At 36.5% G+C, this 125,571-nt stretch overlaps 11 protein-coding genes, 2 long non-coding RNA genes and 1 pseudogene across 16 annotated transcripts; 10 read left to right on the forward strand and 4 right to left on the reverse strand.

Annotated features, from left to right (window-relative positions):
• Positions 1-1,295: 1,295 nt before the first annotated feature.
• On the forward strand, positions 1,296-6,828 carry LOC137715627 (receptor-like protein kinase FERONIA; annotated as a pseudogene).
• An 11,091-nt stretch (positions 6,829-17,919) lies between these two features.
• Positions 17,920-18,339, forward strand: LOC137715628 (oleosin 5-like). Its single transcript, XM_068454972.1, has one exon. The coding sequence runs from the start codon at positions 17,920-17,922 to the stop codon at positions 18,337-18,339; it is 420 nt and encodes a 139-aa protein (XP_068311073.1).
• A 6,415-nt stretch (positions 18,340-24,754) lies between these two features.
• Positions 24,755-29,728, forward strand: LOC137715228 (vacuolar cation/proton exchanger 5-like). Of its 2 annotated transcripts, XM_068454476.1 has the most exons (13): positions 24,756-24,932; positions 25,514-25,676; positions 25,871-26,131; positions 26,206-26,273; positions 26,361-26,389; positions 27,299-27,495; positions 27,577-27,789; positions 27,973-28,107; positions 28,403-28,519; positions 28,594-28,647; positions 28,814-28,930; positions 29,130-29,229; positions 29,367-29,728. In XM_068454476.1, the coding sequence occupies exons 2-13, from the start codon at positions 25,641-25,643 to the stop codon at positions 29,387-29,389; spliced, it is 1,350 nt and encodes a 449-aa protein (XP_068310577.1). In that variant the 5' UTR covers positions 24,756-24,932; positions 25,514-25,640; the 3' UTR covers positions 29,390-29,728. The 2 variants fall into 2 exon arrangements, with proteins under 2 accessions (XP_068310578.1, XP_068310577.1); XM_068454477.1 differs by lacking the exon at positions 25,514-25,676 and having other exon boundaries at positions 24,755-24,932.
• A 1,293-nt stretch (positions 29,729-31,021) lies between these two features.
• On the forward strand, positions 31,022-37,757 carry LOC137715516 (probable amino acid permease 7). 2 transcript variants are annotated; one of them, XM_068454866.1, is made up of 7 exons: positions 31,022-31,313; positions 32,020-32,253; positions 32,597-32,690; positions 36,377-36,591; positions 36,709-36,842; positions 36,959-37,186; positions 37,274-37,757. In XM_068454866.1, exons 1-7 carry the CDS (start codon positions 31,250-31,252, stop codon positions 37,673-37,675), a joined length of 1,371 nt encoding a protein of 456 aa, XP_068310967.1. In that variant the 5' UTR covers positions 31,022-31,249; the 3' UTR covers positions 37,676-37,757. The 2 variants fall into 2 exon arrangements, with proteins under 2 accessions (XP_068310967.1, XP_068310966.1); XM_068454865.1 differs by lacking the exons at positions 31,022-31,313; positions 32,020-32,253; positions 32,597-32,690 and adding exons at positions 34,806-35,262; positions 35,486-35,722; positions 35,847-35,940.
• Positions 37,758-39,772: 2,015 nt separating this feature from the next.
• On the forward strand, positions 39,773-41,009 carry LOC137714846 (transcription factor MYB80-like). The gene is made up of 3 exons (XM_068453974.1): positions 39,773-39,905; positions 39,989-40,118; positions 40,283-41,009. Exons 1-3 carry the CDS (start codon positions 39,773-39,775, stop codon positions 41,007-41,009), a joined length of 990 nt encoding a protein of 329 aa, XP_068310075.1.
• A 1,075-nt stretch (positions 41,010-42,084) lies between these two features.
• LOC137715161 (proteasome activator subunit 4-like) lies at positions 42,085-60,675 on the reverse strand. Its single transcript, XM_068454397.1, has 35 exons — positions 60,327-60,675; positions 59,965-60,067; positions 59,755-59,867; positions 59,158-59,280; positions 58,698-58,799; positions 58,448-58,613; positions 58,069-58,185; positions 57,900-57,967; positions 57,682-57,783; positions 57,378-57,594; positions 51,881-52,114; positions 51,668-51,795; positions 51,464-51,581; positions 51,154-51,372; positions 50,922-51,077; positions 50,738-50,814; positions 50,419-50,627; positions 49,993-50,209; positions 49,817-49,896; positions 49,619-49,736; positions 49,363-49,533; positions 48,031-48,199; positions 47,917-47,960; positions 47,770-47,812; positions 47,530-47,675; positions 47,198-47,292; positions 46,188-47,083; positions 45,321-45,602; positions 45,135-45,230; positions 44,195-44,373; positions 43,765-43,846; positions 43,358-43,482; positions 42,766-42,858; positions 42,304-42,457; positions 42,085-42,213 (listed from the first exon to the last, which is right to left on the reverse strand). Exons 1-35 carry the CDS (start codon positions 60,485-60,487, stop codon positions 42,172-42,174), a joined length of 5,445 nt encoding a protein of 1,814 aa, XP_068310498.1. The 5' UTR covers positions 60,488-60,675; the 3' UTR covers positions 42,085-42,171.
• Positions 60,676-64,086: 3,411 nt separating this feature from the next.
• Positions 64,087-67,272, reverse strand: LOC137715505 (THO complex subunit 3-like). The gene is made up of 11 exons (XM_068454851.1): positions 67,104-67,272; positions 66,876-66,971; positions 66,633-66,762; positions 66,454-66,545; positions 66,239-66,307; positions 65,615-65,672; positions 65,428-65,527; positions 65,133-65,219; positions 64,911-64,989; positions 64,616-64,748; positions 64,087-64,527 (listed from the first exon to the last, which is right to left on the reverse strand). Exons 1-11 carry the CDS (start codon positions 67,176-67,178, stop codon positions 64,307-64,309), a joined length of 1,140 nt encoding a protein of 379 aa, XP_068310952.1. The 5' UTR covers positions 67,179-67,272; the 3' UTR covers positions 64,087-64,306.
• A 4,469-nt stretch (positions 67,273-71,741) lies between these two features.
• On the forward strand, positions 71,742-74,475 carry LOC137716464 (uncharacterized). The gene is made up of 3 exons (XR_011065677.1): positions 71,742-72,077; positions 72,479-72,656; positions 73,817-74,475. It is a non-coding gene; the product is annotated as an uncharacterized lncRNA (long non-coding RNA).
• A 4,153-nt stretch (positions 74,476-78,628) lies between these two features.
• LOC137715193 (uncharacterized) lies at positions 78,629-83,697 on the forward strand. Its single transcript, XR_011065551.1, has 2 exons — positions 78,629-79,049; positions 79,175-83,697. It is a non-coding gene; the product is annotated as an uncharacterized lncRNA (long non-coding RNA).
• A 142-nt stretch (positions 83,698-83,839) lies between these two features.
• Positions 83,840-91,519, reverse strand: LOC137715192 (uncharacterized). Its single transcript, XM_068454435.1, has 5 exons — positions 91,438-91,519; positions 90,379-90,609; positions 89,936-90,058; positions 89,132-89,303; positions 83,840-87,871 (listed from the first exon to the last, which is right to left on the reverse strand). The coding sequence occupies exons 2-5, from the start codon at positions 90,571-90,573 to the stop codon at positions 87,795-87,797; spliced, it is 567 nt and encodes a 188-aa protein (XP_068310536.1). The 5' UTR covers positions 90,574-90,609; positions 91,438-91,519; the 3' UTR covers positions 83,840-87,794.
• A 7,237-nt stretch (positions 91,520-98,756) lies between these two features.
• On the forward strand, positions 98,757-100,544 carry LOC137714968 (multiple organellar RNA editing factor 6, mitochondrial-like). The gene is made up of 3 exons (XM_068454154.1): positions 98,757-99,306; positions 99,746-99,843; positions 100,084-100,544. The coding sequence occupies exons 1-3, from the start codon at positions 98,909-98,911 to the stop codon at positions 100,134-100,136; spliced, it is 549 nt and encodes a 182-aa protein (XP_068310255.1). The 5' UTR covers positions 98,757-98,908; the 3' UTR covers positions 100,137-100,544.
• A 2,812-nt stretch (positions 100,545-103,356) lies between these two features.
• LOC137714967 (KH domain-containing protein At5g56140-like) lies at positions 103,357-107,827 on the forward strand. The gene is made up of 7 exons (XM_068454153.1): positions 103,357-103,672; positions 103,834-103,919; positions 105,469-105,614; positions 106,424-106,543; positions 106,622-106,738; positions 106,936-107,079; positions 107,198-107,827. Exons 1-7 carry the CDS (start codon positions 103,536-103,538, stop codon positions 107,345-107,347), a joined length of 900 nt encoding a protein of 299 aa, XP_068310254.1. The 5' UTR covers positions 103,357-103,535; the 3' UTR covers positions 107,348-107,827.
• Positions 107,828-108,644: 817 nt separating this feature from the next.
• LOC137714969 (probable calcium-binding protein CML21) lies at positions 108,645-110,914 on the reverse strand. The gene is made up of 6 exons (XM_068454155.1): positions 110,687-110,914; positions 110,421-110,492; positions 109,775-110,024; positions 109,481-109,683; positions 109,211-109,385; positions 108,645-108,911 (listed from the first exon to the last, which is right to left on the reverse strand). The coding sequence occupies exons 3-6, from the start codon at positions 109,971-109,973 to the stop codon at positions 108,805-108,807; spliced, it is 684 nt and encodes a 227-aa protein (XP_068310256.1). The 5' UTR covers positions 109,974-110,024; positions 110,421-110,492; positions 110,687-110,914; the 3' UTR covers positions 108,645-108,804.
• A 1,489-nt stretch (positions 110,915-112,403) lies between these two features.
• On the forward strand, positions 112,404-114,789 carry LOC137714848 (ubiquitin-conjugating enzyme E2 28-like). 2 transcript variants are annotated; one of them, XM_068453976.1, is made up of 5 exons: positions 112,404-112,495; positions 113,173-113,264; positions 113,926-114,053; positions 114,221-114,325; positions 114,438-114,789. In XM_068453976.1, the coding sequence occupies exons 2-5, from the start codon at positions 113,195-113,197 to the stop codon at positions 114,579-114,581; spliced, it is 447 nt and encodes a 148-aa protein (XP_068310077.1). In that variant the 5' UTR covers positions 112,404-112,495; positions 113,173-113,194; the 3' UTR covers positions 114,582-114,789. The 2 variants fall into 2 exon arrangements, with proteins under 2 accessions (XP_068310077.1, XP_068310078.1); XM_068453977.1 differs by having other exon boundaries at positions 112,435-112,495; positions 113,186-113,264.
• Positions 114,790-125,571: the final 10,782 nt, after the last annotated feature.

The following is a 125,571-nucleotide window of genomic DNA, read 5'->3' on the forward strand; positions in this document are numbered from 1 at the left end:
TTTTTTAATTTTATTGTCATAAATTTAATATGTATTAAATAAGAATTAGAGCTACAAAAAGACTACAATTATATTGAGTGAAAAAGATTCGATCTCGAACCCATCAGTCTTTCGATTATTTTTTTTATTTTGTCAAAATCAGTCTTTCGATTATTGGCCGTCAAGATGTGTGGTGGAGGGGCCACATACACAGTAATGCTAAATCAGAATGTTTTGTCATATACACATTCAAAACATGTGACTGCCTGATTAATGAAGTTTCAAGAAAGAAAAAGATAAAGTTATAAGTTTGAGGTGTGACAATAATTTCAATATTTTTTAATTTGGATGATTGAAGAGTTTATACTTACGAGTATAATATTAGAAAAACTAATGAAAATGATTTGAAAACTTTTGAGTTTTAACGAAAATGACAAAAATGTGTTGTAAGTGAATAGTACCAGAATTAACTTTTTTACTACTAAAAATATGATTTTTCGTTAAAGTGTATATATATATATATATATCTCTGTAAAATACCCATAAGAGTAGACTGAGAGCTTTAAAATCGTAGAATTTTCAAAGGTGTCAAAATCGTGGAATTTTCAAATTTAATCAATATGCGTTGTTGGACGAAAACATGAAAAGTGACTAGCATATTTCCAAAAACTAATTCAGTATTATAAAGTTCTTAAAGAATTTTTATTTTCATATCTAACATAAGAGTGATGTTATTTAGACATTAAAAATTAACATATTTGCTCTTATACTTGTAATATATAGGTGAATACCACATACATTAGTGGGACTCCTCTACATTAAAAATATATCATCAAATGTGTCAGATTTTTGCATTAAATAACGTTATTAAAAACGAGATTCATAACTAACTTTAGAAGGTTCAAAACTTTCCACTCTGGCTTCCGTTCATTGGCATCGGAATGTAAATTATTGCAAGCACACAAAGTTGGGAATTATTCGGTATGCCTGGAATACAAGATAGTATACCACTTGTGATTTTATACGTGTTCCTCCACTTGTATAATGACATGTGATGTACCACCCGGCATTTTGAACACCGAGCACATTGAAAAATTTATTCAACAAAGTTAAGATAACCAATCGCCCAACATATAAGCAAACGATCCTAGATGCAGGTCAAGTCTTTCATCACTCTTTTCCATTCTTGACTTTTGATGAAAGCCTCGTTCCAATTCATGCATCCTTGCCATATATTGACGTATAAACAATACGCTTTGGTAAATTAGGAGATAAAGTCATGCATCATAAAACAGACTGATCATCGACAGAGAGAAATGGAGAGTAATATGGTTGTTAAGAGCTCCATTATTCACAGTGGTGCCAATGGCTTCATTATTCACCGTGATGTTAAGAGCTCAAACATGTTATTGGATGAGAAAATGGTGGCCAAGGCTTTGGATTTTGGGTTGTCAAAAATGGTTATGACCAACACGTCCAAAATGCACATCAGCACGGTGGTGAAAGGTAGTTTCGGGTATCTAGATCCGGAATACTTCCTACGTTAAAAGCTGACTAAGAAGTCTAATGTGTACTCATTTGGAATGGTTTTGTGGGAGATATTGTATGTGAGGCTAGCTCTGCTGCAAACGGTTGAGACTAGGCAAACCAACCTCGCTGAGTGGGCCAAGAGTTGTCATGAAGACGGGACACTTGACCAAATCATTGACCCAAATGTGAAGGGTAAGATTGAAGTCGAGTGCTTGAACAAGTTCGTTGAGATTGCTATAAGTTGCTTACATGATAAAGGAATCGAACGACCGTCGATGAATGATGTTGTGAGGGAGCTTGAGTTTACACTGCAGCTTCATCAAAAAAGCATTGGAAGTAAAGGTGACAATGATGTTGCCTTTATCAACAACAACGGTGACAAAACTAGTGGTACCGAGCAAAGTTGTGCTACCAATGAATCCAACAATATATATATATATATATATATATGTGACAATCTTCTCTGAGATCAACGAAACAAATCTTTTTTTGAGTAGCTGCAAGTGAGCCTTATTTTATTAGTAAAGTCTTGATCTAGAAACCAGTAGTAACGAGCAAAGTTGTGCTACCAATGAATCCAATCAATATATATATATATATATATGTGACAGTCTTCTCTGAGATCAACAAAACAAATGGAAGATGATGAGCAACATTTTACAAAACACGAGCAATATTTTGAAAATGGTATCTCAATAGGATTTATGTATATGTCTATATTGTTGGAAAATATTGGTGTATATGATACTTTGTAGCTTTATAGAATAGTAAGTCAATCACAATGTAGTCTTATGTGATTTAGCCGTCATTCTTTATTTTCGGTTAAGAAACTTATATTCATTTGATGTTTGTTTGATAATCCGTTTGTTAGTTTGTTCGTCACATATTCTAATTTTATGTGAGAATTTGATTAAGTGAAAATTTTTGTTTATGTTAGCTTTTTTAAATTAACTTCACATTACATTGACTTAAAATATTTTTGTCAACATTTTAGCAAAAAAAATGCAAATTTAGATACTAATTTTTTTTTCACAAGCGTAACGAAAATGACTATATTATTGAAGGTTATAACCACGAGAAAAATATTAAAAGGTTATCACCATCTTCCTTGAATTTGTTGAAAAGGATAAAAACAAGGGAACTTTAACAAAAAAGTCTCAGTGCTGTTCACTTTAACAAAAAATCATATTTTTATATTAAAAAGTCAATCCTGATACTATTCATTTTACCCTTTATTTTGTTCTTATCATTAAAACTCAAATTTTTCAAACCCTTTTCATTAGTTTTCCTTAAAAAAAAATAATTAAAGGCCATATCATTATCATATTCTTAGAATCTTTTGAAAAAAAAAAAAATAATCTCCCATCATCCTAGAATCCGTTAAAATGTAAATTATAAATAATAAAATACCATCACCCCATCTTCCTAGAATCCGTGGAGAAAAGAAATAAAAAAGTCATTTTGTTGGGATTGTCTGGCCAGTCCAGCAGTAGTTGTGTCAGGCAAGTGGCCTTCCAGCAGCACATCAGCAATCAAGGTGGTGGCCCATATTTTCCACTCATTGTTGTCCTTATGCAGTTTTTTTATATGGGTATAGTCTGGATCCGATTAGATATTAGATATTCATTTTGTCGTTTTGTACTTATTTATTATAAGAAGGCAGATTATCTACCCTCCTATTTGGATGTCATTCTTATCCCTTCTTATTTGTGCGGTCACGGTTAAACTATGTTAACATTTTATATTTCTATTTCTTTTTGTCTTATTATCTCTATAAAAAAAATCAATATAAAATTTTGACGTGATTTAACCGTGACCGCATAAAATAGGAAGGGATGGGAAAGGCACCCGAATAGGAGGGGATGGGAAGGGCATCCAAATAGGAGGGCAAACAATCTGCCTCCTTATTACAATGGTTGTCCTTATTTAGAGTTTCCACTGAAGATGCTCTAATGCATGTCAATAATCTCTTTATGGTTTGAATTGATAACGGCGAGAGAGGGTCTTTACTAGGCTATGCAACGGAATTTGCAATGCATTATTCTAGAGAGTGATGCCTTGCAGGTTGTTCAGGGGGTTGGAAGTTTGAAGTGAGGGTCCTCCTCTTTGGATTTATTGTTGGATGATGTCCGGGAGAGTCTAAGAGGTTTTGGGTCCTCCAAAATTTGTCATATTAGTCGTGCCGCTAATGGTGCGGCTCATAGAATGGCCAAGTTGGCCTTAGATTTTCCTTCTAGTTTTCATTGGTTCGAGGAACCTCTAGATTTAACCAAGGGTATCTTCTTGGATGATTGTATGTCATATTCTTGATAATATTAAAATCGCTATCGTTTCAACTCGAAAAAAAATTACACACACACACACACACACAAAGAAGATTAAACCGAACACATTTTGGTCTTGATGGATCTTTGAAGAATATTGCCATGTGATTATTATTATTATTATTATTTTTTGGCAACCAAAAGAATTGCTAATTAGTTGTGGGAATTTAATTATTTTGCAGTTGTCATTTTACAACAGTAATGAAAAACAATCATGCATGTGTATTTTTTTGTGGATTCGATTCTCATCGGCTTTCGTTTTTCTTAACAACTAATTGTCCGATCCAATAACGATATAGCTCTACTAATATTATATATATATATATATGTAAAATACGCATAGGAGTAGACTAAGAGCTTTAAAATCGTAGAATTTTCAAAGGTGTCAAAATCGTGGAATTTTCAAATTTAATCAATATACGTTGGACTAAAACATGAAAAATCACTAGCATATTTCCAAAAACTAATTCAGTATTATAAAGTTCTTAAAGAATTATTATTTTCATATCTAACATAAGAGTGATGTTATGTAGACATAGAAAATTAACATATTTGCTCTTATACTTGTAATATATAGGTGAATACCACAATATTAGTGGGACTCATCTACATTAAAAATATATCATCAAGTGTGTCGGATTTTTGTGTTAAATAACGTTATTAAAAACGAGATTCAAAATTAACTTTAGAAGGTTCAAAACTTTGCACTATGGCTCCCGTCCATTGGCATGGGAATGTAAATTGCAAGCACACAAAGTTGAGAAATTATTCAGTGTGCCCGGAATACGAGATAGTATACCATGTGTGATTTTATACGTGTTCCTTCACTTGTATAACGACATATGATGTACAACTCGGTATTCCGAGCACATTGAAAATTTTCTTCAACAAAGTTTAAGATAACCAATCGCCCAACATATAAGCAAACAGTCCTAGATGCAGGTCAAGGCTACCGTGTTCAAGACTCCTATCAAGTCTTTCATCACTCTTTTCCACTCTTGACTTTTGATGAAAGCCTCGTTCCAATTCATGCATCCTTGCCATATATTGACGTATAAACAATACAATTTGGTAAATTAGGAGATAAAGTCATGCAACATAAAACAGACTGAACATCGACATAGAGAAATGGAGAGCAATATGTTTGTTATTTTTGGTGTATTTGTGGCAATGTTTGTGCAAAGAGTGGCTACACAGAAAGTGCATGTGGTGGGAGATAACATGGGTTGGACTATTCCAATATCTGGGGCACAAGAATATTTAAATTGGGCTGCTACAAACAACTTCACGGTTGGTGATACACTTGGTAAGATTTTCCTCTACTGTTACAAATATGTCGCTCACTTGTATTATAATTTAGAATTCTTGAACATGACATATATATTATATTGTGATTTTTTGTCATTAACTCTTTTGTGCTGTGATACCAATTATTATATAAAAGTATTTGTGCTCTATTTACTCATTATATTTCCCGTAGACGCATGTGGTCTAATATCATAGTGATAAGGTGTTGGGTTTATAGCTAAATAACCTTATAATTTTTGTACTCACAAAATTTCAATAACTCTCTAGGCCAGTTTTCAACTTCATCACCGGTGTAAACAACGTTGTCCGAGTAACGAAGGCATCATTCCACTCATGCAACGAAGAAGAATGAATTGGCCTATCCCGCACAACTGGCCTAGCAAACATCACACTCACCTCCGCAGGCGACCACTATTACATCTGCAGTTTTAGCAATCATTGTCAGGTAGGCATGAAGCTAGCCGTCACCGTATCCAGTGCTTCCCCAGAATTGCCATGGCAAGGACTAGTGTCTCTCGTCGTTGGTGTAGTTTTTAGCATACTTTTTTTCTCTTTCCTCCTAGAGATTTTCCAACCACGAGGAAAAGTCAAGTCCTTCGACTCCAACCATGGGAAGACAAAGTCAACAAAGACCCCGGGATCACCTTTACTGCTTTATCTGTGTCGTTACTTTCCACTGGCTGAGATTAAAGCCGCCACCCAAAACTTCAACGATACTTTCGTTATTGGTGTTGGCGGGTTTGGCAATGTGTACAAAGGGTGCATTGACAGTGGTCTCACTCCTATTGCTATCAAACAGCTGAGACCGGAGTCAACATAGGGGGCTCATGAGTTCAAGACGGAAATCGAGCTGTTTTCCCAACTCTGCCACCGCCATTTGGTTTCACTCATTGGTTACTGCTCTGATAATGGCGAGATGATCTTGGTTTACGATTACATGGCACGCGGTACTCTCGGTGACCATCTGTATCGCACTGGTAACCTTAAACCTCTTCCTTGGGAACAACGACTCCAAATTTGTATTGGCGCAACACGAGGGTTGCACTACCTTCACAGTGGTGCCAAGGGCTCCATTATTCACCGTGATGTTAAGAGCACAAATATTTTATTGGATGAGAAAATGGTGGCCAAGGTTTTGGATTTCGGGTTGTCAAAAATGGGCACGACCAACACGTCCAAAACGCTCATCAGCACCGTGGTGAAAGGTAGTTTCGGGTATCTAGATCCGGATTACTTCCAACATTAACAGCTGACTGAGAAGTTTGATGTGTACTCATTTGGAGTGGTTTTGTGGGAGGTATTGTGTGCAAGGCCAGCTTTGCTGCATACGGTGGAAACTAGGCAAATCAGCCTCGCTGAATGGGCCAAGAGTTGTCATGGAGACGGGACACTTGACCAGATCATTGACCCAAATGTAAAGGGTCAGATTGAAGTCGAGTGCTTGAACAAGTTCGTTGAGATTGCTATAAGTTGCTTACATGATAAGGGAGTCGAACGACCGTCGATGAATGATGTTGTGAGGGGCCTTGAGTTTGCACTGCAGCTTCAACAAACGAGCATTGGAAGTAAGGGTGAAAATGGGGTTGCCCTTATCAATGACAGCGGCAACAAAACCAGTAGTACTGAGCAAAGTTGTGCTACCAATGAAACCAAACAATATATATATATATGTGACAATATTTTCTGAGATCAACGAAATAAATGGATGATGATGAGCAAAGTTTTACAAAATGTGAGCAATATTATGAAAATGATATCTCAATAGGATTTATGTATACATGTATATTGTTGGAAGGTATTATTATTTAGGTTTATTTTAATGGTTGGTTTATTTTAATATATGTTAAATAAGAATTAGAGCTACATTGAGTGAAAAAGATTCGATCTCGAACCCATCAGTCTTTCGATTATTATTTTTATTTTGTAAAAGTCAGTCTTTCAATTATAATAAGAATCAGAATGTTTTGTCATATACACATTCAAAACATGTGACTGTCTGATTAATGAAGGTTTCAAGAAAGAAAAAGACAAAGTTATAAGTTTGAGGTGTGACAATAATTTCAATATTTTTTAATTTGGATGATTAAAGAGTTTATACTTATGAGTATAATATTAGAAATACTAATAAATAAAAATAGTTTGAAAACTTTGAGTTTTAACGAAAATGACAAAAATGTGTTGTAAGTGAATAGTACCAGGATTGACTTTTTAGAGTAAAAATGTGATTTTTCGTTAAAGTGAACAGTGCCGGGAGCTTTTCATTAAAATTTCCTATAATATTATCATAATTAATATAATATTAATATAAGTGAATTCTTCAATCGGATTGGCAATTTTGAAGGTACTCTGAATAATTTTTAGTTTCAAGGTGAATGAGTTTTTATTATTCAAGTATTATTTTAATTTAATCTAAATAATAAGGTAAGATGTTTGAACTTGAGTTGGTGGCGGAACAACACAGGTCTAACTAATTTGATCAGATATAATCATTGAATGTCATTACAGTATATTTAATCGTCAATATAAACCAAAGTGAGGAAAGGCAAAGGAATCGGTTTTTGGTATGTTTTTTGTCAATAGTTAGATGGGGTTCTAGGGAACGAGGGTGGGAAGCCTCAAATCCTTGTGTGAAAAAGCACAAGGGTAATTAATTTATAGAATAATGTTAGGTAGATTAAATTTACAAATTAAATTATGTGTTACCAATAAGAAATAAGCTTGTTAATGAACATTTAATTAATAATTCAATCATCAACTTTCATGTAATTTACTTTATAAAATTTAATTTCCTTAACATTATCCTAATTTCTACTACGACACTTACTCTCTTTGTCTCCAGTCCTATTTGATTTGTTAACGATTGATTAAAATAATTGGAAACGGGCCCACAAAGATCAAGGGTATTGATCTATGTTGGTGCCGTGCACAGGAGAAGAGAAGCACTTGATTATTTTCTGAAACAAAAATCTACTCTATTGTTGTGGGATTACCAATTTACGCGGCATCCCGGCTTATCTGAGAAAAGTAGAAGAGGTAAGTTATCCAATGAGCTCAAGGTCATGTGAACCCTACTACTTGGCAAGCATTTGGGTTCCACCAAATCATTTGAAAACAAATCACGAGATTTGGTAATTGAACTTGGATAAATGGAGAAGGTTTACATGAAACAAATTCACCGTCATGTTGTGTCTTTTGTTTAATGATGTATTGTTATGTACAAGTTTTTCTTTACATGACAGTGTTTTTTTAAAATAAAAATCATGTGACAATGAATCTGTTCTATATAAATTATTCTCGGATATACGAGTAGGTGGATATGTGGTGGAAACTTATCACTAGAATTATATACATGGTGCAACATCATATGTGCGTAAAGTACAGCTCATATCTCACTTGGAATTCGTTTTATAAGCTCATAAGTTCATAACTACACGCTTAGTTTTTCTTTTGTTAGAAGGAATGACATGCCAAGTGGAGTGAGAACTGGTCAGTAGGTAGGCCAATACCAGAAATTAAGAGACGCAATGTTAAGTAATTAACAGATAATTAAGGAGGCCGAAAATTGTCCGAGAAGGTGGAATTTTCAACACAACGTTTCGAATCTCTCATTACTTTGATTTCTCGATTAAGTTGGATTCGATGCTCCAATTACTCTTCGAGTTTCTACATTGAATTAACCAATGGAGCATTTTTGTTCACCATCATAAACTATAGTGTATGTTCAACATCATACACCTAATCATTTGTTACGTGTCATTTCACTTAATTATAGTTAATTTTTTTTCAAAATTGAAAAAGTAACATTTAAAGTGAAAGTTTACTATGGTTAGATGAAAGGACACGTGACAGATGATTAAGTGCATGTAATGCTAGTAGACTAAATTTGAGACTAAATGATGTGTCACCAATAAGAAATAAGCAATAATTTAATCATCGATTTTCATGTCATTTAGTTTACAAAATTTAGTCTTCATAGCATTACACTTAAGTGTATGGTGAGCATACACCACAGTTATAATGGCGAGCAAAAATGCTTCGATTAACCAAACAAGACTATTAAAAGCAAACAAAAATCTCTGGATTGCCGAAAGAGAATTACTAGTTAAAATGGTGGCGCATTCCATTCCCCTTGACACCATAAGTTGTTTTATCCTTCCAAAGGATTTTTGTGACTACCTGAATCATATGGTGGCCTCCTTCTGGCATAATCTCTCCTGCCCTAAACGGGTCTGGGTTTTCGGAACCTTCATGCTTTCAACATGGGATTACTTGCTAAACAAGGCTAGAAATGAATCCAAGAGCCTCAATCCCTTCTTTCCACTTTTCTCAAGGCAAAGTACTACCCTCAATCCTCAGTGGCAGAGCCAATTGAGGACCAGTAGAAGTCCGGGCCTATTTTGAAGTTTCTTCATTTTGTAGCTTCTGTTTGTGTGCTTTTTGTTGTACATTATGCATTCTTTAATTTATGTGTTTTTGCTCCCAGCTAGCTTTATTATGATTCTTTAATTGACAGAAGAGAAAAAGTGTTTTCAATTAGTGTTGTTACGCAACCAAAGCCTTATATCAACATAGCCTTCCTTAGTTCACCATTTTGCACGATATAATGTTGTTTTACAGTGGAACCACGCATGTATGGAATAGAGGAATAATTTATCTTGAAGGACAATTTTTATAGATACAGTTGTGAGCCATAATTATTAATTTTTGTTTAACTTCAATGTAGGAACTTATAAAGAAGTTCGGTGGTTATGGTATAATTATCTCAATCATTTTTTTTGTGACCCCATTACTCTCTTTTGATTAAAATTTTTCCATCCTCTGTGTCATCCACCATAATTTAAACAGGAAAACGCACATTAAACGCAATCCCCTGCACAAAAAGATCAAGTACATCAAACATTCACATAGGTTCAAGCCACGAATCCAAATTATGAAACTTAACCACATCATTAATCACAATTAGAAATTTGAAACAAAAGATCCTAAAACATACTCAAGTTTAACAATTGCATCAACATTAACATAGAATTAAGCCACAAATTCAAATTATGACACTTTCCCACACTGCAAATCACAATTAACAAGGTGAAAACAGAAGAACTTAGTCAAATTTCCCTATTGCATTAACACACAATTAAGCCACAAATCCAAAATATGACCTTTCCCACATCACTGATCACAACTTAAAAGGTGAAAATAAACAAAAACGTACTCAAGTTCGCCACTAACTTAACGATAAACACGCCGAAAATCTCAACTAAAAAGGTAAAAATAACGAAGGAAAAAAAAGAAGAACTTACTCAAGTTTGCCAATCGGGAAGACTCTGCGGCTACCGATCTGATCAGATTGGACACCGATGAAAGCACCATTGGTGAATGCACCCCCAGATGCCGGAGTAACCACAACGTTGTCATGAACCTCAGACAGCACTTTGTTCCCCAACACTGTTGGAGTTTTGAGCTCCTTTAAGTCCCACATCGGTGAACTCAAGGGAACTTGAGGTCCTTATATTAACTCTAGTCTCCTTTATAAAAGATTAGGTGTTGGACCATTTGGAATGGGGATTGAGGTTTGAGCCACTAATTGTGTGAATTAGGCTTGATGATTATATCATAAATTAATATATACTAATCAAGACAAGGGCCTTGAAGCTTAAGAATTAAAATTAATCTGATCAATTAGTTTTAATTTTGAATTAAGTTTTGAATTAAATTAATTTAAAACGTTTTGATTGATAGACACAACTCATTAAGTTTTGATTGATAGACATAACTCTTTGGAAATAGTTGTATAGCTTCAGATACATTTAAAATGTATTTGAAAAGGTATGAAAGAACCTATATAACTAGAGTCTTCAGTTTCATCGAAAATCATTTTTTTCTTCTTCCTTCTCTTCTGTACAAACATTCAAGAGAGTAAACACACAAAATAATTCTCTAGAATTCTATAATCTAGTGCGGGTTGTAGAATTAGGTAGTTGGATTCTAGTCGAGCAAAATTTGTATAACCACAAGCACAAGAATGGGACGGAAATACTGTTCGAATGACATAACTTTTGCTCTAGCCTCTACCTGTTGTAATCAAGTTAGTACCATTTTAATTCTTGTATTTGTTTATGTAATTTCATTCTGTATAGCAAGTATTTTTAGTTAATAAAGTATTAAATTTCAATTTCTGTTATTCTTGTTATTTTTATTTATTTCTGAATTATCCTCCAACAAACACCACCAAGTTCCCATCCTCCACAGAAATCCCAGCCTCAACCGTTATCTTTGCTCTTCCTCCACCGCAAAAAGTCCACCAAAAACACCAACTACAACTCCACAAGAGTTCGAGTGAAACAAGAACACCCCAACACGAACAATGCAATTGGATTGCAGAGTTAGACACGAATATTGGATTGCAGAGTATTTATAGCAAAAAGTATAAAACTGTCACGATTAACCGTGAAGGAGTTGTGCAAATATGAATTTTGCAATCCAGGGACTCCGTGTAAATCGGGGAAAATTTGACACTTTCCTCGGACTCTGTGTCGAACGTAAACAAAAATATCTTGTGTTGGCGGGAGCGCAGTATATTTGGGATTCGTTTCATGTACCATATTGTCATGTAATTAAATAATATATTTTTTAAAATTATTATTAGCATTTCAAAATTTTCATTTTACATTCTTTACAAATGTATTTTTTTTCTTCTAATTATGGAAAGTTTAGAATGCCAAATAAAATTTTTAAAATGTTAATAACAATTCCTTATTTTTTTTTAAAGCATATTAAATCATTGAGATCGAGTTGTGTTATTGGTGTCAATTTCCATGTTTTCGACTGACATAAAAGTTACACTATGTTTGGATGAGGGAAATAAACATGGAATTTTGGTAAAAGTCAGAATTTATAAATTAACAGACACCAATTCTCTTGTTTGGATTCATAAGCATAGAAATTTAGAATTTCCGCATGGAAAAAAAACTTGGAATTTGGAACCTCCAAATCCCAAGTTCAAATTCCATGTAAATAGGTGTCATTTCTCAATTTCTATGATTGAGAGTTTAAAAATAACAAATTCTGTATTCAATTCCATTGTTCTTTTAGGTTAACCAAACAAGAAAATTTACAAATTCTAGAAAATAAAATCTCGTCATTTCAATTTCCGTCATTTTTAAATTCCTTAGTAATCTTAAATTTCTTCACCCAAACATAACGTAACTAGGCTTTTCATTGGACCCTATACTATATACAGCGAATGCATGTGAACCCATCAAGATCAAATCTTTTGCATTCAAGAGTGTGACGTTTATGTGATCTTAGTTATTGATTGACATGAATTTATAAATTTAATTTTTTTTAATTTTATTGTCAAAAAATAAGAGTGGTGTTAGGTAGACTAAATTTACAAATTAAATGATATGTTATTAATATAAATAAACATATTAATCAATACTTAAATAATAATATAATTTTTAACTTTCATGTTATTTAGTTTATAATATTTTTTTTTTTCATAAATTTAATGTACATACTACATAGCATTACCCTAAATTTAATATATGCCGATCAAAAATTAGAGCCACAGAAAACCACACCACAAAAGACAAACCCATCAGTTTTTCGATTATTGGCCGTCAGATGGGTGGCGCCGCCAAGGGGGGTGGGGGGGTGGAGGGCCGGGCACGTACACAGTAATGCTGAATCAAACTGTGTTGTATGAGCGTTTTGAAGAAAGAAAAAGATAAAGTTTGAGGTGTGACAACAATTTAAACATCTTTTAATTTGGATAATTGATGAGTTTATACTTATGATTATAATATTAATATAACTAATATAATATAAGTCAATTATTTCTTTTGATTGGCGATTTTGAAGGTATTCTGAATAATATTGGTTTCAAAGTGATGAGTTTTTATTATTCGGGTATATTTTAATTTAATCTAAATTATAATGTAAGGTGTTTGAACTTGAGTACTAGGGAAACAACACAGATCTAACTAATTTGATCAAATATAATCGTTGAATGTCATTACAGTATATTTATTGTGACTAGAAACCAAAGTGAGGAAAGGCAAAGGAATCGGTTTTTGATCCTTTTTTTTGTCAATAGTTAGATGGGGTTCTGAAAGAAAGAGGGTGGGAAGCCCCAAATCCGAGTGAGAAAATACACAAGGGTGCTTAATTTTCCCTTTGACACTAACCCTCTTTGTTTCCGGTCCTAGATTTGATAAGACCATCTCCAATGGTGACCTAAAACCTAAAAATATTTAGCCCAGAAAATTTAGGTTTTAGCCCAGAAACAACTTTTCTGCTCCAACACTTCTGGCCTAAAATGTTAGCCTGAGATTATCAAAGAATGAATTAAGGCTAATTTTTTTTAAATTAACTTAAAAAAAAAATATTATGTAGACTATCCTAAATTAATTATATGAACATTTTAACCTAAAAATATTTAAATTCCAATAAATTTTGAAAAATCACTAAATCAATACATGAAAATATTTAAATATTTTTTTAACTTATTTTAGCCGTTGGATTTTAATTTGGACCGTTAGATCTTTTTTTTTACCGTTAGATTTGATTATATTTGATCTAAGTCGTTAGATTCAATAAATATATAAATATAAAACTAAAAAAAAAATATTTGAATGTGGACCGTTGGATTGACCAACGGTCCAATTACCACCACCACCCAATGAAGAAAAGTAGCCGTTGGCTACAGACAAAATTTGACAAACTGGGGAACACACCCACGTGGGTGGGGTCCACCTCGGTTGAATGCGGGTTGAAGGCCTTGCATGCTGCGCATGGAGCAAGTGACGGAGGGCAATTGGGCTTCACAGCTCAGGTTTCAGTCACAGAAGCTGGGGTCCACTCCAATTTGTGGCCTAAACTTTGGGCTGGTATTTGACCTTCATTTGGGTTTTAGGTTTTAGGTTAATTTTAGGTCATGGGTTGGAGTGAATTTTAGGGGGTAAAAAAGGGGGAATTATAGGTTTTAGCCCATTGTTGGAGTTGGTCTAATGATTGATTAAAATAGTTGGAAACGGGCCCACAAAGATCAAGGGTATTGAATCTATTGATCCATGTTGGTGCCGTGCACAGGAGAAGAGAAGCACTTGATTATCTTCTGAAACTAAAATCTACTCTATTATCGTGGTATTACCAATTACGTGACTTCCCATGACTTGGTGGCTTAGCGGTAAATGACGGATTGCGATACTTTCTTTAAATTAAAAACTGAAGGTCTCGGGTTTGAACTCTGCTGTTGGTGTGAAAGTCAGACTTGTTACCAGGAAAAACCTGAAATGCCTATGTAAGTCTTTCCGGCCTTCAGAATGAGTGGATAACAACTGTGACTTACCACCAGTTATCTCCTTTTTCTAAAAAAAAAAAAAAAATTACGTGACTTCCCTGCTTTGCATGCAAAGCAAGTTTTTCCAATTTTGAATTCAAAGAGAAAAAAAAAAAATTGAGGAAATTAGAAGAGGCAAGTTATCTGGAAAGAGATCATTTCCGGATCTCTTCCACCAAAGTCCACCAATTAATTAATCAGGGCTCTTGAAATTTAATCCAACGGCTAAAAACAAGGGGCCCTTTTAAAAGTTATAATGATTTTAGCCGTTGGATCAAATTTCAAGGGTCCGAATTAATTGATTGGTAGGTTTTGATGGAAGAGATCTGGAGAGGATCTCTTTCCAAGTTATCCAATAGCTCGAGGTCATGTGAACCCTACAACGTGGCAAGCAATTGGGTTCCACCAGATCATTTGAAAACAAATCATGAGATTTGGTAATTGAACTTTGATACATGGAAAATGACTTACATGAAACGAATTCATTGCCACGTGATGTATTTTGTTCAATAATATATGTTATCATGTATATGCTTTTCTTCAAAGGACAATGTATTATTGATAAGGACTTCACCCGGCAATGCCACATAAATTACTCTTGGATATACGCGTGAGTACGTGGATATGTCGTGGCAACTCATCACTAGAATTATATACGTGGTGCAACGTCATATGTGCGTAAGGTACAGCTCATATCACACTTGGAATTCATTTTATAATTAAGCTCATAAGTTCATAACTACACGCTTCGTTTTTCTGTAGTTAGAAGGAATGAGACCTGGTCAGTAGGTAGGCCAATACCAGAAATTAAGAGATGCAATGTTAATCAATTAAGGAGGCCGAAACTTGTGCGAGAGGGTTTCAACGATAACGTTTTCGAATCTCTCATTACTTTGATTTCTCGATTAAGTTGGATTCGATGCTCAAATTACTCTTCGAGTTTCGACATTGGATTAACCAAACGAGACTAATTACAAGTGAACAGAAAGCTCTAGGTTGTCGGAAGAGAATTGCTTGCTAAAATGGTGGCGTATTCCATTCTCTTCATTCCCCTCTGCACGATGCATGAGTTATTTTCCTTTTGGTGGAACGAGTCGGATGGCTCAAGAAAGATACATTGACTTGCTTGGCATAATCTCTCCTGCCCTAAACCCGCAGGGCGTCTGGGTTTTCGCAACCTTTATGCTTTCAACATGGGATTACTTGCTAAACAAGGCTGGAAATAAATCCAAGAGCCTCAATCCCTTATTTCCACTGTTCTCATGGCAAAGTACTACCCTCAGTCCTCTTTCCTTGAGGCCTCAGTAAATTCGAATTCCTCATTTGTTTGAAAGAGCATTTGTGCTTCAAGGGAGGTTATCATTCAAGGCTCCAAATGGCAAGTTGGGATGGGGGAGAATCCATTCGGATTTGAATCACGATTCCAAATTTTCACTTCGATTCCTTTTATTCTCACTATTACCATCACTACTCCAATCACCATTTCTACCAACACCACTCTCGTCTCAGCCACACCATCATTTCCACCACTGCCACCATTACTAGCAAACATAAATTTGTATATATATTTTATGACATTTGGTACTAGACACATTTTCTATATTAATTTCATTCTCTGAAAATCATTCTCGGGCTAAAATGTCAGATGCATTTTGAAATCACAAAAAAATACAGAATCTTATTTGTCATTTTTGCTTTACAAAACAGTTTTCCAAAAATCATTTTGTAAAACTTTACTGAACGGACCCTAATTGTCCTAAACAATTTATTCTTTAGGGCAGGGAGCGAAATCTGAGATGGGTTTCTATAAATGGAAACTTTCTATTTATGTCAGTTTCCAAAAATAGAAATTTACTATTTATATAAGTTTAAAAAGACTAAAATGTCTTTCACCTTCAAAACTCGTAACTTCTTTGTTTCAACTCCGATTGACGAACGATTTCGCCCAACAAGCTCTATACAAAAAGTACAAGATTTGGCCCACTAAACCAACATAATTCTTTGAAAATTAAAGAAAGGCCAAATCAAGCCTTAAATAAATCAAACTGGGATTTTCGATTTCAACGAAAATAAAATAAAATCCCGAAATTAAAAAAACATAACTAGGAACAATGACATCCGGGGAGAATATTCACATGGCCCACATCAGATTCTCGAGATGCTTAACACAAATAACATGAGAAATTTTTTAGTATACCTGTAACAAGATCTATATACTACGTGTTATTATACAAGTGGAAAGGCGATTTGAAAAAAAAAAAATTATGTCCATTTATATTATGACACATAATGTACTGATATGTTCAATAAAAAACCTGTAGCTCTTTACCCCTTTGACTTCAAGACTCGTTACTGACTACAGATGGTCATTGATAGTGTTAATAGAGTGACTTGATTAAAAAGAAGAGAGACGACATTTGAACATTATTTTCTAGACTACATGTGATGATTGATTATTAGATTTTTTTTTTAAATCATTAAATAAAGTGTTCAACCATCAACGTTCATAAAGTTTAGAATATATATATATATATATATATATATATATATGGGGTCTAAAAACATGGTATTTTTGACATTTTTCTGAAAATAAATAAGTTATATACCAAAGTACTTTAATCAAATTCACTATTAATTTTTTATACCTTCATAGCATGTTTCATATCGGATCAGGATACTGCTTTACCCATCGCAGTGGAATGAGGCATACCCATCGCAGGGTAAAGAGGTTTTGCCTATCGTTGAATGATCCTTGACATGCTCACGTCAGAAACACCCCTTCTAGGTACACTACCTTTTTCATGACATTTGCCGTGGATTAATGGCAATTAGAAGATCCTGCAATACATAACAGGTATAGAATAATTAACCGATTTTATGTGTGCATATTAAGTTAATTATGTGCAAGTTATACCGGCATTCTCGTTAATTACCTCAAATTACAGGCACAATCTAATTGATCACTTTCTGTGAAGAGGACGTTCGAGTTTTGTTAAAAGACGTATTGCCAGATTAGTTACTTATCCTTTGTCAATAGAAGACGATCAGTGTTTCACCGACACATCGATCGACAACTGCACAAAAACCTTCTACATCTTTGTACTTCAATTTTGTACGTAACAACCTTAAGGATATCCATTTTCTTTTGGATACGAGGCAAAACATCCATTGGATTCTTCTTCTTTTGTTGTTGGTACTACAGTAATCGCCAGCAAAGCCATCCATGCAAAACTACGTGTCGCGTCTTCCACTGCCACGTTTCCCACATGAACTCCAGCAGTTGCCACATAACAACAGATATCAAAACCTACACGTAAGCAAAACCCAGCTCCACCACCTCAATATAAAACCGTAACTTTTCCCACTTCAAAAAACCCAGAGAGTCGAAAATTATACGGATCTTCATTTCACGAAGCATATATAAAGCAGAGCACAATGGAGATTCAGTATGGACAGCAGCTGCAGACCTCAGGCACAAAAGTGCTTTTGGCTGCTTTCACTGGCTTAGCAATCGGAGGGCCGCTTGTGGGGTTGATGGGGTTCAGCTTCTTGGCGTCGGTGACGCTGCTAGTTTTGAGCTCGCCGCTTCTGCTTATTTTCAGCCCACTTCTGTTTTGTGCTGGGTTTGTGTTTGTCGGAGCCTTGGCTGGGTTTGCTGTGGCTGCTGCCCTGGTTTTTACAGGGATGACTACTCTAGGGTGGATTTTTCAGGAGCTTGCAGGTATAAGGCTTTTGGGATTTGGCGGCGGAGACTGTGGTGGTATGGTAGAGAGATTGAAGGATAAAGGAAAAGATTGGGCTAGGTTTTTGCAGCATGGGACTGAACAAGATGGCAGGATTAGTGGTAGAGGCTGAAACTTTGTATTCAGATAGATATATATAGCTGCGGACCTGCGGTGCATTGCACGCTCTATGGTCTATCTTTCCCTGGCCTCTATCTTTTTGTATGATGTAGCCTTTTCTGTATCAATAAATTAAGTTAATTTGTTTGTCTTATAACAAGAGGATCAAAACTATATATTTTCCATACGGTGGGAAATTCTGACTGCAAGTGGATGGGCAGTGGGCAGGCCAAACCAACCTAGCAAACGTTTGCAATTTAAATTCCTTATATTTAGTAATGTTATTCACTCCTTTTATTTGGAGCAATTAGTCAAAGTAAAGGATCTACTGTAGAAGGCTCTTTTTGCATACATTGGATGAGGAAGAAGAGAGAAACTTAATAAGGTGGCTACATCACGCAGCAAAGTTAAGCATAAGGTATAATGTTTTGGGTTTAGGGTTTGGGGAAGTACTTTGCCGTTTTTATTTTGGATAATGTCAGACATCAAATTTTTTAAACTAATTTACAAATTAAATGATGTTTTACCAATAAATAAATAAAATACGTTAATCGATAATTATTAATAGTCTGATTATTTACAACTACAACATTTGGTTTACAATGACACACCCCGACCCAGAAAGTCCACTTGGACCCTGAATCGAGCTGTGCTGGCCGACACCTAGAAGGTGACGAAGCCATAAAATGTGATAGTGTATAAAAAAGTGAATAAATTTGAATCTAAAAGTGTCTAAGTACCAGAGTGCGCTATGAGTGGGAGCGAACTCATTCCACACGCGATGTCAGAGCATAAGTAAGGTACAGTAGTGTGGGTAAGAATCATACCCTCAGAAATATCCATTAATACTAAGATTCACCACAGATTCTTGTCGATACAAACTCAGCAGCTAAAACCTGAAGGGCACCAAACAGAAGGTGTGAGTAAGCAATAAAACTAAGTTTTCCAAAGTTATTACCTCTCTAAAAGTAATGCCCTAAATGTAAAACCCGTATCGTTTTCCATAAGACAGTACAACATATATACATATATCCAAACCATACTCAGAAATGACCAAAACCACGGTTTGCCATCAAATCCACCATACATTAATAAGTAGGCCAAATGAACTAAATCAATACAAAGTAATATATCAGTCAGAGTCATCTAAAATGACATGTACAACTTATCCGTATCTCATCAATCATGGCTAGCATATAAGTCGGAGTCACCTATAGTGACCTGTACGACTTATCTATATCTCATCAATCCTGGCTAGCATATAAGTCGGAGTCACCTCTAGTGACCTGTACGACTTATCCATATCTCATCAATCATGGCTAGCATATAAGTCGGAGTCACCTCTAGTGACCTGTACGACTTATCCATATCTCATCAATCCTGGCTAGCATATAAGTCGGAGTCACCTATAGTGACCTGTACGACTTATCTATATCTCATCAATCCTGGCTAGCATATAGCTCAATAAGTATACCTGCACACGAGTCGGAACCACCTAAAGTGGTCTGTACGACAGGAATGGGTGTAAATAAATATACTCGAGTGCTACGATCACGTGAAGACTGGGCGAATAATCGCGGGTCACCTACGAGTCGAAACCACCTAAAGTGGTCTGTACGACAGGATTGTGCACCTACCTCGGATCCAAGGTGAGTGTAAGGTGCGGGAGGTGAACATCACGTGAAGGACTGTGCCCTGGCCACGGGCGGGAGCACTAACACCGGGGTACAGGTTTATGAGCTCTCAAATCATCTCAATATAACATGTGCAACTCATGGCAACCAGTACGACAGTATCGAAGTTGCCTAACTCATAACTGTAGTCATGCTATAACGAAATCGATTCAACTAGTACCATAAACTCACATGAACTTACCTGGGTGTCCTGAGTTCACCTTTGCACTTGAAAGCATTCCCAATAATTATATGCAAGTAATATACATACGGATATATCATGATGCAATCTACTACTCAACCATGTCGTAGCATTTTCAATTATAAACAATATGGTGTGAAGTGTACAATCAGTAACGCCCTACTCCCAAACTACTTATTTTCAGGGATAATTATCCATGAAAACCCAATTAATTCTAATTTAACTAACTAATTCACAAAACTAAAACTTGTCTTTACCAATTTCCTTCGCATTACTCAATTTCCCAAGCAAGGCTTTTGTCTCAAATATTTTATGGTTGCATCTAACGCCTCGTTAGACTGCCTACGTACCCTAAATAGGGATCAAACCATTCGTAGTTCATATAGGTACTTCAAGCATTCACAATAATTATATATAAAAGTAATATGCCTAATCAATTTAAAAGTGTCGATAGAACTCTCAATAATATGTACGATAAAAAGGAAAAGATGCACTCACCTGGAGTCCACGCTAAGATTCTTTAGCGCACACATCGAGGCGTCCTGAATGATTGGTCCCTGTGACCAATTATCAAATCACATCTTAGAACTCTTATCCGAAGAATACGTAATTCACATAAAACACAACCTCAACGACATTCTAAAATAGTTTGATACCCATTGACCACAAGTCAACCGTTGATCAAAGATCGACGGTAGGGTTTACAACCCTGTATAACTTGACCCGGAAGATCCGCATATTAGATTTCCAATTCGCAACTCCCAACGATCCACAATATGTTTCTAGAATAACATATTAAAATTTCATTATGATCCAACGGTCAGATCTCCGCCAATTGCCTAAAACAAGTGACCGTGAACATTTATTTTACTAACTTACAAATCCAATTCAGGAAGATCCGTAAGTCGGATTCCCGATCCGTAAATTCATATGATCTTTAAATATTACGTATTATAATGTGACCAATTTTGGTGACGATCCAACGGTCGGATCATCAATTCACATTTTTATCAAGTAACGTATCGTAACGAATTTAGGTTCCAACTATCAACCTACGTCATTCAAACGACAAAACTGAATTCAAAACATTCAACATAGCCTAAAAATAGCATTGGCGGCTCACTGGCCACGCGCCGCCGCGGGTGGCGGTCGGCCGCCCCGACTCGCCGGAAAATCCAACTATTTCCAAAAATTCTCAAACTTCATAGAAATGAAGATCTCAGTGAGTGGAGCAACTTTTATACCTGCCACGAAGTCCAAAAGTGGACGGAAGATGGTCAATTTTGCCCACGAAGCCGGCGGGTGCCTAAAACTTCCCGATGTCGATTCGTCGTCTACGGTGGTCCAACGGGGTCAAGGTTGGTTGGGTTTTGCTCCTGGGATGATGGGCTACAAAGCCCAAGTGGTGGAATCGGCCATTGCTTTGCCGATTTGCCGGAAAATCGAAAAGGGTGGCCGGAGCACCATTGATTTTCGTCAACTTTCGTGGCCTCAAACCGCCCCATACCATGGTTAATCAAGGTGGTTCTTGGGTGGGTTTTGTAGAGGGGAATGAGAGCTTCAAGATGGTGGTGGTGGCATCCAAAAAATCCACCGGAGTTGGCCGGAATCGGCCTTGGAAGATGGACCGGCGGTGGGTGCGGGTGGACGGAAACCACCTCCTTTTCTTCTTTTTTTTTTTTTTTTTTTTTTTTTTTTTTTTTTTTTTCCTCCCTCCATTTCTGATTTTTGGGCTTCCCCCATGGGGATTTAATTTAAATAATCATTAAACCTTGAATAACCAATTTCGAACGTCCGTAACTATACCGTTATAATCCGGACTCGCAAACGGCTTTCGCCTATACGTTTGTACCAAAGAGTACTACGAGGATATGCTTAAAGAATAAGTCCCACATCTCTCAAGTCGATGGTCAACGGAAGTCAAAGTCCTTGCCTCTAGGGCAATTTTGTAAATTCACTCTTTTAAACTAAAATAAAAACGTAAAATTTGGAACGGGTTGTCACATACAATGTATTAGTTACGGTTTAAATATTTTCATGAGATGAATCGATGAGAGGAATCAAAACCGTCAAATTTTATTAATTTTTATTTGGATATCACTCTACAAAAATTCATTCAAAATGAAGGGTGCACATTTTATTATTTACAATTAACGTATAAATGATTTAAAATAAATTTTCGTATTAATTTTCAATTAAAAACTCTCATATAATATTTTATTTACATTGGAGTTTATCATATAAGCATATCAAAGAATGAACCGTTCACCGTATGAATGTATTATTTGATATTTATGCCGTATATTTGTTTTATCATAACCTCTAAATAAAGATTAAAAAATTAAACGATTTTAATTATAAAATTTGTACAATAACATAATTATTCGCATAGGAGAAATAGGTTCATTCCCAATAAAAAAATAGTATTATCCGTATATATGGTTGAAGATGGTCATACTTATTCGCCAACCGTGTATGCCCAAATCTCTTAAAGTTCTGGGGGAAAGAAGATTTTAATTAATCAATCATATTAGTTATTAGTGGTGGGTTAAGTTGTTAAATATTACGAAGGAAGTTAGATGAAAGTCGAACTTGTATCATACTGTATAAATATTATTATTTTTTGTGCCTTCGATCAAGTATTATCTACCACTCATATTAATTTTGATGTTGAATATATACTTAAATTAACTAATTAAAATGGAAAAAATAAATCAGTATCTCCTACAATTTTCTCTCTCCCCTCTTTTCTATATTTTATCCTACTGTCCTCCATGCATACATTGATAGCATTGTGTAAAATTTCTAGTTAACGCTTAACACTCCACACATCTTTCATTAACAACATGTCACTCATCTTATCATTTACTAACAACTTCATGTAACTCATCTTGTCATTGATCGTACTTGCAACATATACTCGTGCATTATTGGTGTGTTTTGATGCAACCAAAACAATTAATAAACCACTTAGTACTACGGTCTAGTGGTATTAATTCCTCTTTATTTGTAAGTGAGAAGTTTTAAGTTCGATTCTTATCAAAGGTGAAATTGAACCACATTATTATGCGTAGCCCGTACGTTAGGAGACTAGCCCACCTCGTCAAATATTCAAGGAAAAAAATGTCATTAACACTATGTTTGGGTGAAGAAATTTAAGATTACTAAGGAATTTAAAAATGACGAAAATTGAAATGACGAGATTTTATTTTCTAGAATTTGTAAATTTTCTTGTTGGGTTAACCTAATAGAACAATGGAATTGAATACGAAATTTGTTATTTTTAAACTCTCAATCATAGAAATTGAGAAATGACACTTATTTATATGGAATTTGAACTTGGGATTTGGAGGTCCCAAATTCCAAGGTTTTTTTTTTCACGCGGAAATTCTAAATTTCTATGTTTATGAAGCCAAACAAGAAAATTGGTGCCTGTCAATTTATAAATTCTGACTTTTACCAAAATTCCATATTTATTTCCTTCATCCAAACATAGTGTATAAAAAATTTAGTATACTCAATTTTTAAACAGCATGAGAGAGGTTTGTATACTACCTTTTCTTTTTCTCGTTTTTAAAATGAGAAATATCATTCTGAATACGTAACATAACATTTATTAGGATTCGTTTGAAAGTACTTTTAAAATGATTGAAAGTACTTTTGGTGAAATTGATTTTGAGTTCTAAACACAATTTTAAGTTTTTTTTAGAACAAGCACAAGTTAACGAGTTAACTGTATACAAACGACGCGGTGTTTTGTCCAAAACCACTGGGTTGTTTTATCGAGAGTATTTATCAAATATAGCCAAATATTAGCCCCTAATTTCAAAAATCTTAGTTTTAATAAAAATTTCAAATATATCCAAAATATCACTTAAATAGACACAAATACCCTTAAGCTTTAAACCTAATAAATTAAAAAAACCAAAACCCTATTAGATGAAGAGTTCTCACAACTAAACCTTAAAATTGGAAGAGACCTAGTGAAGGCATCGACTGTTGGTGAAGAATTGTGCACGCCTAAACAAAGAGGAGTGTAGATGGTTAATTTGTTACACTTTTCCTCGTCTACTTTTCTCTTTGCTTTTGTAGTTTCTTCCTTCGATTGAATATTTATGGAAGAATGAACTATCAATTTTTGTAACATTATTTATCTCAATTTTCCTTTGGATTATATGTGCTTCGTATTTAATTTTCCACTTTTGCAATATTTAGGGTGTTGTCCGTGTCCGGATTCTATTTTGAAGGTTATTATTGACTGTGGTAGTGAATCGAGAGATTTGTTGTGTTCTTAGAAAGTGCAAAAAACATATTTTAAGGTTTATGGAATAGAAATTCTTCGGATGCATGTTAGAAAAATTAATGAAAGCACCACTTGATTATCGCACAAGAATCTTTTTATCAACAATTAGTTATTTGTATGAATTAAGGGTGTTTGTGTCTATTTAAGTGATATTTTAGATATATTTGAAAGTTTTATAAAAATTGACATTTTTGGAATTAAAAGCTAATATTTAGCGATATTTGATAGATACTATTTTATCGACGCGGTTGCGGGGAAAGTGCGCTGGCGTAACCAAAGTTGTGCTTCACGAAACATTTTGGTGAAAATTCAAGAGAAGCATCAAGGTCCAATCTTTCAATTAGTCCACCCACAAGGAGGAAGAAAAAACCCAAAAATATAATCAAAGAAGAAAAACAGCGACTCGGAGATTTGGATTGATTTGCTAGGTATTACTTTCTTATTTCTTCTTTTGTTAATTTCTTTTTCTTCTGTATTTGTTCATGGGATTGTTTGAATTTGGCAAGATTAAGGTTACTCCTTTACTCAGATTCCCATTTGAGTCTTGATGGTTTTGTTTGAATTCTGTAAAAACCCAGTTTCAATTTCGTGTTTTGATTTCAACCCAGTTTCTGTTTCAGCATTTTTTCGTGTTAGTTCTGGGAATTTTATTGGGTTTCTTTGAAAACCGAGTTAAAATTTCGTGTTTTGATTCCTACCCAACTTTCGTTTTGAGCATTTTTTTTGTTAATCCTGAGAATTTTATTGGGTTTCTTTAAAAACGCAGTGAAAGTTCGTATTTTGATTGCAACCCAGTTTTTGTTTCCGCGTTTTCTGTTGTTATACGGATGAAACGGAGTCTTGTAATTGGAACATTGGGATTGAGAATACAGTTTCAATGTGGAAGGAACAAACTTCAAAGTTTGATTTGTGGCGATTTTCGTAACCATTTTTGAGTTATTGTTTTAGGGATTTAATTGTGTTGATGAGGTAAGTTTCAGTTTTTTTTTTATTGTTCAATTGTTTGCAGCATATCAAGCTTGGCTCCAACATTTTGAAACATCTTGTCTCATATTGGAGAAATGCTCACTAAGAACTTGGTGCATGGATGCCATTTTCTTCGTGTGGATGAATCATTGCGTATTTAATAAAAGACGATGAATTATAAGCCTGGAATCCAGTCTCAACTTGAAGTGAGTTTTATTTTCTTTCTCTGATGACTAAAAATTTGTCCTGCAGCAATCCAATTATAGAATTTCATTACCGTTTATGTATTATTTCTTTTTCCACGGTGTTAAAAGAACTAATGTAATGTTATTTCGGCATAAGCACTGGGAATAAGATTTTGAAGTGATGGTTTTGAATGTTATGGTGTTTCTTGTAACAGATGGAATCACTGGATAACGGACCAATACATGAGTTTGAGGATGAGAGTCTTTTTACTCCAAAGACAGAGGCTCAAAAGATACGTTCTATTGAAGCAGTGGGAGAATGTTCGTTTTCAGGAGGTTCACAAGCTAGCGGTGATAAAGTGTGGAGGAATATTGTTTATAGAAGCATAAAGACTGTTGTTTTCTCAACTAAACTCAACTTGCTTATGCCTTTTGGGCCGCTAGCGATACTTGTCTCTAAGCTAACTGGCCATAATGTGAGTTGCAACTCCCCCTTCCTGGCTCATTACACCGTTCAATTTTGTATCTAATTTATGGATGTGAATTACAGGGTTGGGTCTTTGTTTTGAGCTTGTTGGGTATAACACCTTTAGCTGAGCGTTTGGGTTATGCTACCGAGTAAGTACTATATTCCCTCTCTTCTTTCTATATCCTACTAACTTGAATTTTTGAGAAGCTATGTCAACCTCATCTTTGCTTTTATAGGCAGCTGGCATTCTATACTGGAGCTACTGGTAATGTATTCTTGTTTTTTTTTTTGTGCAATCTACCTCTTAATCCTTTTTGGTTCATTGAATCAAATTGCTCAATTTCTATACTAGAGTTTGACTTTGCTTGATATTGCTGAGAATTTCGGAAAAAGAAAACAAAAGTTATCTTGCTGAAAAATTAAAAAAAAATATCTAGGTTGCATACTTGATGAGGAAAGGATCTTTATCTTATTATTTCCAGCCACATTTTAAATATGGGTTGAAATCTGCAATATATGTATTTCTATGTAATAAAGAAATGCTTGTCTTTTTCATAGTCTGGTTACCTCCTTGCTTTCATTTTTCTAAAGGAATTCAGCTTTATGTAGGATATTGATTAAGGTGCCGGAAGGCTATTATGAAATTCTCCACTTTTATATGAGCAAGCATAGATAATATATATGTGCGTGTGTGTGTGTGTGTGTGTAAGCTTGGTAAGCGTAAGCTATTTAAGTAGGCTTGAGAAGGGCGAAGCTTCGCTCAGCGGAAGGGCCTTATTATTATATTAGTAAAGCGCATATATATATATATATATAGGGAAGTGTTATTGGCACTCCAAAAATCTCATTCTACACGACTCACAAGTGTATTTTTCTTTCCAAATATAGAAGGTATGGAGTGTAGAATGAGAATTTTGTAGTGCCAATAACAATTCCCTATATATATATATATTATATATATACACTTTACATAGTTGTATTTGCCTTCTGTTATAAAAACTGTCGTGTGCTACGGTGATCGTCAAACTCGTATTGATACTTGGGCCAGAAGCATCGAGTATTTAGTCTTGTATGATTACTGATTTAGTGTATTGTGACTTTTGTCTTATAAAATGGTCGGTGACAACTTTTCCTTCTAGGCTCAGTTTTTGATATATCAAATTGGAACTTGCAGTTGGGGGTCTTTTAAATGCTACTTTTGGAAATGCAACAGAACTGATTATATCAATTTATGCACTGAAACGTGGAATGTTACGCGTTGTTCAGCAGTCGTTATTAGGCTCTATTCTGTCAAACATGTTGCTGGTGCTTGGTTGTGCATTCTTCAGTGGTGGACTTGTTTTTCAAGAGAAAGAACAGGTGTTTAACAAGGTAAATATATCGGCTCTCTTCTTTCCTCTAGAATTTCCAACTCCTTTATCTTTCATTCTGAAGCTTATGTATATTGGGCAGGCAACTGCTGTTGTGAACTCTGGCTTGCTGCTAATGGCAGTCATGGGCCTACTTTTTCCAGCTGTCTTGCACTACACTCACACTGAGGTTCATTTTGGGAAGTCAGAGTTGGCACTTTCAAGATTTAGCAGCTGTGTCATGCTCCTGGCATATGCTGCTTTTCTTTTCTTCCAGTTAAAGAGTCGGCATAATCAATATGTGCCTTTAAATGAGGTTAGCTGAGTTCTTTTTTTCTTTTTGTGCGTAAATAATTTCCTTTTAATTTTTTCATCCTCGTAGTTGTTATTTGTATGTTCATGTTTTAATTTGAGTCTTATTTCATCATTCGGCTTAGAAATTGTGACTCTGTTTTTGCACCATATGAATTTTTTGGTGGTATGTACTGTATGAACTCAGGAAGGGATTCAGAATGAAGAGAACGCAGATGACGATGAAGCTCCTGAGATCTCTAAATGGGAATCAATAGTTTGGCTATCAGTAATGACTGCTTGGATCTCAATCGTATCCGAATATTTAGTTAATGCGATAGAGGTAAGCTGAAGATTTTGTACTTGGGCTTTTTAGATTATACATCTTAATAACGTTTCAATTTTCCCTCTCTCTGCTGCCTTTTATACTTGTTATTGGTCAATGTGAGTAGTTGTTGCTTTGCAGATTGCAAGTGATTAACTTTCAAAAGTTGTCATGGGAAATTAATCTTTCAAAAATATTTCAGTGGGAAAAAAAAAGTTCGGTGGGATCGAAGTATGGTGGAAGTTTGGCAACTCGTTGTCATGCATTTTTATATATGATTAATGAGCTTTGACGTTGGATGGTTGTTTTGTAGGGAGCATCTATAGCATGGAACATGCCAATTTCATTTATCAGCGTTATTTTGCTCCCAATTGTGGGTAATGCTGCAGAGCATGCCAGTGCTATTATGTTTGCCATGAAGGACAAGCTTGTAAGTCTCAAGCTTTGTTGACTTCTTGTGGTTTCTCTTACTTTGTGTTCCAATAACCATGAGTTTTTCTGCAGGACATTTCTTTGGGAGTGGCAATAGGGTCGTCAACGCAGATATCCATGTTTGGGGTGGGTACTTATCTGAAAGTTTTTAATGTCATTATCATGTTTGTTATAAAACGATGTCTATATTTTGTTATATACCTGTTAATGATTCAGGTTAATAATAATATTTCAGAATCATGCTTTTCTATTTCTCATATATAAATACTACTTTTTGTTTTCGTTACTGCAGATTCCTTTCTGTGTGGTTGTTGGGTGGATTATGGGGCGCCCTATGGACTTGAACTTTCAGCTTTTTGAGACGGCAACACTTTTCATAACTGTCTTAGTTGTAGCCTTCTTGCTGCAGGTATGCATTCTAATTCCTGATTAAGAACAAAATCATGTAATGTCGTTTTTGAAGTCGATTTGTCTGAATAGCTGAAGAGCTTTACAGTTTGAACGATCATATCTGTTTTCACTATTATCTGTTCATTGTTATCTTTCCATTTGATAATTTCGTTTTCAACATTACATTCTGTTTTTGTTGATCTTGGCTTTGTTTGCAGGAGGGAACTTCTAATTACTTCAAAGGGTTGATGCTTATTCTTTGTTATCTGATAGTTGCTGCAAGTTTCTTTGTTCACGTAGATCCTTCCCCTCCAGCAGGTACGCCCCCCTTCTAGCTGCTGGAGACCTCGCCCTCTTTTGTGTAAATTGAATTATTCATACTGTATCGACAACATGATGTCTACTGAAAGAGTACGGAAAGTTTCTCCTTTACATATTTCTGTGTAATCTTGTAGGGGAAACGCAAGTAAAAACGTAAACATGGAAGCTGTTGAAGATGACTATAGATAGAAGATGAGCCTGTTTGAGGACGTCTACGTGCAGAATGAGGTGCGATATTGGAGATGATATGTAGTTCATACATAAGTCAATGAAGCTGTTGATTCTTAAGCTGGATCGGATCTGCAAATGATTTGGGGTCATCGATCTGTTTGTACATATATGCGAGTTTTCGGCCAACTTCTGCTTGTTTTGTTCAATGAATATTATGGTGGGGAGGTGTTATGTTGGCTTGGATGTAAACCATGAATAAGATGAGGGGGAGAGTGGTAAATCATGTATGTTATATTGTTACATAGAAAAGCTATTTTTTCCTCTACATTTTGCTTTCTTTCTTTTTTTTTGGGGGGGGGGGGGGGGGGGGGGGGGGGGGGGGGGTGGGTGGTGGGTGGTGGTGGGGGTGGAGAGAATTATGTTATGTTGCAGTTGATAAAATACTTTTTAGCTAAAATAGTTCTTAAGATTGGCGTAAATTTTCACTTTATTGCATGGTAATGAAAATTGATATAAGCGGTTCTTGAGTTTGTCAATGGTGAATTATTTTTATTTTTCTATGAAAATTGATACAAGTGATCAAGTAAATGACCACGTGACCACCTTTAAAGGTATTTTTATCAAACTAACTCCTTCACTTAATAAGGATACTAACAATTTTTTCACTGAATGACCACAATGATAAGATAGATAAACTCAAGCACCATTTTTACTGATTATCATTGTCAGAGATCAAAATGTAGAGTTATGCTAATTTCAAATACTATTTTGGCTAAAAGTTTTGCTCTCTTAACGTCCTAATTTTGAGAACCTGTGATGACCAAATATATATTAACTCCAAGATTATATTAGTTTTAATTCAAAAGCTTAAAACTCCGATTATTAGTTGATTCAAAGCTTATTCGGAGCCGTACAATGATTTTTGATGCTCTGACGTCGAATTATTTGTTACCAGAGATTGCCCTTTTGAGTTTTGGCATTTTGTAGATATATCTTTAATTTTCTTATTGCTTGTAAATAACGGCTTTGAATATTTTGTAGATACATCTTTAATTATCTTATTGCTATTGCTTGTACATAACGGCTTTGAATATTTTGTATATACATCTTTAATTATCTTATTGCTTGTACATAACGGCTTTGAATATATTATTCGACTTTGGATTGTGAATTGGAAGTGGCTAGAAAACACCATCCCCCGTAGTTTTAGAAATTTAACAAACTCACAAAACTTTTCTTCATCTAAAAACATTTAGACAATTTTCTTCTATTATCATCAATATTTTTTATTTCGACAAAAAATAAATAAGGAGTCACACTTTACAAGGATTTTAAATTAATAAAAATATCCTTAATAATAAGAAAAATGCCCTTGATAATAAAAAGTTGTCTAAGAGTTTTTTAATAAAAGCAAGTTTTGTGAGAGGATATTAATTTTTTAAAAGAGTAATGCGAAATGATTTCAGGTCGTTCTTTTTTTCTTTTTCACTACTAAGACCAGAGATAAGTATAGGCGCCCAGAGAAAAAAATGTATACATAAATTATTTTTCAAAATATAGATGAATAATCATAGCACGAAGGAATTGGATGCCAACAACTTGTTTAGTTCGTACCAAACTGTCAAACTTTTTGCTTCACCAGAAAAGAAAAACGGTTCTAATTGTTTCTTTCATTTCTTTGACTTGTTTGATCTGCTTACTGCAGAAAGATGACATATATATCTGCCTACTTTTCTGAGACATGCAAAATTTATACCTTGTTTTTGAGGTGCATGCCAATCTGTTTATTTGTGCCTCCATTATTTTGACAAGTTTTCATCCGTCAAAGTTTTGAGGGGGGAGAGAGATGGGTGGTGGTGAAGCAGCAGAAGATCAGCAGCTACCGTTGCTCCAACCTCTCAAAAGAACAGGTAATCTCAACTCATCCCAATATTTCTGACAAATTTTTTTGAATTTTATGCATATGTAACTAGATTTTGCTGCAAGGAAATCTGTTAGAACCAAGGGAAGTAATCGATTTGTTGACAAGTTGCACGTGACCGTTTGGTTTATCGACACTCGATCTTTGTTTTGTTGGAGTAGATCATGAGTTAGAAATTTCATGGACGATAGTCGTTGATAGGAAACAAAAGAAATTGGAAACCAGAGGACTCAGAGGTGCCATGTTTAGAGCTTGTAGAGCTTTCACATGACAAGCTAAGGTGGTTTTATCTAATTAGTTGGGTAGGGTTGTAGTTTTTGGGTAGGTTTGATTGGCAGTTGTGGGGAGTGTGCGAACAACCAACCCCTAGTGGTCCTAATTCCTCCCTCAACAAATATGATGCTTCTCCAAACTTTGAATGTCTTATTCATGTAATTGTATTATTGATTTGGGACGCCATGGTAGCATCCCTCAGTGTTTTCAAGTCTATTTCTCTCTACTCATCCAACTTGTCTTAGCATCCGAATTAGCATTTTTATAGTTTTCTTAGGGGTTTTGGTTGTTGACCACCTATCTTAGCTATCGAGATATTTTTCTTTTGCTTCTTTAATAAATTTCGCTCGTCCCGTCAAAGTTGAACCAAAATATAATAATGTGGAGGCGTTAATTTTGATATGAACTATTGTTATGTATAGGAACCATATGGACTGCAATAGCACATATTATAACAGGTGTGATAGGAGCAGGAGTATTATCTCTTGCATGGAGTGTGGCTCAGCTGGGGTGGGTTGCAGGTCCATTGCTTATGATTGTCTTTGCTTCAGTCACCATTCTTTCCAACAACCTCCTCTCCGACTGCTACCGATTCCCGGATTCCGATAGCCCGACGAGAGTCGGATCCTACTTGGAAGCTGTCAAGGTCTACCTAGGTTAGCATTTCTAACCCTCCTCTATAAATATACGAACTTTTATTTTTGTGATCTTTCTAGCATCCCATTGTCAATTTTGATCAAAATATGTATAGACCTTATGAGATGTAGTCATTTAGATGTAGGGTATGCGGCGTGCATTTGTTGGGTGGCGATTTCTTCACTCTCATTTTGTCCATTTGCACCTATTTCTTTTCGGTTTTCCTTTTCTTTCTTCAAATATCAATTACCGAAGTATAGGATCAACCGGAAGGAGTGTAAATGGACAAACTGAGTCTAACATAATTTATGTGTATATTGTATACAGAGGATTAATTTTGACGTGTGTATGATTGAATTTTAGGAGAGAAGAGTCAAACAGTGTGTGCAATATTTGTACACGAGAGCTTGTATGGCTGCGGAATCGCTTACGTTATTACAGCTGCTAGCAGCATCAAGTAAGTCCTTGCCAAACCTTAATCTGCTTATTGCTTCTTTTTTTCTCTTCTTTGTTTTTGTTTTTGTTTTTTTTTTCTTGTGGGACTTGTCTTGCAAAATCCAACGTGATTTGATTGAATGATTGTTTGCATGCTTTGTTTAAGTCTTGAGTTTGGAAAAATTTTAACGTCTGTTTGTCAGATCACATGACTGTGTGGTCAAACACAATAATGTGTTTGGAAAAATTCTAGTGTCTACTTGTTAGATCACATGACTGTGCGGTAAAACACAATAATGTGTTTGGAAAAATTCTAGTGTCTACTTGTTAGATCACATGACTGTATGATCACACACGATAAAAGATCGTTTGTATTTTCTTTTCTCTCGTTCGTGCCCATAGATTGATCGATTGAGAGAGGCCACATGCTATAGTCATACGCAAAAATTCTCTTTAAGTTTGGGTGAAAATCAAAAGAGATGATTTTCAGTCTTTTTAGCGTCTTACACACCGCTCTTTAATCTGATTATCAAATTTAATAAATTAAATAAAAACAACATAGTTAAACAAGGTTGTGCGAAAGGATAAAAAAAAGAGTGATCTCATCCCAAAGTCATATGAGTCACTTGGGTTTATGATCCCATTTTTTGGAAAAAGAAATTGGGTCAAGTTGCTTAGCATACTGGACCATAAACTCCTTTTCCGATGGGCCAGGCTATGCTTGTATATCTGGGCCGATACACTCACAACCTTTCTAGGGCCTCTAATGGAGTAGTTTGTCAGTGTGTCCGGATACGGCCTTGTTCACTAAATGTCATAATACAAGTAGTTAGAGATTTTTTTTTTTTAAGTATCCAACCATTTGTATTATGAATCTTGGTGTATGAGGCCATGTTCCCGGCCGGCACACTCAAAAATCATTTGTATCAGAGGCAACAAAAGGGTTTTTAAGCAGAAGGTGGATTAGAATGGTGTAGGTCAAAATCTAGAAAGCTAAAATCCAACTTGAGCCAATTAGGAGAAAATATTCAGCAGAGATATCTAATTAGAACAACTCTCATATCGGGTGATTGTGCACCTCTACTCAAATTTTCTCGCCGACTAGAGCATAGGGATCTAGACATGAAATGATACAGTGACGAAACATAGCACAAAGCAACAAAGCAAGAGATGCCAATTGCCAAGGCAGACTTGAAATTGACAATAATTTGGAGCCTCTGACCCAGCAATTTCTGCAATGTGAGGACAAGCTTGACATAATAAAGTTGATGCAAACACATATCAACTTGACATGAGAAAAAAAGTTATTACATGTGGGTTAGGGTTTTGCTACAAGTAGTCGTCCGCACGCTAATGACTTCTATCTACTAATGCAGACAACTCTACTTGTTAATCAATAGTTCGGTGTCGATTTGTACATGTTGTGTGCGCCAATTCGCGTATGCAGCAATTGCGAGTGTTATATTGACTCCATCATAGCTCCACCTGGTTATTGGATGGAGCTGATGCCGATGAGGGAGAAGGTGAGGAAGGCTATCAATGGTTTGCTTACTTGACAAAGATGATGAAACGCAAATGAGAATTTTCGTAGCGGAATATCCAATACTTCGGAGTATCGTAGCAACATCAGAAAGTTTTATGATGAAAATTATTATATCACAGCCTTTTTTGGTTCATTGGCCACATGTACAATCGGAGTGCTTTCAATTGAGAAAGACGACATACTTTCCAAGCAATTTGATTGCTTGAGAAGGGGACTGACCACCAACCCACTCACCCCTGATTCTGAAAAGGAAAAGTCATGTACTAGAAATCAATTAAAAATAAAGTGAGGACCAAAGTTAGAAAACGGGTGAAAGATTGATAGGCCCATTTGTCCAATTATTGAGAAGGTTAAAAAAAGATACATTATCCATTTCTCAAAGTATGAGAAATCTTTTTCGTGGAAATCTCTGTTTCTTTTTACACATCAAAGTAAGCTTAGAGAAATCTTTTTCGTGAAAATCTTTATTTTATTTTATAGACAAATTATAATTTGACACATCATATAAATTTTTTTTTTTTGTGCTTTTAACAAGTAAACTTTAGTACATAACATGATTGATAAGCCCATTTGTCCAATTATTGAGAAGGTTCAAATAAAGATACATTATCCATTTCTCAAAGTATGAGAAATCTTTTCCGTGGAGATCTCTGTTTCTTTTTACACATCAGAATAGGTTTAGAAAAATCTTTTACGTTAAAGTCTCTGTTTTATTTTACAGACAAATCATAGTTTCACACATCGTATAAATTTTTTCTTTTTTGTGCTTTTAACAAGTAAACTTTAGTATGTGTGTTAGTTTGTGATTTACATGTAAGAAAGAAGATGAATCCTTAAATTAAGGAGCAAAGCGGTGCTCGCGAAGCTACATATAGTAAAGCCAAGTATGAATTAGAGAGAGAGAAATGGAAAATCCAAGTGTAAATTAAAGTTTGGAAATTAGGAAGTTCCTTGGTTCCTACTGCTAGTCTGATAAGCATGGCAGTCCAACACCCTCTTGAGTTAGCTAATACTGGTTCCTGTGATGATGATGGCCATCCACTACGAACTGGTAATCTTATCCTAGTCTAATTTAATTAAGCGTAAGCTAGCGGTTTTAATACTCATCTTTTAGCTTCATGCACTCGTTATGTGGATGTGAAAAAAATTATATAATATTCAGTATGGAGTGCATACAGCTAAATTTGGAGCGTGAAAATCGCTGTCTCGAGTTTACTGTATCATTTGGTCTTGAACTTACGTAGTCTCTGGTGAGAAACTCATCAATTAATCAGGAACTCTATGGAGTTGTGTGGCTCATATCATCACTGCTGTGATTGGATCTGGAGTTCTGTCTTTGGCATGGAGTACTGCGCAGCTAGGCTGGATTGGAGGGCCAGTTTGTTTGCTTAGTTTTGCGATTGTCACCTACATTTCTTCCTTCCTCCTTTCGGATTGTTACCGGTCTCCTGATCCTATCACCGGAACTCGAAACAAATCTTACATGAATGCTGTGGAAGTGAATCTCAATAGTAAAACACCGAAAACCTCCCCTTTTGGCTCTTTTTGTTCTGCATAGTCTTCTGTTTAGGATATGTTTCTAATAGATTGGATTCTTTTAACGTGGGATTCTGATTTAGTTCAGTGATAGTTCAGGTAGAAAAAAGACCTGGTTTTGTGGTTTCCTTCTATATTTCAGCATGTTTGGAACTGGTATTGCTTATGTGATTACCACTGCAACCAGTATGAGGTACTAACTAGCTTCCCTACTGAATGCTGTGCTTTTCGTGTCGCTTGGTTTTGTTTCAGCCCCTGCTATAAGAACGTTAATAGTATTTGTGCGTTGGGAGTTTTAGTTTATGCTTTTTAATTTCTAACTCTCTCATATATTAGTGAATAAGATTAACCTTCACTACGATTCTTGGAAAACATGCACAAATAGAACTGGTTATAAAATTTTAATCAAAATAGTACTGGAAGGATGACCACTAAACGATGTTGTGTGTACGACTTATTGTTTGTTCCCCACTTATATTTTTTTTATATTTTTAATGAAGAGTTTGTAACGAGTTTTGTTTATGCATATTCTCCTAGATTATACTCGTATAATGATGATTACACTTCTTTCCAACAGAATTAAACTTCGGAAAGATGATATATATTAAATTTTGTATCCTATTTTGTAGAGCCATTCAGAGATCAAACTGCTATCACAAAGAAGGGCATGAAGCTTCCTGTCAATATGGGACTGGTTTGTACATGATGCTATTTGGACTTGTCCAGATTGTAGTGTCACAAATACCAGATTTCCACAACATGAAATGGCTATCAGTTGTTGCAGCAATCATGTCGTTTGCCTACTCTTTCATTGGACTTGGCCTCGGCATTGCGAAATCAATAGGTATTCGCTTCGGATTTTCCAGCTTCTTTTCACCAAACCTTCCGGCCTCATTCTTCAGAATAAGAAATAAATGAAGACCCGGAAGTTTGATTTTTAAAATGCGTTTATTAATTGCAGAAAATGGGAGGATTCAAGGAAGCCTGGCAGGAGTCCCAACCTCTAATGTTGCTGATAAATTATGGTTAGTCTTCCAAGCACTTGGAGACATCGCTTTTGCCTATCCGTACTCTATTATTCTTCTTGAAATTCAGGTTGGTCTCCTATAATCTTTTCACAAGCAAAAAAAGAAATCTGATTAAAACCGTACGAAATTCTGATTAACTTTAGAAGCTAATTAACGTTGGATTGTGTATCTGTGAAATCAAAGGATACTTTGAAGTCCCCTCCACCAGAAAATCAGACAATGAAGAAGGCCTCAATGATTGCCATATTTGTCACAACCTTCTTCTACCTCTGCTGTGGATGCTTTGGATACGCCGCCTTTGGGAATGACACGCCCGGGAACCTCTTGACAGGATTCGGATTCTACGAACCCTACTGGCTCATTGATTTTGCTAATGCTTGCATTGTTCTTCATTTGGTGGGAGGATATCAGGTACTATAAAATAATATCAAAATTTTCAAATTCGACCATTTTTCTATCTCTTGTAATCACGTACGTTTCACATGCTTCATCTTGCAGGTCTACAGTCAACCAGTATTTGCAGTTGCTGAGAGATGGTCTAGGAAGAAATACCCAAACAGCGGATTTGTGAACAACTTTTACTCCATCAAAATCCCATTGTTGCCAAGATTTCAAGTGAATCCCTTCAGGCTGTGTTTCCGAACTGTTTACGTTGTGTCAACTACCGCAATTGCAATGATATTTCCTTACTTCAACCAGGTTTTGGGAGTTTTAGGGGCCTTGAACTTTTGGCCTTTGGCTATATATTTCCCTGTTGAAATGTACTTTGTACAAAAGAAAATCGGGGCTTGGACAAAAAAATGGATTGTTCTAAGGACATTTAGTTTAGTTTGCTTTCTTGTGACGGTTGTGGGTGTGATTGGATCAGTTGAAGGACTTATTAGTGCCAAACTTAGCTAGGCAAGTACAGAGAATATTGTAAAATATTACAAAATTTTATTGTTTCCATTGCAAGTTACAAAATAAGATTCCACTGAGCAAATACAGCTTATATATCTTGGTTATATAGTAGTTCTACCTGACACTCGGACTAGATGAAGCACATTGCAAACATTAGCAACTTCAATGAGTTAATACCGCTCAATCGAAAATGAATCCTGTGAAGAATCGAAGTAGAAGAAAGACTGTAAAAATGCAGATTTCGTGTCTTGCAGATTTCACCATTTATATATCATCAACCCCTTAACTACTCAAAATTTTATGAAGTGCTCGTCTAATGCAAGTATATATTAAGTTTGATTTCCCATTACACCATCCCCACCACTACCAATCTCAACACCATATTATGATGGAATCACACTAAACAAGTCATAACGGTTATCCATTAACAACCTAATGTGGATAGATTTTCCACCTCTACCTATGGGCCATAAACCAAAACCTCAAACTCCTATATCTTAAATCAGAGCTAAACGCTGCAAACTTAATTGTTCCCTCTTTCTTACCCCAATTTATCAGTTTGACATATTTTCTCTTCCATAAATAGGGTAGAAACAAGATAAACCAAAAAAATTAAATAATTAAAACATGTGCCCAATTTGTGGTATAATTTTTTTTTTTTTTTTTTTACTTTTGGGATTTGGGACACGAATATTATGGACATTTTAGCCAAAATGATCTTAAAATTGGCATAACTCATCATTTTGATCCCTGACAATGAAAATTGATAAAAGTAGTCCCTGAGTTTGTCTACAATAAATTATTTTGGCTATTCTATGAAAAATCTATCAATATCCTCGTTAAATTATCACGTGAGCGACCACGTAACCATCTTTTCAAGAGTATTTTTGTCAAACCAACCCTATTTTTTCATGGAATGACTAAAATGATTTACAATGGACAGACTCAAGGACCACTTCTATCAATTTTCATTGTCATGAACTAAAGTGGGAAGTTACTGTAGCAAATAGTTTCATTACATCGATAGCATCTCAATATGTTGTCAAAATTATCCATTTCATAGCATAGAGAAAGTATCATATGTTGTCATTGTTGTAGATTAATTTACTACAGTAAATCGGTAATAGTTCTATTTGAGAACGTTGTTACTATTTCAAAATTTGAGAGCATTTCCCAATATTATAACAAATGGTAAACATGAGGCTTAGATGATCTATACATATTCATCAAAACTAAACAAATTATTTGTTATGAGGGGTTATTTAATTATCAATTTAGGTAGGATCTTGGTAGCTCCATCAGCTTTAGGAACAAGTACATGAAGTCATCCATAACCATATATTGCATGATTTAGCAACCGTACGCAACATTCTTGGACAACTCCTGCAGACAAAGCCACACGGTTGCAGACAACATGAACACACAGCTTGGAAGAAACCAGTAGGAAATGCACACGTGACCCGCACGTGCAACAACCTTCACTAGGTTTTGTGTGAGCAGAGCAGAAAGCCACCCAGAAATCATTGATGAAGCACCATGCATGCGTGCTTGCAGTCAACGAGAGAGAGAGAAAGAGAGAGAGAGAGAGAGAGAGGATTGACCGGGTGTCTTGTGGGTGATCTACCGGCCAAAGTCTCACACGCTCAATGGCGTTGAATTTTTTAATGAAATCATGCGCCTTTGATGGGATTTTTTCCAGTAACCCTAATAGGCCATGGCCATACACTTGAACCTTTCATTCATTATATATAAAGAATATTAGAGAATAGGTAAACCTGTAAGAAGTAGACTCTCTCACAAATATTAGAAATTTAGAAGAAAAAAAATAAAACTCCCCAAGAAAATGTTTTCATTTCTTTGTTTTTAGCAAACAAAATCAAGGAAAAAAGTTTTAGCTCTCTCTTAATTACCTTAGTTTACTTCCACTGCTCTCCAACTCCTCAAACCCTTCTCTTGATTTTCTTTTCTTTTCTTTTCTGAAAATTGTCGGCATTTTCTTTTCAGAAAATCTCCCGCACGAAGAATATTATTACTGGCGTTTTTTTAAGTTAAGGAGTGAGAGTTTTTACAAAAGTAGACAGATAGAGCGAGAGAGAGATGGGTCGGATTCCATGCTGCGAGAAGGACAACGTGAAAAGGGGGCAGTGGACTCCTGAAGAAGATAACAAGCTCTCTTCCTACATTGCCCAACATGGCACTCGTAATTGGCGCCTCATCCCCAAGAACGCTGGTAATTACAACTGCAAATCTCTCTCTCTCTCTCTCTCTCTCTCCTTCTCTCCCTCCTAAAACGTTCTTCATTTGGTTTACAAGGTTTACAAAGATGTGGGAAGAGCTGCAGGCTACGTTGGACGAACTACCTTCGCCCGGACCTTAAGCACGGCCAATTCTCCGACGCGGAAGAGCAAACAATTGTCAAGTACCACTCCGTTGTTGGCAATCGGTAATACATTAATCTTTTTCTATTATATGATCCAAAAAGAAATTGTTATTAGTACTCTAAAATATACTCATCTTGCATTCCTTGTTTATTCTTTTCACTATAATTAGATATGTGCAAGATAAATTTTTTTTTAATGCCTATAACAGCTCTCATAAATGTCACAGATGGTCGTTGATTGCAGCGCAACTGCCTGGCCGCACCGACAACGACGTGAAAAATCACTGGAACACCAAGCTGAAGAAGAAGCTATCGGGCATGGGGATCGACCCCGTCACACACAAACCCTTTTCGCACCTCATGGCCGAGATTGCAACCACACTAGCACCGCCGCAGGTGACTCACCTCGCAGAAGCAGCCCTCGGCTGCTTTAAGGACGAAATGCTCCACCTCCTCATGAAGAAGCGCATCGATTTCCACCAACATACCAATCCAACGCCGGGAAACAGCACGGCCACGTACATTAACGGCAAGCAGGAAGAAAAAGACGACACCGTCAAAAAGATCAAGATTGGTTTATCTAGGGCAATGCAAGAACAACCGGACATGTTAACCTCAAACAAATCTTGGATGGACACTATTGGAGCAACATCTGCGAACTTCACAGGGAACTGCAGTGATTTCCCCTTGCCCATGTCTGGATTTCAGTACGGCCATTCCACGTTTGGGAACGAAGGCGATGGATCGCCATGGAGCCAGAGTCTGTGTACCGGAAGTACGTGCACGGGGGTGGCGGACCAGCAGGGCCAGTTGCCTGACAAACTGGAGGTGGAAGAAAACGGAGAGGAGTCCGAGGGTAGAAAGGAGCTGAGAAACGGATCATCCAACATATTCAACTCGGATAGTCTCTTGTGGGATTTACCATCTGATGATCTAATGAATCAGATGGTTTAATACATAAGTTATACAAGTGTGTGAGGGAAATTTAAAAGATAGGTTCAAATAAATTTAAAATTTCCTGTGGCAGTGACAAACAACGATAATGTAAATAAGGTCATTATATAAAGTATGGTAAAAGATCATATTGTTAAAAGAAAATTATAATTTACTGTGAGTTGCATGGTGGATCATGCGAAATATGAAGATGAAGAAGATGAATCATGCGAAACAAGTGCTTTTAAGGACCCTTAATTCTCCTCACACCCTCCTTTTCGTTTCTACGACGGCCTCATTTTCGACCTCCAGCTTCTCCAAACCTGGCTGCATCTCCCCCAAAACCCTTGTACACAACGCGAATTGGGGATGTTTTTCATGGTTTTTAATCTTAATTTATGATGTCAGATTTGGTGAACAACCTTCTTGGCGGCAAATGTTAGCATGATTGGGTTTCGTGTCGGGTTCCACTCTGCTTATCTTGTCGCCGATAAGGTCAGTGTTACAATCAAGTACGACGACAACGATGAGCAGTAAATGCGGTAGCCACAGGCTGGAGGCGAACCAGAGACACCACTGGTGAGTTCTCAGTAGGGGTAAGAAGATCACTCTTCGCCTTAAGGAAGAACAGCTTGAGTACCTTGAGGAGCAGCGTCTCATGGATTTGATTAACAAGCACTCTGAGTTCATCAGTCAATCTCACTCTTGATTTGAGAAGACGAGCGCTGAGAAGGAAGGGGCGGTTTATGACGTCGACGAAAAGAAGGAAAAAGAAGAAAGAAGATCAAAGGCGATAGGTTAATTCTTAAAAAATGTTGTCTAACTTCACCAATCATTTTCCTTCAACGGAACAGATGGCGCGGTTGATTGCCTGGTCGCACCGGCAATGACGGGAAACATCATCAAGCTGAAGAAGCCATCGGACGAAAACGAAGAGGAGTCCGAGGGTGGAAATCAACTGGTCGGATTTACAATCTGATGATCTAATTATTTGGATGGTCTCTAGGGAAGAGACTAAAATAAATTTCGTTGGCAGTGATTAACAATGATAATGCAAGGCTTATTAATATAAAATTATGGTAAAAAAAAATTATAAAAAAAAAAAATTACAGTTTATTGCTAGCTTTCAACCAATTTGTTGTACAACTATGTCGTTTCTCTTTCCTACAAATTACTTGGTGAATCATGCGAAATACGACGATGAAGACGACGTATCAGCCAGAACCTGCATATATCAATTGAAGAAGAAAGTTAGAGAACCAGAACTAAGGAATAAATATTTGACTGTAAGGTTTAGTTTGGCCAGCACACGCACCTCAAGTTGCTCTTCGGTAAAGGAATCTTTCTGAATATTCCATGTATCAGCATGGGTACGTCGAAACTCTGCAACTGCTTTTGTAACCGTAGATTTCACCGGCGATGGCTCTCCACTAAAACGAGCAAGTAAAGTAACGTGCTCGGGCAACCAACTGAGAAAACAATGGAAAATGGAAATGCAATGAGATAGACATTCAAACATTCATATCCCGGGATAATTAAGATGAAAGAAGTTATGGAATAAACGGGTGAGCAAATGGAGTGTTAACTTCCTCAACTACAACAGGCCACTGAATAAATTTGAGCTTGTCATACTTGAGAAGAAAGAAAGGGGTCGGTGTTCTTAAATTCTTTTGAGCTTCTCGTACTTAACGCTGCTAAAACCCAAACTATAAGTGCGATTGTTTGAGTAACCGTGAATAAATTACAAGATCAGTTGCCTGTATTGGATATGACGTACCTGGGCATATCATACGGGGCTGACAACACGGAAGCTACCAAAGCAAGTACAGCACCGTGAATAGAAGCTATGGACTGGCTTGAGCTCAAAGTTCTGCATTCATAAACAATGAAAGTATATGAGTTTAGGATTAAATTATTGAAATCATATAGGAGATGCTTAGTTGCTGTTGTAGACACAAATACACATAAAACTGCCTCATGTATGTATGACAGCATGCATTATGCACGTTTATGAATGAATACATGTAGTATTGTATACTAAAAATATGATGTTAACATTGGACTTCAAAAGAGCTTCTAACATGCTATTTGCACTTCAAAAGTAGCTTCTTAGACTCCTCCTGTAATAAGTGTCTGCAGGAATGTGGGAAGCTACTTTGCAGTGCAAACAACATTTCCTTGTCTAAATCATTTTCTACCCATAAAGACGTTGAGTTTCCATAAAAACAACAAAAACTTGATGTGAGACCAGCAAATTCTAAGAATGAACAAGTGAATGTGGAACATGGATAAACGATACAGTATATGAATCCTTTTAAAGAAAGGGCATTGTATAACTAAAAAGAAGTCCTTAAAAGCAAGGGGAATACCTCCGCTTTCTCTTCCTCTGAAGAATAGTAGCTTCGGTATAAGCTTTATCGCGGAAGTCTTTGGCAAGATCTTCATCCCCACCCTTCATTAGGCCCGCCAAAACTGCAGCAGCATGCTCTCTTACCTGAGACATAAATTATAAGTTAAAAATACAAAATCTACCCAATGTCGAAATAATCTAATACCTAAAAGAGTCGGAGACTCGAAAAAATCAGTGCATCAACGTTTAATGACCATCCTTAAGAAACACCTAAATTCAGTTTTCCTCTGCTTTCCAGGTCAGAAGCTTTAAAGTATGTGAGTGTATAGATCTACGTTCTATATATAAATAAAAATGTTCAAATGAAAGGAAACATTAAGTCATCAAATAATGAAAAATGTTTATTATCTTGAACTAGAAACTTGCCTCAACTTGGTTGTCTAAAAGTAGATTTTCAACGGTTCTCCAAATTTGCTGCTTCTCCGCATTTGAGAAAACGAAATTGTGCCTGTTGTTTGAGAAAATACAAATAATAATAAACTTTCTTAGTCTACATGCTAGAATCAACACCATATGTTATATCTTATCAAGAAAACTGAAAACTTCAAGGTACAAACAAAAGGATGGCTCAAAACCCTTTATCTTTTAGTAAACACTGACCAGAATACTTCAATAAAAGCCAATTATGAAAATCCGATGCTCTTTTATGGTGAACACACAATATGTGTGAACATCAAATACGTATTTAGTTTGTCTTTGGAATTCCTAACAAAATCATATAGGCATAGGACAAGGGATACAGACTGAAACCAGAGGCTCGTAACAGAATAAAAAAGATGCAAAATATGTATCATACCTATACATAAAAGTTCGCAGATATGTAAGAGTTGCAGATCTAATTCGCCAGTTAGAGTCATTGGCAGAAGAAAGGATCACAGATACAGCCTCCTGGAGATGAGGTCCACAGAAAATTCTCCACTTCAGCAATTCAAAAGCTGCTTTTGCTAAGGTTGACAGATCTTTACTTGAAGTTTCCTTTGGGAAAAGAAAAACACCAAAATCATTACTCAGATACAAAGATAATTTCTAGCGCCATTACATTACGATAGAACCATCTGGTAGATTGTCACAAATTACAATATCAAACCCATCCAAGTAAATGAAATGTACAGTAAGAGAATCATAGTGGCTATCCAGGGATGTATTAACAGAGCCAGGGTACTGATATGAAAAGTAGAACCAACAATAGATCATGTTAGATGAGCTAATTAACGGATAGCTCTGCTCAAAACATCAATTTCTAAATTCCACATTAAAAAAATACTACAACTGGTTCTATGAAACTTAAAGTGAACTTACGCTGCTAAGCAGCCAATCTCTTTAACTAAGATATTTTATTGTTGTCATTACCAATTTGCTTAACTTCAGAGAGCTGATTGTTTGTAATTGCAGATTAATTTAAGGGCACAACATTAGGGCCAATTTTGAGGAAAACTTTATGTACTGGTGTTCTATGTAAACCACTGCCTTGTACTGGACACAGACATTTCCTCTTGTATTCTTTTTTTTCTTTCAACAAAGTTCTTTCATCTTATCCCAAACCCCCGATTCTGAAGGAAAAGATTCCATAATGCCACATGTAAATGATGATAAACTATCCCCTATTAGTCACTCAAAATTAACCCAAGTACTCATGCACAAAGAAGAGTAAAAGTACAGTGAACTTCATAATGATAATTGACCTCAAAAGCAAACTAGTAAACACCACCAAAAGCGACAACTTCAATTTCACGTACCTGTAAGGATATTACAGGAGAAAGAAGTCCCACAATAACATCTAGAAGATATGAAATTCGCCCAGACTTCAAAGATGAGATGATAAAATGGAAAAGCTTCACAAAATATGACAATGTACAAATCGATCAGTCCAAAACTTTATAAGAATAAAAAAATACTACTAAGAAAATGTAAACAAATAGTACCGTCTCCATCCACTTGATATCATCCTGTGAATCACTATTTGAATTCCCATTCTCAGAACTAGTATTTGTTACGGTCTCCAAACTGTCAGACTGGGAAGTATTCTGAATATTCATCAGCACTTCAGAAGCTCTCTCTTTCAGAAACTGAACCCAACTTTTCCCATCAAATTTGTAGGCAACATCTCTTTTTTCCCCCTCATGTGAATGCTCATGATTAAATGACTCATAAAGCTGGATGTTAGAGCACAATACTGAAAGAGTAACACCTAAAGCTTCTCTTACCTGTCCCACAGAAAAGATTCGTCAAAACTTATATTTAAAATGAATGACAAGGTTTGAAATCCCAATGAAAATGCATAACAGGGATAGAGGAAGACAATAAAGGTTGTTTCTTTCTTTCAAATAATGATGTTAAATTACGAGATAAAAAACAAAAGAAATTAGGACAACAACGACACACACGGGAGATCTTTTTGCAATAGTTTAGGTCAATGAGTAACATGGTATTTAATAACCTCCTACAGAGATCACTAATCCTCATCACAATGTCAGAATCTCTTCCACTCATGTATCTAATTGGACAAGACGAGAGTATGATTCATTTATAAACAGAAGTCACGGGATATTGCCATTCTAAAACGAATGATTGATTAAAAGTAAAAAATTGTTAATCAATCTTTCAAAGTATCACAATCCTCTGATTTTTTTTTTTTTTTTATAATGAGAAAATATCTGATGACAACCTAGCCAATAATTTCTTATGAGAAAAGTACTGTTTAGTGCTCTGCTAATATCTATTTTATCCTGTTGATTATTCTTGAGCAAAATCAAATGGTAAAAGGCATGTACAGAGCGAAAAAGGCTTACCTGGGCAGATGAATGGCACATGCTACCAAGCAGCTCCTCCAGAAGTCTATAATGGAGCTGTACTTCAGTGAATGGCATTGTCTGTGGAGATAATTCTATAAGTGCAGCCGAAAGAAAAGCATAGCGCTTGGCAACTACAGTAGTGGTTACAGTTCCAGTTAAAGGTGTGGCCAAACAATCCAGTACTGGTTGCCTCAAAACAGGAACTCTCGTTCCCTGCTTCCCTTTCCCAGTAACAGCGTAACGTATACAGGCTGCCCACTCAGGTATTGACTCTACTGATTGTGATAAGATAATATTCTGCAACTGGGCCAAAATCCAAGTGTCCCATGCCACTAAAATACCGTCAACATCAGAATGCAATATTCCAGCCAATGCTTCAGCAGCAACACACTGCTTAGACCTCTCCTTGGCATTTACAAACTCCTCTAATGAGCTTTTCAGTGCCAATAGAACAGGCATGCCACATTCCTGTATTAGCCGCTTGAAAATTCTCGCAAAGTTTGAGTAAAATGTGTCACTTCGTAATAAAGAGATCCAAGTAGGAGTGCGTGGCCATGAAGCAGTGAAATCAAAATAAAATCGGGTGATTGATTTGTCTGCTAGGCTCTGAAAGGATCCATGATTTCCTCTAGAAGATGCGCTTTCAGCATCAGTAACAATATGAACATGAGAAAGACTGTTCAAGGTCTCATTGAAAAAACCATCTTCCTGAAATATTTGCGTTAATTCTCCTTCAAGGGATGACTTTCTACTTCCTTGCAAATTCCCAGAGGGAAGAGTCTGTTCCCCAGCAGACAGTTTATAAGGTGATTCTTTTAACAGTGTATTTAAAGCTGAAATTGCAAGTATCCTTGTCTGAGGAAGCTGACTTTTTAAATTCTTTAAGAAGTGACCTGGAAAGACAAAAACAAGCAATTTAGAATTTCACTAAAAAGGTAACCTGACAAACAAGATTAGTACAAAAAAGAAAAGGGTCGGCCCATGAGTCAACAAAATCATGAACCCGCCTGCAGTTTCACTCAAAATTTTTGAGGAGGAAGTTGGATCATTCCTAGATGACATAGCCAACAAGAGTAGAACCCTATTAGCCATCAGATTGTACCTGAAAAAATACAAAGAAAAAGATTTTAACAATTAACGTTATGGATTTCAATGCCTACGCATTTAAAGCTTCTAGATATGTAGTTCGCTTCAAAAAGAAATCTTCAGGAAACACCAACCAGTCAAGTATAGTTTCTCAGTTTTAGTGTTCAAGGGACGCACCAGAAAGTTCAAAGATTAAGGTGAAAATCAAAAATGTTTTTCAAACCTAAAAGGTACAAAATATTTAGTTATTTACCTCCAATGCAAGCCAGTAGATTCAAAACTCATAGAAGTGATCTGAGAAACCAAATCTGCAAAATCTGGTGCTTCTGTAGTATTGCCTGATGCCCTGAAAATGCTTCTAGATACTCCAGCAAAGTGGATGTTGTATTTGACAAAAAGCTGCTAGCAAAAAAATTATTTTGTTTATGACAAGCACAAAGATTATTTCGGACAACATGAAAATCACATGACTTCGCTTTATCTCAACTTTTACCTCATTGATTGCTTTCTGGGTTTTCAGTGATTCATGATGAGAGCTTCAAGAGGGAGAAATATCAGAAATAAGTCTGTAACTTCAAGATTAGCAATGCCAAACCAAACTCACAACAGATATTGCTACATGTCTGAAAATTAGCATTACCTTGAAAGAATTCCAAGAATACAAGAAGAGAACGCCTTTGGGTCCTGGAATGACAAACATATCAGAAAATCTCATTTGCAAAATCAGTTGGAGCAATTTGTGTTGAATGACTACCATTGTCAAATGCTTGAGAACTGTCTGTGTGGCAAGGACTGCACATGAACCTAGCACCGCATATTCTGGTGACTTGGGATTCCGTAAATTCTCTGTTAGAGAAAGGACGCACTTTGAAATCATAGTTGGCCATCTCTTTATCATCTTTAAAAGAGATTTTCCAGCAAGTCTTGGACACCATGTAAAAAATTTAAATAAGATATGGTGACACAGAACTGTAACATTGGAAACGACTAAGAATCATTGAAAAAATATCAGTGCCATAAAGAATCAAGGAACAAGAGGTAATATTTACTAGTTTGAATAAGTGGTAAAACTAAAACAAGATAACAATGAAGCAAAAGCAAAGGGAATACTTATCTCCACTTGCAAAGAAACCAAAGACAAAAGTTGACTAGTTGGGAAAACAACGTACTAGTAGAAGACATAGAAATATGGGAAACAAGATCAAAAAAAAAAAAAAAAAAAAAAAAAAAAAAATCTACGGTAGTCTACCACCAAAACTTCTTAAAACAAGAGAGCACCAATCAAAGTGCCTCTTTCTCATTCAATGTTTTAAAAGACGCACCCCGAGGCAAGCCTAGACGGCTTTGGAGGCGGGGCAAGAGTGATAACGCCTCTGCCCAGTGGGAGTGGGCGAAAACTCGCCTAGGTGACTGAGGCATGCCTAAAGGCGGTTGGCGGGCATTCCCAGATCCATCCGCAACCCAAAATCGAAGTCAAATGCTCTGTTTTCTGGCTCTGCATCTGGGTTTAGGGTTGCAGAGTGTGCAGCGTCTTCACGAGGAAGACGACCACAAAGAAGAGGGATTTTTTTTTTTTTTTCTTTGAAGACTTGGTCCAAAACGACGTCGTTTTGGCCAAGTCTTTAATTTTTTTTAAATGACTTGGCCCAAAACAACATCGTTTTGGCCAAGTCTTTTTATTTTATTTTTAAAACCCCAAGAGTCCCTTTTTCCTCTGTTTTTCTCAGCAGTCCCCTATTATTTAAGGTCCCGTAAGGCTTCGCCTCACGCCTAGGCCGGGCTATCCCTCGGACACCTCGCCCACACCTCATGCTTTTAATACATTGTTCTCATTAGAGTGTCTTCTGACACATCATTCAGGTGCCGTGGGTTGTGCACAGTGTCAACTTGTGATCACATCAATTTCATTCTATTTTTGGACTTGTTGCTTGTAAAGTAAATGCTGATTCGATATCAGATACAGATGCAGACATAGTAGGCTCCATTTTGTTAAACTATATACGGATAACCTGATGTGCATTTTGAGTGAACAATATATTTGCTACTGCTTCATTATAAAGTAAGGTCATGAAGATTAGAGACTCACAAACGAACAGTTGCATAGCTATGCAATGAGAGATTTAGAAGATTATCCACCAAAAGATTCACATGGTCTGGTGGACTGAAATTCCCATTAGTACGATATATATGATAAGATGATTGTGATGATCTCCAAGTACTGTGCATGAATGCCTTGTCAATGAGTGCCCACCGCGGCCTGGCACAGAATAACATTATCAGGGTTCAAATTCTAGGATAGATATGATTATTCAATGTGACAGAAAGGAGATTCATTTTCTAACCTTCTCTTCCCCTTAGACTGAGCTGAAACTATAAAGTTTACTGAAGGTTCTACAATGGCAGCAGATTCTAGTTTCCATGCCTGCCTGTGATTTGACCACTCATCATATTCCGAACTTCCTGCATATAAGGTAAAGAAATTGATGATGAGAAGGAGCATAGGGGGTCAGGATGAGTAGTCTAGAGTCAATGTCCATTACCATAGTTTCCTAAAGCATCCATAATACGAATAATGAGTATCAACAGAATGCTATCATCTGATTTTTTCTCCAGTATGTATCTGCACAATGCACAAAGAGAAAAAAGGATTGAGGTAAATCAATCTGCACAGAAGAAATGGCAAACATCCACAAGAACATTCCAATGTAGACATTACTTGCAGGCTGCATGTATAATGTCAGCAGCTTTTTCCCGCAATTTAGTGGTACCAACAGTTGAACCTGTTGCTCCAGCTATTAGAAAAGCAGCATGATTTGGATGTTCAACAGTCACATTCTTTGAGGACGGGGTGAAGTCAGGCAAGCAAGACAAAACACCTTGCAATGAAGAATCTATACGCAGAAGAGTCACTTTCAAGTGATCTTTCTCATCTCCTGGGTTCAAAATGGCATGTATATTAGACAATATAACTTCACTTCCACACATGAAAAGGCACTCGCATACAAGTATATGCGCATGTCATACATGGTTGCATATCAGTTTGATTACTACATTATTTGATACACTGGATCTCGCTCCTGATAACAATATCTCCCTTCACCACTATATCTTCCCAGGGAATAATACCATAAAAACAAATTACCTGGATCAGAGTGGAGTTTAGTTTCACATATTCTCGAAAGATCATCCAAAGCCATCCGAAAATGAAAGTCCAAGAGTTCATTTGCAAATTCAACTTCTTCGACACTTGGGATATGCCACTTGGGGGCCGCCAATGGTTTATCATTTGAGTAATCTTTGGTGCTGATCCATTCCTCTAATGCAGCAGCATTTGGATGATGCAAAACACACCTAGAAAAAGAAAAGAAAAAAAAATTATTTTGTTCCCTTGGCAGACAGATTTAAAATGTATATTGTATATTCACAGAAAAATATGTAGCTAGTAAGAAAAGTTAATATACTTGTACTGATCAATAGGATAATAAAGAACCAGGCTTCCAAGGAGAGATCGAAGAAGATGATCACCAGCTCCATTGACCTGTCAAAAAAATCATTCAGATCGTCAGAGAGCATCACATTTTGAGACAAATGTAAAGGAGGAAACTGCTGATCATGAGGGAACAATAGCCATCATAGTTACAAGACCTTCCAAGATGGTGACTCAAAAGCAGAAAGTATAGCCTCTTTGAAGTGATCCTTGTAGCGCAGAAGTGCAGGACCTCCATAACTTATGGCAACTGATACTACTTTTAATTGATAGTCAATTGCTGTTTCAAGAGCTGGAGAAATTGTTGGCTTAACCTGGAATGAAAATAATTTAAGTTCATAATAAAACCCTAGAAGCATATAGCTTAAACCATTCACAACAAAAAAGTACCTTAGTTGACACTGAAGTGTCACATATTCCTCTACCTCCAAATCCTGTAGCCGGTGTTCCTTCCAAAGAAGAAATAACAGACAATAAAACTGGCTTGACAAGTTGAGTAACCGCTTCTTCTGGGTTGGAATGAACGCATGCACAACAAAGCAGTCCAACCTCTGAAATTGCCCCAGGAAGAATATTTGTCTTCACAAACTTGGAGATCTTCTTCAAAGCCTGCCAGTGATTTGAGGAAGAGTTTACAATTATGTCGTGATGAAAAGTTTAACCATTAAAACACATTGATTATTATGTCAAAACTACAAACCTGATTATAGAGAGGTTGTGAAAGTCTCCCGAGCAAGATTTCAAGCATGCAATAGTAGTAAGGACCATCCTCAACTAGAAAGGTTCCTGACGCTGCTGATGAATGTAGGCCTTCATTCCTGCAGCAGCAGTAACCAATTACTGACTATAAATAAGTAATAAACTACACAAGTGAAGCAACAGAGAACTGAATGTCATTACTTACGTAACACTGCTTGGTTCCAGGTGTAAGAGTAAGGAAAATAGACGACACAAGAACTCATCTAACCATTCAGAAAACCGAATCATTGGCATGACTGATAGTTCATCAATATTATCATCCAATGAAGACATCTGTGAACATAAGTGATTTAGTAAGATTGTATAAGCATAACCTACAGGTATATTGTCAATGTTAGTTAAGGGGTTGTGTGCTTACATTGGAAAATATAGAGCCAATTAATTGCATTGTTGCTAAGGTTTTAGGAGGATCATTGGCATCCATACCAAGTAATGCGTTGGATAGTGAAACCATCAAAAGCTCAATGAACTCATCACCATTACCAGGATCAACTAATTTTACTGCAGAATCTGATAGGGATGTGAGGAACAATGAACGCCCAACAAATGCTACCGACGTTACTGCAATCTGCAACTGGTGGGTGGCAGTCATCTGACTAGACAAAAAAGTTGGTAAAGGAGAAGTTAATTCAATGAAAGAACACCACTTACAGGAGCACACATATCCTATTATCCTATAAAGTGCATGCACTTATAGAAAATAACACTAAGTTTTGTAAGGCTCTATGTTGAGTTGAAGCCTTCATAAAGGACAATCAAAAAAACATTTTCTAGAAATAGTTTTCCTAACATTCACCATATAGAAACAGAAAACTTCCTCTGTAAGTTTTCTGATTGTATTGAATGAATAATCAGTTACACAGATGTGAATATATATAGCCTTAGCTGCCTTAGTCTAATTACAAGAATACCCTCAACTATCTTAACTAATTACAGTAACTAACATAACTGATTACATTTAGCTTTATCATACTACTTGACAGTAACTACAGTAGATGACTTGTCATTTGCCCTATTACACCCCCTCAAGCTAAAAGAGGAATCAGTGAGGATTCCAATTGGAAGCTTGGAACAGAGAAAAGAGAACCTGTTCTTGGACAAAGATTTGGTGTGAAGATCAGCCAATTGGTCTTCACTACAAACATATTGAACTTTGATGAGATTTGCAAGAACCAACTCCCGGATATAGTGATAGTCAATCTCAACATGCTTGGTTCGAGCATGAAAAATAGGATTAGAGGCTAAAGAGATTGCAGAAATATTATCACACCATAGGGTAGGTAGAGTAGGAAGAGGGAAATGAAGATCTTTGAGAATTTTGCAAACCCAAGTGAGTTCTGCTGCAGTATGAGCTAAAGAACGATATTCAGCTTCTGTAGAGGAACGAGCAACAGTGCTTTGTTTCTTTGCACTCCAGCTGATGAGATTAGGGCCAAGAAAAACACAATATCCACTGGTAGACCGCCTGTCAAAAGTGCAGCCAGCCCAATCAGCATCAGAGTAAGCTGAAAGGGCGAGGGTACCTTTAGTAAACCATAACCCATGAGACAGAGAACCTTTAAGAAATCTGAGAACCCTTTTTGCTGCTTGAAGGTGTTGTTCTCGTGGAGCATGCATAAACTGACAGATCTGATTAACAGCAAATGCAAGATCCGGGCGAGTCCAAGTGAGATATTGTAGTCCACCAACTATGGAACGATATTCAGTGGGATTGGATAAGAGAGGCCCACTGTGGTCCAGCTTTTGAGACCCAAGAGGAGTGCAACAAGGTTTGGCACCTTCCATATTTGTTTTCTTGAGGAGGTCAAGTAAGTACTTAGTTTGATGAAGAAAGAGGCCATTGGAAGACCTGTGAACTTCCAATCCCAAGAAATAGTGTAAAGGGCCAAGATCTTTCACTGGAAACAAATTACTAAGTTGCTGGATAAAATGTTGACAGAGTTGAGAATCAGGGCCAGTGACTAGGATATCATCCACATAAACAAGAACAATGACTTGGGGAGGACCAGGAAGGACAAACAAGGAAGCATCAGATTGGGATTGGTGAAACCCAAGAGTATGAAGGGCGTGAAACAACTTATCAAACCAAGCTCGAGGAGCTTGTTTAAGACCATATAAGGATTTCTTCAGCTTGCAAACAAAATGGGATGAATTGGAATCAATAAAACCTAGGGGCTGTTGCATGTAAACATCCTCCTTTAAGTCACCATGAAGAAAGGCATTGCTAATGTCTAACTGATTCAAGAACCAATTAAATTGGACAGCAAGTGCAAGAAGAATTCGAATGGTAACTGGTTTGGCAACAGGACTGAAGGTTTCTTGAAAATCAACCCCTTCTTGCTGATGAAATCCTTTTGCCACCAAGCGGGCTTTGTGTTTGTCAAGAGTGCCATCAGGATTTTTCTTAACCCGGAAAACCCATTTACAACCAACTACATTTTGAGAAGGATGAGGAGGAACAAGAGACCATGTTCCTGTGGAGATTAAAGCATTATATTCAGCTTGCATGGCAGCTCTCCAGTGAGCATGCTTTGATGCTTGCAGATAGGTACTAGGAACAAGGTCAAGATCAACAGGGAGTGGATGTTTGGTTGCTGAATAAGCCCGAGACATGTTTATTCCAGCCTTAGATCTTGTAATCATAGGATGTGTATTCACAGAAAGTGGTGGATGACTTGTCTGAAGAGGCACAAGAGAGGAATTACTGAGAGAGACAGAACTGGATGAACTAGAAGGATCCACTGACTGAGTGCATGAAGGAACTGCAGGGGGAGGTGGAGGTGGAGGGGCAGAAGGACATGATGAGTCTGAAGAGGTACTAGGTGTAGGAGAACTTGAGACATAGTGGCGGAAGTGAAGATCCAAGGATGGAGAATAGGCTGAAGAAGAAGTCTCTGAAGTTGAACTGTTACTCAGCAGGGACTTGAATGGATAAGAGTGTTCATCAAACACAACATGTCGAGAGATGTAGATCCTGTTGGTCACGGGATCAAGACACCTATAGCCTTTATGTTGGAGACTATACCCCAAAAACACACAACTTTTGCTTTTAGCATCCAGTTTGCTAGGAATGTAAGGCTTAAGCCAAGGATAACATTGACAGCCAAAAACTTTCAGTTTAAAGTAATCTGGATGTTGCTTGAAGAGAAGTTCCCAAGGAGACTGTGTAAGACCAGAAATAGGAAGTCTATTAATAAGATAGATGGCAGTGGAGAAGGCTTCAACCCAAAACACTTGAGGAACATGAGAGGCAACAAGTAATGTTCGAGCTGTCTCAACAAGATGGCGATGCTTCCTCTCTGCACAACCATTTTGTTCAGGAGTATGTGGACAACTAAATTGATGTAAGATGCCATGTGTTCGAAGAAAAGAAGCAAGGGAGTGACTGGTGAATTCACCCCCTGAATCTGAGCGCAGAATCTTGATTTTATTGCCACTGAAATTTTCTACATAGCTTTTGAAAGTAACAAATGTAGAAAATACATCAGATTTGGACTTCAATGGAAAAAACCAACTATATTTGCTAAAGTCATCAACAAGAAGTAGGTAACACTTGAAACCACTATTAGATGTAACAGAGGCAGGGCCCCATAGATCACAATGCAGAAGTTGGAGACTTTGAGTTGTTGATGAAGAAGCCACTCCAAAAGGAAGCTTGTGGTTCTTGGCAAGGGCACAGTCTGAGCAGAAAAAATCAACACTCTTCTTGCCTTGTAGGGCAAGATTATTAGTAGATATAACCCTTCGAAAAATGGAGGAGGAAGGATGGCCAAGGCGCTTGTGCCATAGTGTGACAGGTGCTTTGATGCTGAGAAGAGCTGAGGGAGATGAATGAAGACTGGTGGAACCTTGGAGAGGATAGAAACCATCCCTAACAGGGCCGTGCAAAAGCATCTTCCCCGAAATGCGATCCTTGACAGTGGATCCATAAGGGTCAAGAGTCAATGAACAGTTATTATCCTTAAGAAACTGATATGCAGATAGGAGATTGTGTTTCATAAAAGGAACATGCAAAACATTGCTCAGTTTAAAGGAATTATGGGGAGTGTGCAGAGATGATGAACCAATGTGATGAATAGACAATCCGTTACCATCGCCAATGTAGACTTTGTCCTCTCCAGTGTAGGGAGTAGGAGAAGAAATATTGGCTACATCATTGGTGATGTGGGAAGTGGCACCAGAGTCAATTAACCAAGGCTGAGATGGTTTGACTGAATTGTGCGCACACATAGCAGCAAGTTTGGCTGGAGGGATTCGACCACAGATGTCCGGATTCATACGATCAAAACAGTCCAGTGCCTCATGACTTGTAGAACCACAGATCTGACACGGAACTTTGAAGGTGGAAGAACCTTGAAAGTGGCGAGATCCTTGATAATTGCGATTGCCACGATTTGGAGAAAAAGTACCACGAGAATTGTGAAAATTGCGACTGTTGCGATTAGAAGAGAAGGAACCTCGAGATGGCTTACCACGGTTGGAGTTAAACCTAGAAGCAGAGTGAAGAGGTTGATGTTGAGCAGCAAAGGCAGATGGAGTAGGAAGCAGGGGAGGTTGAGAGTGGACAGAAAAAGCTTGAAACGGCTCAGTAGCAGAAGAAGGAATAATAGGCCGACGACGAGCCATAGATAACTCTTTAGTGAGTAAAAGACCATGGAGCTCATCAAGGGAGGTAGAAGATAACCGCAACATAATGGAATCAATAAAGGATTCGAAATCATCAGGCAATCCATGAAGTGTAGCAGCAATTAGGTCACGATCGGACACTGAGGCACCAGCAGCTTGCAAGGAATCAGCAATTTCCTTGATTTGTTGCAGATAATCAGAGATGGATTGAGAGCCTTTCTGAATTGACTGGAGCCGCGATCGCAATTGGTGAATATGAGCCTCCGAAACACCACCAAAGCGCTGTTCAAGCTTTACCCAGAGCTCACGAGAAGAAGAAACACCAACTGTGAACGGAATGATTTCTTCGGAGAGGGTAGAATTAAGCCAAATCAAAAGATTTTGATCCTTTTCATACCAATCCTCAAACGCAGGGTTCATCGAGCGATCTGGCAGGAAGGGCGAAGGACAGATCTCAGTGCCATCAATGATACCAAGAAGTTTGTAGCGGCGGAAAATGGGAGCAAACAGTGCTCGCCATGGCAGATAGTTAGATCGTTTCAGCTTGATCGGCACCATACTGCCAATGTTGTGAATCGTAAGAGAGGTATACGAGTTCAAAGGACTGGGATTAGAGGAAGAATTAGGGTTTTGGATCGAAGGAGAGATGATCGGAGAAGACGATCCAGTGGGTGGTGAGTCAAATTGAGCAGCCATATCTTGAAGAGATCAAGATTCAAGAGAGAGCGAAGACAAAAAAGCAAAGAATCAGAGAGAAACGATCAAGAAACGATCGATTTGTCGAGCGGAAGAGAAGATCAGTGCTGGGAAGCAGAATGGCGTGATACCATATAGAAACAGAAAACTTCCTCTGTAAGTTTTCTGATTGTATTGAATGAATAATCAGTTACACAGATGTGAAAATATATAGCCTTAGCTGCCTTAGTCTAATTACAAGAATACCCTCAACTATCTTAACTAATTACAGTAACTAACATAACTGATTACATTTAGCTTTATCATACTACTTGACAGTAACTACAGTAGATGACTTGTCATTTGCCCTATTACACCACACAGAAGAAAATAAATTCCAAAGAAAATTCTTTCCAATAAACTTTTCCAGCAGAAATATTCCCTAAAATTCTATTCTCCATCTGAAGTCTGAACCAACAGAATCTACGGTAAGCCACATATTGTCTGTATTCAGTAGTTCTAGAATAAAGACCAAAAAAATCAATATGACTGACCGTCTCCAAGGCCATTTGGAAGCGAGATGCGACAAAAGGAAGGACGAGAGTAGGCTCCACATAAGACAAAATTGAAGTTGCAGCAGCAACTGTTTCAGAAAGATGTTCATTCTTGCTATATTGACCACGATCAATTAACTTGAGCACCACCTTGACAAAGAACTTCCTTTCTGATCTTCCTAGGTACTGTTCATCCCGTCTATCTTTATCAATGTTCCTGTAATAAGAGTAATTTAGTGGAAAGAAGACAAAATAGGCCCAAGCATATAAAGAAAATATCCATATCATGTAGACAGATTCTTACAGTTGTTCACGCTGTAAGCGTTTCTGGAATGTAATTACCAAATAGAGCAAAAAACGTTCTAATGCATAAGTCCAGCGACCACCATTAGAAGGATGGTAATACCTACAAAAATGAACACTGGTAAAAACTCGATAATAGATCCCCAGAACAAGCGACATGCTGTTAAACAATATAACAGAGAAAAAGAGAATTAAAATTGAGTATTTGAGTATACAAACTGTTCTAAGAGGTTGACCAATTTTTCAAAATGCTGCTGTGCTGAGCTACCAGGCCTTAGCAAATTGACCTGCAATTTCAGTCATAATATATCTCATTCTACTATCAAGGAAGCTTATATAGGGACAAATTCATTTAATGCAAAATGTTGTGTATGGCATATAAACTCACAATGGACTTTGCGATGGCCCTTGCTGGGGTAACTGTTTTATTGGAGAACAAGAATCTTGTGTTTCTTGGAACATCCACAGAGAATGGATATGATCCACCTCCATTTGCCACAGGAACCTTAAAATAAAAGATAAAACATTTAAACTTATAATATATTCAATACACTTTTTAACAAGTTTATTATCTTTACAAGCCAAGTCACAGTATAATTATCAATAATAGTATAGCAGAGATCAGTACAGATTTGATTGTACTTTGATTATGACAAGCTTTGGAAAGTAGCAAATTATGTTCAGCGGCATGATTCAAACATCAAGGAAAATGCAAGTAACCTAACTCAATACAAATTCAAGCTTCCTTGAAGGGCTTATTCACTCACCTCAAACATATTTAAGTATCTGGTGAAAAGTGTGGGCAAGTAACATTCCCAATCAATCAACTTGTAGTTCTTTACAACACGAGCTATAACAGCTGCCCATTGACTGTTCCAAAATTGGCAATTCGGTATCGAGTCCCAAAGGCGGAAAAACTCTTTAATCCAATCGCTGCAATACCAAGAATACAAGGTGACTTGCCACAACAAATCATTTTGAAAACCATAAAGAACATGAGATATATGTGCTCCTTACTGCGAGAAGAAGTCCTGGTTGTCCAAGTTTGTAGGAAGAAACAATCTAACAAACCCAGATCCCTCAAAGGATGAATTATGCCAGGGATTTTCCAATAAAGATCTGCACAATTTGTTTCATTAAACAAATAGAAACAACAATGAGGGAGTGAGTGGAACAATTAAGAGTTCAACTGTAATCACCTGTCTTGTAGTCTATTAAACGTGAATGTGCAGGCATGTGTGTATCTATCTATGTAAATGAAAACATAACAAAAATTTAAAAAAACAAAAACTGAAAAAAAAATTGATGCAAAAGTGACTTGGACCATGTGGAACAGTATTTTAATCCTTTTGACCTGATGAAATATCAATAGTGTGTCAAACATCCTAGAGTTGGATGGAGGCTAAAACCCAGAAATGGCATCATGCATCCCAGTCCAACTAACAAATTCAAGGCAAAAGGGCCACAAAGTACTTACCTAAACTCAGACCATATCTCAAAGGCAGATCCTGGTGGGAAGAACTTCCGGCAGGACCGAACAAGAGAAGTAGTAGCCTCAAAATGCCGTTGTCTCAATCTCCAGCCTTCTGGACCTGTATTCCTGTAACATGTATCAATATATGAAGTTCCTCAAAAGTTATCTATGCATAAAATGCTATACCAATTTAATTGAGGAGTTGGTTGCATCACATAAAGGTAGTAATCAAGCGAATTATTTCAAAAGAGACAATAACAAGAACTATACAGCATTATTAAAGCCAGATGTCAGGTTATACACTGCATACAATTAAGCACTTGAAGTTTGATTGGTTATCATCTTCCTTCATCCTTCCTTGAAGCCATTGGCTTCAGTATTTAAGAACACCTTTTTTTTCAAAACCACAGTTTGATTGCATTCACAATGAATCATGAACGTATGTACATAAATTTGTCCTGTTTAGAAAATAGACGGTCTTATCTTAATATTTTCTACTGGCATCTATAATAAAATCCTTATGAATTAAGAACAAGCAATAAATTAATAAAACTATGTATGAAAAGGGCAGTATATTTGAAGGTGAATGTATAAGCTCACCTAGTGAAATGTGTATGGATCAATGTATCGTACAAAGGCCGCCATTTTAATTTCAAAGACAACTTCTTTCGATGCTTATTGAGTAGTTTGACTAGGATGTTTCCCCATCTAACCTAATCAATACAAATAGAACCCACATTTAAGAATAATGACAACAAGCATGTCAACGAATAATGAATTTAAGTAAATATCAGCTATACAAAGTATTACCTGGGCATAAAGCTTATTTTGCGATACATAAAACAATTCCAATCCAAATTCAACAAGGGCAGTTACATCTTCCAAGGATACTTCACTTTTCGCCTTGACGAAACTGCATAACAAATTATACATCCAACTTGGCAACTTCAATATGATTTAAGTACAGTAACACTAACACATTCATTGCTTACAAAGCTCGAGTATATTATTGAAATGATGAACATAAGTAATTCGGATTTTCAAATTATACAAAAAACCAATTTAAATAAGCAGAATTTAAAGCAAACCCAACAGAAAAACAAGAAAATAGTTCCGAAAAACCATAAATTTAACGAAAATATACAGAAAGAGAGTAAATTGAGTGAACTCACAGGTCGATAACAGAAACCCATTTGAGAGTAGCATAGACGGATTCAGGGTCGTCGGGTTTGTACGAGTTCTTGACGGAGGAGACAACCCAGGAGAAGGACTCCTTCTCTTTCTTCGACTCCTCGGCCACCGGTGGCGGCAGCCATGCATTGTAGAGATGCATACTTTTGCAGGATTTGCTCTGCGATTGGTGATCCGAATGAGAAAGGGAAATGAATTTGGGAGAGCAAAAGCTGTTAAGAGTGTGTAGGGATTTATAGTGAGAGCATTTGAAGACTTTGGGTTTTCAGCCTTTCTTTCTGAACAAGAAAGTTGGGAAATTGAGAGAGAGCTGAGGGAGACGGATTGGGATTTTCTTTCTGCCCTGTGGGAAGACTGGCTACCGGGGAGGGGTGTTTTTGTTCACTTTTTCATTGACTTTGTGCTTGGTAATTCATGTTCATTTTTTAACCCTCAAAATGAATAAATTAAATTAAAACAACAGTACGAAAAATGTATTAAAATGCTTTGTTCGATAAACACATAAATATTTTAATTTAACTTTTGAAAAGAGATTTATGTGTTCTAAAAAGAGAACCTAAATCTTAAATGGAATATTACAATGAAATATTTTCCATTAAAAGTTATTAAATTACTTAACATTCCAACTATAAATACAGTATAGAATATTGATTTTTTTTTAAATAATTCTATTTGTGATATTATATTACTCAATTTTCAACTTAATATAGTATAGTACAGAATATTGAATTTGACTCTGAGACACTCTATGACCCAATTTTGGTCATTGGGAATATTGAAAGGGCTTTTTTTTTTTTTTTTTTTGTCAAAAAGTTTAGAAGGAAAAGAGATTTCTTTATTATAGGACCATAGCATACCATATCTCTTTGAAAACTTTAGATCTTAGCTCATTTTTTTTTTGGTTTTTTACGGATCACTCAACGGATTACCAATAACGAAACTCGAACTTAGATTTTGATCTAACGAAAATAACGATCCAGTCGAGCCTTCCAAACTTAACCAACTCTCGTTGGCTATATCAAACAATTAATTTCAATCCAAACGATTAGGGCTTAGGGATTTTGTATAGTTTAAAAGAAGTGATATTGATTGTACAAAAGTCATCTCATATATGCTTTTCTCCACAAGTATTTATCTTTTTGTTTTTTTATGCAATTTTTTTGGAATACTTATGCCTCTCAACAATTGGGTTGTACCGTGGTAGTATGCATTCTTAATGTATAAATTATTATTGAATGAGTGTGATTTGTTTTATTGACCGACTACATGGATTTTGGGGCACTTTTTGCGGGAAAATGATTATCCGCCCTTCCACTTCCGATGCCCTTCCGTGCCCTTCTGTTTGTGTGGTCACAGTTAAGTCACGTTAACATTTTATATTACTATTCATTTTTGTCTTATTATCTTTATAAAAAAAAAAATATAAAATGTTAACGTGGCTTAACCGTGACCACACAAAACAGAAGAGCATGGAAATGCATCAGAAATGGGAGGGCAGACAATCCTTGTCTCTTTTTGCGTGTTATGTATTGACCGACTACATTACAAGACAAAACAAAGAAAAGAGTATTTCAGTGGCCAAATTGCGTGCCACGATCAAGGCAATAAGGTCTTGTAATGCAATTTTGCATGTACCCTCCACTTATTTAAAAGTTAAATATGTACAATTTGTTTAGATATTAATTTCTCAAATGGTTCATTCGTATAACTTGGAAAAGAATCATCGTCGGATCATTTTCTTGAGGATTCTAAGAATTCTATGATTGTGACCGTTCATTATATATCGTGTGGTCAGTTTTCGTTAGGTACTATTTATATTTAATTTTAAATTTTAAATTTTGAAATGATTTTTGACCGCACGATGTACGTTGAACGGTCACGATCACAGAATCCCTATGATCACTAGGAAAATGATCCAGCGAGGATCCTTTTCCATATAACTTAGGGGGGGTATTTGGTAACATTGGAGTACAGAAAAACAACTTGGCACAAACCTTAAGATTAGACCCAAAACTAATTACAGTGACGTTCTAGAATTTATATAGCTGACTTCATTTAAGAGGATAAGACTTCTTTTTAGTTGTTGGAGTATGGAAAAGTGACTTGATAAATTGGATTTTGATCCAATGGAATCATCGGGAGATTCGATGGACATCCTAGCTTGATGTTTTGGTCACACCAATCGCAATTTTGGTTGTTGAAAACTTGCAATTTTGTTTATGCAATTGTTATTACAAGCGATATTGAAGAAGAGCGGATTCTAACGAGAAGTTTCGAAAACAAAAGGTGATCACTTTTAACTAATTGAGACACAATCACTTCACTTGTTTTAGGCAATTAACCTAACACAATTAAGAACAAATTTTACTCCACCGTAATCATGTGTCGTTTGTCGGCCACGAAAACAGACAAGCAACATAGTAGGAACCGATGTCTCGCTGTAGAGAATTAGTCTAAGTTGTATTGTATTCGAGCTATTGAGCTTTATTCTCTTACGAGTCGGTTTTTAGGGGCAAGTTCTGACTTCCGACCATTGCCTCGTCTAATATTAGAGCAAGTGCTTCCAATATTTGACCCAAACTACTATCTAAGCCCATCGGTTTACAAATCGGAAGACCACCAAGTCTGTAAAAAATGGTGGATACCAAGCGTTTTGTCGCTCTCGACCTCTTTTGTGTTTGTGTTTTTGGTGCAGGTGAATCTTTGGAGGTACTGGAAGGTGTGGAACCAGTTGCAGAGGGACAAGAGCGTGAACCGAGCACTCACTAGGTGTATTCAAGAGCTGAGGATGATGGGGGCGAGCTTCGATTTGTCGAAGGAGCAGCAAAGCGGGTAGAGGATGAAGAGCTCGAGCGTTGAGATCAAATGGAAGCCACTGACTTGGTGCTCTCAGTATCTGATTACCATCTGCCTTGTTTGCTTTGCAGGTTTGGTGTTTCCTGTTTCGAAATTCATGCTCTGTGGATTATGAAGATGCTTGGAAAAGTTTGCTGAAGCTGAGAATGGTAGCATTCAAGATGTAGCAGAAGCTGGAAGGGAAAGACAGGAGGCAGAAAGCAATCCTTCAAACCAGCCAACCAGCGGAGCTGAACACAGCTGACTTCAGCCGGGTTCTCCATCAATCTCCGGGCCATTGCTCAACTCTTTCCGTCAAGCAGTCACCAGTGATCTGATCAGAGTCTTCATTCAATGCGAGTCACGGTGATCTGATCGAAGTCTCCATCCAACGCTTGGGAAGCCTGCAGAAAACGATCCTTCAAACCAGCCAACCAGCGGAGCTGAACACAGTTGACTTCAGCCAGGTTCTTCCATCAATCTCCTGGCCATTGCTCAACTATTTCCATCAACCAGTCACTGGTGATCTGATCGGAGTCTTCATTCAACGGTGATCTGATTGAAGTCTTCACCCAACTTTTAAGAAGCCTGCTAGTATCAGATAATCTATCATGGTAATCCAAATGTTTTGCTGCTGCTGAATCATCCTTTTCTTCAACGTCCAAAAGGAGAAGGGGGGATGAAGCATCTTTGGTCCGCTTACTAGCCAGACACATTCGAACAACCAAATTATACTCTCTTTTCATGTTCTGATCATTCGAGATGAAGAGCGGAAACAGACATTTTATCTCCTACACTACCTTTGAAGCCTGCATTCACTCAAACAATGAAATTATATGTGTAGGGTTTGCAAAAATCTAATACTTCCAGCCAGATCAAGGGCACACTGCTAAAGCTCTCCTCTCTTTGTACATGTGATTATATATCATAATTCATCCAATGAAATTGTTCTTGTTTATACAGAAATACAATTGTGTCATACAGTCATACTACAAACACCTTTTATCGAAAATAAAATTATCAATACTCTCAATAGAAATCAATATCACGCGATACTTGTTTTCAACAATATGAAGGTTTCAAATAAATAGTACAAGCCAAACAGAAAAATGGGGCAAAAACCTGCTCAGCCTCGTGTTGAGAATAAATAGTACAAACAGACTTCGACGGTCATACCAGTGGCTGCACTTCGTCTTGAAAATAGAACTATCAGCATACTCGTTTTTTGAACATAATGTAAGTTCAGAACCACAACAGTCGCGTCACATGCACAACTGCTCCAATTACAGGCCAAAAGAGAAGCGCATAATTTAGGTTGCACTTTTGAAGCCAATATCCTAAAAACACCTGCAACAAATTAAGGTAACCAAACACACATCAGTTAAATTTGTCTTGTGTATATGAATGAGCTTAGTGGAAGAAGAAACGGCAAGACCTTCATCAGTTTGATATTTGTTCTTGTCATCTCCAGCATATGCAAGTAGATTGGATTTGGGATTCCACTCAACGCTGTTCATGGCTGCCCTACATGGAATCTGATGTACTGTCCGCCCGGTTTGAACATTTGACTGTTTTAGACAGCAGCAATATCATCATTATTACTATTTTTTAACAAAGTCACTGTACAGGTGATGAATAGGCGGTAGTCCTTGTAACAAGACATCCTCCCATAGGGAGAATGTACTTGAAAATGTAAAAGCTAGGAGTGGTAAGCCACATAAAGCACTTACTATGTCAATGAATAAGTCTTCACTGGCAGACGCAAGATACTCTCCAGTGTGGTTGAAGCTTATTGTCCTCACAGGTGATCTGAAAAAGGTACAAAAGGAGGTCATTCAAGTTTTACGGTTTCGGAATGCTGATGATAAAAGTCTACCCAACAAACTAGTTATTCAATAACTGCAGAATTTAAAGTAATAATTAATTTAGAGGCAATACAAGGTAGAACTTACTCAAGTTTTGGAAATGTTTTCACACAGAGCATCTCTGAGATATCCCACAGGCTGACCAAGGAATCAGCACTCCCAACAGCAAAATATCTGTCATGCGACAAGAGCATTAAAAAGAGTATAAGGCAGCAGTAAAAGAAGGTCTTCATGTGATATCGCAAGAGCATATTCAATCGATGATGGTGGAGTTAGATAGGCAGTACCAACTAATGTAGGAAAATAATAGTCCACATGACATCAAAAAGCATTTTTTTTCTTTCTTAAACAAATTAAAAAATAATAGATCTTTTTAGCAAACCTTCCAAGTGGGTCAATGGCAATGCAATAACAACCAGCTGTATGAGCCATGAGAGTATCGACCGGTTTAAGAGATGGGTATGCTAGTACTTCAACCGTACCTGAGCAAAAGAATATATAATAAAATATCCATTCCGAACTTCAACATATAGAAAGAAAAGAGATTACTTGCAGAAAGTTATTCTCACCGTTTCCAGTTGTCAAGAAGAAAATTTCACTTGTTGTGCTCCAAGCAATTTCATTAACCTGGAAAAGCAGAAGACTGCACCTCAAGTATTTGAGGTGCAGAGACAGATGCTATAAACAGGATTTGATGGTATCCCTTGTACTAGGATGACGCAACATGCCGAACGGTCGCACAATTGATCTACAGATAAGTTACACATGTTTCCACAACTATGAAGCAGTCATACTACTTACGTTAGTGGCTCTACTTGCAAAAATCATTGAAAACATAATCACGTGGACACAGAACAGTAGATTCAAAGCACTGATGTCCAATGAAAAAGAATGAACTTGTGTTGATTATTTCATAAACTTTACGCCTTCAACACCAGCATGAAAAGAGAGGCGATATGAACATCAAATATGCGGACAAACAGATCTTGAGATCTGTGTTCTACAAGCATATGCTCTTAAGGTCAGTTTCTAGCATTATATTTGAAGATCATAAGGAAATTGAATGACTTCTCAAGGTTAGGCATCAAAGTTTTTCCAATAGCCTCATGCTGATGAGACATTAATAGTCTAAGCATCATACGGAACATGCAATACAAGAGGGAATAAAAAAACGTGTCCCTTTTGATAATTACCTCATAATTGAACTTTCGTTTGTGAATTGGCTTAAACTTCCGAACATCCAAAATTGTAAGTTCATCATCCTACATTTGAACGAGGGGTGAAAAAACAGCATAAGAATAGCAATAAACAGCTATTAGCTACTGATACCACCACTCAGAATTCCACAAAATGAAGTTACTGAACCAGAAACTGTACAAACTCGTAGTTCGGAACAAGTAAACATTACCCTATTACCAACGGCGATGTGTGTCCCATCAGGTTTATAGGTGATATTTATGTTCTCCCCACTAAGTTCTGCTAGCTGTGCACATTTTCCACCTGAAGCACCCACATAGGGATAACATCAAATTCCCATCTTTGTACCTAAAAACATAAAAATCAAAACTTGAAATAGCAATGACTTACTCCGAGCGTCCCAAAGACGAACCGTCTTGTCCCCAGAGGCAGTGGCAATCAAATCAGCATGCTTGGGGTCCCAACACAGCTGATCCACACTATCTGTGTGCCCCTTCAATTCAATATCTTTAGCCTTACCCTGCAACATATATAAACAGATATATAAATATATATTAACATATATACAACTAAGAAAAAACAGTTAATTTATTGGAAATATGAATAAATTAACTGGAAAGAGCTGAGCTTTACATGTCCATGGGGCTCAATGTGCCAAACCCTAGCGGTTTGATCAACAGAACCCGACGCGAGCTTCGTCCCCGTGCAGTTCCAAGCCACAGAATGCACCTTTACCACAACGAAACGAACAAATTTAGCAAATTGAAAACAGAGAGCAAGAGGTTTTAGGGTTTTGTGGAGATTGCAACTGGATTACGAAATTTGGAGAGAGAGAGAGAGAGAGAGAGAGGGGGGGGGGACCTTCTTCTTGTGGCCCAGGTACTCTCTGCTACTCAGATTCTTAAAGGGTATTGTGGGTTCCTCCGTTTCTGCCATTGTTGGTGAGCTTCAAGGTCAAAATGTTTACTTTCGTTGTTACGAGTAGCGGGAAGAGAAGTCAGTCCTAACCGATTGCGTTTTCTCATGTTGGCTGAAGCCCAAGTATGGATTTTAGCCCAAAATGTGGAGGAATAGGTAGGCTCTCTTGTCTTGATTGATTAACTGATAGTAGATAATTATTACGGCACATTTGTCGTTTTGCTTCTTGAACTTGTATAAAGCTGTCAATTTTCATTCTAAATTTTAATTTTAACCGATAACCCTCTTGAACTTTTATAATTATAAAATTTCCTCCTTTAACTTTAATTTTAGCTGATTACCCCATTGAAGTTTTATAAATAGCCAATTTCTCTTCTTTCCTGGCATTTAGATTTTAAAAAATTTCATCCAATTTTCCATCTATCTTGATCATGGAAACAACTATATGAGAGAAAAAAGAATGAAAAATTGAACGAAAGTTTTTAAAATCTAACAACAAGGGGGGAATTGGCTATTTATAAAATTTTAGGGGGTAATCGGCAAAAATTAAAGTTCAAGAGAGTAATCGGCTAAAATTAAAGTTGAGGGGGAAATTGGCAACTCTATATAAGTTCAGGGGGTAAATCAACAAATACCTCAACTATTACTGGTACTAGTATATGCCCACATACAAAGTGTGTGTGAAGTGTTTTATTTTTGTTTTTTAAATTGAAGGAGATAGGAAGAGAGTGAGGGAGAACGTGGGAGTGGAAAGATAGGGAGATAAGTTTTTTTTTATTTTTAATTTTTTAAAATTAGAGATGTTAAAATCACCTGTAGGTGATGCTTAAACAAAAAAACAACAAAATTTTATTTTATGAAATTACGTTACTGTCCTTAACTTTTTTGTTGTGATAGATGACTAAATAGTTTTTTAATCCTCTTTTGCTTGTCAAATAGTGTTTTATTAATATGTAGTTTAGATTAACGAAGGATTCATTTTGAAGAAGTTGAACTAATTAAAAATATAGAAAGAAGCCAACATACTTGTAAGCCAATACAAAATCTCTCATTTTCATGATGTGAAATTCAATCTCAAGTCTCAACACGTTTGATAACATTTTGTTTTCTTTTGTTGTTTGTTTTTTTTATTAATGAACAATAGATTCCAATCATTTGTTGAGGATGATAAGATGCGTTGTGGGAAGTTTTTGTTTGTATATATCTAACCAAACAATATATCATAGAGATTCGATGTGAAGAACAAAGTGCTAACTGTCAACTACCTGACCCACTCCTCCTACTTCAAACTTGAGACCGACAATGTAAGATAAACTTACACATATTAAATTAGACCTCAAACACATGTCTCACTTGAGATATCCCATCTCGGAGAATCGTAAAAAAGAGTGCTGCTATATATATAGTATCTTGCAATAACCAAACCATAGATTAAAACACTAAATTATGTTCTAAAAAAAATTAAAAAAAACGAAAGCAGACTGGCTTGAACTACTCTTAAAGAGAGTATCGTTACAAGTTACAACCCTCATTATACATGTATTTTAATATGCAAAACTATACTTTTCAATGACATCTCAATATGAGTCCAATAATACTGAGATACGGGTAAGTTTTTTTTCACATGGTAATGGCATGCCACAATGACTCTGAACCATTAAACTGAGAATTCATTGAAGATCAAACTCGTACCAAGGTACATATACTTGATTGTTTTTCGATACTACGTTAAAACGTCGTCTGCAATTTGACTATAAAATTGAATATGGTAGTATTGGCCACGTCATTTTTACTTGGGGGTTGCTAGCGGCCATTATGTTGGTGTTTTTTCCTTTTTAAAAAGAGGGATAACTGGTGGCAAGCTACGGTTATTCACTCTTTTCGAGCCCGGAGGAGGTTATGGGGAATTTCATTCTACTCGTGACCACGATCAAGCAGACTCACCAGTTCGGAGCATCGAACTCGAAACGTCCCACATTTTTTTTTTGTTTATTGAGGATTCGCAGTCTATGTCCTTACCATTGGGCCACTTGTTATGGTTACTATGTTGGCTTGTTGAATACCATAAATTGATGGGGCCTTTGTTAATGCGGATTGGCACCAAATAGAAAGTGGATACAATTTTTATGGCACTACATGACGTTCTGTATTAATAAAACAAGGATATGTGAAAAAAGCGACACATATTTTTGGATTATTGTTACAGAACATCACGTGACAGTAAATCAATAATGTGCAAGCCCGTGAGTTAGTAGAGAGGACAAGTTATAAAGATATTTTTGGTAGTGAGGTAGAAACAGATTGTTGGGTTTGAGAAGCTATTTTTCTCTTCTTTCTTAAAGCAAGTACAATCACCTCTTAAAGACAATAATTGTCCAGGCAATTTTTTTTTTTTTTTTTGTCAAACGAAATATTTTGTTAGATTAATATTAGATTAGCCATTGACGGGATTCGAACCCACGCAATCATGCAATAGCTCAACTCTTTTCCATCATTGTTGTCACATCCTACCCTAGGCCCCCACCACATCTCGGGCTCGACTCCACCGTAGCACGATATTGCCCCGCTTTGGGCCCCGACCACGCCATCACGGTTTTGTTTCTAGGAACTCACACGAGAAATTCCCAGTGGGTCGCCCATCATGGGATTGCTCTCACGCGAAATCGCTTAACTTCAAAGTTCCGATGGAACCCGAAGCCAGTGTGTTCCCAAAAGGCCTCGTGCCTTGTGCTTGGTAGAGATAGGAATATACATATAAGGCTTACAGGATTCACTCCCCTAAGCGATGTGGGATGTAACAATCCACCCCCCTTAAGGGTCCGACGTTCTCGTCGACACACCCTGACCAGGGATTGGCTCTGATACCAAATTGTCACATCCCGCCCCGAGCCCCCATCACATCCAGGCTCGACTCCATCGTAACACAATATTGTCCGCTCTGGGCCCCGACCAAGTCCTCACGGTTTTGTTTCTGGGAACTCAGATGAGAACTTCTCCGGAGGTCACCCATCATAGGATTGCTCTCACGCGAACTTGCTTAACTTCGGAGTTCCGATGGAACCCGAAGCCAGTGAGTTCCCAAAAGGCCTCGTGCTAGGTAGAGATGGGAATATACATATAAGGCTTACAGGATCCACTCCCCTGAACGATGTGGGATGTAACAATTGTGGTAAAGGGCAATTGGGAAATATACAATTATTGCCTAAATAAATAGTAATTAATCGAGTGCATCTCCATCTCGTAAACAAATTGCCTGGATAATTAGCATAAATTATATTTTTTTTAAATAATAAGAAGACAATATTATGTTTAATTTTGAATAGAATTTTTAACCACTCTCGTCAAGTGTAACATCCCACATCGCCCAGGGGAGTGATCCTTAAATGTATATTCTCATCCCTACCTAGCACAAGGCCTTTTGGAAGCTCACTGGCTTCGGGTTCCGTAGGAACTCCGAAGTTAAGTGAGTAGCGCGCGAGAGCATTCCCAAGATGGGTGACCCATCGGGAAGTTCTCGTGTGAGTTCCCAGAATGTCACATCCCGGCCCTGGGCGGATCACTTCCCCGGCTTGCTCCACCACCGTAACACGATATTGTCCGCTTTGGGCTTACCATTCCCTCACGGTTTTGTTTTTGGGAACTCACAAGCAACTTCCCAGTGGGTCACCCATCATGGGATTGCTCTAGCCTCCTTCTCGCTTAACTTCGGAGTTCCTATGAAACCCGAAGCCAGTGAGCTCCCAAAAGGCCTCGTGCTAGGTAGGGATGGGAATATACATATAAGGATTCCGTAGCCAGTGAGCTCCCAAAAGACTTCGTGCTAGGTAGAGATGAGAATATACATATAAGGATCACTCCCCTGGGCGATGTGTGATGTCACAATCCACCCCCCTTAGGGGCCCGACGTCCTCGTCGGCACACTCGCGACCAGGGTTAGGCTCTAATACCAAATTGTTACATCCCGGCCCGGGGCGGATCACTTCCCGGGCCCGCTCCACCACCGTAACACGATATTGTCCGTTTTGGGCTTACCATTCCCTCACGATTTTGTTTTTGGGAACTCACAAGCAACTTCTCAGTGGGTCACCCATCATGGGATTGCTCTAGCCTCCTTCTCGCTTAACTTCGGAGTTCCTACGAAACCCGAAGCCAGTGAGCTCCCAAAAGGCCTCGTGCTAGGTAGGGATGGGAATATACATATAAGGATCACTCCCCTGGACGATGTGGGATGTCACATCAAGCCACATGTTTTTATTCGAAATTACAATTTTTTGTAGATAAATTTTTTATTAGATTTTACCCAATCTTGTAATGACACGTGTCATGATCCTACAAGCTAGAATTTTGTTAATAGATTTTCGATACGTTTTTTACAAATCAAGTCACGCCACGTGTAGCTATCCGTTCTTAATTCTTATGAATAGATTTTCAACGAATCACGCCGTACCACATGATATTATCTGCAACCTATTCCTTTCATTTTCTTTCTCCATATAAACCCCACCTCAACTTGAAGCTCACACACCAAATTTAAAGTCTTTCCCAAACCCTAGTTTATAACATCCTACCAACCATGTTACCAACCCCGCTCATGCCATAAAATAGCTCTAGCTTTTCTGCCTTCTCCGCAGCCCTTAATTCTTCCTGTCCTCCTCTTAGTTTTTCTTCTCCTCCCTTAATTGCTCTTCTCCGCCGTCTTCCACCCTTCAATTCTTCTCCCAAGCAATTGTGGCCAGAGACGAAGCAAGCAGCAAACCAATGAGATATATGATGATGATATGCTTTCCCTTTAGCCAATGATTTACCCCGTCCCCGATTCCCGATCCCTCATCCTCAATGCATCTGTTGGTATTTATTTGAAGATCCAAATCCAATCAAATTTCAATCCAAAGAGATAATAATTTTCTATTTGAAAACGTATGTAATTTGAACTTTTTTGCTTTTCAGTTTTTCAAGTTCTTTCCTTTTTTTCGTTAATCTATGTTAGGAAAGTGTAATGTACACACCAATTTTTACCTTTCACACTCTTGCTAATTTTTTACCGTTGATTTTATTCATTTCATTTAATTTGACAATCGAAAATTAAGAAGAATGTGCAATAAGTAAAAATAAGGTAAGTAGATAGCACATTTTCAATCCTACTCTCCTAAGATCTTCAATTTAACAACCTATGAGGATTAAATCTTGTGACTATTTGATCATCACATGTCGTCAAAATGAAGAGCAAGACTCATAACCTTTTATGTTATTCAAATGTTAATGTTTTTTGCTTCTTAATTTTCTATTTATTATTTGTTTAAATTTTTGTTTAACATCAGCTGCAGGTTTTTTTATGCAAGGATCTAAGAAGGCTTATATTTACAAAAATGAAAAAGAAAAGAAGGCTTATATTTGGAGTAACATTGTTAAATCTAAAACGACATCAACAACCCTTTTGCTTTTTGGAATGGAAGGGGTAGGAAGGAAAAAAACGTCACCGTCATCAAGGGGACACCGGTGAGTATTATTTACTAATATTTTGTTATTGTTGTGGCCTATATTTAGTAAAAAGGTGCGGCAAAGGGAAGAGAGAGATTGAATAATAGACTTGAGGAATTGTGTGTTAATTTTTCAGTCCTTGTGCTTTTATTTATTGTAATAAGGAAGAGATAAACTTACTCTCCAAGTAATACAAAAATATTGATAAGAACATATGTCATAACAGTTATTTATGATTTCGTAAATTTTCATATAATTCTTAGTAGTGGTGCATGTGGTTTAATGTACTAGATGATAAGTGTTGGTTTCTACTTATGCGCTCCGTTTTGAAATTCCTCCTAAATTATTATTAATAATTCTGGACTACCCCTCTCTAACAATAATAAAAAAATGATTACTGTTTAACAATACAAAAATATTCATCAAAAAAACAATACAAAAATAAAAGTATTTTCTTCTTTTGTTCATTTGTTAATTTTATGTCCACTTAAAATGTGATGTGCGAGTGAGAGGTCTTAGGTTCGATTCTTGTCAAAAACAAATTTGAACCACATTATTGTTAGTCCATTGTAAGGCTAAGTCCATCTCCTCCCTTTTAGTGTGGATAATATTGTTTGTTCAAAAAAAAAAATAAATGTGACATGTTGTAGTCACTTAGTACTAAAGTCTAGTGGTATTCCTCTCCACTTGTAAGTGAGAGGTCTTAGGTTCGGTTCTCGCCAAAGGTGAATTTAAACCACGTTATTATGGTTAGCCCAGTATGAGGCTTAACCTACTTCTCTACTCTAGTGTAGATAATATCATTTGTTTAAAAAAAAATGTAACGTGTCGTTGCACAAGCAACATTAATTATTTTATTTCATTGGACTCGACATTGCTTAACTTTTATTAAAATTATTGTAAAACACTGCTCAACTTTTATTAAAATTATTGTAAAACACGCATATGTATTACAATAATTTAGGAGGAGTTTCAAACCAGGACTTTAATTAAAATTATTGTAATAAAAGTTGAGCAATGTTGTGTCCAATATGAATACGAGTGGCATTTTTTGTGTGACTTTTATCAACCAATATGTATTTGTGTACGTATGGAGATGAATTATATCGAAAGGAATCATGGTTTATACATGATATTATTAAGTCTGATTGGGTGGACAACAAAATGGATTTTTGCAGGACACTTGCAGATAATATGTTGTGGACTGGACGCCTATTATGGGTCTCATCCACAACCAGGAGGTTAGTCCTCATTGTTTGGCTATATTCATATGCGTTGAGGCGCATGCTTTAGAGACGCGGAGACACGGAGACAAATTGTGCTCTCTTCGCAAAATGAGACGTCTTCGAGTTCACAACGATTGAGTATACTCCCAAGTCTTTTGAACTCACGAAGGCTAATGGTGTTATCCTCGAGAAGGATTGGCCATACAAAGCAAACAAGAGAAGACAAGATTCATTTGTGAAATTGGCTTATAATACACATAACTTCTTAGTTTAATACATAAATACTCACTTTAAAACACTTTCTCATTTTAGCTTTTAATGTACCGGACCGAGTATCTTCTTAGGTGGATATCACTATGAGGGCAAGATGGAGAGAATGCTAGACAAGCATCCGATTGTTGGCGGTGTAGCATCCCATCCCATATTCGACTCTTACACGAAAGTGAGTTTTCAAAACACCGTTGTGTCTTGGGCTTGCTGCTGCAACTGCTTTATTTGTTAGACGCATGTATGATAAAACAGGGATGAAGAGCATTCATTTCTTGTTGCTGATTTCCCTTAGTCCTTTGGTTCAAAATTGTACCTTTTACTAGTTTTTAATGAATTGATTTTCGACCAAAAAAAGGTTTACAACTTGGCGTTGAATGGTTTCCTTATCTTTTTATTTACAAATTCAGTCACCAACTTGCCAAATGAGAGGGAGATGTTCTCTTGCATTCATTTCACACATTTGGTAATCCTTCATTGGATGGGAACTCACGTTTTGACCGCGTGCCAAGCAAGCACTAATTGGCCGAGCGACTCCAAATGCTAATCAATAGGCTTTGTTTGGGTGCATCACCCTCACTTAAGTGGTTCTGAGTAGATATGCACCCTTCATATGTTCAATTGGTATTGTAATTTTCAGTTCATTTTTATATTAGTATCTCTTTAGAAAGAGAGATTCCTTCTTGAAATCATTTCACTATACCTAGTGTGGCTCGGCCAACTAGTGCTTGCCTGCCATGTGCTCAAAACTTGAGTTACTCATCCAATAAGGGGTTGCCACGTGTGTGAAATGGTTGCAAACTTTGAGCACGTGGCGAATAACCATTAATTGGCCAAGTGATTCTTTTAGGTCTAATGAAATGGTTTCAAGAGAGAATCTCTATTTCAAAGAGATACTAATATAAAAATGAATTGAAAATTACAATCCCAATTGAAAATGTGAAGGGTGCATGAATGCTCACCACAATTTAACTGATGGTGATGCTCCCAAGCAAACCTTATTAATTACTGTTAGATGCTCAAATTTAACCTCTCTATTACACAAAAGTGCATTTTTGCTCACCACCATTTAGTATGGTGTATGCTCACTACCTTATTTATCACTGTTAGATGAGTTTGAATTTTGATATTTGTGCCTATTTACTACACGAATCTCGAAATTCAAATTCATCTAACGGTGATAAATATGGTAATGAGCATACACCACATTAAATGGTGGTGATAAAAAATACTTCAATTGCACAAATCTCAAAATTAAACTTATGTAGCGTCAATCAGTGAGAAAATTTATGGGTGTAAGCAAAATTATTTCCAAAGTGAAAGCCATTTTTGGTAAGAAAATAAAAAGGAAAGTATTTTAGGACTATTAATTAATTAGTGATTTAATTAGGATTTTGATATGATTTGATTCAGTCTAGATTTCCTTGTCTTGTAGACACATGATTGTTTTGATTTATTTCATAATATTGCTCATTCGTAATCTTATAAATACCTCCTTAGGGAGAAGAATAAAGTATTGAGGTCGTATTTGATGGTATCAGAGCAGAGTTCAATTATTGGTTCAACATTGCTGTAATCTTATAAATACCTCCTTATACATGTACTTTAATATGCAAAATTATACATTTGTCAATGACGTCTCAGTCCTAATCCAATAATACATTGGCATGGATAAGTTTTTCTTCACATGGTAATGGGATGCCACAATGACCGTTAACCACCATGAGACTGAGCATTTATTAAAGATCAAACTCATACTAATGTACATATACTAGATTTCTTTCCGTCACTACGGTAAAACGTCGTTGCGATTTGACTCTAGAATTGAATATTGTAGTATTGGCCACGTCATTTGTGGTTGGCTTTGTTAGCTGCCATTATGTTGGCTTGCTGGATACCTAAATTGATGGGGCGTGTATTAGTGCGCGTTGGCATCAAATTGAAAGTGGAGAACGATTTTTATGGTATGAATTCATTGCTACAATGATGGTACGTACAATAATACAAGGATATGCGGAAAATAAAAATATTACACCTATTTTTTTATTATTGAAAGTGGAGAACAATTGTTATGCGGAAAAAAAAGTTACTGAACCGGAAACTGTGCAAACTCGTGGAATAGAGGTTCGGAACAAGTAAACATTACCCTATTACCAACGGCGATGTGTCCCATCAGGTTTATAGGTCATATTAATGTTCTCCCCACTAAGTTCTGCTAGCTGTGCACATTTTCCACCTGAAGTACCCACATGGGGATTTTTTTTTTATTTTTTAAATTTGGTCGTAAAATCTGTTCCATTTCAGTATTGCTATCATGAGAAAATTTTTTGAGGAGAATTTATTGATAAACAAGAAAAATACAATATGTCAGGGGGCACATGAGGCCAAACCTAGACCATTAAAGAATTTATAACAACAATTTAAAACATTTTTCAGCAAAACCTATAGCAAAGAAACTTAGAAAGGTTGTGAGAATAAACATCTGCAGCACAAGGAGGGCATGAATCCCACCAATGGACACCGAGGTGATCAACACCATAATTGACCAAGTAATCAGCAACTTGATTACCCTCTCTAAAAATATGAGAAATCTAAACCTGCATGAAGGATAGTAAAATCCGACAATAATGCCATCTTTGTATCTAAAAACATATAAACCGAAACTTGAAATAGCTATGACTTACTCCGAGCGTCCCAAAACGAACCGTCTTGTACCCAGAAGAAGTGGCAATCAAATCAGCATGCTTGGGGTCCCAACACAGCTGATCCACACCATCTGTGTGCCCCTTCAATTCAATATCTTTAGCCTTACCCTGCAACATATATAAACTGATATATAAATATATATTAACATATATACAACTCAGATAAAAACAGTAAATTTATTGGAAAATATGAATAAATTAACTGGAAAGAGCTGAGCTTTACATGTCCGTGGGGCTCAATGTGCCAAACCCTAGCGGTTTGATCAACAGAACCCGACGCGAGCTTCGTCCCCGTGCAGTTCCAAGCCTTAGAATGCACCTTTACCATAACGAAAACGAACAAATTTAGCAAATTGAAAACAGAGAGCAAGAGATTTTAGGGTTTTGTGAAGATTGCGATTGGATTACGAAATTTAGAGAGACAGAGGACCTTCTTCTTGTGGCCCTGGTACGCTCTGCTACTGAGATTCTTAAAGGGTATGGTGGGTTCCTCCGTTTCTGCCATCGTTGGCGAGCTGCAAGGTCAAAATGTTTACTTTGTTAGTGCGGGAAGAGAAATCAGTCCCTCCATAACCGAAAGGTGTTCATGTGGTGGAGTTTGGACACTTCCTTTTGTTTATGTTCGTGTCACACAAAAATTCAGTTGGGATGTTCTATCATGTAGGGGACATGTCAAGAAATATAGAGAAAAAATTCAGTGGGTTTGAAATACAAAATGATACATCATATTTTATTATATAAATAGTATAAAATTTTATTTTTTAAGTATTTTTATACTTATATAATAACATATAGTGTAGCATTCCATGTCTTGGTCATACTGAAAAATATTTCATAATTATGCTGGTGTACCGTGGATTTGTCAAACTAAAAAAACGGAAAACTCGTACCTCAGCCAAGTAACGTACTTCTTAGAAGTATATTATTTTATTATAATTTTTATCATAAATCTCTTATAATTTTTTCAACAAACTAGTTTTAGCATTCATAAGTGAATCTTTAGCACAGTGATGAAAATGTATTGAGTATTTACATGACGATGTGGGTTAGAACCTCGTCTGTGACTAATATAATAAAATCTATTGTTTGATCAAAAAAAAAAAAAAAATACAAAAGTTTTAGCATTCATGTCAACCCCTAACAAACACATTTTTTGTAAAATAAAATTAAAAAATAGGAAAATTTATTAAATATAGTATAAATAAGTGATTTCTTATATTTAAAAAATACATAATTGTATTGAAATATATAAATTGTAAAATAAAATGAATTATAAAATATTAGAACAAACTGAAAATATAAGGAACAAACATATAATGAGTGTTTATCAAAGTATTCAACAAGTCTTTTACATTTTATTAAAAAATAAAACACAAAATAAAAGTTATTAATTTTATATCTAAGTAAAAATCGTGATCTAAACAGGTACTTAGGCTGTTTAGGCGGACCTCTAAATAAGTCTAGGCATTCTTTATTAATTTTCAAAACACTTAAAAAGTAATCGAAGCTGTAATAAGTAGGCTAGTGTATATAAGAGAATTTTTAGAACAATGCTATTAATTGATCTAGGTTATTGAAAAAGATATTGCAAACAAATAAAAACGAAAGTCAATCTTAAAAATTATGAGTAGTATAAGTACTAATAGTAGTTGCAATCAATTATCCACTAATGACAAAAGAATATAAATAGTATTCGGGTGTACTTTTACTACTTAGACTTAACCCCCTTGATAATAAAAGAGAAAGGAAAAAGAGGACAAAAGCTTTTTCAAAAAAAAAAAAAAAAAAAAGGTAATAAACTACACAAACCCCAAAATCAGATCTATCTGTCTCCACCTCTCTCTCTTCGTCCATCCCGGTTGGAACCCTTGCCTTCTCCCTTCTCCTTGGCCGCCGCAGCCCCTCCTCCCCTTAATTCCATCATCAGTTCTGAGGAATGATTTTTTGTTGTTCTGGATGCCTCTTATTAATCGGAGGAAGAAGCAAGCCACAGGGAGGAATGATTTTTTGTTGTTCTGGATACCTGTTATTAATCGAAGGAAGAAGCAAGCCGCATGGAGGAATGATTTTTTTGTTGTTCTGGATACCTCTTATTGCTTTTGCCATGCTAATCGGAGGAAGAAGCAAGCCACAGGGAGAGATGATGTACGACGGCTTGGATCCGTAAGATCCCCAAATCCAACGAGGATCTGTAAGATCCCAATCCAACGAAGGTGTTGATTTTGCAGACAACCCAATTCCAATTTCAATCCCTCCCTGCTATCCCAATTCCATGAATCTCAATCGAATTTCAATTTTAATGCCAATTTTTATATATTTTCCTCTTATTGTTTTGCAGGCAGGCAGGCACACCAACCTTAGATCAGAGAAACAGAGAAACATAGAAGCAACAGAGGTAAATTTGACACAAACTACTTTGTTAGCTATACCATCTGTTACAAGTCAAATTATGCAGTCATAGAAAACTACACAAAAAAACCTAATCCCATATACATCACTCTCCTGTCTCTCTCTCGCCCTCCTTCCAGCTCTCCTCTATCAGTCATTCGTGCTCCGATCTCTTCACAAGTTTTCCACTCCACTTTGATCCCCATGGTAGTCTCCTCATAGGCGCAAACTCCCAAGTCCTGTTTTTCCAATCAAATTTACAGCACCAGTTAGTGGGATTCACAAAAATACATTATATGAAAATAATTTAGTTCATGTGTGAGATTTTTCTACTTACTCTCTCGGAAGCAGAACCCATGCCCCGAAACTCTCGATGCCTAGCACGTCTTTCCCCTTCTTGATGAGGATATTGCCATCCTCCCTGCCCTCTCTGCCGTATGAATCCCGTAGCATCCAGAATCGTTGACCTTCATCGGTCACTCCGTGACCAATGAGAACTAAGGCATGGAGGCCACATCCAACACCGCAATAACTGCAATGCACTCTAACAACGTGTCTAAAATGGGGACACTCGGAGCTGGTGCATATCTGCTCGGGGACCTCCTGCGGTCCTACGATCATCCCCTACAATGCATAAAAGATGTTTTGATTAGAATTTTTACTTCTCGAAACCTTTAAAAAAGAGAGGTTTGCCCAACTCACTCTTGTGTCAGAGAATACAGGGTGGGATGCTATAGCGACAGCAATCGGATACTTGTCTAGCATCCTCTCCATCTCGCTCTCCCCCTGGATATGGTGCCATAATCCGAAGTATATCCACTGGCTGATATGCTAGAAATGAGAAAATAGTTACACAGTGAGTATTTTTGTGTTTAAACTATAGAAAACACGATTCTAGTCCTTAAAAATAATTTCTTTTTGATCAATTCCTTAATTAAGATTAAAAACTAGTTTAGTCCTTTAATTCATGTCCGAGTCAGCATTTACATTCCATGTCATATTTAATTTGTTTTTGTAACTTTAATGTGTTTTGTCTTCCTATATTACACCAAAATATTGCTATTAAATGGTTTCTCAATGAAGGGGATTTTTTTTTTTAAATTCTAAATCAGCATCCAACACTTAAAGATGCAAAATCAAAAGGACTTAGAGATTAGGCTTCTGCAATTGAAAAAGAGATTAGGCAACCATCTATATTGGTTGATATCTCCACATACATTTCGGTTGTTCGTTTTTTATTTGCATTTTAGGTCTCTCTTTATTTTCTTTCTATTGGTTTTGGACGACATATGACATGTGTAGGGTTAATTACACAAACACCCCTTGAGGTTTATCGAGGTTTCACAAAACCCCCACACATTTGAGACATTACACTAACACCTTCTCATGTTTTAATTCACTTTCACATGTCAAAATTTTGCTAATAAATTGACAACTTTACCCTAACTAATTAATTAAATAATAAAGAAATATATTATAAACATAAAAATAAATAATTAAACATTAAAAACTTCTCCCTCTCTCTTCCTTTCTTTGACTTATTCACACCACCACCATTCTCACCCATGCCTGCATGCTGCCCAAAGCCTTCAACTCCTCCACCAAGCATAAGTCATATATTTATCGAGAAGAAAAAGCCATCGATTGATCATTCCACTATGGAAAACTCTGCATTGTTGTTGGCACCGGAGAGTTCTGATGCCGCCATGGCCATGAAAAGCAACCCCTATATTCTATGGGTTGTACGATCTGGAACCACAATCCGAGATGGGTGTGTAAGGTTTCAGTTGGATATGTTCAGGAGGGAGCGGGACTAATCTAGATTGGGTTGGGATGGTTGGGTGGGAACGTGCTGGGGAATGGGAAGTGGTGAGAGATGAGATTCAAATGATAAAATTCACAAATCTTATTTTATTTCAACATTCTAGATTTTGGGTTCTTTGTTTCTCAAAATTTGCATATAATCTCATCTGGGTTTTGTTCAAATTGATCAAAAAACCTAACTTTGGTGAAAATTTTGGTGTCTAAATTTCTGGGTTTCTCTAAAAAATGGTGACTATGAATCTAGAAATACTACATTATGTTGTGGACCATGTGTATGGTTCATTGATACAGAGAACAAAGATTAGTCCTTTTTCTAGAGGGTGGGGCGGGGGACAGGAAAGGGATGATCGTGGCGATGGTGAGACAGCGAGGAGGAAGAACGGTGAGGCGTGGAATTGTGAGGGTTTAGGGTTTTCTCTCTTTTTTCCCATTCGATCTTTTTAAGTTTTTAATTTATTTTTTAATGTTTAATTTATTTATTTAAATATTTTCTTTATTATTTAATTAATTAATTATAAGGGTAAACTTGTCAATTTATTAGCATAATTTTGACTGAAAGGGTTATGTGAAAGTGAATTAAAACGTGAGGGGGGGTGTTAGTGTAATGTCTCAAATGTGAAGGGGTTTTGTGAAAATTTGATAAACTTCAGGGGGTGTTTGTGTAATTAACCCGTCATGTGTATCTAGGTGATTCTAACGATTTTTGAAGAATGTGTTCAACCTTAGTAACTTTTTGTGCATTGTGCTTGTGGTAATTATTCTTATTTTATTGCGTTTGTGGTTAATTTGTTTTGGTTGCTTTATTATTGGATTTTGATCATTTTGTTAGCTTATGAATTGTTGAGTTTGGAGTTGGGTTTGCTCATTTATGTATTAGAACGATCTGATTAGGTACTATAATTTGGGTACATTCGATTAGGTATTATGATTTAGATGCATTTGATTCGATAATATGATTTGGTGTGTTCAACACAACGGGTACTAAGATTTAGGTGTGTTGGTATTGTAATTTAGGTTTGTTTAAGTAGGTACTGTAATTTAGATACATATACTAAACTGGTGTATTATGTGTTATACGTTGCCCTTTTTATCTTGTAATTTATGCATGATTATATGAAAAATCTTCAGGTACAATAATAATCATGGAAGAAATCAAGCATAAATCAAGTCAAAACTAGTTCCTAGTAATGTGGAACATACCAAGAAAGTTTGAATAATTAATTACAGGGGTACAATGGGAATAAAAAGTCATTAAAATTTTTAAAAACAATAGAATATGAGTTATCATAATCATGATGTTGTGGAGGATTAAGATCAAATATCTAATCTTACTGTAGGTTTTGATGAAAAATTAATCTAATCCAAGTGTTACAATTCATTTACCCAAACAAGTTATGCATATTTTAAGCTAATTTCACCAATGAAAATCTGACCTTCTTTCGCTTCCCCATATACGGCCAATCTTTCTCGAGTACAGCACCACCAGTGTTCATCAGCTCAAAAGACTTGCTCAGAGAATAACCTCGATCACTGGAAACTCTTAAACGGCGCACGATACTTTGCGGGGAGAGCATAACTCGTCTCCGTGTCTCTAGAGCATATAGCGCCTCGGCGCATACGCATGTGGATATGGCCCAACAATGGGAACTATCCATCTGGTCGCGGATATGACCCATGATGGGCCTCCAGTCCACAATATAATCTCGGTCACTGCCCTGCAAAAATCCATTTTGGTGTCCACACAATCAGTCTTAATAATACCATGTTTGGTAGGGCCTCTTAACCAAGATTCCTTTCAATATAAAGCATCTCCATATGTACACTTTGGTTGGTAAAAGTCTGCACGCATGCATAATGTTTTTTTGATCATGTGTGCACATTGTTTCTTCGAGATTGTGCCTTTTCGGTCATGTATGCTCTTTGTTTCTTTGATTAATCTAGTTCATCTAACGATAATCAATAGAGTTTGATTGGGAGCATCACCTTCACCAAAGTGATTGTAATTTTCAATTCATTTTTATATTAGTGTTTCTTTGGAAAGAGAGATTCCCTCTTGAAACCATTTCACTCGACCTAGTGGAGTCACTCGGCCAATTAGTGCTTGCTTTGCCACGTGCTCAAAAAGTGAGTTACACATCCAATGAGGGGTTTCCACGCGTGTGAAATGGTTGCAAGAGAAAATCTCCCTCTCTTTTAGGAGGTTTAGGGTTTGTGAAGACCGTTCAATGCCAAGTTCGAAGATCAATTCATGAACACCTAGTAAAGGGTACAATGTATACATAGGCATAATAAGTAAAATGATTGTTAGGGTAGGGAAATTAGCAACAAGAAAATAATGCACTTGTACATTTCGGCCTAGTGTAACCTAGTATTCAATACATTGATAGGGTAGGCAAACTCAGTCGTTGGAAGAAAGAAGCTAATAAGAGTCCTAGTAGCACCACTTGTATTCCTAAGATCCTCTGGGCCGGAGCCTAGTAACGAGGATTACTGACTGAATTAGTAGTCATCAACTGCCTCCAATTTTAAGAACGGTGTGTTCTGAGGTGTCAAGCTGGAGAGAATGGAGTTTGGCATTCTAATAGATAAGGAAGTGAAGAACATTAGGTAATGTTAAAGCAAGCAACACATTAAACTCTCTTTCTTTTTTAACAAAAATAAACTAATAAATACATGGCTAAAGTTAAGAAATGTTCAAACCTTTTTCTTGTTATACTCCTCCACGGAGAAACGGGCAGGAGCCATGGGATGATCCATAGAATAAGGAGATGGACGGCCGAGGAGTAGATGGTTCATAGAATAAGGGGATGGACGGCCAAGGATGCTTATTCTGTAGCTTTGGCCCTATTCAAATTGTATCGAGAAGTGTTACAACCACACAAAAAGGACAATCCCTGCATAAAATCTAAAACCACTAAGACATCTAGCTAGTAGTCGTTAAAACAGATAGATGAACACGGTATGTGCACAGATGTAAATCTACATGTAGTATGTTCATCAGGTTCAAAATGTAATACCTGCATGAGCAATGATTTGGTCGAATGAGGACTCTTTTCGCGGCGGCGGAGAGACCTTGAGATTGAACCATTGTGGTGGTAGATGGCAGCAATACCAAATCTAAAACCCTTGACTAAGTTTGCAACAGCCTTTCTATTGGTGTTAAAACAACAGGATGACTTACTCCACATTTTTACCGAACTCTGTATATAAATAAATTAGGTTTTGGGTCATCATCATCACAATCATCACGATCATATTAATATAATAACACCCAAAACCAACTCAATTTTCGGTAATCACAATCATCGTCATGTTAATAATATAATGCGGAAGTTGAAACCCTAAATCCCAATACAACAAGCAAGTAATAAACAACGAAATCGAAATCGAAGGTGATCCATGGATTGCATTTGCAAGCCGGGCTTTTTGTGATCCATTTGTTCTAACAGTGAGCTAAATAAATAGGTAGCAGACCGGCCGAACTTGCAAATATCCAGAGCCCCCCACCCAACTAAACGTAAAGAGAAGAAAATTCAAGCAACTAAAAGCCGAAACCCTAGATCCCAAATCCAGCCCAATTTTTCTTCAAAGAAATCCAAGCAGCACTACAAGGCATGGATCCATATACGTCGCGCAAAATAACCAGTAAAAATCAACTACATTGTCATTGATTGAGTGGGTGAATTGAAATTACATGCTCACCCAAGAGAGAAGACGAGATCGGAGACCCGCTGTGAATTTTTTCTCTCTGAATTTTCCTTTAGCTGTCGACTGCTTGCCGCATCTTCCATCTTTCCGGTTGTTTTTGCATTTATTGTACTTTGTTGAGCTTCCCCCTGCCGTTGGATGAAACCCCGATCAGATCCTTTGGGCTACATTTCCATCTAACGGTGCACCTAGAGGCTGGAGCCTTAATGTTAACTAATAAGTTTATTTAGAAAATTAAGGGTCTCATTAGATTTTGTCTTAACGAAAACACATTTGGTGGGATTTTTCCAGATTTTTCAAAGGCCATGGGGTACCTACCCCTTGGAGCACTATGGTAATTATTGCTTTAGTGAACAATAACCGCACGATTGCATCTCCACCTCAGAAATCAATGCCCCAAGCAACTGAGCAAGCGCATGAAAAATTAGTTTTTTTTTATCCTAAAAAAATTAATAAAAAAAATATTATGATTAATTTCCGATAGGATATTTGAACAAATCCGTCACGCCATGTATTTTTTAATTTTAAATTATTTTTTGGCTAAATTTATATTGGTGGTTAGATTATTTAAATTTAGTGACCAATTTGTGCCACATGGCATGTCAATCATTTTTTTTTTTAAATTGTAATAATTGTAGCCGTTGGATAAAAATCCAACGGCCCAGGATGATTGATGAGGAGGATCCTCTCCATTAGCTCAGGAGAGGATCCAAATCCATAGTCCGATTACATGACCATTGGAAATCTAGGGGTCTAAATCTCCCACGTTATAAAGCATCTGCATTGCAGGTCTCATTGAAATTTTGTCCCTCCACCACACACGTGTAATACATGTGCCGAGCGCAAAAAAATTTCAACTTGATTGGTGCGAGGTTGATGTCACACCAACTCAGGCGCCCACTCGAGCCATTCTTGCCCGACTGCCTAGTTTAGGGTCTTGGGCCCACCTATAGCCTGACTTGTTTGGTTTGGGGGTGAAGGGGATTTTGCGGGTTTTGGGGGATTCATTCACCCACTTGCACGGGGGTGTACTACCAGGCTGATTTCGACATTAGAAAATTTAATTTTATGGTATTTATGTCCTGCAGAATATTAGCGAAAGTGAGAGTTCTAGAGAGAGATAGAGAGACAACGGCGGGAAAGGGGGTGGTTATCATTGGCTGACACCACCAATGAGGAAGGTGGCGTAGGGCGAGTACTTGAGATAAGGTGTTAGAATTTTTTATTTCTAAGTGAGAGGTTTTAGGTTCGATTATCGTCAGAAACAAATTTAAACTACATTATCGCTATCTCATTATGAAGCTAAGTTCACCCCCTCCCGTTATCTCATTATGAAGCTAAGTTCACCCCCTCCCGTGTAGATAGCAACAATAGAAGCCCTAAAATTGAAATTTTAAAGAATAGTTTTGAATTTATAGTGTATTCATAAGATTGTGGGGTGTTGGTAGAAGCATCCATTTCAATATTGATTCAAGCCATCAAATTTGATCCAATATGGATAATTTAATCACTTTTATTAAAAAGGTAGCCGAAGGTGATGATGAACCTGAACGTACACTACAATTAAACCTCTATAAATTAACAGCTTTGAAACCAAGAAAAATCTACAGTAAAAATTCGATACTTTGGGATCTCTCCGGATTTCTCCCACTAAGTCCACCAAATCCAATGATCTGAGTTCTTGAAATTTGATTCAATGGCTAAAAACATAGGCTTCCTTTAAAAGTTTTAACCGTTGGATCAAATTTCAAAAGCCCAGATCACTAGGTTTGGTGGACTTGGTGGGAGAGATACGGAGAGGATTTCTTCCCAATAACCAAAATTATTTATTAAATTATAGAAGCTTCAACCATCTCGTATTACGGTTTAGTGATATTCTTCTTCATTTGTAAGAGAAAAGTCTTAGATTTAATTATCGTCAAAGATGAATTTGAGCCATAATATTGCTAGCCCATTGTAAGGGTTAACCCATTTCTCATCCCTTTAAAGTAAGTAATATCGTTTGTTAAAAAAAAAAATATATATATATATATATAGCTAAGCCCTAATGTAAACAGGGCTGGCCCATGGGTTGTGCGAGGTGTGCGTTCCCACAGGCCCAAAAGGTAAGGGTACTCCGGAGAATTACTTTGGTATAAGATAGAAAACGGGCCAATGTGCTGAAAATGTGTGTTTTCTTTTGAGCTAGCTCATATTTCAAAATTCAGTGGGCCTTTTTTCTTACTTGTCGAGGCCTATACTTATTGTCCAAAACAATTTGACTTTTATTATATCAAATTTAAGATGGGTTTTCATCACAAATTGCCCATGAAATTGATCATCACCATTACGATGGTCTCTAAGATTGAAAATCAATTAATGTAATCTCTCAAAATAAGTGTAGCAAATCAATGTGATCATGCCGTCACAATTTTGTTAAAAATTTCGTTAAGTGCTGATGTATCACATATATGGACCCATAAGATTCACGGATTTTTATCACAAAAATGATCTCTAAAATTTACCCATGCCATCAAGTTTTGGGTTTATGGGGATTCAATGGAAAATAAGAAAAGGGATTTTGGGGGAAATCGCTGAAATCAAGTTCTGGATTGGGGACCAGAAGAGAGGGAGAGTGAAACAAAGAACAGAGGGAGGCCTCAGCTAGTCCCATGGTTTTTGGAGACTCTTGCTAAGAACCTCCAAGGACACCTTTAGCATAGGCGAGTCTAGGCTAATGTCATTAACATTAGTCCTAGGTGATAACAAACGCTGGACTAGTCCAGTCTAGTTCAATGACAATTAGTAAGGACAAACAAACATCCCCTAACAATATAAACAAGGCAACTTTTTGCACTCCATCTATAATGAAAACTTTATAAATTTAAGGCTTATTTTTAGCAATGTCCCCTCTCAAAACTTCATTTTGATCTCACTCTACTGTCAACTTAAAAGCCATCACTTTATTTTATCAAACTAAAAATTCGTTTCACTTTGACTAAAGCAACGGGGGATCATAGTCCATAATATTAACTCACATAGTTAATAAAAATGTGCGTTTATACAGGCGCAATTTTGGAAGTATAAGTTCCATAGAAAATCGTCCTTTCCACAAACGCGTGCTTGTTGTCTTTACCTGGCCAGCAAAGTTGACAATTAAGCACATGCCAAACAATGAATTTCAAGCTACTTCGATACTTACTATGGTATATGAGAAAATCACGCCTAATTATTGTTGCCCCCGAAAACTCTTTTAGTCTAGCTTACTTCGCCCTTCCTGTCTCACTTTTTCCTCGGTCCATCAAATTTGTCAAAATCCCTATCGACTTCAGTTGAAGGAATAGGGATAAATGCGAGATGGCAAAAGTGTGACAAGATGAGTTTCCAAAGGCAAAATGAGATTTGAGAGACGGTAAATGGGCATACCAATAATTAAGCCTAAAAACAAATCCAAGCACAATCCATTATATATATATAAATACACACGCATGTTGTGAATATCGCGTTTTAAGAATGGAAAAAACAAAACAAACTCAGGAAATTGAAAACAGAATAACCGAGATAAACAAGGCCAAGAATTAACGTGGTTCGACGATATGTGCCTATGTCCACGGGGCAACAACAATCATTCCCTACATCAATAATAAGTGCAACAAATAACCTTACCAAGCCTCTAATCCTTGACGAAAAACCTGAAAGAACAAGAACAAGAAATAATCTTTATATATTTTCTTAACCAGCCCCGGCACCCCCGCGCACACAATTTGCCCTTACAATATTCTATCAATCTTAACTCCCCAAGTGGTATACAACTTATTGTTTTCCTCCATTTCATAATTAGTGCAATAGTTCCTTTATATTGACATATAAAGGTCTTCTTCAATAACGATTACCGATCCTAATTGGAATCTAGTTATGAATCATTCTCTCATTGGAAAACCAACTCAAAACCGATCGATCTAGTCATGAGCAAGTTGAAGAGAGTTCTAACATGCCTTGGAGGACCGAACCCACGTATGTAGCAAAATACTGAAAGGCCAACCAAGATCCAAGTAGGCAAACAACTTAAATTGAATAAATAATTTAATCCTCTAAGATTATAATTCCAATAGACTTTAGGCAACCCATCATGGGCTAGAAGAACCCAACAACACACATATACATTGCACATAGCAAAACACACGTAAGCACAATTGCCGTTTGCAAATTAACACTTGAGCATGTTTCCATCCATCAGAATCGAGTACACAAGGATCCTTAAAAGGTTGGTTTTCTTAGTAGAACCGAGATCATCACCACACACACTCTGACCTCACACGTTCAATAAACATGCACCTTAGTGAATCAAACTTTCTTAATGATAAATTAACAGGGTACCATAGCATAGAACAGTTACCTCCGTTAAATGATATCAGCTTCATATTGCAGCCGAATCTGCTCTGAACTCTTGCATTGTACATTTCGGTCACAACCCCATCAATCGCATCAAAGTATACATTTTGAATGAATTCACCATGATAAAGCATCTGCCTAGCGTAGACAACTCTCACAAAATGAAGTTTGGCATTCTAATAGAGAAGAAGAAGCAAAGAACATTAGATAGAGTTAAAACAAGTAACATATTAAACTTTCTTTTTTGGGTATATCTCAGTTTACTACCCTTAAGTTTTGTGGTTTTCAACATTTAATACATGGAAGTTTTTTTTGTCCCAGAATCTTACCTAAAGTGTTAATTTTGGGACAATTTCATATATCCGTTAGTTTTGCTATTAAGTCTCCCGTTAACTAATGACGTGGCGCCCATGTGGACAATGACTGGGCGCCATGTGTCATTTAAAAAAATTTAAATAAAAAAAAAAAACACACGCACACACACACACACCCAGAACCCCTTCGTCTTCCCCCACCCTCCACTCCTCCATCCCCTCCACCCCCTTTTGGACCTTGTGCTCGAAAGGGATCGGGCTTTTTTGGCCGTTTGTGGCCAGCAGAGGCGCTTGCAGATGCTTAACAAGCGCTGGAACTGCTCCATAGTCCACCACGATATCCACAAGCTCCTCTACATAATCTCACAAGATGTACTAAATGTTGAAAACCACGAAACTTGAGAATAGTAAACTGAGATTTACCCCTCTTTTTTATTTAAAAAAAAAAAAATAAACTATAAAATAAATGGCAAAAGTTACAATATAATTCAAACCTTTTTCTTGTTATACTCTTCCACGGAAAAAAGGGCCGGAGCCATATTCTTGGGATGATCTATAGAATAAGGAGATGGATGGCCACGTTGGTCTAACCCGAAGCATTGTCCGTAGGTTTGGCCCTATTCAAAATTGAAACAAGTAGTGCTACAACAACCACACAACATAAGACAATCCTTGCACAAATCTAAAAGCACTAAGACATCCAGTAGTAAAAAAGATAGGCGAACACATTATGTACGTAGCCGTAATATACATGTAGTAGACAGAGGATTGGTACGTATTCTCTTTTCTTTTGCAAGAAAGGGGAATTGCTTGTGCGGCCCATTGTGCATGGAATGGAAGTGTAATAACTGAACGGTATATTCTTAAAAAAAATGCCAATCACATTGACAACCAACTAAACACTTGATTATCAGTTCAGATCATTGAAAAGTAATACCTGCGTCTGCCTATATTTGATAGTATTGGGAGGAATTTTTTCCTGGCAGCGAAAGAAATAGCCATGACCAAAGAGAGACCTTGAGGTTGAACCATTGTAGTGGTTAACGGCAGCGGTAGCGAATCTAAAACCTCCGACCAATTTTGCAGCAGCTATTTTATTGGTGTGAAGAAAACATGATGATTTACTCCACATTTTTCCCAACCAGAGAGTGAATTATTGTTCCAAAATCTGTAATAAATTAGATTCTGGGTAATCATAATCATCATCATCACCATCATATTAATAATATAATGTTGAAAGTTAAAACCCTAAACCCCAAAAGGAACGCAATTTTTATCAATACTACATGGAACTGAATTTTATCAATACAAGCAATACTACAAGGCTAGATCTTTATCAAACCAAATAACAGCAAAATACAAGGAAATCGAATCGGTGAAATGTAAGATAACCTAACAATCATTTGGGATTCTACCCGTTTCAGGCTATGTATGGACGAGGGACTTCCAAGTCCCAAGAGATTTGATATCCATGGAGTGCTGATCATCTTTTTGTGACCATTTGTTACTAAACTGGCCTCCATCCCTCGGAATTTGAAAGTCCCTCTACCAAATATAGACATAATGCAAAACAGCCTCTTTGTGACCAAAAGGTCACGGGTTTCAGCAGTGAAAACAGCCTCTATGCAAAGCAAAGGTAAAAACCTCTTTGCAAAGCAAAAGATAAGACTGCGTATGATAGACGTTTCTTCCCCTACCTTTGCAAAGCAGAAGACAAGTGAGCTATAATTAAATAAAAAACCTAAATAAAAAGTTAGCTGACCGGCCAAACGTGCAATATCCAGAACCCCTAAAACCTAAACCTCCCAATAAAATGCAAAGAGAAGAATATATTATGTAATTGAGAGTTGAAACCCTAGATCCCAAATCTAGCTCAATTTTTCTTCAGAAATTTCCAATCAAAACTACAGGGCATAGAGCTATGCATGTCTCACCAAATAACCAGTAAAAAATCAACCAAATTGATTGAATCGGTGAAATAAAATTACATACTCACCCAAGAGAGACGACAAGATCCGCGACTGCTGTGAATTTTTCTTTTCTTCAGCCTGTCGACTGCCTGCCTTATCTTGCATATTTGCGTTTACGGGGCTTTGTTGGGCTTCCCACTACCGTTGGATGAAACCTCGATCATATCCTCTGGGCTACATTTCCATCCAACGGTTTATCTGGAGACTAGAGTCTTAATTTGAACCGACAAATTTGAGAAAATTGTAGAAATGTTTTCTCAATTTTAATTGAATTAGAGTAATGATCTTTTAATTAAAAATTCATAATCATTGATTCCTTAACTCATCAAAATGTGCAGCTATGATCTTTTTCGTCAATTATATATGAGTTTCGTCAAAATGAGTCATATTGGAATAACTATTGTTATTCTTGAGTTAAAGTTGATGGACATTGCTCCAATGGGTTGATGGACATTGCTCCAATGGGTATAGTCGATGGGTCATTTTTCCAATTAGGTTAAAGTGGGGACCACTACTACAATTTTTCTCATTTGGTTTTCCATATTTGTCACTTGATTCAACCTCGTATGCAAGGGATATGACTCATTTTGACGGAAGTTATAACAGAGTTTGCGAAAATGATCATAATTGCACATTTTGATGAGTTAAGGAACCAATAATCATGAATGTTTAATTGAGAGACCATTACTCCAATTGAATACAAATTAATGGACCATTTCTATAATAATCTCAACAAATTTTGATTGCTTTTCGACCCACCTCATTATTCTGTTTGTCAACCTACATTACAAAACCCACCATAAATTTAAAAAAAAATTTCTAAAACTATTTTTCAACCCATCATTATTCCCTGCATGTCAAAAGGACTTTTTTTAAAAGAAAATTCAATTCAATTCGACTGAACATATAGGTACCGTTTGGTACATAAGACGAGACGGAATGCAGTGGGACGAGGCATTCTGTCCCACGTTTGGTGCGCTAAAAACAGTGGAACACGCTGTCCCGCGGAACCAAATTTGGTTACTTTTTCATTCCACCTTACCCCTTGGAACGACTCGTTCCATGCCCGTGGAACACAAAATTATAATTTTTTTGGACAACAATACCACTCTTCTTTTTCATTAATTCCACTATCTACCCTCCCTCTCTCCTATAACCTCCTCCTCCTTCACCACAAACCCAGCTGCATTTTCCTCGACCTCAATGCTCCCTCCGCCGCCCATTAAGCTTCCCACTCCAGCCGCCTTGTCATTACAGTTTTTGCCTCCCAAACCCTGCTTCTCCTATCTCCCAAACCATGCTTCATCTTTCTCACTCTCAAGATGGGTATTACAGAGTTCAGTTCAAGCAACGAGTTTCCGACGAGTCGATTGTTGCTAGTGACCGACAACGTCATTGTACTCGACGACGACTTTGGCTTTGAACCCAAATTTATCAAACTTTGAATTGCAGTTGGGTTCTTAGTATATATGGTTTTTTATTTTCTGGGGAATGAATAAAAAATCTTGCAACCCAGAAAACAAAATCTTAACCTGCAGGACAAAAAATCTTTGCTTATTTGTTGTTGGGTTTGAAAACCTTAGGGAGATAGAGATTTTGGAAAACTTTTGTTTTGATGGGGGTTTGCTAGAGCAACAAAATCAAGATGTAAATATTTAAGTTTTAAGTTTTAATGGGGAAGAAGACGGGGTAGGGAAGAAGAAGATGAACAATTCATCTTCTTCTTTTTCTTTTTTATTTTTTAAGTTTTAATTATATAAAAATAAAAATTATTTTTTATTATTAAATATTTTAAATCTACATGGAAATATTTAATTAGATTTGTGGAAAATTGTCCCGTTTTGTTCCACGTATAAACATTGTGCCAAACAACAGATGAAACAAGGGTAAGTTAGTCATTTAATCTTTTGGTTCTGTGTCGTCATGCGTTTACCAAACACAGAATGAAACAATTGTCCCGTTCCGTCCTGCACGTACCAAACATAAGGTTCTGTTCTGTTCCGTCCTGTCTCGTTCCGTCTCATCTCGTTCCATCTAGTCTCGCCTGCGTACCAAACGGTACCATAAAGAACCGGTACCGAACCAATGTCTTATAGCCTGGTTATGTTTTATACCGAAACCGAAAAAAATATTAGAAAACCTAATAGACCGAACATGGGTATTGAAAAATTTAAAAGGAAAACTAATGAAAATGGCTTTGAAAGTTTGAGTTTTAACGATAAAGACGAAATAAAAGGTAAAGTGAATAGTACCAGGTTTGACTTTTTAGTGTAAAAATGTGGTTTTTCGTTAAAGTGAACAGTATCACAGACTTTTCGTTAAAACTCCCTATTAAATAGGTTCCCAATTTTTATATTTCCGGTTCAGGCCAAATTTGGTTTGATTCTCAATTCATTCTTCTCAATGCTCATCATGAAGTTTAAATTATTATCATTTTCTCATATATTTAACATTTTATTTAAAGAACTGTTATTAGCAGTCCAAAATTTTCATTCTACACTCCTCACAAGTGTATTTTTTTTTCTAATTATAAAAAGTTTGGAGTGCCAAATGAGATTTTTAGAGTGCTAATAACAATTCTTTTTATTTATAGTCCAACATTTTACTAAGTAAGCTTCAACCATTAAAAAAGTTTGGCAAGATGCAGTCTCTCTAAGGTCATCTCTAATCAAAAGGGCTACGTTTAGCCCTTATCGAAATTATAGCTCAACAAGAAATTATTTTTTAATAAACAGTGTTAGGTCATATCTATATACACAAAGGAAGGGGACTATTTTTTTAGCCCATTAATAATTTATTATTTTAAATTTGTTCTTTAATTTTATCAGTTAATTTAATTAAACTACTATATTAAAATAAAGTTTATAGACATATTTTAAGGGTCATTTATCGCTAAATGTTGTTTTAAATTTTATGTTGTTTAAGTTTCATGTTATTAAATGTTTTAATTTTACTTGCATGTTAACAACTTAGACATTAAAATGAGGTAAGATAGTATGAAAATGTGAAAATGATGTGAGAAATGGCTTTGGGATTTATAGAAAAAAAAATTAATTTTTTTTTTTTTTTAAATTTCGTCTTAAAAAAAAAATGTTACATGACGTTAGCTAGCAACACAATTGGGCCAAATTTTCAGGGCTGGTTGGCTAGTTATGTTTGCCTAGCCCTCTGGCCATTTGGCTATATTTTGGCCTGGTGGGCCCCAAATTTTTTTTTTTGCCCAACCCTTCATTAGACCATCTCCAATAGTGATCTAAAATCTAAAAATATTTAGCCTAGAAACAGTTTTTTTGCTCTAACCCTTCTGGCCTAAAATTTTAGCCCAAAATTATCAAAGAATGAATTAAGGCTATTTTTTTAAAAAAATTAACTTTAAAAAAAAAATGTAGACTATCCTAAATTAATTATATGAACATTTAACCTAAAAATATTTAAATTCCGATAAATTTCAAAAAATCACTAAATCAATACATGAAAATCATGATAAACCACATAAACTTAATACAAACAACATTTAATAAACCACATAAATTAATACAAATGACAATTAATAAACCACATAAACTTAAAAAAAAAAAAAAAAAACAATTAATAAACCACATAAACTTAATACAATCGAAAACTCATAAACTTAATAATGATAGCCTTGGCTTAGTGATGAACTTGGGTGATAGTCTTGAGATGAATCATCATCTTGAAATATATTCCTTGTGGCATTCCTTCGTAAAATGTCCTTTTGCTTACCACATAAGTATTTCTTCCTCTCTGGAGTGTATTTGTCGAGGTCCTCCATCATCAAATTAACTTTGAACCTTTCTTGCTCCATATCCCTTTGTTCCTTCATGGCCAAACGCATTTGGGCTAATTCTTCTTGCCGAGAGATATGGTTTTGATTCATTCTTACCATTTCGCTAGCAAATTGTGCACGTATCGGATCTTGAGCTTTCCTTTTTCTCTTTGCTTATTTTTGCTTATCTCTACCCGTGGGCCTTGCAAAAGAAGAAGTTGGGGTCATTTGTTCGACACATTCATTGTTGGCAAAATTCACACCTTCATTGACATCGTTGGGGGTGGGGATTCACTATGAAATAATCTTCCACATTGTTGGTTCGCATCAGTTCCCCACCTCGGAAAATCATTGAGGATGTTCCAAGCATGATGCAACTTAAAAGCTTGATTTTTTGGTGTAGTTTTTGTCTTATAAATTGTTATTGCTTTGTCATCCTATGCAACAAATACATAAAAGCAATTAGTTACAAAATACTATTATGTACATGACAACTAAAATATCAACAAATAAACTCATAATTTCTGAGGCGCCCCTTCTACTAGGCATGTCAACCATGGCTCTCTCCAAACTTCCCTTCCACAAAGTGCACACTTTGTTGATAATCTTCCACCGATCATAAACACCACCAATTTCCCTTCGACCGGCGTTGGAGTTTTCATGGAACTTATCAACGATTTTATCTCACAAAACCTTTCTATTTTGGTTTGTGCCGACGGCACCATCTTCACTAACAGAAATCCATGCCAAACATAAAGCAATATCTTCGTCAAATGTCCGATTATGACCTCTAACATGCTCTTTTGCCATCTTGAAAAATTTGGAAATGAGAATAAATGGCAGAAAGAAAAATTGGAAGAATTGTAGGAGAAAAGTGAGTTTTGTGTGGATGTTTGAACAAATACATAGGTATTTATAGAGTTTTTGGTTGAATTTTAAGTTAAATAATTGTTTTAAATTATTTTAGACTTTGGATTTAAATTTCGACCGTTAGATTTGATTATATTTGATCTAAGTCGTTGGATTCAATAAATATATAAATATAAAACTAAAAATATAATAATTTGAACTTGGACTGTTGGATTAACCAACGGCCCATTTAAATCCAGCCGTTGGATTGAAAAAAGTAGTCGTTGGGCTACATAATTGGCTGACACCTGGGGGGACAACCCCATGTGGGTGGGCCTGGCTTATTTCTCTCTCTGGCGCATGCAAGGTTGAGTTTGCTGTGTGGGTGATTGAAAGCTGGCCAGTGGGCTTCACCACCCCTGTTTCAGTCTCAATTGGTGGGACCCATTTTGCTTTGTGGCTTAAAATTAGTTTTAGATTTTAGGTTAATTTTAGATCATGGGTTAGAGTGGATTTTGTTTTTGGTGGGGGGGGGGGGGGGGGGGGAGAGGGAGGGGAAATTTTAGGTTTTAGGTCATTGTTGGAGAAGGTCTTAGGCCTTCTCCAACTCTGAGCTAAAACTCAAATCTCCACTTCTACTCCCCCAGACCTTCTCCAACAATAACCTAAAACTCAAATTTCCACTTCTACTCCCCCCCCCCCCCCCCAAAAAAAAACCAAACCCAACCCAAGGCTAAAATGTGGCCTAAAACCTAAAACTCAAATGGAAGCCAAATTTAGCCTAGGATTAGTGGGGTTAACCCACCATATATGTATATTTTATTTAATTTTATATTTATAAATTCATTGAATCCAACGGTTAAAATCTAATTTGATGAAATTCAACGGTAAAAAAATAATAATTTTAAAGGTCCAAATTTAAATCTAACGGCTAAAGTAATTAAAAAAAAAATCTCTTATTTGTTTCATATTTTTTCATAGTATTTAACGAGTTTCATGGTGTCGGTTAGTGATTTTTCAATATTTGTCAGAGTCTAAATATTTTTAGGTTAAAATGTTCATAAAATTAAATTAGAATAGTCTACTTAATTTTTTCTTTTAAAAAAATAGTCTAAATTCATTCTTTAATAATCTGAGGCTAAAATTTTAGGCCAGAAGGGTTGGAGTAGAAAAGTTGTTCTGAGTTAAAACCTAATTTTATGGGCTAAAAATTTTAAGTTTTAGACCAAGGGTTGGAAATGGTCTTAGAGTTGGATTTTGTGTCAAAACAATTTATGTTTTGACCTATAACTCTTTGGCCGACTATGTTAGAAATGGCCGAAGAGTCTTTTAGATAATTTTATAATATTTCTTTATTTTTGCTCATAAATGATTTATAGTTTTATTTTTTGGCTGTTGTATCTTGTTTTAACTTAAGGGTTGGAGATGGTTTAAGGGACGGGAGAGTATGCTAATTCTCATAATGGGCTAACCATAATAATATAATTCAAATTTATTTTTGGCAAGAATCGAACCTAAAACCTTTCACTTGCAAATGAAGAAGAGCACCACTAAACTGCAGTATTAAATGTCTGGTTGTTGTGACTTGTATATTGTGGGTTTTAACTAGGGGTGGAAATTTTTACTAAATTATTGTACCAACCGCTCTACCAACCATACCATACCAAATTATTACAAAAAATTTGTACCAATTGGTAATGGTATGATATTTGTACCGTACCATACTGTTTCGGTATGGTACTGGTACCCAAAATAGTACCGGTGGTATACCGTACATACCAATATTATTATTATTACTATATTATGTATTTATTCATATAATTATTTGTGTGAAAAATTAATATAATTAATAATAATTATTGTAGAATTGTAAAAAATGTAAAAAAATGATATACAATCACTCATAGTGACAAGCTTTACAACTTTTATGAGAGGTTAGCTTCAAAATCCAACACTATAATCCATAAACCTTAAATTTATATTTAACCGTTGATTGTCATTTACGCTTTATTCTTCTTACTAAATTTCATTTTTAAAATTTTCTTTTTTGAAAACATGATCATCTGCGCGGATGTAAGAAGATTACGACTCAAATTTTTGATATCATGTTTCGATATTGATGGTTAACTGAAATATGAGTCGATGTCATATAGTTTGTAGAAACTTTATAAACATCAAACAATATTTTCACTAACGGTAAAACTCTGACATAATATCAACGATCCAAACCGTTTACCTTCCTGTATCCTCTAATAGATTATGTTTTCAAAAAAGAAAATCCGAAAAAAACAAAATTTGATGAGAAAAATGAAGCGTAAATGTAAACAATAATGAGCGGTTAAATCTTAATATATGATTTATATGATTATAATGGCGAATTTCAAAGTTAAGCTCTTCATGAAAGTTGTAAAACTTGTCATTACGAGCGTTTATACATTTTTTCTATATTTTTTACACTTCTACATTAATTAAAAAATATTAGATTTTAGGTAAATTAAGTGGCGTAAAATAAAGTGACAATTACCATTGGCATACCATACCAATCAAACTATTTAGTATATCGATATTTGGTATACCGAAAATTTGGTACGGTAATGATACTAAATTTTACCGTACCAAATATTTAGTATGATAATTGGTATAAAGATTTTGGTACGGTAATGTACCAAAACCACCTCTAGTTTTAACTGCTCTTCCCATCGAACGATTCGGGTTTGAAGGAAAGCATGCTTTGATTATTCAAAAAAAGTAAATAAGTTTCCTAATCTCAAGGGTAAATACCACGTTACCCTTGTCCCCACACTAAACCCTCATCGAATTTCCTTTAGTTTACTCTCTCAGGCCTCCTGATTTCCCCAAAAATGGTTCAAACCCTAGTCCGAGCAATTGCCGTGGCCGCCGCAGCCGCCACCGCCGCCACCACCGCAACATCTCGCCACCTCACAATCTCTCTCCTCATACCCAAACGCCTCTTCTTGACATCCAAACTTGCCAACCCTCCCTCCATCCCATCCCTCATGCTGGGCCGCCGATCCCTCGCCCCGCCCACCCACGATGTCCGATTCCCTACGGCCACCACCAGGTACACTCCGATCTGTTGCGGGGTCAAATCATGTTCGAAATTTGGCCGTCCACCAGAAGAGATGGAATTGATCCTCCAAGGTTGGGATTACTGGTGGATCGTCATGGAGAAGCCCGGCGTTGAGTGTGATCCAATCGATTACTATGCAGAGACCCTGGTTAAAGTCGTTGGTGTGAGGTACGTACGTAATGGGTTCCTTGATATTTCTTGTTTGGTTGCTAGGAAAACGTTGGAAAAGTATTTTGAAAATGGCAACGTTTTCTGCTATGAATGTCAAATAGGAGAATAGCATGGTTGTTTACAATGAAAAAAAATATTTTTGTTTTCATTGATAATTTATAATGCGAACTTCGTCGCTAACAATTCTAACTTAATCAATTATAAAAGATATTAATATTATGTAACATCTAAATATATTTGATTGTCTAAACTTTTTGGCTTTTACATTTTAAAATTTCACGCCTTCTTTGACAATTTCTGACTTCGTTACTCGTATGTAATATTTATGAGATTTTTAGCTATTATTCTTGATGGTTTGATGATGATTTGTTTGTAATTGATTGGTTAATTTTGTTTTGTATCCCTGCTTTTGTTGCTTCTTCTTGTGGTGTGGCAGTCTGGAAGTAGCAAAGAAGAAGATATATAAGGTGTATTACGGCTGGAGCTCCGGTTTTTTTTGTAGGATTGATGAGCTGACGGCACGTAAGTTTGAAGGTAGGTTTGTTTGTGGCATTGATTTGCATGTTACTGTTTGGTTTACGCATAAATAATTTTACGGGATGTGCTATTCACACATTTTTTTTTTACTTCTCACACACGTTGATTCCTGTCTCTTTATCTTTGTCAATTCATCCGATTCAACGTCTAAAAATTAAAAAAATATGTGAGAAGTAAAAAGGGATGTGTGGATATCACATCCTTAATTTTAATTGTTTTTTTCCTTATTATTATTAGGCTTGCCCGGTGTTCTTGGAACTTTCCCGGATCCGGATATGGCCGACGATTGATCCGACCCTTTTTGGCTATTCCGCGGATAATAAAAAGATAATTCCAAGCTAACAAGACTTCTCGTTTTACGAAGATCGGGAGGAAAAGGGTTATTGCAATAGCTCTTTCGTATGGTGATGAAGATCAAATGCTTTAAGGCATAAGCATATTAGGATGGCTAAACCATGATTTTGTTTCGTATCATTTGGGCAAAGTTATTCTCTAGTTACTGTAGTTTCAATTGTCAAGATTTAAGTCTTTGACTAAATTATTTTATAACAACGACAAACAAAGCTTTATTCTATTAAGTTAAGTGACATCGACCGATGAATCTAGAACGTTACTGTGCTTGGTTTTGCGCGAAGTCTTTTGTTAACTTCAATTACTCTATATCTTTTCTTAAAGTCTCTTCAAGTCTTCATATGTCTTTCTCTATGCATTTTGTCCTAAGCCTTTGTCACATAATCATATCTTCTAACCAAATTATCTATATATTTTTGGTTTACATGTCCAAGCCACTTTAAACTTATTTTCTCTCATTTTATTTTCAGTTGCAGCGACTCCCGCTCAACTTAGTATCATCATTCTTAATCTTGTCATATCTTGTGTAGACACACATCAAACAAAGCATTTTGATCTTTGTTGCACTCATTTTTTACATGTGAATGCTTCATCGCTCAATATTCTATACCATAAAGCATTGTTGGCATTATTGGCGGTCCTATAAATTTTCCCTAAACTTTAATGACATACGTCAATTACATAACACACCAATTACACTCCTAAATTGCCCAAACTATTAAATACCAAAGTGAAACTTCGACGCAAAATATCATGATTTCGGATAATAAAATTGAATGGCGCATTAAGAAAAGACTAGCGCCCTAATCTTGATAAATTAGTCAAAGCGAACCTCCTTATAAAATATACTTTTTGAGTTTTTTTCCCTTAAAAAATAGCAATATTGGATGCTATAAATGCATATAATTTTGCTTTTTAGTCAACATAATTGTAATCTATATATAAAGTCAATGGAAGGTGAATAGTGATTTTGGTGTCACCAAATTTCAACAAAATATTTGGACAAAAATGCCCTCAAGATAAAAAAACTTCAAAGGCATCTCAAAATAATGCATCAAATAAGGTAGGGGCATTTTCGTCATTTTAACAGTATTTTTTTAATAATTAAATTTTTTTGTGCTTTTTTTTTTTTTGAAAAAAAAATTAGTGTCTCACAATAAGCTAGTAATAATTTGATTCAATTTCTCTATTTTTAAACATGTTCAGAACATTTTAAAAGACATGTAATGTTGGTTATAAAAAAGGTCTTTCGCACGTGGATAATAATGTGATTAAATTAGTTGTCAAATGAATTTTTTTTTTTTTAACAAACGATATTATCTACACTAAAGGGGAGGGGGTGGCCTTAGCCCTCACAATGGGTGTACAATAATGTGATTCAATCAGTTGTTTATTAAATATTATTTTCTCTATTTTTAAACACATTCAAAACTTAAGAGGCGTGTGATGCAGGTTATAAAAAAAGGTTTTTCGCACGCTGATAATAATATGATTAAATTATTTGTCAAATAATTTTTTTTATTTTAATAAACGATATTATCTACACTAAGAGGGAGAGTGTGACCTTAGCCTCACAATAGGCTAGTAATAATGTGATTTAATCAATTATTTATTAAATATTATTTTCTCTATTGTTAATGTAAATTCTATAGATATTGATTTTATTATGTGAATTCAGTTGCTTTAATTAGTTTATCAAAGCTTTCTTTTAGCATGATATAAGATTATTCATATACTTTAAATATTTGACTTTCCTTTTGTCAATTTACGCTAAATACATTTAAAATGTGTAAATTATATGTACTACACCGTGATTGAAAAAATATTTTTTGCATGCGCTCACTCGCGTGCATGAAGGCTAGTAATATCAAAAACTTGAAAAGTCATTGCCTTAGGAGACAGAAATATTATAGAATTGATGGACCGTATATATAATATGTTGAAATGGCAATAAAATGTGGGATTGAATTGGTACACGTGGCCACCTCAAGGTTTCATATTTTCATGGTTGAGACATGACAGTCCATTTGCTGCCAACCGCTCACTCCATAGTATTATATTACCCTAGTGTTTTTTTTTTTTTTTTTTTTTTTTTTTTGGTTAAATTTTTTTCCAACAAACAATATGATCTATACTAAGGGGTGATGTATTTCTTTGATAATAAACATCAGTGATACGTCAAAGAGCGGCTTTGAATCGTTGATTGGTAAAAAATATCGTAATTCATGTTATGTGATAGCGAAATGTGTATGGTATATGAGTTCATGTAATAATACTAGTGGATAACACTTTAGAGTTACATGTGACCAATTTCTACAACCGTACAATAATTTTTTTAATTAAAAATGATAAAGTCATCAAGAAATTATATTGGTCTAATTTTTCAATGGATATGATGTTAAGTTTTTACTCATGCATCTCGAGAATCGAAACTCTCCCTCCTTCAAGTTATTGTAATAATTTCGAACCTCTCTCTCCCCGCTTATTTTCGGTTGGTGACAACAAGTCATACAATTTGTGAATTTTATCTAAAAATTTAGTCTACATAACATTACGTAAAAGGGATCTCAAACTTACCTAGACAAACCATATAAATTAAATATTTAGTACATATAATAAGTTCACGTATTTTGATATGAGTTCATGTTTAGTCATGACGGCCTAAAAAATATAATTGCGTCTTTTTTTCATATTTGAAAATGTGAAATGATATGCTGTGTGTCTGTATCCCACCACTATTTTTTTTTTTTTTTCAATTAGACGTGATCAAGCATCAAGTGTAAATCATATTTAGGTAATTTTTATTTTCATTTTTTGGAAATCATACTTAGGTAGTTGAATATCTTCTCTAGATCTCTTGGAGCCCAATGATCCATGAATTGGAGCTGTCGAAGGGAGTGAAAGAGATATCAAGATTCTTAATTTGTGTAAAATGAGCCATCAAAATGAATTAACGGAAACCACATGATTTAAAAAACATGATCCGAATCTCCAAGTTCGTCGGTTCCAGACAAAATTTCGGAGAGAATTTGAACTCAATTTATCACTTTACTTACCAAAAGAAAGAAAGTTACTGTGTACTACACGAGTAGTAGCGGCGACGATACAAGGGAAAAGGTAAAAGGTAAAACAATCAGTTGCAGTATAAATGAAAATCCACCGACGCTTGTAGACCTGGACTGAAAGAGATTTCAGAGAGAGAGAGATCTTCAGAGAGGGAGAGAGCGTCTGGTCGGGAATCGCGATCGTCTCGCCGGCCAGCCTCTGACCTACGCACACAGAGAGATCCCTCAGACGACCAGAAGAAGGAGGAGACGATCTGACGGCTGAGAGTCGCTATGGAAATGACGTCATCATCGGGCGGTGGAAGGTACATGGCGTACTCGCCGTCACCGTCGGCACCTCACTCCCCTCACCTCTCCGGCCTTCGCTCCGCCTCCTCCTCCGCTGCTCTCGTTGCCGCCGAGCAAGAAAAGTATGCCTCTTTAGATCTGTTCACGATTTCCTGATTTCTCTTCGATAAGAAACCGTAATTTGATGTCTTGATCTTGTATGAACCCTAATCGATATCGTTTTATTGTGTGTGTGTGTATATATATATATGCTTATGTGTGTGTGTGTATATATATATTGCAGATATGTATCTGAGCTGCTTGGGGAGCGTCTCAAGCTGAGTCCATTTTTGCCTGTGCTGCCGCATTGCAACAGGTTACTAAACCAAGGTCAGTTTTCAAGTTTGTCTTTGTTTACGAGAACTTATTTTATTGGTATATAAGCGAATGTATAGATGTGGAGACTGCTTCAGTAACTGCTTGATCCGAATCACAATTCACTTCACACGATTCGGATAACTTTGCAGGTTGTAGGGACACCCTATAAACCTAACATGAACAAAACACTCGATAACCCGCTTAATAGATGTGTTATTAGTTTAACTTGGTGATACACGCTAAGGCCTTATAGATGTTAATGGGCCTGTCCTGGTAATCAAATTTGTTAAAGTTAGCTTGGGACTAATTGTGTTGTGATATCATCTGGCTTGGGTTGACATTGTATTGCATTAGTGGGATAGAACTCTTGAAAAGATAACTTGCTTGATTAGTTTGAAATGCCTGTTCCAAATCAAATTCACAAGGGTTGAAAAGTATTGAGGTGGTGCACATATCACAAGCAACTGCTTTGCATATGAAGCCAAAAATAATTCGATTACAATGATTAGCGATATGGAATGCTTTTCATTGTATTGTATCTCTTTTGGCTCCAAGGTTTTTTACATACGGCAGAGGTGGGATATAGGTTGCCTTGTTTAGTCTGACTTGGAGCTCTCCTTTTAGTACTTGGTAAACCTTTGCAGATCTTGTCTTTTAGTTCAAGATGAGGGATAGTCTCATTTTCTTAGACCCAAAAAGGAGGACAAACCAAAATCTTGTCTTTACCAGTGGGAAAATGCTAACATAACAGGTTTTGGGTGTTTTTACATTAATTAGGGGATAACAATATAATAAACCTGGCCCTTCTATATAAAGTGAAACTGATAATGTTCCATGTTCTTTAAATATTTATAGTGGGGCCTTCCTTTTCAGATACCTAAAGACTACAAAGCCACCTGTCCCAACCAAAAGGTATGAGCCCTTTTCAAGTATAGATTTTGGCCCATAGTCTATCAGACTCTATCTTGGGATTCATTACTACCAAATTTAGATGCCAAGTTCCTAGCCGAGGACATAGCTTGATCCATAAGTTTTTGTTGTGTTTGGGAGTACTTCATGTGTACTTCTTTCTGGGTGTCTTTTTTTCCTGTGTCTCGGAGAGGAGTCCAAGTTTCTGCTTATTGTTGTTAATTGGTAATATTGACATTGATTTCTCAGGTTTAAGTGGTTTGGTGATATCGTCTCAGCCTACTGGTGGTGTTTGGTGGATGTGTATCCTCTCTTGGTGTTTCATGCTTCTAATAACTTGGGTTCTCATTTATTTGTTTCCGGCTTCTGTAGTTTGTATTAACTAAGTGTTTGTATTAACTAAATTTTAAGGATGAGTGATGGTGTTCATAGCTATCTTACAAATGATAAGCTTGTTTTCTTTATTAACTTCTCATTACTTTAATGGTGGTGTACACTCTTTTAAAGTTAATTTTATTACTTGGGGGAAGCATTGATTTTAACTGACTCAGGAAAAAATCGGTGTTGTCTCTCCATTTTGTGGTGACCGCTAACCTTATAACAAATGCTAACTGGTACATCTTATTCTTGAAAATTGACATTTTTGGAGCAGAAATATTGCGTGTAACTACACTGTTGGGGAATGCGTCAGTTTTAGGTCAAAATGGGCTTGAACATGCTAGCCCCCTGGCATCTAGAGGAATGTTTCCAAATGGAGGTGCTGATGTGAACGGATGGGCATCACGGTTTCAATCAGAAGTACGGATACTAACCATTAACTTATTAACTTAACATAACTTTGTTTTCCATCTAATTTACTGTTTTTTAGAAGCATTGCTGACACGATCTTTTACATCTCATGCTAACCTTTAACATCTGTTTAGGTGCTGCAATTTATATTGCCACTTTTGAGACAGGTAGTCTGAAGCTAACATCAACAAGCAAGAGACTACTAATTAGCTTTGCTTCTGGAATCCTACTTCAATTAAGATGGTTCTCTGTTTATTCTGTGTCTTTTGTCAAGACGAACTTAATTTGATTTTGTGACATATTCTCAAATTTTACGTTTGGCATAAAGATGCAATTCATAATCCTAATGCAGAGTACTGAAAGTCGTTTACAATCTATAGGAGATGTCCTAATTTTCTTGTTTAGTGTACTGACCCTTTGGTTATGCTTGTTAATCGAGTTTGCAAGTTTTTGCTCTTTGTTGATATTGTTTGAAATATTGCACCTACCAGATGCCTTTATTTGCAAGGGGATTGTAGAATGGTATTATTTTGTTGTTGTATTCATTTTTTAGTCCTTGAAATGCATTGGTCTCTACAGGCAATAGTCGGGCAATTTTCTGAGTTCCATTGTATCTTCTAAGGTCTACATGTTTTTCTACTTAGTTATTTCTCTGCTTTATTATTCATAACATTGTTCAAAGCATGCGTAATGAATTTATTTGGATCTTGAAGGTTCTTCAAAGACCAATATCTTATCTGTAGAGCAGAATACATATGATCATGAATAACATTACTTTGTTATTTTAGGTTTTAACGTTCTTGGATTATACTGTTCAGATGTCAGGTTTATTACAGCCTTCATCAACCCAAAACTGGCTGAGTTCTCAGAGTAGTTCATCTGGTCTGATTGTGAAGCGAACAATCCGGGTTGATATTCCAGTTGACAAATATCCTAATGTAGGGATGAATTACTAAGTTCTGTTAATTTTTCTTTGTACTTTTCTATGTTTGTCTGACATCAAATCCTTGTTGCAGTTTAACTTTGTTGGGCGGTTGCTAGGCCCTAGGGGAAACTCTCTTAAGCGGGTGGAAGCAACTACTGAATGTCGTGTTCTGATCAGGGGACGTGGTAGCATAAAGGATCCAACTAGGGTAATAATGAGTTTATTCTTAATATGTGAATGCATCTATGCTTATTTTATTTGTGGAATTGATCCGGCATTCATGCATTCAAAGAAATTCTGAACGAATATTTGTTACACTATGCTGTAAATAAATTCAGTTTCCGTTACTTTTAGTTCAAATTGTGTCAATCTAATGTTAGTCCACTGTCATATTTTGTTCTAAAGGAAGAAATGATGAGAGGAAAACCAGGGTATGAACATCTGAACGAACCTCTTCATATTCTAGTGGAGGCAGAACTACCAGTTGAAATTATTGATGCTCGTTTATTACAAGCACGTGAGGTACTTGAAGATTTGCTCAGGCCTGTGGTATGTTCTCTTCTCTGATTTGAAGTTTTTCCAATCACCTCTCTTGTAAATTTGTTAATCTTGTTTTCAAATACAATCTCTTGACAATTTCTGGGAACGATTTCTGTATCTTTTTAAGGACGAATCTCAGGATTTCTACAAGAAACAGCAGCTGCGAGAGTTGGCAATGCTGAATGGCACACTTCGTGAAGAGGGTTCTCCAATGTCCGGTTCATTGTCACCCTTCCGCAACAGTCTTGGTATGAAGAGGGCCAAGACCAGGGGGTAATAGATCCACGCTCTTGGAGCTTGTTTTGTTAGTTTCTGCCAGTAAACAGCGGTTTCCACGCCACACGTGTTGCTGTGTCAGCCAATCCTCCAACTACCATCGGGGCACTGGCAAACACCCCTTGTGTGCCAGTTCTAACTTGTTTCCATATCAAAGTGTGCGTGGCTACTGGTCAGGAGGAGGGTTGGCGTATCGCATAGGAAAAGGACAGTTTGATTTGGGGGTTTGCTTTTTATATATTGCGTTAGAAGTTTGGTCGGAGCATCAGCTCTCTAAGCCTGTCCTTGTACTATAGTAAGCGTGTCATGACAGTTTTGCTACCGTCTTGGGGTTCTGTGAGCAATTTATGGTCTGGTGTGTATATGAATAGCGATTAGCGAAGCGAGGCGAAAATTCGAGTAATGTGTACTGTCTAGATTGCATTTGGATTTATTTTAAGCGTTCTTTGTTTTGTTCTATGAAAAAGTAGTTTCTCATTTACTTGATGCTTCTTGCACCAACAGCAACATTTCTTGTAGATTTCAGTGATGATTTTTGAGCAAACAATATAATTTACACTAAAGGGAGGGTTGGGTTAAGTCTTGTAATGGGCTAGCAATAAATAATGTGGTACAAATTAGCCCATTGTGAGGTTAACTCATCTTTTATTTTTTAGTGTAGATAATATCGTTTGTTCAAAAAAAAAAAAAAAAAATGGCTTGACGATGTACAACATAAAATTGTGGAACACTCTGGCACAAAAGATTAGAATGCTTTGTGGCACAAATGGTTAAGAAGTCAAGATTTTATGGCAGTCGTCAAGAAATGTTAAATGGTTGAGGAATTCAGATCCTCTCCGGATCTTCTTGTTCAGAGTTGATGGACCGAGTAATTCAGACCGTTCAAGAGAGGGAGAGAGAGAGGATCCGGACACTTGGTTTGTGTGAAATGAACCAGTGAAATGAGCTACTAAGCTTAAGGTAAATTTTTCAATCCGACAGATCCGGCCTGCGAGATCCAGAGGCTGAGGATTTTGAGAGGCTTTGCTGCAGTTCGAAGTCGATGAACGAACAAAATCGCTGTGAATCTTCTCATAACATACAAACAGGTACGGGAAAATCCACACACAACAGATTTTGCTGCAGTTCGAAGTCAATGAACGAACAAAATCGCTGTGAACCTTCTCATAACATACAAACAGGTACGGGAAAATCCACACACAACAGATTTTGCTGCAGTTCAAAGTCAATGAACGAACAAAATCGCTGTGAATCTTCTCATAACATACAAACAGGTACAGGAAAATCCACACACAACATACTATCAAGTGAAATATGAATTGTCGATGACGAGAATTTTAAAAAGTCTGCATTTCAAACTATTTACATGGTCATCTCAATGAAGGACTCATCGTAACACTTTACATGCTCTGTATCAACTAGGGCACTGTTAAAGTTATCGAACCCTCTACCTCTCGTTCAGTCTTCATCCTCGTCCTCAAGATCGTCGATTCCAATCCATCGAGTAAACGCAAACAGAAACTCCTTGAAGTTCACCATTCCGTTTTTATCCCAGTCCATCTCTTCTGCAACAATGGAAAAGTTAACAGATTTAGAAAATGGATTTTCCCTACCCTCTAACTTCAGGACATTTAACTTAATGAACTAGTTCCTAAGAATCCACAATCGGAGACACGAACAAATGAAACCATAACCAAAACGTCCGCGCCAATGCACACAGATGAACACAAATGATCTGTATGTAGCAAAGAAACAATGCCTTCTAATTCAAGGAATAAAAATCCTTCACAAGATAGGGTTTAATGTGTATGCTTGTATTGGATTGTTTGTGTGTAAGAATGCGGGTAGAAAGAGAGAGGATGACCAAATCTTTTCATGGCTATGCGGCCGGAGGAACGTTCTCCTGTTGTAGTTTCGTTGATGGCCTCGACCATTTCACTCTTGCTGACATAACCATCCTTGTTCTTGTCCAAGAACACAAACGCGTCTACCAGTGTTTCAAACGTGGCCTCCAGTTCCGGCATCCCCAGTTGCAATTTCTAGCAAAAGTCACGGAGCACAAAGAGAAGAAGAAAAAGAACACAAAACAAAGGAAGCTTAAGAAAAATACGCAGAACAATGTGTGTTTGGATACTGTGTGAACGGCTTTGTTATCATCCTTAAGAAGATGAACGAGGCAAATAAGAACGATGAACTCGTTAAACTTGATTCCCATATCCTCGTTAATATCGCATGCCTCAAAGAGATCAATGATCTCCTCGTCTGTAAAAGAGACTTCCAGTTTAGAGAAACATTTTTTCATCTCTTCTTGATCGATCATACCATTCGAATCCTCATCTGTCGAGAAGAAAAAAGTACACGAGTTACAGACTAAATACACATGGAAAGTACAAATTTAGAACAGAACTGAACAGGATACGATGCATACCAAATTGCTCGAAAATAGCCTTGCAATTTCTTAAGCTCTCGTCGATCTTTGGGAACTTCAAGATGAGGCTGTTAAATGATTTCATAACACTTCCTTTCGCTGCTCTGCGCTGCATAGCTTCAACCATCTTCGCCTCTAGCTTCGTTTCATGTATCGAAAACTTCCTAGAACTTTCGCTCTTTCCCACTACGCCCCCCATTGTCAATCACCAAGACAAATCGGGATTCAGTTCTGGAAGTAACTAGCGTACCTGATCAGTTAAGTATACAAAGACTTCAGCAGCTGACATTCAAACAAAAACGATGGAGCAAACTATGAAACGATGGAGCAAACAATCCGATCAAACAAACGGAATAAACAGATGAATAATACAGTAAAACTGCATCAGAGACACATCAAAATACTTCGAATGAGATCAAAGCGATGCCCCAAATCATGCATCACCCCAGAAACCATCTAACACCACGGAAAATCCCGCGGTGTTCGATCGCAAAATCCATCAGTGCTATTTGTAGCGGAGCATTCCTTATATACTGTATTTTATTTTGTCAAATTTCCGACAGGTGATTTTACGTTCTTCAACACAGTCCTCCTATATGGCATACATACATTGATTCTCCGTACAAAAATAGATACAACAACCTACCTTTGTCTCGCTGAGTGGTCGGCTATATGAAACTTAGAACGCCACTGTGTTCCGTCATGTGAAAACATATATCTGGGAAAAAATAAGAGAACACATAAAAACATACAACTAATGGATTGAATTGTTGATTTATATCACAAATTCTCACTCCCAAGTGATCCCAAATGAACACAAAACAAACTAATTTAACATTATTCAACAAAACTAGCAAAAAGATAAAAAGTAATCGAGGGAAAATGAAAAGATTGAAACTTTGGGGGACACACCAGAAAATTCCCAGGTTGCTTTTACAGAAACAAAAAGCTTGAAACTTTGACACGACGAGAACCTCCCAGATGGGCAAATCAAGAAGAACCCAGAAATTGATCACAAACCAAATAAGCAGAAACAAGCACTTAACAAATAAGCAGAAAGAGAATGGCCCATGAATCAGAACGGTGGAAATAATGTTTTGGGTTTGTTGGGATGGCTTTCGGCTTTCGGCTTTCGGCTTTCGGCTTCTGAACCAATATTTGTGGTCTACCAAACACGTATTCTGTTCTTCAAAAAAAAACACGTATTCTTGTCCCTCTCCATCCATCCATCCCAAATCGACTTCAAAATTTACAACACGTGCCACCTTCGCTGACATTTTACTAGAACACAACAAAAAAACTGAGATTAAAAAATAAAAACCATTCAATATAATATATTCTATTAGATAATATCAAATACATGAACAACAAAGTTCCCCTCAATCCAAGGCCTTCTTACCAGTAAATTGTAGGACGTGTCGTTATCAGTCACATAACACGTGATCTCAGACTTTAAGCCAATCCGTTAAATCCAGTTAGGTTAACTGATCTAACGGCTTTTATTCAAATGTTTTATGCTTTTAAATCCGTTAAATTCCACTGAATTAAATGATCTAACGGCTCTTATTCAGATATATAACTTAAATTTGCACTTTTAATGTGGTCTAGAAAACCGAAAAAACAGAAGAAGAAGAGTGTTGAGGAGTATGTTTGAGCCCACACACTGCCTGGCCCACATTATTGGGTCTGAATCAGGCCCTTATCATAGAAGGGTTGGGTTGATGCCAGCAGAACCACTGGACCCACAAAACGAAAGTAAAATTATCAAAGAAAAATACAATATTTTCTCTATTATTTTACTTTAATTTATTTTCAAGAAGAAGAAAAACAAGTTTAATTAATGTTTAACATAAATAGGAAGTAAATAAGAAAATTAAGGCGCACGCATATGCCCTTATGGATATGCATAAGCCTAATTATCCTACTACTCAATATTATCCAAGATTTATTTCCATTAATTTTGTGGTTAAATATAAATATTGAGCCAACTTACAAAATCTAAATAACTTACAATTTTACTTTTTTCTTATTCCACTTTTTTATAAAATAAAAAATTTTACGTAAACTAAATTCGTGCAACAAAATTGGGCACTAAATAATGTAACACATTTTGCACAATATAACATTTACGTAGGTTGTGTGGTGTGGGAATTGATTTTTGCACGCTTATTCTCGCTCTACTCACTTTTATCGATTTTCTAGTCGTTGAATTGAATTAAAAAAAAAAAAAAAAAAACCAATGAATACAAATGAGCCAGGTGTGTATATGTCTTATTCTCGTCCCATGAGTGTCATATATTGGATCACACTCAATTTTTTTGATCCATTGTAAAATCGTAATCCTTACATGAACTGAGCATATTTGTATTACGCTCACTTTTTTTGACGGTGGCAGGCTAAGGAGAAAATATTCCTTTTCCTTTTTTGAATAGCTTATGTTGGATTTTTATGTAAAGTAAGACAATAAAAAATAAGGAAAACTAATGAAAAGAGTTTGAAGACTTTGAGTTTTAACGATAAGAACAAAATAAAGAGTAAAATGAATAGTACTATAATTGAATTTTTAGTATAAAAATGTGATTTGACTCTGCAGTCCTACTATATATACAAGGGACCCTTCTAGCCCAAACCCATTCCTGCGTCTCTCTCTCTCTCTGTTCTTTATCTCTCTAGAAGCAGAAGCTCCCCAAACCCAACCAGAAAACCCTAGCCTAATCGCCGGTGAGCCTATCGCCTCTTCGATTTATCGATTTCTTATGCTTTTTTTCTCTTCAATTGTTTCGGATTATTGATTTATCGAACGATTGTATGCGAAATTTCATATTTTTGGGGTTCTTAGTCATCGTTTGATTGATGTTTGTTTCGAATTTTGTTTGAATTTCCTTTTGAAACGATGGTTCTGTTTTCCTTTTCGTGCAATGAATTGATTGAAGTGTAGTTTGAAGGATTTGGCTTTTCTTGTGTGCGGATTAGATCGTTGTGATGCCTTTGGTTACTAGTTGTGGGTTTTTTGGTTTCGAAATGCTTTGCTTTTCGAGTTTTAGAATTCTGAATCCTAGGGTTTGCTGGTTGATACTATTACCAAGATAAAGCAAGATTTCGATGTGAAATTGTGAGTTTATTTTTAATTTTGTATCCACCCGATTCGATTTAGGAGAAAGGGGCACTTGTAGTGTTCAATTTGTATGTATCAGGTGGTTGGTGGTGGGTGTGTTGATTTTACACGGTAATGGACTCTTTACTGTTTCTTGAGCCTTTTACTTTTAATCGGAGTATTGATGTTGGTACAGAAACTCCCGTTTGTTCTATGCGTTTCACTTTCGGTTGTGCAACACTGCAAATCAATCAGATGGCATATGTAGTATTTGTTTTGACCGTTACTGTGTTTAACCTTGCAGCACATTGTTGTAGTGTTTCGTGATGGCTTCGAAGCGGATCAACAAGGAGTTGAAGGACCTTCAGAAAGACCCGCCTGCTTCTTGCAGTGCAGGTATTTTGTTCTATTCTCATGTATTTTTAAATGTTTCTTTTGATACGTCTATTCAGGTCAGTTGGTGTTTTGTATATGTGAAATTCGGATACCAGTTGTTCAAGTATTCATCTTTTCCTGGATATCATTTTGTGTTGTTGCTTTTGATTCTTGAAGTTTATACGAAAAGATTACTCTCACTGAACATTCACATGGGAGAAGAATTATATTAGAGAATTCATATTTAAAATGAAAAATGTGAAGAGATTCGTACATCTAATTTTAAAATAGTTGTTTTTGTGCATTGATTGGTATCTTGGGCAGCTGGTTTAAGTGTACTTTATAAACTCTCACTCTCGTTTAAAATTAGTGTGTTTGTTGTGGTTTCTAATGCATTGTCCTTCAGCAGTTTGTTTTAATGTAAATTGCACAATAGTTTTTTCTGGGAAGGACCGAGTGTGCCTGGTATTTTAATTAGAGATACCAGTATTATCTTGTATTCTTCTCGTTTGGTGGATATATTGTTTATTTTGGATGTTGCATGTAATTTTTTTAACCATGTTTTTGAGTAAGAACCAGGTTTTAATGCAGAAGAGAAGAGGCATTAAGGTTTCGCTGTTGAAGTTTACAAAGTATTACTGTTTTATGTATGTTTTAAAACTGAGTTTTTCTTTTCCAACAGGTCCCGTTGCTGATGATATGTTTCACTGGCAAGCAACTATTATGGGTCCGGGCGACAGCCCATTTTCTGGTGGTGTTTTTCTTGTATCCATTCATTTCCCGCCTGATTACCCTTTCAAGCCACCCAAGGTATTATCCCCAGAAATTTTATCCACCTTGTGCAATACAAACTAGAGCAGCAAAATATTTCATCTGTTTAAGGCTTGTAATTTCACTGCAATTGGATTGATGTAGTGTTTTGGTTTTAAATGGTGATAATAATACTCATAGCGTGCTACTTTTTGTGCATTGAACAGGTTGCCTTCCGAACAAAAGTTTACCATCCGAACATCAATAGCAATGGTAGCATCTGCCTTGACATCCTCAAGGAGCAGTGGAGTCCTGCCCTGACCATTTCCAAGGTAACGTACTTATCTCGTGTTATTTAGATCTTCCTTCATTCTTTTCGGTGTCAATGCATATTGGTGCGCATTGTTTGTCGTTTACATAATAACTGATTGTTTCTTCATGCAGGTCCTCCTCTCCATTTGCTCCCTGCTGACAGATCCAAACCCCGACGATCCTCTGGTGCCTGAAATTGCGCACATGTACAAGACTGATAGACAGAAGTACGAGGCCACTGCTCGATCCTGGACCCAGAAGTATGCCATGGGCTAGGGGATTCTTCTACCCGAGTAATCCATTATGCTTGAATGGTATCGTAATAGTAAATAAATAGATGTAAGAGGTGGAACTGGGATTTAAGATGCTTGTTCTTATTTCGTCTGCGTATTGTCTCTTTTGGTATGGAGGAGGTTTACATCGTTTTGCCGCCTTCAAGTTGAGACAATGTCATTTTCAATAGGTGGAAAATTTCCCTTCGTTATTTGGAATTCCATTTTTCTTGTTTGCTTGATAAGTTTATGCTTTCTTGTTTGCAATTTTTAAATTTGATGCTCTGGTATTGGATAAGAACAGCTCAATCTCAACATGCAATGCGTCTCGGAATCGGACTGAACTTTCAATTCGATGTCAAATTCCGAGTGTTTAGAGGAGGTATTTATGTTTGTTTCGGATTGCTTCTTGAAGAGGTAAAAATTTTGGGGAAAGGATATCTCTAGGGATGGGCACGGTGCGGTTCGGTGCGGTTCCACCCCTAAATTGGAACCGGAACCGAAATATATTAACGGTTCAATTCGGTGCGGTTCCACTTAAATTTATGACTAGAACATTACGGTTCGGTCTACACCGGTTCCGATTCGGTTCTTGCCGGTTTACGGTTCCTAATAATAAATTATTTGAATACCAAATCATTATGCATTCAAATACATCTTCTAAAACTGATTATATAAAGTTGCATACAACACATATTTTTTAATGCAAATGTCTTTGGTAGTGGCACCAAGTCAACAAAAAGAGACAACTAAAATACATATGCACTGGTCAATCAGTCAACAAACAAAAAAATGATGAAACAAATTGCAAGTTTTCAGACTTCAGAGAGCAAGCAAGAAGCAGCAGCTCCTGTACACAATTTTTCAACCTATTTTTCAACCATTATACCATGACATGTGTGTGTATATATAATTTATTTATTTATTATTAATAAAACGGTTCGGTTCGGTTCGGCCGGTTCTTGGTCATTCGAAACCGGAACCGGAACCGGTTTGAACGGTTCGGTTCGGTTTTTCACTCAAAGTTGACTTTTCCGGTCAACACGGTTTTTTTCGGTTTTTTTTCTTACGGTTCGATGCGGTTTTGCGGTTTGGCGGTTTTTATGCCCACCCCTAGATATCTCCAGATCCTTTCCACCAAGTCCATCAAGGCATACAATCTGGGCATTTGAAATTCGATCCAACGGTTACAAACAAGGATTCAGTTTAAATGTTATAGTAACATTAGCTGTTTGATCAAATTTCAAAAGTCCGGATTGTGTATCTTGGTGGAAAGGATTCGGAGAGAATCCTTTCCCAAAATTTTGGAGGCGGCTTTTTCGTTGTGTTGATGAAAATCATACTTCTGCATACCTCTCTCCACACTGTCCCTTGAACTTACAATTGTGACTTTTCGCTCTTTGCTTTCAGTCTCAATTTGTCCATTTTGTTAAGTTGTTCAGGAAAATCGTTAACTTTGTGTAACTAAAATCAAAATGATAATGGTAAGTTTTGAGCAAAAAAATTCCACTTCATCCAAGTTAACGATTTTTTGGACCAACGTAACGGAATAGGGTAACGGACATAGAATGAAAGTGTGGCAAAATCACATATTTGCGAGTTCAGGGTGGAATGTTGGATTTTCGTGAAAGCGCAACGGCATATAAACGAGTAAGTCCTTAGATGATTAAAAGTGTTGTTTATAGTACTTTGAGGAGGAAACAAAATTTAGAAGTGCCCATGAGCTCTAAGTGGTTTTTAGTGCATTTTGAAGAAGTATTTATGAGGTACTTACTTAAGGAGCGCTTCTAAATTCTTTTCCGAAAGAAATAAGTATGATCAAACATAAACTTTCTTTTGAGGAGTGGTTATCACACTTCCTTTTGCTTTATTTGTTTCATTCTTTTTGTTATAGCATGGGTTGAACAAATCAAAGCAAAATTAATTTCGACAAAAAACATTTGAAGAAGTGTATAAGAGGAAACAAGGACTATGTAAATAACCGTTCCTTGTGATTTTCACGAGTAATATTTGCAGAATATCATGATGAGCAAGCCGTCATTCCTACCTGCTACATAATAAAGAAAACCTCATACAACACGGTCAGAAAAAAAGCATATTGAACTAATGAAGTGGATTGTGAGATAGAGAAACATGTAGGAGGAGAGTTGACATGGATCGGGCAATCTCCTTGAGTGATAGGACCACCCATCCAGCAAAGGAGCAAGGTCTTGATGTCGATGGCCCGAGGTAGAGCGCTCAATGGGCTAGGGTGGTCCCATTGAGCCTTACCAACCCCAGGAAAACTTTGGAGAACAATCGAGAAACTGAATACACTGAAAATGCAAGCTCCATCAACGGGCCCCAAGATGATGAAAAACATGAACATATTAATCAGGTACACTTTGAAGTTTTCCCATACATTGTATATATACTACCAGTGAAGAAACCATCCTTCTCCAGTGTAAAGCTGTGCAATGCAAGTTACATTATTATCTATTCCAAGTAACATCTTTATGTTGTGCAGCAAGCAGATATATGCAACAATTTTTAAAGAGTAATGAGCTTCAAGGTGAAGAAAATGGGTTACTAATTGTTTTTGTTACTTTTGCTACCTTCATGCATTAAACTTATAAGGATTTTATAAGCAGCTGCTTTGCTGCTAAATTCTCCAATCAAATTTCTGACCAACTTTCACAACCTCTAATCATATTGAAATTGGAACTCAACAAACTTACACAATAACACACACTAAATCAGAATCTATACTCTCACGAAAGATGTTTCAAAAAATTTATAACGAACATAAAAAAACCCACAGCCGAAAACATATTCCCTACAGAGGTTTATACAATCAAACAAAAAAATTCACAAAAATATAGTAAATCCAAGAAATTATGATCGAATTTCAAACTAGTACCTTTGATGATTGCTTGAGAATGTCACTTACGTAACTGATTTCGAGTCGAAATACGTGATTGATTCCTCGCTTCCAATTCTGTTTAGATGAGGATCTAAAATAAAAAGGGCTTTTATCACAAATGGTCCCTAAAATTGACCCACACCATCAAGATGGTCCATAAAATTGAAAATCGATCAATGTAGTCCGTGAAAATGGATGTTGCAAATCAATGTGGTCATTCCGTCACAATTTTGTCAAAAATTCGTCCCTGGGAATCGAACCCTTACAAAAAAAAACGACAATCAGCTCCAAGTCCATTGAGACAAAGAACTACACATTACTGTACCATCGCATAACCAATATATACGTTTAAATTTCATAACCCTAAACCCTAAACACTAAATCCTATACCCTAAACCCTAAACCTTAAACCTTAAACCCTAAACCCTAAGCCTTAAACCCTAAATCCTATACCCTATACCCTATACCCTAAACCCTAAGCCTTAAACCCTAAATCCTATACCCTAAACCCCAAAGCCTAACCCTAAACCCCAAACACTAAACTCTAAACCATAAACCCTAAAACCTAAACCCTAAACCCTAAACCCTAAACCTAAACCCTAACCCTAACCCTAAACCCTAACCTTAAACCCTAAACCCAAATCCCTACACCCCAAACTAAAACCCTAAACCCAAACCAAAACCCTAAAACCCTAACCTAAACCCAAGACCTTAAACCCTAGACCCTCCCTAAACCCTTAACCCTAGACCCTAACCCCTAAACCATAAAACCCTAAACCCTAAACCCTAAACCTTAAACCTCAAACAATAAATGTTAAACCCTAAACCCTAGCCTTAACCCTAAACAATAAATGCTAAACCCTAAACCATATTCACTTCCATAGCATCGCATCCTAATATATATGTTTAAAATTAATAACCATAACCACCACTCAGTACTATGGTCTGGTGGTATTCCTATTCACTTGAAAGTGAAAGGTCTTATGTTCGAATCTCATGGATGGTGAATTCGATACCAAATTAGGCTATCCATTGTGTGGCTTAGCCGAATTCTCCATCCCCTTAGTGTAAAATATTGATGTACTAAAATAAAAAATAATAATAATAACCATAACCCTAATCCTAAACCCTAAAGTATAAACCTAATTGTTCTAGCCATTCAGGTCTTAAATGTTATCCTTATCCCAACCCTAACCCTAAACCTTGAACCCTAATCCTAAACCCTAAACCTAATTGTTCTGGCCATTCAGGCCCTAAATGTTATCCTTTCCACTTCTCATTGTTGTTCTAACCACCATCTTCATCTTCATACACACTATAAAGACCATCATAATTGTAGTCTGGCTCACCAACAACATCTACTAAGGCTGTTGATTCTATGGCTCGCAGCCAAGGATTGGCTCGGTAAGGTTTTGTTGGGTTAACTGTCCTTGTATTATTTACCGTTACGGGTAAGTTTGTGGTGTCATGTAAAACTTGGATGCATTAACCGATGTGACAAGGGTCAGGTTTTGTTCAGTTTACTAAATGATGGTAGGATTTAAGTGGTGTTTCACTTTTTTATTAATAGAGAAGATAATTCAAACTTGTGGTTTCGTTTGGTGTCAGGAAAAAAAAAAAAAATAGCACTAGACTAATAATTGAAAGATGGTCCAATATACTAAGATCGAGTTTAATTTTCACATAGTAAGTATATTGATCGAATCTCTCATAAAACCAACCAATATAATATAGGAAAATACTTGATTAATCCTCACATGCTAGGAGTTATTTCTTCCTTCATACAAATCAAATTAACACACGTGTATAAACTTAATTGTGATGAGTAATTATCACACTTCCTTTTGCTTTACTTGTCTCATTCTTTTTGTTATAGCATGGGTTGAACAAATCAAAGTGAGATTAACTCCGACAAAACATTTGGAGAAATTTATAAGAGTAAAATACTGTAAATAACTGTTCTTTGTGATTTTCACGAGTAATAATTGTATAATATCATATTTTAACTTGGAGTCACACAATGTTCAAAAACACTCATAATATTTGATCTTCACAGTCAAAACTCAAAATGGGTGGTTGAAGGTTGAAACCCTAATAAGTACCAAACTGCAATAAGCTTTTCAGTATATCTTGCAGCAATGCATGCTGTGTTGGCCTCCAATGCTTTTTGTGAAAACAAATAGGGACCCCATATACACTAACACGACGACAACACCATCCTGATCCTGCCCAATTTATTCAATGTTTCCACCTCTGCTTGCTCCTCCCAGCTCCTGCAAACAAACGTGGCTCTCCATATCTTTTTTCTCAGCGCGTGAAATGTTCAGCCATCAATTACCACATGGGAGCATGCAAACGATGCAAATGCAAAAGGAGAAAGAGAAGCACATAGTAATATGGTGTTGGCGGATTGAGATCCACTCTGGATCTTTTTGTCTAGAATCTACGGATCGAGAGACTCGAACCACTCAATTTTAGGCATTCGGTCACCATTAGTTTATTTTACTGGCCCATTTTAAAAAAAATAAAAAATAAAAAATAAAAAATAAAAAACTCAAAAATTTGAACGGCTTTAATCAATCTCTTCAGAATAGTTTGAATCTCTCGGTCCGCGAACTCCCAATGCATAAAACCATACTGAATCTCAACCTGTGTTGGGGGGAGGGGGGCCCGGGGGGGGGTGCGGGGAGTGGGGTGGTGGCGGGGGAGCAGCAGAAGCACTTGAGCACAATAACCCCTCTTTTGTGAAAATTATTGAGCTCAACATATATAAGGTACAATAATACAATTAGACAAACCAAATAAAAAAGGTATGCATCTTGGCTTTTCCACAATGTTTATTCACACTTGCTTCCTACTTGTTTGGATGCTCTCTGTGTAGGCACATGGGCATGCTTGCTTTCTTTTGTTCAAACTTAAAATTATGTACCGACAAACAGTTGCAAGTTGGGAGTCATGTTAATTATAGGGACAGTAACAAAGTACACTATTGTTGGTAAATAAATATAAGTTGCTTTTGTCTATTGCTATTTTATTTCTATTATGTATTCGGACTTGAAGATCAGGGCAAAGAGAAAATATTAGGTAGGAGTCTCACTTGGTCGGACTTGTATGTCCATCTAATAAAACGTCGCCATGTCAATACAGGTGAGGCCGGATTAACCAAAAAACTGAGGCGGTGTGTGTTTTTGTGTGAGAGAGGGAGAGAAGAGGCTCACTTGCTCCCCTACTTAAGTTTTTTGCCATTGCATTTGCATGTTTCATTGAAATTAGGGAAGTCATGAATAGGAGAAGTAAGAAATAATGTTGAAGAGAATGAATAGAAATTAGATCAATTATTTCCCAAATCAATTTAAAATTGATTTTAAAGTGTTTGATTACAAATTATAATAGGAGGAAACATATATATTGTTTTGATTCTTGTATTAGTGAAGAGAATCATCAAGCACAATTAACAAACAAAAGACATGAACTAGAATAATTCTAATTCTAGTCAGTTTCAAGTTAGCACTACAAATTATAGCTCATTGCGATATCCAACAATCATATCTAATCGTTGATGTGTGGTTATATCAAATACTTATAAGTATTGTAGCCAGTCATGTAATTAGTATTTTTGTAGATTGAGCAATGTGGATACAAATTTTGTACACAACTGATTTGACAAAATTTTACCTACAAGAGAATAAACACCATTAGCCTAATTGATGACATCCTAAAAAATCCTAGGAGGGTGTCCGCAAAAGAGTCTTCGTTGCCTAAGTCAGAAAAGTAGTTGAGGAAAAAAAAGAACTTGCGAGTATTTTGAGTAGTACGTGGCGATTACCGTTTCCTCTTATTGACTTGGCTATGTATAAAGAAGAAACCCTAGCAAGCAGCTGGGAGGGAAGGCTGCAGAGCATACTAGGCAGTCTATAATGATGCAGGCTAGTCTTCGTTATCTTGCCAACTAGTAGTACTGAAGGTCCATGTTGGTAAGAGTGTAGGTGCACTAGACACCCAAGGGGAGACTTTGTGAGTCGTTACCTTGCCTCCATTAGATTGGGTATGGCCTAATGGCAGGACGTATTATGTGTGGCCCGAAGAATCCATGGCCTGCATTGTGGCGACTCGAAGAGCTCATGGTCTGTTAGTGGCATAAAAGCCCAATTACCTTAGGGCAAACTATGTCTTATTCCCTTAGGGTAATCTTAGTCTACTCACGACGTCAAAGGTAAAGCTGTCATATTGAGAATATTGTTCATGTTTTCTTTCTCTTATTGAATGTGCTTAATTTATGTCTCTACATTACTAGTTTTACTCGCAATTTTTCTTGAGTATCTACAAATACTTTGTGTTGACTTATATTTGACTTTTGAATAATTTAATGATTTTCAATTACTTAGTTTAAATCGTAAAATCAAATTCATCGGTCAAATATGTATCGATCGATTATATCCAATTTCAAGTTACCACTACAAATTATAACTCATTGCGATTTTTTTAGGGTGGTGCTAACCATTTTGATCTCCTACATATTTCTTATTAGGGTAAAGTACAAAAAATTACCTCAACTATTGGTGTCACGACACTTTCATACCTCATTTTTTTTAAATGACAATGTCATACCTCAACTTACGAATTTGTGTCAATGTCAGATCTCCGTTAGTTTTTCTGTTAATTTTTCTGTTAAGTGCTAATGTGGCTTAAGATGGGCTCCACTCCTTAGTCCAACTAGATTAAAAAATGATTAAATATATTTTTAATAATTAAATATTATAAAATTAAAAATAAAATTATTTTTTTATATAAAATTGTGGGATCCACCCTCTATCTCTCTCTCCTCTTTCTCACGCCTTTCTCCTCTCTCACTTTTCTTTCTCTCTGGACAGCAGCATCCCCAAAACCCAGAAACCCTTCCCACCCGTCCCCCCAACCTTTATCCACCATCATCTCTCTCATCTCTCATCTCTCATCTCTCTCTCTTCGATGGCCCGGAAATTGGTGAAAGGTCGACACTTTTTCTCCCCAATGCCACTAACTCCCTATCCTCCCTCATGAAGCTATTGTGCCTCATGCCATCGGGAATTCCGAAGCTCGGATTCTCCGCCACCAAAAACCCGTCGTTGGATTCCCCGACCCCTTCCTTGCAACGCCACGACATAAGTGTCGGAGCCCTGACCCGAAGAGAGCAAAGCGGATTCAGGCAAAATCTGCACCTGTACATTATTATTGGCTTTAAAATCTTTGCCGTTGATCTGAGCATCAGAATATGAAGAGTTGGCATTGACGAAAAAGCTTGGAACTCTTGGACGTCGTCGGTCTCGGGGTATGCGATGACGTCATCTTCATCATCCTTGTCGTCGGCTTCCGGGATGGGGATGATCCAAGACGTTGGAGAGAGAAGAGACTCTAGGTGATGGCGTGTACTCCATTATTATCATCTTCTCGACTTCGACGGGCTTGGATTTGGGTTTCTGCTTTGAGGTGGTTTGGCTTCGGACGACGTTGTTCTGGGCGACATTGTTGAGGTTCTGGTGGATGGGGGAAGAGTTGCAGGTAGCCCAGGGAGAGAGAGGAGAGAGAGAGAGAGAGAGGGTGGTGGAGTAAGGTTGGGGGGACGGGTGGGGAAGGTTAGGGTTTTTTGTTTGAAAATGGGGAATTAGGGTTTGGGTTTGGGTTCGAAAGGGACGAGAAGAGGTAGGGGAAGGGAGGAGGTGGGGGAAAGGAAGAGGTGGGGGATGGGGGTGGGTTGGGGAAGGTTGGGGGGACGGGGAAGAGTTTGGGGTTTGTCGAACAGAAGAAGAAGGTTGGTGCGGGTGGAGGAAAAGGGAGGCCTGCACCCCTAGGCCATTTTAATTTTTTTATTCTTAATTTTTTTATTTTTTTAATATTTAATTTTTAAAAATATATTTAATTATTTTTTAAGCTAGTTGGATTAGTGAGTGGGCCCCATCTCTAGCCACGTCATCACTTAACAAAGAAATTAACAAAAAAACTGATGGAGGTCTGACATTGTCACAAATTCGTAAGTCTGACATTGTCATTTTAAAAAGATGAGGTATGAAAGTGTTATTCAATCCATAGTTAAGGTAGATTTTTGTAATTTACCATTCTTATTAATACAAGTCTTTTAATTATTTTCAATTCAAGAAAGGTGTCTAATAAATAAAAATGAGTATGTGGTTATCACAATCCTTTTTCTACGAGAACTTTTTGTGCCTTTGCAATTCACATGAACTCCTTTCTCAGTTAATGCCAGAGCACATCTTTACATTCTCCAAATTAAAAGTTACGAAGGAAAAGGATGTCCCAATTGTCATTGCCTTGCACTGAACTAGGCATTGACATTTAACTTTCTGCAAGTGTAAAAAAAAGGTAAACACGTCCTCAAATCCAATGTACATTGACCTGCAACTGAAGGGAGGTATCTTGTCGTAAGAAAAAGCAAAAGCTGTTGGTCAAGATTTTGATGTCGGTCGGCGCGTTGGATGTTCATGTACACTATTATGTACTCTGAAGTGTATTTTGAGGTCCGATATATTTTATTCCCAATGTTAATCAAGTATTATTCTGAGAGATAAAGGACTAAACAGAGAGGAAGGTGCCAAGGTTTCTGTAAAAAATCCCTTGTTTTATTCAGCAACTTCCTCAATGTCCAAGTAATTGCTAATTTTGATGCTTATAATTAAGCTGCCAAACTTCTTCGTTACAGTCTTCTAGGAAAATAATTGAACAGGTTACTCAACCTATGAAAAAAGACTAATTATATAACGGGATTTGGTTACAATACTTATGAATACTTTGTACAATTATCAGCTAATGATTATATATGTTGTAATAATATTCAACAACCATATGTGGACGTCTATTGAGCTAGGCCCGTTGGGTAATTAGTTCGCTTCGTAGATTTAGTAACATTACTAGTGTTGACATATATTTGACTGCTGAATAATTTAATTTTAAATTGTAAAATCCAATTCATTGCTCAAATATGTCTCAGCAACGAATGTCTTTGAGTACTCGAAAAAATTGATAAGTTTATTTTTAGTTACGCTCCCTGTAACTTGATTTTTGCCGCCTAAAACTTAAAAGTTGTCATTTTTCTCATTTTAACTCAAAACTCGCTCTACATTGCCTTATTTTTGTTATTTTTGTCCAAACATTTCAAGACACAACAAGTGATCCCTGTTCTCCATACCAAGAAATCCCGAACATATTCTTCTCATTTCAACGACTAATCTTAGTCTTCAATCCCGTTGAAGAGAGGAAATTGGTAAATATTTTTATGTATTCTTATAATTTCTATGTGTACTAAACTACTACAGTATCATAAGTATCATAAATTTTATTACTTTCTACTTTATTCTTTTATTTTCTTTTAATAAATTTCCTATTATAACTTAATATTAAATATTAAATAATATGAGACTTGAAAACCGTCAAATATGCTGATGTGGATTAGAAAATACATTTTTAGAATAAATTTTTTAACTACGCTCTCTAAAACTCAATTTCAATCTCATTTTGACCCCTAAAATTCAAAAATCCTCACTTTGCTCAATGAAACTAAATATTGGACCGCCGTATCCTAGTTGTGGCCCGTAATGTTTATATCTTTAATTATATGAAATTCAGGTGCAACGGAAGATTTAGTTTGAAATTGGTTGTATGCTTGTACTCTTTTATTTTCGTATAAAATATATTTTTAAAAAGAGAAATGCTAAGAAGACTATTTATGGACATTTTACTACCTCATTTTTTTAACAATGTTTTATAATGTTGGTACAAAAATTATGCCAAAACATAAGATTACAGAAAATTTATGAACAATTCTACTTTTAAGAAATTATCCTTGGTATTTTTCAAAGAAAGATGGTTGGTCAAACATTACAATTATAGCAAGATGGTAGGGTTGTTTGACCAAAGTTTTGCTATGAAAATTAATTAGAGGAATCACAATGAGAAAACCAAAGCAAATGTATATAAGATTGAGCTAATGATTAAATGATGAATGGAACCGAATGGGAAGGCCAAACAAAATGAAATGATTAGTTTCAAAAAAAAAAAAAAAAATGATTTTCCTCATGAAATGATGGAGTCAGCTAAAGAT

Source organism: Pyrus communis, chromosome 14 (assembly GCF_963583255.1).
Source record: "Pyrus communis chromosome 14, drPyrComm1.1, whole genome shotgun sequence".
In the NCBI taxonomy this organism is placed as follows: Eukaryota; Viridiplantae; Streptophyta; class Magnoliopsida; order Rosales; family Rosaceae; genus Pyrus; species Pyrus communis.

What these genes read in the sequence shown, in the direction of transcription:
- LOC137715628 (XM_068454972.1), top strand. Translation starts at nt 17,920, where the DNA reads ATGGAGATTCAGTATGGACAGCAGCTGCAGACCTCAGGCACAAAAGTG.
- LOC137715228 (XM_068454476.1), top strand. Translation starts at nt 25,641, where the DNA reads ATGAATTATAAGCCTGGAATCCAGTCTCAACTTGAA. An exon ending in ATTCTATACTGGAGCTACTG is followed by an intron (nt 26,390 to 27,298) that starts GTAATGTATTCT and finishes TGGAACTTGCAG; the next exon opens with TTGGGGGTCTTTTAAATGCT. An exon ending in AGATCCTTCCCCTCCAGCAG is followed by an intron (nt 29,230 to 29,366) that starts GTACGCCCCCCT and finishes GTAATCTTGTAG; the next exon opens with GGGAAACGCAAGTAAAAACG.
- LOC137715516 (XM_068454865.1), top strand. Translation starts at nt 35,190, where the DNA reads ATGGCAGTCCAACACCCTCTTGAGTTAGCTAATACTGGTTCCTGTGAT. An exon ending in ACCACTGCAACCAGTATGAG is followed by an intron (nt 35,941 to 36,376) that starts GTACTAACTAGC and finishes CCTATTTTGTAG; the next exon opens with AGCCATTCAGAGATCAAACT. An exon ending in CGGCATTGCGAAATCAATAG is followed by an intron (nt 36,592 to 36,708) that starts GTATTCGCTTCG and finishes TATTAATTGCAG; the next exon opens with AAAATGGGAGGATTCAAGGA.
- LOC137714846 (XM_068453974.1), top strand. Translation starts at nt 39,773, where the DNA reads ATGGGTCGGATTCCATGCTGCGAGAAGGACAACGTGAAAAGGGGGCAG. An exon ending in CCTCATCCCCAAGAACGCTG is followed by an intron (nt 39,906 to 39,988) that starts GTAATTACAACT and finishes TTGGTTTACAAG; the next exon opens with GTTTACAAAGATGTGGGAAG. An exon ending in CACTCCGTTGTTGGCAATCG is followed by an intron (nt 40,119 to 40,282) that starts GTAATACATTAA and finishes TAAATGTCACAG; the next exon opens with ATGGTCGTTGATTGCAGCGC.
- LOC137715161 (XM_068454397.1), bottom strand. Translation starts at nt 60,487, where the DNA reads ATGCATCTCTACAATGCATGGCTGCCGCCACCGGTGGCCGAGGAGTCG. An exon ending in GGGCCATCGCAAAGTCCATT is followed by an intron (nt 57,968 to 58,068) that starts GTGAGTTTATAT and finishes CTGAAATTGCAG; the next exon opens with GTCAATTTGCTAAGGCCTGG. An exon ending in AGCTATGCAACTGTTCGTTT is followed by an intron (nt 48,200 to 49,362) that starts GTGAGTCTCTAA and finishes ATGGTGTCCAAG; the next exon opens with ACTTGCTGGAAAATCTCTTT.
- LOC137715505 (XM_068454851.1), bottom strand. Translation starts at nt 67,178, where the DNA reads ATGGCAGAAACGGAGGAACCCACAATACCCTTTAAGAATCTGAGTAGC. An exon ending in AAAACATTTCCAAAACTTGA is followed by an intron (nt 64,990 to 65,132) that starts GTAAGTTCTACC and finishes TACCTTTTTCAG; the next exon opens with ATCACCTGTGAGGACAATAA. An exon ending in AAGACTTATTCATTGACATA is followed by an intron (nt 64,749 to 64,910) that starts GTAAGTGCTTTA and finishes TGTCTAAAACAG; the next exon opens with TCAAATGTTCAAACCGGGCG.
- LOC137715192 (XM_068454435.1), bottom strand. Translation starts at nt 90,573, where the DNA reads ATGTGGAGTAAATCATCATGTTTTCTTCACACCAATAAAATAGCTGCT. An exon ending in AAGAGTATAACAAGAAAAAG is followed by an intron (nt 89,304 to 89,935) that starts GTTTGAATTATA and finishes CTTCTCTATTAG; the next exon opens with AATGCCAAACTTCATTTTGT. An exon ending in GCTGATATCATTTAACGGAG is followed by an intron (nt 87,872 to 89,131) that starts GTAACTGTTCTA and finishes TTTGCTGGCCAG; the next exon opens with GTAAAGACAACAAGCACGCG.
- LOC137714968 (XM_068454154.1), top strand. Translation starts at nt 98,909, where the DNA reads ATGGTTCAAACCCTAGTCCGAGCAATTGCCGTGGCCGCCGCAGCCGCC. An exon ending in GTTAAAGTCGTTGGTGTGAG is followed by an intron (nt 99,307 to 99,745) that starts GTACGTACGTAA and finishes GTGGTGTGGCAG; the next exon opens with TCTGGAAGTAGCAAAGAAGA. An exon ending in GACGGCACGTAAGTTTGAAG is followed by an intron (nt 99,844 to 100,083) that starts GTAGGTTTGTTT and finishes TATTATTATTAG; the next exon opens with GCTTGCCCGGTGTTCTTGGA.
- LOC137714967 (XM_068454153.1), top strand. Translation starts at nt 103,536, where the DNA reads ATGGAAATGACGTCATCATCGGGCGGTGGAAGGTACATGGCGTACTCG. An exon ending in CATCACGGTTTCAATCAGAA is followed by an intron (nt 105,615 to 106,423) that starts GTACGGATACTA and finishes TATACTGTTCAG; the next exon opens with ATGTCAGGTTTATTACAGCC. An exon ending in CAGTTGACAAATATCCTAAT is followed by an intron (nt 106,544 to 106,621) that starts GTAGGGATGAAT and finishes TCCTTGTTGCAG; the next exon opens with TTTAACTTTGTTGGGCGGTT.
- LOC137714969 (XM_068454155.1), bottom strand. Translation starts at nt 109,973, where the DNA reads ATGGGGGGCGTAGTGGGAAAGAGCGAAAGTTCTAGGAAGTTTTCGATA. An exon ending in GGCTATTTTCGAGCAATTTG is followed by an intron (nt 109,684 to 109,774) that starts GTATGCATCGTA and finishes TCTTCTCGACAG; the next exon opens with ATGAGGATTCGAATGGTATG. An exon ending in ATAACAAAGCCGTTCACACA is followed by an intron (nt 109,386 to 109,480) that starts GTATCCAAACAC and finishes GACTTTTGCTAG; the next exon opens with AAATTGCAACTGGGGATGCC.
- LOC137714848 (XM_068453976.1), top strand. Translation starts at nt 113,195, where the DNA reads ATGGCTTCGAAGCGGATCAACAAGGAGTTGAAGGACCTTCAGAAAGAC. An exon ending in ACCCTTTCAAGCCACCCAAG is followed by an intron (nt 114,054 to 114,220) that starts GTATTATCCCCA and finishes TGCATTGAACAG; the next exon opens with GTTGCCTTCCGAACAAAAGT. An exon ending in CTGCCCTGACCATTTCCAAG is followed by an intron (nt 114,326 to 114,437) that starts GTAACGTACTTA and finishes TTCTTCATGCAG; the next exon opens with GTCCTCCTCTCCATTTGCTC.